The sequence below is a fragment of the Heterodontus francisci genome, chromosome 25, assembly GCF_036365525.1.
Source record: "Heterodontus francisci isolate sHetFra1 chromosome 25, sHetFra1.hap1, whole genome shotgun sequence".
In the NCBI taxonomy this organism is placed as follows: Eukaryota; Metazoa; Chordata; class Chondrichthyes; order Heterodontiformes; family Heterodontidae; genus Heterodontus; species Heterodontus francisci.
In genome coordinates this window covers 23,978,825-24,095,905 of record NC_090395.1, presented here as the reverse complement: position 1 = coordinate 24,095,905, position 117,081 = coordinate 23,978,825, and the positions used below count along the sequence as shown (strand labels likewise).

At 43.8% G+C, this 117,081-nt stretch overlaps 1 pseudogene; it reads right to left on the bottom strand.

Annotated features, from left to right (window-relative positions):
• Positions 1 to 29,801: 29,801 nt before the first annotated feature.
• Positions 29,802 to 88,547, bottom strand: LOC137384012 (methyltransferase-like protein 27; annotated as a pseudogene).
• Positions 88,548 to 117,081: the final 28,534 nt, after the last annotated feature.

Genomic DNA, 117,081 nt, shown 5'->3' with positions numbered 1-117,081 from the left:
TTATAACAACCTTTATAAAGACCAGTGGCCTCGAAATCTGTTTGTCACTAAACGGGTGGTTAAGTGTCCAATATGTGGTGTATGTGTGCACATTTCACAATGGTGGACCACCTCCTACCACATTGCTATAGGTATCAAAAAGGCATCCAGGTCCCACACATGAAACAGGTATTAGGCTCTTTGTTCATGGAAATAGGGGGACTAAAGACAACTTAAGGCCGGCTGTGGAAAATTGAGCTGCCCTGTATGCAACAGTATTGCTGAGGGGCTGTGGCCAGGACAATGTGAGGTGAATGAGTCCTAACCAGTGGCTGCTGCCAGCCGGCACCATAGATAATTTAAATCATTATACTTAGCTGAATGTGGAGCTGGGAGGATCAGGGATGCTCCGCACCTGTCCACTGCACTACAGCAGAATGTTTCCAGTCACCACTCCCCTGCCCTTCCATCTTCCATCACCACTCTCCCTCATGATCATTTCCCCTAGGGCTTACCTACACCGGCAATGCTGCAATCCAGGATTGAAATTCTCCTAGCTCGCGAGCATCCTGGGAATGCCCAAATGTCTGCAGCTCACTCTCCTTGAGCAAACCCATTCTGACCCACGGATTGTTCCCTGTGCACTGCTCTAGACCAGAGGTGACTACTGTATGTGTATAGGTTGCTAATGGAGTCTGTGTGCAAGATTGAGTTGCACAGCAAGCAGATCTCTGCTCATTCCTGCTGTGTTAGGCACTCCAGGGGACTGTCCTTAGAGCACAGCAGTACCATATGCTTGGCAGAAGGTTCTGCAAGGTGGGGTTGGTGTCTTGGGTGCTCTGCGAAAGGGTTACGGACTCATGTGGGATTGCCGGCTGAGCAGGGTCTCATGTGGTCTGCAAGGTGGCAGGGGGATTTTTGTGTGGCTGTATCAGCTGACCAAACTGTTGAATGAAATATTTGGCTGCACATACTGCTGGATGAGAGGGTCAGATATCAGCAAGGGTGGGCACTGAGGGCCACAATGGAGTCTGCTGGGAGAAGTAGCAAATGCACAGCTGCCAAGGCAGAGTCATCGCTGCATTAACAGCACTCTGGAGGCCTACTGTTCACCTGGTATGGATCTCATACACTCTATCATTTTGACCCCTGTGGCGTGATGCAGCACCTCCCATGGAGGGTGTTGTGTTTTTTTATTTGTTTAGAAATGCAGCACTGAAACAGGCCCTTCAGCCCACCGAGTCTTTGTCAAACAACCACCCGTTTATACAAATCCTACATTAATCCCACATTCTCTACCATTCTCGTACCACCTACCTACACTAGGGGCAAAGTACAATGGCAAATTTACCTACTAACCTGCAAGTCTTTGGCTTTGGGAGGAAACTGGAGCACCCGGCGAAAACCCACAGGTAGAACTTTCAAATTCTACACAGGCAGTACCCAGAACTGAACCCAGGTCGCTGGAGCTGTGAGGCTGTAGTGCTAACCACTGCACCACTGTGCTGCCCATTGTGCTGCTTTCTTCTCCTTGTATTAGTGTTGACTATACAGCAGTATGAAGTATGCATAGGAGATTGGTTAACACATAAGGTGAGTTCTTTATTGATGACTATGCCGCATGTGTATAACTAGAAGTTATCTTACATAGGTCTGTTCTGGACAACTACTCTCACACAGAGTAGATGTCACATGGTAAATTACATCATTTCTCTTGCACTGTTGTACATCGAATACATAACCACTTAAATAAAAGCAAAATACTGCAGATGCTGGAAAACTGAAACAAAAACAAAAAGTGCTGGAAATACTCAGCAGGTTTGGCAGCATCTATGGAGAGAGAAGCAGAGTTAACATTTCAGGTCTGTGACCTTTCATCAGAACTGACAAAGGTTAGAAAAGAATTAGGTTCTATGCAAGTGAAGGCGAGGGAGTGGGGGAGAGAACAAAGGGACAGGAGAGATTAAATAACAAAGCTGTCCGGGGATAAAGGCAAAGTGTGTGTAAATGCTTGTGGTGAAAGACAAAGCATTAGTCCAGAGAGAGTGTTAATGGCAGAATAATGAGCAGCTCTGTCTACATGAAAACAGGTACATGGTTAAATAATAAAATATTAAAAAAGGCCAGTCATGCTCTGAAGTTTTGGAATTCAATGTTCAGTCCTCACAGTTGTAGAGTGCCTAATTGAAAGATCAGGTGCTGCTCCTTGAGCTCACATTGATGTTCACTGGAACACTGGAGCAGGCCAAAGACAGAAATGTGAGCATGAGAGCAGGGGCGTGTGTTGAAATGGCCGGCAACTGGAAGCTCGGGGTCATGCTTTCGGACTGAGTGGAGGTGTTCCACAAAGCGCTCACCCAATCTGCGTTTGGTCTCCCCAGTGTAGAGGAGACCGCATTGTGAGCAGCGAATACAGTATACTAAATTGAAAGAAGTACAAGTAAATCACTGCTTCACCTGACAGGAGTGTTTGGGGGCTTGGAAACTGAGGATAAAGGAAGTAAAAGGGTAGGTATTACATCTCCTGTGATTGCATGGGAAGGTGCCGTCGGAAGGGGACAAGGTGACGGGGCTAATGGAAGAGTGGACGAGGGTGTCGTGGAGGGAATGATCCGTTCGGAATGCAGACAGGGGAGGGGAGGGAAAGATGCGTTTGGCAGTGGCATCACGCTGGAGGTTGCAGAAATGGCAAAGGATGATCCTCTGGATGTGGAGGCTGGTGGGGTGGAAAGTGAGGACAAGGGGAACCCTGTCGTGGTTCTGGGAGGGAGGTGAAGGCGTGAGGTTGCAGGTGCGGGAAATGGGCTGGACACGGTTGTCAACCACAGTGGGGGGGAATCCTCGGTTGAGGAAAAAGGAAAACATATCAGAGATGCTGTTGTGGAAGGTAGCATCATCAGAGCAGATGCATCGGAGACGGAGAAACTGGGAGAATGGAATGGAGTCCTTACAGGAGGCAGGGTATGAGGAAGTGTAGTCGAGGTAGCTGTGGGAGTCAGTGAGCTTATAATGAATATTAGTAGACAGCCTATCCCCAGAGATGGAGACAGAGAAGTCGAGGAAGGGAAGGGAAATGTCAGAGATGGACAATGTAAAGCTGAGAGAAGGGTGGAAATTAGAAGCTAAGTTGATAAAGTTTTCCAGTTCGGGGCGGGAGCAGGAAACAGCACCGATACAGTCATCAATGTACCGGAAAAAGCGTTGGGGGAGGGGGCCTGAGTAGGAATGGAATGTTCAACATATCCCACAAAAAGACAGGCATAACTACAAACCATGCGGGTACCCATAGCTACACCTTTTACTTGAAGGAAGTGAGTGGTGTTGAAGGAGGAGTTGTTCAATGTGATAACAAGTTCAGCCAGGTGGAGGAGGGTGGTGGTGGATGGGGACTGGTTGGGCCTCTGTACAAGGAAGAAGCGGAGAGCCCTCAAACCGTCCTGGTGGGGGATGGAGGTTTAGAGAGATTGGACGTCCATAGTGAAGAGGAGGCGGTTAGGGCCAGGAAACTGGAAATTGTCAAAATGACGTAGAGCGTCAGAAGAGTCATGGATGTAGGTGGGAAGAGACTGCACCAGCGGAGAAAAGATAGTGTCAAGATAGGAAGAAATAAATTCAGTGGGGCAGGAGCAGGCTGACACAATGGGTCTACTGGGACAGTCCTGTTTGTAGATTTTAGGAAGGAGGTAGAAGCGGGCTGTCTGGGGTTGCAGGACTATGAGGTTGGAAGCTGTAGAGGGAAGATCTCCGGAGGAGATGAGGTCAGTGACAGTCCTGTGGACAGTAGCTTGATATTCGGTGGTGGGGTCATGGTCCAGGGAGAAGTAGGAAGAAGTGTCTGAGAGTTGGCACTGACCCTCTGCAAGGTAGATGTTGGTACGTCAGACAACAACAGCACCACCCTTGTCTGCAGGTTTGATGACAATGTCGGGGTTAGACCTGAGAGTACGGAGTGCAGCAAGTTCAGAGGGGGGCAGGTTAGAGTGAGTGAGGGGGGCAGAGAAATTGAGATGGCTGATGTCTCGTCGACAATTTTCAATGAAAAGATCAAGAGTGAGTAAGAGGCCAGCGGGAGGGGTCCAGGTAGAGGGAGAATGCTGGAGGTGGGTGAATGGTTCTGCTGGTTGGGGGGAGGACACCTGGTCAAAGAAGTGAGCCCAGAGGTGAAAGCGACGGAAGAAGAGCTCAACACCATGCTAAGCATGAAATTCATTGAGGTGGGGGCAGAAGGGGATAAAACTGAGTCCTTTGCTGAGTACAGAACATTCAGCGTCAGAGAGGGGAAGGTCAGAGGATATAGTGAATACACGGCAAGGGGTCAGATCAGAAGGGGTGGGGGTCAGAGGGATGGGCTCTTAGAGTTGGGGGTAATGTTTTAGCATGGATAGAAGATTGGTTAATGAACAGGAAGCAAAGAGTAGGGATGGATGGGGCAGTTTCAAGTTGGCAGGCTGTAACTAGTAGTGTGCCTGGACTTGCACCTGAAGTGCTGTAAAGTGCCCACCTCTGCATGATCAGGTGCTGGAAGGTGGGATTAGAATGGATGGCCAGTTTTTTCATCCAGCACAGACACATGGCTGAATGGCCTCTTTCTGTGCTGTAACTTTTCTCTGGTTCTCTATGGTTCTAAAGCATTGCAGACTTTGCAGTGTGCTCATTAATCGTTTCTTCCAGATCATCTGAAGTGGTTCGTGGTTTGTCTCCCCCACAAATCTCTTCCCAATTAGTTAAGTGTGGAAGGGCATAACATCAAAGACTAAAGCTAACATTTCCCTTTCAATATTAGAATAATTGGCTTGAGCTGGTGATAATGTTTTGGAGCTGAAAGCTATCAGACACCCCTTCTGCAAAATGCATGCCCAAGATCCTTCTCAGAAGCATCAACTTCCAGAGTGGTCACTTCTACTGGGTCATAAAATTGATGAACTGACACATTTTCAGACAGTGACTTCTTCAGTTGGTCAAACACAAACTGATGATCTTCCTGCCAAAGAAAAGGAATATCTTTCTTTATTAAATCTCCAAGAGATGAAGATTTTTGTGCAAAATTTGGGATATACAGAGATAAAAAGTTGAAAAGACCGCAACATCTTTGGAGATCTTCCTTGTCCTGAGGGACTGGCATAACATGAATATCTTCCCGTTTTCTGGGATCAGGTCAAATATTTTGACTCGAATAAAGCGACCCAAAAATTTGAACTGGTGTAAGTTGATCTCGCACTTGTGACTATTGAACACAAGACCCCCTCTCTTGCTGCCTTCATGAGAGAGTGTAAATTGTGGTCATGCTCTTGTTTGGTCTTCCCCACAACAGCTATGTCATCCGTGATACTGATACATCCTGGTATTTGGCTGGTAATGCGATCCATGTTCTGTTGAAAAAGATCTTGGCTTATGGATAGGCCAAAAGGAAGTCACTGAAAACAGTAACAACCAAACAAAGTGCAGAATGTGGTCAACTCCTGAGAGTCTTTTGCCAGGTGGACTGAACAATACCTGTTTTTCACATCAAGTTTGGAAAAGAACATTGCTCCTGCAAACCTCAGGTTTAGTTCTTCCAGCATGGGGATCTTGTGTGGACAACATTTGAATGCCCTATTCAATCTATGAGGATCCAAACAAACAGTTCCATTCTTTTTGTCACCACAGGTAATGGAACAATACCAATCAGTCTGCTCTTGTACCTTCCTAATGACTCAGTCTGCTTCTATTCTGTCAAGCTCAATCTTGAGTTTGTTCTGTATGTGCATGCTGCACTTATGGGCTGGATCAATTGACAGTGTTGCATCATCACATCGATGCAATGTGGCGTCCCGTTTGAAACTGCCAGTCCTATTGAAGCAGTCAGGATACTGTGAAGTAAGATCATTGATGGAACTGATCAGTCTGTCTTCCACGATCGGTGTGCTTCCCTGTTGATGTCTAATCCCATATATCATACGTAAGATTATGTCCCTACACACCTGTAGACCTGCAATTGCTGGTCTGGTAGTCTGAACGATATAGAATACTTGGGATATGCACTCCAACTGATGGTATCAACAGTCCAACGTGATGGAACCCAATCAGGAAATTACTGACCCATTATACTGTAAGCTGGGTGCTCATAGGTGTCACCATGACTTGCCAAGTCTTCAGGTACATATTCTTGAGAACTCGCAGAGGGAGTATGTTCGCAGTCTCCCTGTATCAATTTTTGCCTATTGCAAATGTTTACCTTCTTTCCTAGGACATATAATCTATACGAATGCAAATGCTTCCAATGGTGTGATGGAATCAACACATTCAGTGACGTTCACTGTGTGAAAAGTTTGTTCCTCATGTACCGTGGAACCCTGATCACCATCATCATCATCATCATCTCTATGGTCATTTCCATTTGCTATCTCATGGATTTGTTTTCTGTTGTATCCAGAACAGTCCCTTATTAGGGTGTGCTACCTTCTTGTTTCCATTTGACTCTTGTCACAATCTTGTTCACCCCATCAGGTTTGGCTCTCTTCCACTGTCACTTCCAGTGCCTCTTTGTGTCACTTGCTTTGCACACAGCATAGAATGCTAGACCACTCCTTGGCGCAAGTAGGAGTTGGCATCTCTTACCTGTTTTTCCAGATTTAGAACCTTTGGCCAATGTACCAATCGTTGGGGTAGAACACAAAAATTGCAAAATTTGTTGTCCTGCAAATGATCACTTCATACTTGTGTTGTCCTTTATGTTTCTCCTTTAGGTTTCTCCAAGAGATCCTTCTAGTATGTCTCGATCGGCATTGACACAATGACTAATTCAGTGATTCGTTTTGCGAAGTCCCTTGTCTTGACACCTGCTCTTGAAATGATCAATAGATTTGTGTGGTTGCTGATGAAAAGGCATGAACTCAAGAAGGTGAATAAGGAAATTAAGCTTGATCTTCAGTTGATCTACCAGCGTAGATCAAATCTTACTGTGATCTTTTTGTTCCTCTTCCATGATCCGAGATGTATTCAGCTGGTGTACACTTTGTTGCCTATAGCGATGCAAATCTTCATAGCTTGCTTGCCTGGCTCAGATATTGTCAAATCAACAAACCACAACTCGAATCGCTGCTTAAACAATTGAACTCGGAAACAAGACCAGACGCTTTCCAATTGATGGATGGAAACTTGCTCGTTTCAATGTTTCTGATAATATCAGCTGTCTCTGTAGTTAAAAGAAAATTCCTTGCTGTTCAGGAAAAAAATCATTGCAGCAGCAACTGCCTGCAGTTTCACAGATTGCCACAGCCCAGTAGAGCGATATTGTAAGGTTTGGAGTGCATCGTGCTGTTGCAGGGCTTCTGCACTTCCTGGTGGCCCCACCCATGAAAGGTGGTTTTGGTGCAAAACTTGCTCGATGACCAAAAATACCGTAATGGCGCTATATTTTCTTATAGTCCTTGGAGCTCGCCTGCTTCCTTTGTTCAATTGCCCGACCTCGGCACAATCAATGTTATGGCTTGCACTGTCCATTGGCCTGATACAGCTACCTGGTGGCTCTGCCCAAGTACTGCTTTGGCGCTAACCTTTCGACGTAATGTGTAAAGGATTTGCTCTAACTGACAGATTCACTCTACAGGTCAGAATTAGCCTGATGTACTCCTATATGTGAGAGCTGTCTGCGAACTTGACTTTCTGTCAGAATTGAGTCCTCTACTCAGGTCTGTGACAGTCCAATTTCACAGCTAAAGTGCAAACAACCTTACCTTACACAAATGCAGAGCTGCCTACACAGGCTGCCGTGGTGTTGCAAATGATGCAAAGGTCAGGTCCCTCTGAATCTTTGAGGATCTTCCCATGTCTGTGAACTGGCACCATGTTAGAGAAGGTGGAGTTTAAAATTGAAAAATCTCCACCACTGCCACCATATTGTGTTTTCTTCTCCTTGTGTTAGTGTTGTCTATACAGAAGTACCAATCACACATAAGGGATTGTTTAGCACACAACATGAGTTCTTTATTGATGACCATACTGCATGTGTACAACTAGGAGTAATCTTACATAGGTCTGGTCTGGACAGCTACTCTCTACAGGCTTGCACATAGAGTAGAGGTCACATGGTACATAACTTCATTTTGGTTACATTGTTGTACATCAAGAACATAACCACATCTTCTTAAAAGTATACCACAACAGAGGAAGGGCCAGGAGGCAGCTGCGCCTGCCTGTGAACGTTCATGACGAGAGCAGTAGCAAGCAGCCATGACAAGGGCCCATCTGTGCCAGGGAAAATACTGGACTTGAATCAGCTTCCTCCAAATGTCCGAGTGGCATTGTCAGCAAAGGCCACACTTCTCCACGGAGGTCATTAATGACCTATGCGCCCTGCTGCAGGATTAGTTGCGACGTTTGGAATTTAGGGGTCACTGTATACCCGTGGTGCTGAAGATCACTGTGGCAGAAAAATTTTACGTGTCTGGAACATTCCAGGGATCCACTGCAGACATGTGTGGGGTTTCCCAGGCAGCAGCCCACCGCTGCATTAAGGAGGTGACTAATGCCCTGTTCAAGAGGGCTGGCGACTATGTGTGCTACCGGACCAACCCTGACAAGTAAGAGGAGAGGGCCATCGGATTCGGGGCGATTGCTGGATTCCCCCCGGTGCAAGATGTGATAGGTTGCACTCCAATGGGCAAGGCAGCTGCCTTCATCAACAGGAAGGGCTTCCATTCAATGTTCAACTGGTCTGTGACCAACGAAAGTGTTTCCTGCAGGTGTGTGCCCACTTCCTGGGGAAGCAGCTACATGGCTACATACTTCAACATTCTCAGGTGCCACAGCTTTTCAGTCCCCAGCTTGCCTTCAGGGATGGATTCTCAGGGATAAAGGCTTCCCAGTGAAGATATGGCTACTGGTGCCTGTGAGAAACCCTTGCAATGCAGCGGAGATGAGGTACAACATTTGGCAGAGCTCCACCCTAATGACCATTGAGCAGGCCAGTGGGCTGAAGATGAGATTCCTTTGCATAGATTGACTTGGCGAAGCTCTGCAGTATGCTCCAGTGAGTGTTTTGCATGTCGCTATGGTCTGCTGTGTTCTGTACAATCTAGCACAGCAGTGAGGGAATGCCTTGCATAACAATTACATGACTGAACAACACTCCACCAACAAGGAGGACACGTTGGAGGGAGATGAGAAAGCAGTGGTGGATGTTGAAGTCCTTGCAATGGAGGCCAGGCTGATTGAGTGACAGGCCAAGGAGGCAAGAAATAATTTCATACTTACCCTCTTCCAGTCACACCGATGGCCACTCAGAGTCAAAAGAATCAAAACTCAGCTCAACAGTCTCCTTTCTATTTGGGTTCTGTGCCTAGTGCCAAGCTGAACCACGCACCATGGAGATCATATTCAAATGAGGGCTGTGGCTATATTGGCCCCCATTAAGGGGGAAGGGGGAAATCAGCAGCTCACAATTAATGCTTGATAGAACAATCACTTTACCCAATGAAGGTTAATTGCTGGAACAAAAGAACAATTATATAATGCGGCACATGTCAACTTTCAAACACCCAAGTGGCTCTGTGTGGTTTCCTTTATACATTTACTAGTGCTTCCACAAGGTGTGAACCCATTAGTAGCAGTTGGGCTGGAGGCAGGCTGCTGATCAGACTCCCTCTTGGCCTGTGATGACTTTGGCAGCTGTCCTCTGGTTGCCTGAGGCCTGGCGAGCCCCGGCTGCCTGAGGGTTTCCTGCGCAGGTGCAGAATTCTCCTCAAGCGTTGCGGCTGCTGGACCTGGGCTCATTGGCAGAGAGGCTGAGGAGCCGCTGTCTACACTTGAAGCGCCCTGAGGGGAGTCCCCAGCTATGGAGGTCAGCCTCTCCTCCTCCTTTTCAAGGCTCACTTGAACTTCCCTGCTGACCAGAGGAGGACCAGGAGCTGGAGAAGACTCCAGGCTCTTCGCCCTCCTCACGCCTTGCCACTGCTCTGTCGTGCAGGTCTGTATGCATGTGTGGGATCTGTCTCTCCATGAGGGTTGCCAACCTCTTGATGGAGGAAGCCATGCATTCACATGCTTGAGACATGACAGCAATCATGACATGGATGGGCTCCTCCATCGTTTGCTCATGGGCTGCACACAACCTCTGGCATCTCTGACAGATGTTGCTTTACCTCTGTCTGCAACACCAGCACGTCCTGTGCTGTCGACACCCAGAGACTCGCCATCCCCAAAAAACAGTGGAAGCAGAGTCTTTGAATATTTTTAAAGCAGGGATAGAGAGATTCTTGATAAGCAAGGGGGTGAAAGGTTATTGGAGGTAAGCAGAAATGTGGAGTTGATGTTATAATCAGATCAGCCACGATCTTGTTGAATAGCAGAACAGGCTCGAGGGGCCGAGTGGCCCACTCCAGCTGCTAATTTGTACATTCGTAAGTTTGTATGTTCATATCAGCCTGGGGCTCAGCATGGGCTTGGACACCCACAGTCCTCCGATTGTCAGAGGCCTCGGCTGTCTGAGCCTCCGCCAGCTGCTCTGCTTGTGTGTGGTGCTCTCACCAGCTTGTGACCCTGATACTACAGCCGAGTGGAAACCCATCGAGGTGAAAGTATCTGCGCTGCTGGAAGATGCAGGATTGTCATGGAACGGTACTTCCTCTGACTCCTCCTCCTCCTCAGAAGTTGACAGCTGTTCCCCTTGTGCTTGAAACCCCTGTGCGTGTCGGCCTACATGAGAGAGCACAAACGTGTGGGTCAGGCTGCGCAGATCTCGTCATGGCAACCATACGTCATGTGGGTCTCCTGAAGTGAACTGTATGCCGATGGAAGCCAATCCTCACTCTCTTGCAGGGAGACTCTAGTCTCTCCAACAGATATGGAGCGGCCACCCTGGGTCACCTGCACTAATTCTTTTGCCTCTTCCTCTGTTGCGGAGAGAGGCTGAAGATCTGGGATGCCTCTGCCAGTCCGGGATGTCTCCCTCCTGTTATTAGAATTTTAGAATTAGAACATTACAGCGCAGTACAGGCCCTTCGGCCCTCGATGTTGCGCCGACCTGTGAAACCATCTGAACTACACTATTCCATTTTCATCCATGTGTCTATCCAATGTCCACTTAAATGCCCTTAAAGTTGGCGAATCTACTACTGCTGCAGGCAGGGAGTTCCACGCCCTTACTACTCTCTGAGTCCTGCAAGTGAAAAGAGGGAAATAGTCACACTTCACAGAGAGATCAACATGACAGTTCTGCTGCTGTCAGGCCAAGATCAACATGAGATATTGCTAGTGTGAGCCCCTCGTCCCCCACTGGATTTTCACATATAGCTCATGCTCCTGGCCGCTCTCAGGGGTGTTATTGGGGGTGAGCTGTGGAAGAAGGTGGCCTGTGACTGAGCTGCAGTAATGTATCTGTCAGGATGAGGTGATGCCTAACACCCTTTGCCTGCACAGTTGTGGTGCCTCCTTCCCATGTGCTGCTTCCTCCTATGTAGCCACTTGTCATCATGAAAAAGGAGAGAGTTATGGAGCAGTCACCTTGGCAGAACACAGGATGTCATGGACCCTCTTGCGGCACTGCACCCATGTCCTATAGGTGACCCCACGGCTACTGACCTCCTCAGCGATCTCCATCCAGGCTTGCTTGGTCAGGCGGGTAGACCTCATCTTGCCATCACCTTTCTCTTGCAGCCTGGAGGAGAATCTCGAGGGAAGCATCGCTAAACAATGGGGCCATCCTGCGTCTTGTCTCTGCTATCCTGCAGGGTTCGTCTCCGAGGGGTGGGGGGTCCAGAGTCACTACAACACTGGTCTTAGTAGTGAACAGCAAACAGTAAATCAGTCCAAGGCAGCAGTGCAAGCAGGACAGGCATGGCTTTAAATATGGCGTCAACACCTGCTCTGGAGACATCCGACACTGTATTCGGCATCTCACCTCCTGCCCCCACTGCCTGATTGGCCGGGCCCCGCGCCTCCATTGTGTAAAGTGCCCACCAGCTGCATGATCATGGTGGGTGGGAAGCCCATGTGACTAGTGGGAATGGCGCCAACCTCCAGGCCCGTGATGGGCTCACTACATTCAGCCCAATATTGCAGTTGAGGCTGAAACCATATTTTATAAAGGCTCATCATAACTTCCTTGCTTTTGTACTCTTTGCCTCTATTTATAAAGCACAGGATCCCAAATGTCTTTTTAACATTTTTCTCAACCTGTCCAGATACTTTCAACAATGTGTGCCCGTATACCCTGTTCCTGCAACCCCTTTAGAATTGTACCCTTTAGTTTATATTGCTTCCCCTCATTTTCCCACCAAAATGAATCACTTCACATCTCTCTGCATGAAATTTCATCTGCCATGTGTCTGGCCATTCCACCAGCTTGTCTATGTCTTCTTGAAGTCTATCACTATCCTCCGCACAGTTCACAATATTTCTATGTTTTGTGTCATTCACAGATTTTGAAATTGTGCCCTGCATACCCAAGTCTAAGTCATGATATATATCAAGGGAAGCAGTGGTCTTAGTACCAGCCCCTGTGGAACCCCATTGGATACCTTCCTCCAGTCTGAAAACAACCATTCAGCACTACTCTCTGTCTCCTGTCACTCAGCCAACTTCGTATCCATGCTGCCACTGTCCCTCTTATTGCATGGGCCTCAGGTTTGCTGACAAGCTTGTTATGTGGCACTTTATCAAATGCCTTTGAAGTCCATATACACCACATCAACTGCATTACCCTCATCAAACCTCTCTATTTCCTCATCAAATAACCCAAGCAAGTTAGTTAAACATGATTTGCTTTTGACAAATCCTTGCTGGCTTTTCTAAATTAATCCTCATGTGTCCAAATGACTGTCAATTTTGTGCAAGATTATTATTTCTAAACACTTTCCCACCACCGAGGTTAAACTGGCTAGACTGTAATTGTTGGGTTTATCCTTACACCCTTTTTAGAATAAGGGTGTGTAACATTTACAATTCTCCAGTTCTCTGGCACCACGCCTGTATCTAAGGAAGATTGGAAGATTCTGGCCAGTGCTTCCCCAATTTCCACCCTTACTTCCCTCAGTAACCCTTGGATGCATCTCATCCAGTCACTTGACTTATCAACATGCAGTACAGACAGCCTTTCTAATGTTATAACTCAGATAGCCAGTTGTTGAAGGATAAAACTGGAGCCAATCTTTGTTTAGTCTTACATTTATTTACAAATTTAAATATTACAAGCAGACACCTCCTAACTCAACCTCACCACAGTTTCAATAATGTCTCTTTTTATGTGCTCGTGGAACCCTGCATACAATTAAACACAATTAATATACAATTAACATCTAATACATCCTCTTTACCAATTTTAGCCCATCTAGTGTCTCAACTACCTCACTTTTAACAAAAGCAAAACATAGCAGACAGTGGAAACCTGAAATAAAAACATAAACTGCTAGAAATACTCAGAAGGTCTGACAGCAACTGTGGAGCAAGAAACAAATTAACATCTCAGAACTGGGAAAAGTTAGAAATGTAATAGGTTTTGAGCAAGTGAAAGGGGGGGATGGTGGGAAGAAGAACAAGAAAAGGGAAGGTCTGTGATAGAATGGAGGGTTTATTTGACAAAAGGTTTCATGGTGTAAGGTCAAGGAAAATGGTAATGGGGAAAGTAAAAGAATAAAAGATGTGTCTGGAGGATAATGGCAGGATCTTCAATAGCTGCTCTCCGAAAGCAAAAAAAATGAAATGAGAGAAATGAGAGAAAAAAAATGCATCAAAGGCAATCTAAACAAAATGCGGGCAGAGATTACAATCTAAAAATTTTGAACTCATAATTGAGTCTAGAAGACTGTAAAGTGCCCAGCCGAAGAATGAGGTGCTTTTCCTCAAACTTGCATTGAGCTTCATTGGAACACTGCAACAGGCCAATGACAGAAGGGAAGATTGGGAGTGAGGTGGAGAATTAAATTGTCAGGTGACTGGAAGCTGAGGGTCACGCTTGTGGACTGAACAGAGGTGTTGCACAAAGCAGTCACCCAGTTTGCATTTGGTCTCTCTTGTGTAGAGGAGGCCACATCGTGAACAGCGAATACAGTATACAAAATTGAAAGAATTGCAAGTAAATTGCTGTTTTACCTGGAAGGAGTGTTTGGGGCCTTCGGTAGTGAGAAGGGAAATGGTGAAAGGGCAAATGTTGCATGGAAAGATGCTTTAGGAAAGGGAGGGCATGTTGGGGGTAGCTGAGAGTGGACCAGGGTATTGTGGAATGAATGATCCCTTTGGAATGCTAAAAAGGGAGAGGAGGTGAAAATATGTTTGGTTGTGACATCACGCTGGAGGTAGCAGAAATGACAGAGGATGATCTGTTGAATACAGAGGCCACTGGGGTGGAATGTGAGGACAAGGGGAACCCTATCATGGTTCTGGGAGGGAGGGAACGGGATGAGAGCATAAGTGTATGAAATAGAGTGGACATGGTCAAAGGCCCTGACAGTCACAGTGGGAGGTGTTATATATTGGATGGCTCTAACAAAGAGGACAGTCTCCAAGCATGGCCAGTTCAAGTGATGTTTATTACATCATTGCATCACTGCGTACTAAGCATGTGCTGACGTCATTTTGTATTAACATAATGCAGAAATACATTTACACAGCTTCCCCTGTTTAAAAAAGTATCTTTGTTTCACTGATTATACAACTTCAACAGTGAGATGCAAATAAGCAAATCTCTATACATATGCTCACTTGGCATAATCACACCTGTTTTTTTCTTTTCATTTCTATTACATCTACAAATCAAGTTTATTAACTGGTTTACAAAGTCTTTCTGATCTCCTTCCAGGTTTTATTGTAGAGTCAGGTTTTGGACTGTTTGGTTTTGGTTCAGTACTTAAAGACGATCTTGTTTCTTACTCAAATTGGTACTTCGGTCACTGAAGTCTGAATTGGTTCAAACTCTGGCTTGAGCTTGTGATCAAATGGATTGTGCTCGTGTTTTGGTTCATCCTTTGCCGGGATCATCAGATCTATTTGAACATTTCTCACCTTTCCCTCAACTTCAACTAAGTATCTTTTGCTTCCACACACTTTTATTACATTTCCCACAACCAATTTGTGTGACGTGTAAGGGGGGCTCAAAACACGAGCATGCTCATTTTGCCTGAAACTATGTTATCTTTTGATCGTGTCATACGAACATTTTTGACTGAACTGTTTGTGGTCAGCTTTAACAGTCAAGTCTGTCAGAACCAAACGTGTCCTTAACCGTCTTTCCATCAAAAGCTCAGCAGATGTATACCCTGTAGTGGAGTATGGAGGTGTTCTATACTTCAGCAGGAAATTAGCCAATCACTGTTCCATACTGAGTTTTGAACACCTATGCAGCACTTGTTTCTTGAGTGCTTCTGTAACTATCCTGACAGATCATTGAGCTGCTCCAATAGATGCCAAATTGCAAGGAGGAGTGAGGATATGTTTAATACCATTTTGCTTCATGAAATTTTGGAAGGAAGCAGAACGAAATTGAGGGTTTTTATCTGAGACAAGCTCCTTCAGTAATCCATAACAAGCAGAAATAGACCATAACTCAGCTATTGTTTATTCAGCATTGGTGTTTTGACCCATATGCTTTACTTTGATCCACTTTGAGTGGCTATCAATGAGTACCAAGAAATTGTCATTTTCCTTTTCACAAAAGTCTGTGATTGGAAAGTCATCATCTACTACTCCTATTGTGAAGATTGCACCTTCACAGCCTATGTCTGAGACCTCATGAACTCTTTGACCATGTCCACAACTACAAAGAAGTTTTTGGCAGCTTGTTTCTACAGTTTGGCAGATAGTACATTTGCTTAACAGTTATTCTAGGTCAGTATCTAGACCAGGCCAATAAACAACATTTCTTGCTATAGAATTCATACTGACTATTCCTGTGTGTTCAGCATGGAGTTCTGCCAGAATCATATCTCTCAAAGAACTAGGTACCACCTCTCTGTGACCCCATTTGCTGCAACCCTGCTCATTTGCAACTCATTGCGATGATTGTGGAACAGTTTCAGTTCCTTGTCTGTACACTGGTCAAATTCTGTCCAGAATCAGCACAGAGCCTACCTGAGTTTCATCTGCAATTTTTGTTGCAGTGATTGGAAAGTCATCATCATCTACTACTCCTATTGTGAAGATTGCACCTTTACAGCCTATGTCTGAGACCTCATGTGGCAAATACGACAGGGTGTCAGCGATGGCATTCTCTTTCAAACTCCATTATTCAATGTTGTAATTGTACTGTGAGAGAAGTACAGATCACTGCTGCATCCTTGATGCTGCCATCATCATATTGCAAACTTTGCTCCTAGAATAGCTATTAGGGGTTTATGATTTGTTACTGGCATGAAGTTTCTACCCAACAAGTTTCTATCCAAGCGTTTCCTTTACTATCTGTGCATTGTTATGTTCACTCTTGGTGAGAGCATGCAATACAAATGCTATGGGCTTCTTTTGACCGTCATCCATGATATGACTGATCAATTTTGCAAGTACATAGTTTGAAGCATCACAGGCCATGATTTGTGTCGGAATGAATGAGTAGTGCATCACTGGTTAAGCTTCTTTTACTTGCACCATAGGCATCTTGTTGTGCTTTAGACCATTCCCATTTCACATCTTTCATCAACAACTCATATAGTGGAGCTAGCACTGTTGCAGAAATCGCTAGTAGTATTGGACCATGCCTAGAAAAGATCTAAGCTCAGACATATCTCTTGGCCTTGGGGGCCTATGATGTTCTTGGGACTGGAGAAAGGTTTAGTCAAGTTTGGTAAGAAATATGAGACAGACTGAGACAGAGGCACCATGATGTTGAAAGTAATGGAGTCTTCTTTATTGTTTCACTTTCACTTTCTCTTTCAGCTTCCTCTGCTGGCTCATGTATGCACAGTAGCCTCAAGTGAACGATGTGTCCAATGCAATTTCAAAACACTACGTTCCTCCCCGTCTCAGTAAATGAGACACATGGCATGTTTCAATGATTGGTTCCAAAAATGTAAATAATAAACTTACACCATAAATAGCTCACTTCGTAACATAGTCACTTAAGTAGGTGGGCATTTTCTCTCATGAGTAGCATATCGTCTGACATCAGATGTAGTCTCATTTGACTCATGTTCTTCTTCTGAAGTGTTGATGTTAGAATCGAATTCAATGCTTACAAGTGGTGTTTTCAGTGCTTTGAAGAATGACGCATTTCTCATGATGATTTGTGATTGTGCTTAGCAGTGATCATTGATCCTTTTGTGTTGGTCACAACAAATGGTTGGATAGCATAAGAGGTTGTTTGTTTTCCAACATGACCATCACGTTTCACAAGTATGTTATCTTCTGGCTTTAGCAGTGTAGCTCTATATTTTATATTTCGCTCTGCATTTACCTTAATTCAATCCTTCTGTTTTTGATCGTGTTTGTGTAAATGTAGAACATTAACTCTACAGGTTAGCTCAGGTAGGCGTGTGCACATAGATGACTGGATTCTTTGGAGACCTTGACTTCGGTATCAGTGGCGGTGGGTGGGGGCATGAAGACGGACCTCGGTACCAGCAAGGCCCGGCCCGATATTGTTGGGGGCATCAAGGCCTTGGGGCAGACGCCCGCCCCTTGGCAATGGGACCGCCATTTAAATTTGTAAATAAATTATATTACCTGAATTAATGAGTCTCCTGTCACCTCCTGAAGTCCTGCCGCGATCTTTACCCCGGCAGCCAGCATTGCTACACCTTTGGATCCCCGTCTGAAGAAACGAGACACAACATTGGTGGGGAGGGGGTAGGAGGTAAGTTTCTCAGTGGGGGAGGGGGGTGAATGGGGAAGGGAGAAATGGGGTCAAATGAATGTAATAGATGGTGGGAAGGATTAAAGTTTAAAGTTTGTGCAGTTTCGGGGGGCAATGAATGATGGTGAAGGAGCAGAAGATATTGGTATGGTTCTTAATGAATACTTTGCGTCTGTCTTCACAAAAGAGGGGGATGATGCAGATATTGTAGTTAAGGAGGAAGAGCGTGAAGTATTAGATGTGATAAACACAGGGAGAAAGGAAGTATTAATGGGATTAGCATTCTTGAAAGTTGATAAATCACCAGGGCCAGATGAAATGTATCCTAGGCTGTCTAAAGAAGCACAAGAGGAAATAACAGAGGGTCTGACCATCATTTTCCAGTCCTCACTGGATACAGGTGTGGCGTGGAGGATTGGAGAATTGTTAACATTGTACCTCTTTAAAAAGGGAGCGAAAGATAGACTGAATAATTACAGCCAGTCACTCTAACCTCAGTAGTGGGCAAATTATTGGAATCTATTCTGAGAGACAGGATAAACTGTCACTTAGAAAGGCACAGGTTAATCAAGGATAGTCAGCATGGATTTGTTAAGGGAAGATCTCGTTTGACCAACTTGATCGAATTTTTTGAAGAAGTAACAAGGAAGATGGATGAGGGTAATGCAGTTGATGTGGTCTACATGGATTTTAGCAAAGCTTTTGACAAGATCCCACATGGCAGACTGGTAAAAAAAATAAAATCCCATGGGATCCAGGGAAATACAGCAAGGTGGATGCAAGATTGGCTCAGTAGCAGGAAACAAAGGGTAATTGTTGATGGGTGTTTTAGCAAATGGAGGGCTGTTTCCAGTGGCGTTCCACAGGGTTCAGTACTGGGTCGCCTGCATTTTGTGATGTATATTAACGATTTAGACGTAAATGTAGGGGGCATGATCAAGAGGTTTGTGGATGACACAAAGATTGGCCGAGTGGTAGATAGCGAGGAGGATAGCTGTAGGCTGCAGGAAGATATTGATGGTCTGGTCAGATGGGCAGAAAAGTGGCAAATGGAATTCAACTTGGAGAAGTGTGAGGTGATGCATTTGGGGAGGTCAAACAAGGCACGGGAATACACAATTATTGGGAAAATACTGAGAAGGGTAGAGGAAGTGAGGGACCTTGGAGTGAATGTCCGCAGATCCCTGAAGGTAGCAGAACAGGTCAATCAGGTGGTTAAGAAGGCATATGGAATCCTTTCCTTTATTAGCTGAGGTATAGAATATAAGAGCAGGGAGGTGATGCTGGAACTGTATAACTCATTGGTTAGACCACAACTCGAGTACTGTGTGCAGTTCTGGTCACCTCATTACAGAAAGGATGTAATTGCATGAGAGAGGGTACAGAGGAGATTTACGAGGATGTTGCCAGGACTGGAGAAATGCAGCAATGAGGAAAGTTTGGATAGGCTGGGGATGTTCTCCTTGGAACAGAGAAGGCTGAGGGGAGATCTGATTGAAATGTACAAAATTTTGAGGGGCCTGGATAGAGTGGAGATGAAGGGTCTATTCACCTTAGCAGAGAGGTCATTGACAAGTGGGCATAGATTTAAAGTGATTGGTAGAAAAATTAAGGGGAGATGAGGAAAAACTTTTTCACCCAGAGGGTGGTGATGGTCTGGAACTCACTGCCTGAAAGGGTAGTTGAGGCAGAGACCCTCAACTCATTCAAAAGGAGTCTGGATATGCACCTCGAGTGCTGTAAGCTGCAGGGCTATGGACCAAATGCTGGAAGGTGGCATTAGTATAGGTGGATTGTTCTTCAGCTGGCACAGACATGGTGGGCCAGGTTGCCGCTTTCTGTGCCTTAAACTTTTTATGATCCCAGGTGTTTTGGGGGGAAAGGGAAAATTATTAATTTAATTGATATTGAGGGGTGGGAGGGGGCAAAAAATGTATATATTTATTTTAATTCAATTTCATTTTAAATATTTAAATGTCCCTCTGGGGCTGACAGCCCTTTAAAAATGGTGTCAGCACCTGCACACAGGCAGCTGATGCCATTGCCTGGGACGGACAGCCTGCCCCCTCCATGTGATTGGGGGGGAAGGACGGCCCTGGTGCTTTAAATGAGCCTCCGTGCTTGGAATCGCGGCGGCTCTTTAGCATGCGGCCCACGTGGGTGGCCTGCCATTTTTTTCACCCACCGCCGATTTCAGCAGTGGGCTTATAGAATTCTGCACAAAATGTGCAAAGATGAGTGTAGCTAGAGGTTTTCCAGCAGTCGAGTGAGAGGTTGCTTTGTAATTATGAAGAAAGTTATATAGCTCTTGCTTTCATGACTTGATCTCAGCTGTAGCTGTATGTATCACGTTTTTCAAGGTTCACATAAATTTTTTGACTTCAACGTTAGCTCTTGGCCAACAGGGTGTGATTTTTCAATGAGTGAACCCTAGGTAGTTAGTGAATTTACTGAACTCATTGCTGTTGAATTGGGGTCCATTGTCACTTCTTCCAGTTTGAGTGATTCCAAACAAGGCGAAGATCTGGTCAAGTTTTGGAATGACTGCTTTCGTTGAAGTTGATGATTGGGAATCTGCTGTAGTTGCCAGTGACAACAAGCAGGTGTTCACTTTTGGACAATTTTGCAAAATCAATGTTAACTTCAATCCATGTTCTTGGAGGTAGTTCAGACATCTTGAGAGGATGATGAAGATTGGACATTGTGTTTGCTTGACATGGAAAATACTGATTGATTTTATTTATTTAGAGATACAGCACTGAAACAGGCCCTTCAGCCCATTGAGTCTGTGCTGACCATCAACCACCCATTTATACTAATCCTACATTAATCCCATATTCCTACCACATCCCCACCTTCCTCAATTCCCCTACCACTGTGGGCGGCACAGTGGCGCAGTGGTTAGCACCGCAGCCTCACAGCTCCAGCGACCCGGGTCAATTCTGGGTACTGCCTGTGTGGAGTTTGCAAGTTCTCCCTGTGACTGCGTGGGTTTCCTCCGGGTGCTCCGGTTTCCTCCCACATGCCAAAAGACTTGCAGTTTGATAGGTAAATTGGCCATTATAAATTGCCCCTGGTATAGGTAGGTGGTAGAGAAATATGGAATTAGTGTAGGATTAGTATAAATGGGTGGTTGATGGTCGGCACAGACTCGGTGGGCCGAAGGGCCTGTTTCAGTGCTGTATCCCTAAACTAAAAAGAAACTAAACCTACCTATACTAGGGGCAATTTACAATGACCAATTTACCTATCAACCTGCAAGTTTTTGGCTGTGGGAGGAAACTGGAGCACCCGGCGAAAACCCACGCGGTCACAGGGAGAACTTGCAAACTCCACACAGGCAGTACCCAGAATCAAACCTGGGTTGCTGGAGCCGGTAGGCTGCAGTACTAATCACTGTGCCATTGTGCCACCCTATGCTCTGCCATGTGATCAATTCCCAGGAACCATACCTTTTCCCTAAGGAGTTGTTTAATTTTGACAATTCCCTGGTGCCCTTCACATGCTATATCGACAGCACTTTCCCTCAATGACAGTTGTTGCGAAATATGAGATTAGATGTGGTAATAATGGTGAGCTCATTTTGAACATCGTGAAGACCTTCTAGTGCATGAGCGATTTCGTTAGAAGACGCTTTCTCGATCATGTCTTTCCAGTTTTGTGACTCCATAGTCTTCACACATAATTGAAAAGCTCATCTTGTTTTGTTGCTGCTTTGATGTCAGCTAGTTTTAGCGACTTTGACACCATGTTTATAGTTACGTAATTATGATGTTCAGCAACTTTTCCTCACAACTATTAGGACTGACTGTCGGCAGCAGATGTTGTGAAAGGTAATCCGCTGGGTTGAGCTTGCCTGGCTGATACTCAACTTGGAATTCGTACTCCTGTATTTGAGTGTCCAAAGTTCTATTTGAGTGGGTAGTTTGCTCTGTGGATTGTTGAACAAACTCACTAGTGGTCTATGATTGGTTATTACTTTAAACTTGCTTCCATATAGGTAGAGATGAAGGTGTAAGATACCCAGTGTGATTGACAGTGCTTCTCTCAGTTTGTGAATAACGATGTTCTACAGGTATTAACAATCTGGTTGCCATTGCAATGATTGATGGGTTACCTGTCTTGTCTTTTAATACGAGAACTGCACCTAAGCCAACTGGGCTTGCATCCACGACTAGCTGAGTGGTTTTCTCAGGCGTTTGTGCAGCTCGCTGACCATAGTCGTTTGATCTGGTGTACCACCTGTTTGTTGTGTGATTTAGTCCATTACCACTTGGTGGTCTCTTTTGTCAGTTTGTGTAGAGGGCAGATAGTGTAGTGAGGTCAGGAATGAAACAACTACAGTATGTGATGAGTCCTGGCAGACTCCGGACTCCTTGCATATTTGTTGGATCTGCAGCATTTTCAATAGCTTCAGCTTTCCCTGGATTTGGTGATATTCCTTCACCACTGAACACATGACTGAAGAATTCAATTCTGCTTTCATTGAATAAGCAGTTGTCTTTGTTCAAACTGAGGTTGCATTCTCTGAGAAGTTGTAGGTGTGTCTTTAGTTCCTTTTCGGTGCAGCCATAGATGAGAATGTCATCACTGATGTTTAATGTGCCTTCGAGCCCTTGAAGTGCAGATTGAATCAAATGCTGAAATACCTCAGCTGCTGAATTGACCCCAAAGTTGAGCCACTTGTATTGGAAAAGTCCAATGTGAGTATAGAATACAGTAAGATGTCTCGATTCTTTTGCAAGCTCAATTTGATGGTAGCCTGCATTGAGGTGACGTTTAGAAAAGTGTTTAGCACCATTCACTTTCTCTATGATGTCATTGATTGTCAGTGTTAAGTACCTTTCTCGTTGTATGGCTTGGTTTGGTGATTGCAGTTTCCTATCTGGTTCTCACTCTTGGGTTTCTTGATGACTTGTATGGGTGAGACCCAAGGAGTAGACCCAACTTTCTCAATAATGTCAAGGTCAAGTTCCACCTCTGTCTGTTTCCTGACATGAAATGGTATTTGTCACCATTGATGTGCAACTGGGGCACATTAGGATCTACGTGCAGCTTACATGTAACACCTTTCAGTTTGCCGATACCGGTGAAGCAATCAGCGTACAGTTCGAGAATGTTATTGTTATGCAAATGAATCACATATGTGACTGCAATCATGTGCAGATCTGTTGCTGTGTGGGAACTGATAAGCATGCCACATTCTTCAGATATGACGTAGAATAGAACATTCATTTCTAATGTTAGAATCACTCAGCAGGTCTGGCAGCATCTGTGGAAAGAAAAGCAGAGTTAACGTTTCGGGTCAGATTTCCAGCATCCGCAGTATTTTGCTTTTATTCATTTCTAATGTCTTTGAATGAGATCGGCGTTTCAAAAGTTCCAAGGATTTTCAGTGGTTTGTCACTGTTGTAAGGGAAAATTGTTGTGTTTCCTGCTTTGCAGAGAATGGGGCAATCCTAAAGTTTGTTGAATGTTTTCTCTCCCATGACATTGATAGACGCTTCTGTGTCTATGAGAGCATCTATGCCTGAGCAACCAATGATCACTGTCACATGTGGCTGTTTGCTGTGTCTGAGAGAGCTCAAAAGTATGTTCAGAGTCATCCACCTCTACATTAGCTACATTTTCTCACCTTTTTGCCGTGGTATGCATACATGACACCCATCTGTTGGTATTGGGCTTAGACGTTGATTTTGCTGATGTGTGACAAGCACGAGCAAATCATTTGGGTTTTCCACAAGTTTTCCACTGTTTATCAGTAGCAGGACAATCTGTCCACTGTGGGTACTCACCACCACAGTGGAAACATTCTTTGAATAAGTCGCAGCTCTGTTTGTGAGACTGTTTTTGCTGTTTTTCAGGTAGTTTCCTGGCACGTGAGTGATGAATAGTTCACCGGAGCTGAAGTTGGACTGTCGTATTTACTGCTAGCAGCCTCAATTTCAGTAGCTCTGGACTCTGAGAGCAATTGTGATCTTGCTAACTTCAGTAGCTCTAACAGCTTTCTGTCTTTCTCAAGTGCTTTTCGCCATAGTTGACTGAAGAAATAGCCTTTGACTATTTGTGTTTTGATTTCCCGTTCGTCATGCTCAACATCACCAAGTTACATTTGGTTGCTAGTTGCCTCAATCACGTGCAATATTGGTCAATTGTCTCGTTTACCTCTTGCTTAATGCATCAGAAGGCAATGGTTGTGTATATGGTGTTTTTCTTAGGATAAAGTAGGTTGTTAGTGCATTTTTTGCTGAGTTGTGCATTTTTTGCTCAGGTGCAAGTCTTTCAAAGATATCTTGTAATTCTTCATCTCCATTGTGCAGAAGTAGGGCCTTTTTCCTTGTGTCACCTATGATTGCGAATCTGCCATTGCACCTTTTGCCAATGTGGGGATACAGATGATGGCTCTGAATGCACATCAAAATGTGGTAGGTTGGGCATAGATAATGCCATATTAATTAGCAATGCAGTCATAGGCTGGAATTTTACCTTCAGGAATCGGGTCCCATTGGAGGCGTCCGGAAGGTAAAATGGAGCGCGATGACGTCGGGCCACATCCCCGGCATCATTACGCGCAGATGCCATTTAACCAACGTAGGAAGTCGGGCGAGATCGAGTCTGCGCTCGCTGCCTGACTACAAGCAATTGAAAGCTCATTAAGGTACTTGAAAAAGCAACTGACAGCTATTTTACGTGTGCCGTCTGATTTTACGGCCATAAATCGAGTCGTGGGGCATCTCGGGAACCCAGCAGGTTTAAAAGGGCAGCAGGCATTGAATCATGAGGGAGTTGGAGGTACAAATTTTCTTTTTGCTCTTTATTAATTCTGATGTTATTGTGTGTCCTAACAAGGGGTGTTACTTGCAGCTTGTGCAGAAAGGTTCATCTGAATGTTATTCACTGATGCTCGGGCCCCATTTGCTTTGAGTTATTGGGTGAAAGGAAGGGGCTTTTGTGAGCCAGTCCTAACAGCTGGAAGCTACTACCTGTGGCCATTGCATCTGGTCTGCTGTACAACAATGGGAACTGTTCACTCTGGAGGTGAATCATCAGATGAGGAGGACTATGCCCCAAGGAGGGACAGAAGGACAAATGGGCAGGGATCGTGCAACCAGATGCCCCAGTGCATCCCCATAATGTTGGAGGGAGAGCAAGTGGCAGAGTTGCCCGGGAACGAACACATGTCAGGAGACGTGCCTACCCAGCAGGAAGGGCATACCGACCGTGTCTGAGCTACTTGCAGCTGTCAGAACACCAGTGCAGAAGAAGGCAACGGCTGTCATGTGAGACTGTCACATCTCTTTGTGAGATGATGGCAGTGGATGTTGCCTCAAACTGTATCGCTGTCCATCCAATGCCGGTCGCTCTAAAGGTTACAATATCTCTTAACTTCTATGCGTGTTGCTCGTTGCAAGCCTCAGCAGCAGACTTGTGCAGTGTCTCACAAACAGCAGCGCACCACTGCATAAAGGTTGTGACTGATGCATTGTTCCAACATGCTAAGCATTTCATCACGTTCAAGACCAACAACACTAATCAGTCTGAGAGAGCCAGAGGCTTCAGCATTATATCTGGCATCCCAATGGTACAGGGCGTGGTAAACTGTACTCATGTGGCCCTTAAAGCACCAGCAGGTCAGTCGGGGGCATTCATGAACGCAAAGAATTCCATTCAATGAACGTTCATCTGTGATCATCGGAAGAGAATCATGCAGGTGTGTGCTTTCATTCTCTGAAACTCCCAGGTGCCTGCACTTTACAGTCCTCCTGATAGAATAGAGGGATGGGTACTTGGCGACAGAGTTTATCTTCTGAAGACATGGCTCTTGACACCAGTGAGAAACCCAAGGGGTAATGCGGAGGAATGATACAATGAGAGCCATGGATACTTACTTACTTAAGACTGTCCCCAACCCAGAAGTCACATGGTGCGTTACATCACAGCTCTTACACTGCTGGCAAGATAACATAGCCACACATCTTAAAGGTGCACACACAACATCCTCCTTTTCCCAAGCAGAAACATATCCCCCTCAAATAGGTTGAAGCTAACTATATACAGTTCAACTACAGTACTATTAACTATATACATGGTCCAAAATAATACTAGAAACAAGCGAATATATCAGTCATGGTAAAGTAAGGGCGTTTTGAGCAAAGGGCCAGATTTAGAAACAGGATAATAGTTCTTGAAATCCAGAGCAGACGTATGTTGACTTGGCCATATGGAAGTGGAATGCGGAGACTCTGCTGGGAGGCTCCACTTCAATTTCATCCAATTTTGCGACAGAGTCTTCCATGGAAGAGTGACAATTGAACAAACTATAGGCCCACTAAAGATGAGATTTAGGTGTCTTGATCGCTCTGGTGGAGCACTGCAGTACGCACCATCAAGGGTTTCAAGAATCATTGTCGTCTGCTGTACCTTGCATAACCTGGCGATTGAAAATGGAGAGGCCCTGGAGGATGATAAATGTCAGCGAAATGCGTCATCAGATGATGATGGAGTTTCTGATGAGGAAGATGGGCATCACTCACATGATGATCAGGGAGAGGAAGGTGAATGTAATTTGACTCTAAGTGCAAGAGAGACCAGGGAGTCTCTAATAGGCAGGCATTTCCATTGAGAGGATATAAATTTTCACAAAATTGATATTGCCGTATGAGATGAGTCATTGTGAGGATCTGAAAGGGCAAATTCACTCACCTTCAGGGGGAGAGATAATGTGACGATGTAATCCTTCACATCATGAAGAAGGCAACCCAAGTGTGTGATCTCACATTTAAAATTACTTGTGCTGAGCAACGATGTTGGTTGTGACTTCAGGAATGACATGTCAAATAGTCAAGACACAAAATTTATTACATTTTTTTCTTATACAAACCAAATAAATAAATTACAAGTAACCCAGTGAACCAGGAATGATGTTAAAGTGATTTCTTATTTCGTTTACGAGTGCTGATGCGGGTGGATGATCCCTCACCACCAGACTCACCAGAGGCATGTGGCTGATCTGGTTGCCACCCTGTTTCTGATGACTTTGGCGGACATCCTCTGCCCGCTCACGGCCGTGAGGGCCGCGGCACCTCAGGGTTCTCATGATAAATATCATGAGAACCCTCTAACACTCTGGGATTTAGCGCTTCACATGTCCCTGGCAGAGGGAGCAAGGAGCTGCAGGATGCCTCAGGGGTGCCCTGAGAGGAGCTCCCATATGCGATCTGCTGCTCCTGTGCCCTCCTGAGGCTCAGCTGGTCCTCAATGGTGACATCAGAGGGATGAGCGGCCTTGACCTGTCACCAGCGCATCAGATTCTGCTCTCTGGTGCTCTGGTCCAGAGAGGTCACACTCGCTCTGTGGTCACGAATTGCATCCAGAACTGGTCCCTCCACTGCAGCCACCAGTCTTTCAACGGAGGAAGTCAGATGTTCAAATGCCTGTGAGTTTGCTGAACTCATACTCTGAATGGATGTCTCCAGGGTATGAGTCATAGTGCGCAATGTCTCAGGCAACTCCGCCAGATTTCCATGCACCACATGCTGCATCTGTAACATCTCCTGTCGAATGGATGTTCTCAGAGGCACATCATCAGCTTGCGGCTCTGCACTGGCCTGGCATCCCACTCTCCTCCGAGTGTGTGAGGCATCGGCCGGTTCTGCCTCTGGTGGCTGGTCCGGCAACTGTGCTGTGCTCACATATGTATGTGAATTCGACTTCCCGGACACGCTAATCCCTACCGTAGTGTAAGTATCTGCGCTGGTACTTAGTGCGTTGCGGGGTTGTGATGGTGCACACTCTGAGATGCCCTCCTCCACCTCAGATGGTCGGGCAACGGAGACGCTTCCTGACCCATGCTGTGTTGCACCTGTCGGGAAAATCATATGGATCAGTTTGATCAGCAATCCAGACCTAAGCACATGTTTTTGACTCCATTAAGGTCACGTCTGTGAGAGTTAACATTTGAGGGCACAATTCAGTGCCTCAGACAATCACCACACCTTTGGCCCACCACTGCTCCCCACCACCACCCCCCCCGCCCTACCCCCCACACATACACTCTTACGCCACATTCTGGATCACTCACTCTCATGTCCATAGAACATAGAACATAGAACATTCCAGCGCAGTACAGGCCCTTCGGCCCTCGATGTTGCGCCGACCTGTGAAACCATCTGACCTACACTATTCCATTTTCATCCATATGTCTATCCAATGACCACTTAAATGCCCTTAAAGTTGGCAAGTCTACTACTGCTGCAGGTAGGGCGTTCCACGCCCCTACTACTCTTTAGCCGTCTTTGATTATACAGGCCCTATCCTTCCGTTACCCCAGCCGTCAGCCCCTTACCCGCTGTGTCTTTGTCATGTACCTACTCCTCTGTCCACTGAAATAATGACTGTCCAAAGACAGTGACTTCTCCCCATCGCCAACACCCTGATACCCTCCCAAACACCAGGTGTATTTTCATTTCCCCAGCATTTCATGGTGTCATTCCGTTGATGGAAGTCTGGGGATAAATATTAAATGAATGGACTGGACTGATAGGAAACCGCCTCTAGGCTACTTTCAGTTATTTTGTTTATGAATTAATCGAGTTAATAACGATAACCAGATATTTCACCATGTTCTTGAACTGCTCTCTGAACCTGGACTGAGTTGCCCCATAAATAAATGTGGTTTGCAGCAACTTAAGTTCATCAGCATAAATCCGACTTGTCGAAATGTATGTAAAAAATCCTGATAATTATTGGGATACGTTCCTGTAATGCTATAATTTAAGAATTCTAAAACATGTGTATGAAGGAGCAAGCTGCCAGATATGGTGAATAGTAAAATCACAGACTTCCTTCTGCTCTCCATCTCTGAGTTACTGCAATTCTCCCCCTTGCTCTGACCCCCTCAGTCCCTTATGAACTCGACTGGCCACCAAAATGTTCCTGATTGTCAGAGCTTTGAGCAACAGAATTAAAGTGAATGGTGTTAACACTGTATCAAACCCACCTACAAATATCAATCCCACCGAACCAGGCTCAGAAAAATAGTTTGGCTTTATACAACAGGCCCACGGTACATTGTCGATTAACCTTACAGGTTCATACACAAAGTGGAACGGAATACATTTTAAACAGATCAGAATGCAGGTTATTGCTGGAACCACAGTTGCAGTTTTCTCGGTGCAATATTTATTTTTCAGCTACTGGCAACAAATGACCATAAATTGATCAAAGGGGAAAGTGACAGTGAACAACGCAGAACAGTCTGTGCTGCACGAAGCAGGACAGTGATAACACGACAAACAGGGGTGATTTCCAGGAAAGATCCCAGGAAATAATAAAACATACTCGGTGTCTGAGCTCAGGCAGTCAGGGTTGAATTTTATCACGAGCAATATGTGGGTTGGTATTGTTTCTTAGTTTAAGAAATCTCAACCACGATTTCAACCTGCCTCCAGTCCACATATTTAAACGTTTAAAAGAGACAGACCAGGGAAGGAGTTACAGAACGCTCCCAGGAGGCTAGTCAGTACGCTGGCAGCCTCTAATTAATATTAGTTTACAGATGGAACATTGGCTGGCTTGGATTCTCAGGCATCTGGAAACCAGGCAGCTACAACAAGCTGAGGACAGCCAGGTCCATCGGCCTCGCCATCTGCAACGTTGCATCCTCCTTCCTCCCCTGCTATCATCAAAGCGTCTTCCTCCATTCTACTCAAGTATGCCTGACTGGCCACGCCACCACCTGTACAGGACCTCTTTCGGGCATTGTGTACCCTCTTTTCCTAATTAAACAAAAATACTTAATTTAAACGTATTAGTTGGCATATCACGCAGTCACCCAAAGGGGTTGATGTTGCATTTCCCAGCTGTGCCAGTGCTGAGCGCGACTTGAACCCTTGCGCATCACTGTTCATCTCAGACTTGCCCATCTTGCATACCAATGCAAGGCAGCAGCCAAACAATGATCATACAGGGCTTCCACATTGCAGCATGAGAACACATATACCCTCCCTTGACACATTAACAATTAGATGAATGAGGAATGCCCCTTATGCAGGGAGAGCGAAGCAGGTCATTGAGACGCTTGCGGCACTGGATCCATGTCCGCCTTAAAACGCCGTGGCTTCTGACCTCCGCCGTGACTTCCAGCCAGGCCTTCTTGGTCACTGGGAGGCTCGCCTTCTACCATCTGGATTGAAGAGGGCTAAAAAGGGGTCATGAAAAGTCATTGGCAAACAGGGTTAAGGATAATCCCAAGGCTTTTTATACGTACATAAAGAGCAAGAGGGTAACTAGGGAAAGGGTTGGCCCACTCAAGGACAGAGAAGGGAATCTATGTGTGGAGCCAGAGGAAATGGGCGAGGTACTAAATGAGTACTTTGCATCAGTATTCACCAAAGAGAAGGACTTGGTGGATGATGAGCCGAGAGAAGGGAGTGTAGATAGTCTCAGTCATCTCATTATCAAAAAGGAGGAGGTGTTGGGTGTCTTGCAGAGCATTAAGGTAGATAAGTCCCCAGGGCCTGATGGGATCTACCCCAGAATACTAAGGGAGGCTAGGGAAGAAATTGCTGGGGCCTTGACAGAAATCTTTGCATCCTCATTGGCTACAGGTGAGTTCCCAGAGGACTGGAGAATAGCCAATGTTGTTCCTTTGTTTAAGAAGGGTGGCAAGGATAATCCAGGAAATTATAGGCCGGTGAGCCTTACGTCTGTGGTAGGGAAATTATTAGAGAGGATTATTCGGGACAGGATTTACTCCCATTTGGAAACAAACAAACTTATTAGCGAGAGGCAGCATGGTTTTGTGAAGGGGAGGTCATGTCTTACTAATTTGATTGAGTTTTTTGAGGAAGTGACAAAGATGATTGATGAAGGAAGGGCAGTGGATGTTGTCTATATGGACTTCAGTAAAGCCTTTGACAAGGTCCCTCATGGCAGACTGGTACAAAAGGTGAAGTCACACGGGATCAGAGGGGAGCTGGCAAGATGGATACAGAACTGGCTCAGTCATAGAAGACAGAGGGTAGCAGTGGAAGGCTGCTTATCTGAATGGAGGGATGTGACTAGTGGTGTTCCGCAGGGATCTGTGCTGGGACCTTTGCTGTTTGTATTGTATATAAATGATTTGGAGGAAAATGTAGCTGGTCTGATTAGTAAGTTTGCGGACGACACAAAGGTTGGTGGAGTTGCGGATAATGATGAGGACTGTCAGAGGATACAGCAGGATATAGATCAGTTGGAGACTTGGGCGGAGAAATGGCAGATGGAGTTTAATCCGGAAAAATGTGAGGTAATGCATTTTGGAAGAACTAATGCAGGTGGGAAGTATACAGTAAATAGCAGAACCCTTAGGAGTATTGACAGGCAGAGAGATCTGGGCGTACAGGTCCACAGGTTACTGAGAGTGGCAACGCAGGTGGATAAGGTAGTCAAGAAGGCATACGGCATGCTTGCCTTCATCGGTCAGGGCATAGAATATAAAAATTGGGAAGTCATGTTGCAGCTGTACAGAACTTTAGTTTGGCCACACTTAGAATATTGTGTGCATTTTTGGTCGCCACACTACCAAAAGGACGTGGAGGCTTTGGAGAGGGTACAGAAGCGGTTTACCAGGATGTTGCCTGGTCTGGAGGGCATTAGCTATGAGGAGAGGTTGGATAAACTTGGATTGTTTTCACTGGAACGATGGAGGTGGAGGGGTGACATGATAGAGGTTTACAAAGTTATAAGCGGCATGGACAGAGTGGATAGTCAGAAGCTTTTTCCCAGGGTGGAATAGTCAGTTACTAGGGGACATAGGTTTATGGTGAGAGGGGCAAAGTTTAGAGGGGATGTGCGAGGCAAGTTCTTTTCACAGAGGGTGGTGAGTGCCTGGAACTTGCTGCCGGGGGAGGTGGGCAGATACGATAGCGACGTTTAAGAGGCATCTTGACAAATACATGAATAGGATGGGAATAGAGGGATACGGTCCCCGGAAGCGCAGAAGGTTTTAGTTTAGGCTGGCATCAAGATCGGCACAAACTTGGAGGGCCAAATGGCCTGTTCCTGTGCTGTACTGTTCTTTGTTCTTTGTTCCCGCCTCTCCTCCATCGCCTGAAGGAGTGAATCATCCAAATATCGGTGGGCTGAGCGAATGTTTCTCCCCTCCATCACTTCTTGTACTTCTGCTGTACTCTGCCAGTCCTTCTCTCTTTACAGGTGTAGAGCCTTTTAATACTCCAGACCTAATGCCACTGATGTCTTAATGTCAAGCCAGGTAAGAACTAACTGTTCAATTTCATTGCAGTAAACCTTTATCAAGGGCTAACATCAGCCTTTCCCGGATGTGGCCCTGCCCCCAATGCTGAATATCATCCCGCCCACGTGCACCCTTTCATTTCACTAATACGCCGCAGGGACGCTAATTGGCTTCCCGTGCGTAATGCCGGTGGCCAGGAGATGCAGAGCGGGATCGGGGCCCTCATCCGCTTCAGACACATCCGCCCCAGAGGCACAGAAAAGGGTAAAATTCCGGCCATACTGTGTGATCAGGATCTGGGATCATGCTCCTTTCGGAGGAAATTTCCCTGTAATGATCCAAGATTTGTTTTGATGAAGGGCTATTTTGGAGAGATCAGTGTGTGCATGCACTGTACAAGCTTCCTGTGTGTCGCTCTAACAGTCTCCAACTTAAAATGCTGTCTGTAATAGTAGACACAAACCTTCCAAAATTTTCATACCTGAAAACAATGTTTCCTGTTTTTCAACATCCATTTTCTATTTACCTCATTGCCATTGTAACTGGAGCAAGGTTTAGCCAAGTTTAGTAAGAAATATGGGGCAAAGACTGAGACAGAGGCAGCAGGCTGTTGAACAGAATGGAGTCTTCTTCATTCTGTTTGCTGTCACTTCCTTTTACAGCTCCCTCTGCTGGCTTATGTGTACGTAGTAGCCTCAAGTGAACAATATGTACAATGCAATTTCAGGGTCTCGATTTTTTCTTTCTTTTGCTGTAGTCCTTTTTCATTAATATTCAAGCTAATGTACACTATCTCAGATTGCACAAAAGCACACTTGCTCCTTTTCAACTTCACATTGAACCTTTTAACACTTCATCTAACACTTGAAGATGGTGCGAATGGTGAGGCTCTACACAATTCTGCCAAAATCTCCACCATCCAAGTGGGTTGGTAACCAAGAGCTGGCTGGTTCTGTTCACCGTGGTCCATTCTGCTGTTTGCTGCCAATATATGTGGACTTTGTAAATTGCCCGTAGTATAGGTAGGTGGTAGGAGAATTGAGGGAAGATGGGGATTTGGAAGGGAATATGGGATTAATGTAGGATTAGTATAAATGGGTGGTTGATGGTCGGCACAGACTCGATGGGCTGAAGGGCCTGTTTCAGTGCTGCATCTCTTTATGACTCTATGACTTAAAGTTGATAAATTCCCAGGAGCAGATGAGATACATCTGAGGATAATCAGGAAGGTAAGGGAGGAATGGCCATAATCTTTCAATCCTCCTTCGATAAAGAGATGGCGCCAGACGAGTGGACAATTGCAACTGTTACACTTTTGTTCCAAAAAGGGTGTAAGGATAAACGCAGCAAATATAGGCCAGTCATTTGAACCTAGCCACTAACAGAATGCTGCAGTGAAGTCAAAAAGACGTCCTGCCTATGATACAAATGAGTAACGCTATATATAAATTTCAATGCCAATGTGATGCTAGGTATATAGGCCGTATGTCCCAAAGACTGGCGGATTGTATCAAACAACATGTCCCTTCCGCTGTTCGTAACGGGCAAGGTACAGGCCATACCCAAGCAGACCCTGCTTGCAAAGCTCAAAACAAAGTGTCCAACATTAGATGTGATTCCACGATTGGACAACATTTGCTAAATAATCCTCACTGTGCTAAGAATTACGTTGACAATCAATTTAAGATTGTCAGTAGGGCTCTCAGTGTGGCACATTTGGGCGTACTAGAAGCTACATATACTGATACACAAGGCCCTGGTTTTGCAGACAGAAAGACCATGAACAAACATTGTGCCTGTTTCAGCTAAACAAGGTAAGTGACAGCCATTCGCTGGTTCATTTCTCAGGGCAATGCTTTGACCAATGAGAGTCAAGCTGCCTGGTTTAAATTTCAAACAAAGCTTGGCAGTTAACAATCAGTCACCATATACTGGTGCATTCTCCATGGCAATGCCTCTACCAATCAAGTTCACTTTCCAACCAATCAGCACTCTCTTCTCATACAGTATAAGTTATTGCTTTCCCTTACATTGGTATACTTTCAGATTGTCTTGATGAGTGCAAGACGACAAGCTTTGACATGTCTCTGTTTTCAGCGATACTGAAGTTCTGTACTACCAAATGACTATACGTTAATGACTTAGACTCAGGTGTATAGGGCGCAATTTCAAATTTGCAGATTACACAAAACTTGGAAGTATTGTGAACTGTGAGGAGAGTAGTGATAAATTTCAAAAGGACAGAGACAGGCTGGTGAAATGGGCAGACACATAGCAGATGAAATTTAATGCAAAGAAGTGTGAAGTGATGTATTTTGGTAGAAAGCACGAGGAGAGGCAATACGAACAAAATAATACAATCCTAAAGCGGGTGCAGGAACAGAGGGACCTGTATGTGTACAAATCATTGAAAGTGACAGGGCAGGTTGAGCAAGTGGTTAAAAAAGGCTTTTGGGATCAGGAGCTTTATAAATAGAGGCATAGAGCACAAAAGCAAGGAAGTTATAATGAAACTTTATAAAACTCTGGTTTGGCCTCTACTGGAGTATTGTGTCCAAATCGGGGCACCACACTTTAGGAAAGATGTGAAGGCTTTAGATAGGGTGCAGAAAAGATTTACAAGAATTTTTCTGGGATGAGGGACTTTAGTTACCTGGATAGATTGGAGAAGCTGGGGTTGTTCTCCTGAAAGGGAAGGTTGAGAGAAGATTGGATAGTAGTGATCAAAATCATGACGAGTCTGGACAGAGTGGATTTGGAAAAACTGGTCCCATTGCAGGAAGGGTCGAGAATCAGAAGAAACTGATTTAAACTAAAAGCAAAAAAAAAACAAACGCAACACGAGGAAAAACCTTTTTTACACAGCGAGTGGTTAGGATCAAGAATGTATTATTTGAGAGTGTGCTGGAGCCAGATTCAATCATGGCTTTGAAAGGGAAATTGTATAAGCACCTGAAGAGAAAAGTTTGCAGGGCAACGAGAAATGGTGGGGGAGTGGGACCAGTTGATTTGTTTTTGCAGAGAGCCAGCATGGATATGATGGGTCCAATGGCCTACCTCTGCAACCATTCTATGATTCCATGATTCCCTGATCCAACTCTACAACCATCTGAAATCTCTGTGCTCCTCCAATTATGGCCTCTTGGGCTTCCCCAATTTTAATAGCTTCATCATCGACAGCAGTCCCACCAGCAACCTAGGTCCTAAGGTCTGGAATTCTGTCACTAAATCTCTCTCACCTCATTTAAAATATTCCTTAAAGCCTACCACTTTGAATAATCTTTAGGTCACCTGTCCTAATGCTCCTTATGTGGCTTAATATCACATTTTGATTGATAACGCTCCTGTGAAGCACCTTGGGAGATTTCATCACATTTGCTCAAGCCAGTGAGCTGCAGACATTTGGGCATTCCCAGGATGCTCGCGAGCTAAGAGAATTTCAATCCTGGGTTGCAGCATTGCCGGTGTAGGTAAGCCCTAGGAGAAGTGAGGAAATGATCACAAGGGAGAGTGGTGATGGAATACAGAGGCAAGCGATTGGAAGGGAGGGAATAATTGGGAGGGATGGAAGGATGGAGGGGCAGGGGAGTGGTGACTGGGAACATTCTGCTGTAGTGCAGTAGACAGGTGCGGAGCATCCCTGATCCTCCCAGCTCCACATTCAGCTAAGTATAATGATTTAAATTATCTATGGTGCCGGCTGGCAGCAGCCACTGGTTAGGACTCATTCACCTCACATTGTCCTGGCCACAGCCCCTCAGCAATACTGTTGCATACAGGGCAGCTCAATTTTCCACAGCCGGCCTTAAGTTGTCTTTAGTCCCCCTATTTCCATGAACAAAGAGCCTAATACCTGTTTCATGTGTGGGACCTGGATGCCTTTTTGATACCTATAGCAATGTGGTAGGAGGTGGTCCACCATTGTGAAATGTGCACACATACACCACCCACTATATTGGACACTTAACCACCCGTTTAGTGACAAACCGATGAAGCGCCTTCAAATCTCGAGGCCACTGGTCTTTATAAAGGTTGTTATAATTTCTGCCGCCTGTTATGTGAGCACATCCCTTTCAATTTACACATAATGTAATGTCAGCAACACATTTCAGACAAATGAAGAGCAAAGAGACAAGGAAAGGGAAGATCACTCTCTGGTTTATTTGCACCAGGTGAATTCCGGCTCATTTATTTCTCACGTTAAATTTATTCAGCACAATTTTCAAATGTAAACCTCCCAGAATATCCAGGGACTGGTGACAGCATCATTATATCTTCCTATAGATGGCCACAACCCCATCAACATATTCTTCTGAAACCTTTGTCACCAGCCCTGTCGACCCTGCAAAGTCCTCCTTACTAAGGGGCTTGTGCCAAAGTTGGGAGAGCTGTCCCACAGACTAGTCAAGCAACAGCCTGACATAGTCATACTCACGGAATCATACCTTACAGACAATGTCCCAGACACTGCCATCACCATCCCCGGGTATGTCCTGTCCCACCGGCAGGACAGACCCACCAGAGGTGGTGGCACAGTGGTATACAATAGGGAGGGAGTTGCCCTGGGAGTCCTCAACATCGGCTCTGGACCCCATGAAGTCTCATGGCATCAGACCAAACATGGACAAGGAAACCTCCTGCTGATTACCACCTATCACCCTCCCTCAGCTGATGAGTCAGTACTGCTCCATTTTGAACACCACTTGGAGGAAGCTCTGAGGGTGGCAAGGGCACAGAATGTACTCTGGGTGGGGGACTTCAATGTCCATCACCAAGAGTGGCTCAGTAGCACCACTACTGACCGAGCTGGCCGAGTCCTAAAGGACATAGCTGCTAGACTGGGTATACGGCAGGTGGTGAGGGAACCAACAAGAGGGGAAAACATACTTGACCTCGTCCTCACCAATCTGCCCACAGCAGATGCATCTGTCCATGACAGTATTGGTAGGAGTGACCACCGCACAGTTGTTGTGGAGAAGAAGTCCCGCCTTCACATTGAGGATACCCTCCTTCGTTTTGATTGGCACTACCACCATGCTAAATGGGATAGATTTCAAACAGATCTAGCAATGCAAAACTGGGCATCCATGAGGCGCTGTGGGCCATCAGCAGCAGCAGAATTGTACTCGACCACAATCTATAACCTCATGGCCCGACATATGCCCCACTCTACCATTACCAAAAAGCCAGGAGACCAACCCTGGTTCAATGAAGAGTGCAGGAGGGCATGCCAGGAGCAGCACCAGGCATACCTCAAAATGAGGTGTCAACCTGGTGAAGCTACAACACAGGACTATCTGCGTGCAAAACTGAGTAAGCAGCATGCGATAGACAGAGCTAAGCGATCCCAAAACCAAGGGATCAGATCTAAACTCTGCAGTGCTGCCACATCCAGCCATGAATGGTGGTGGACAATTAAACAACTAACTGGAGGAGGTGGCTCCACAAATATCCCCATCCTCAATGATGGGGGAGCCCAGCATATCAGTGTGAATGATAAGGCTGAAGCCTTTGCAACAATCTTCAGCCAGAAGTGCAGAGTTGATGATCCATCTCGGCTTCCTCCTGAAGTCCCCAGCATTACAGACGCCAGACTTCAGCCAATTCGATTCACTCCGCGTGATTTCAAGAAATGACTGAAGGCACTGGCTACTGCAAAGGCTATGGGCCCTGACAATATTCCGGCAATAGTACTGAAGACCTGTGCTCCAGAACTTGCCGCGCCCCTGGCCAAGCTGTTACAGTACAGCTACAACACTGGCATCTACCCTGCAATGTGGAAAATTGCTCAGGTATGTCCTGTACACAAAAAGCAGAACAAGTCCAACCCGGCCAATTACCACCCCATATGCCTACTCTCAATCATCAGAAAAGTGATGGAAGGTGTCATCAGAAGTGCTATCAAGTGGCACTTGCTTAGCAATAACCTGTTCAGTGACGCTCAGCTTGGGTTCCACCAGGGCCACTCAGCTCCTGACCTCATTACAGCTTTGGTTCAAACATGGACAAAAGAGCTGAACTCAAGAGGTGAGGTGAGAGTGACTGCCCTTGACATCAAGGCAGCATTTGACTGAGTATGGCATCAAGGAGCCCTGGCAAAACTGAGGTCAATGGGAATCAGGGGGAAACCCTCCGCTGGCTGGAGTCATACCTAGCGCATAGGAAGATGTGGTTGTTGGAGGTCAAACATCTGAGCTCCAGGACATCACTGCAGGAGTCCCTCAGGGTAGTGTCCTAGGCCCAACCATCTTCAGCTGCTTCATCAATGACCTTCCTTCAATCATAAGGTCAGAAGTGGGGATGTTCACTGATGATTGCACAATGTTCAGCACCATTCGTGACTCCTCAGATACTGAAGCAGTACGTGTAGAAATGCAGCAAGACCTGGACAATATCCAGGCTTGGGCTGATAAATGGCAAGTAACATTCGCGTCACACAAGTGCCAGGCAATGACCATCTCCAACAAGAGAGAATCTAACCATCTCCCTTTGACATTCAATGGCATTATGATCGCTGAATCCCCCACTATCAACATCCTAGGGGATACCATTGACCAGAAACTGAACTGGAGTAGCCATATAAATACTGTAGCTACAAGAGCAGGTCAGAGGCTGGGAATCCTGCGACGAGTACCTCACCTCCTGACTCCCCAAAGCCTGTCCACCATCTACAAGGCACAAGTCAGGAGTGTGATGGAATACTCTCCACTTGCCTGGATGGGTGCAGCTCCAACAACACTCAAGAAGTTCAACAACATCCAGGACAAAGCAGCCCACTTGATTGGCACCCCATCTACAAACATTCACTCCCTCCACCACCACCGCACAGTGGCAGCAGTGTGTACCATCTACAAGATGCACTACAGCAAGGCACCAAGGCTCCTTAGATAGTACCTTCCAAACCCGCAACCTCGACCAACTAGAAGGACAAGGGCACCACCACCTGCAAGTTCCCTTCCAGTCACACACCCTCCTGACTTGGAACTATGTCGCCGTTCCTTCACTGTCGCTGGGTCAAAATCCTGGAACTCCCTTCCGAACAGCACTGTGGGTTTACCTACCCCACCTGGACTGCAGCGGTTCAAGAAGGCAGCTCACCACCACCTTCTCAAGGGCATTTTGGGATGTGCAATAAATGCTGGCCTGGCCAGTGACACCCACATCCCATGAATGAATGAAAAAAAGCATCTCCTTCTGCCACTTCTCCACATATCGCTCCACAACCTTCTCCCACAGCCCTTTGTTCACCGACTCTTGGATTAAAGTAAGCAGTTTACTTCTGTGATCACTCTCCTCAGCTCTCATTGTTAAACCGTTAAAGCCACCTGCAAAAGACATGTGAACCAGCCAGACAACTCCATGTGAAACATGCATTGGTAAGGCAGCCATTTCCCGACAACAGAGTTATACTGCACAACCTGTGCTGACCTTAGTCAGGCCATCACGGGTCCTTGTGGCAGCACTGGAAGTAGGTGCCATCAGCACACATGACGCATACAGCCGTCCAACCACAATCACAGGGCAACTGGCCAATTTGATTTCATGAGGAGTGAGGCACATCGTATTGGAGGACGGGGGAGTGTAACAAGATGCCAATTGTGCCGTCAACTGACAGGAATGTCGATGCTGGCACCATATTTAGGAACATAGGAATATAGGAAGATAGGAACAGGAGTAGGCCATTCAGCCCCCCGAGCCTGTCCTGCCATTCAATGAGATCATAGCTGATCTGCGGCCTAACTCCATATACCTGCCTTTGGCCCATATCCCTTAATATCTTTGCTTAACAAAAATTATCTGTCTCAGATTTAAAATTAACAACTGTTCAAGCTTCAACTGCTGTTTGTGGGAGAGAGTTCCAAACCTCAACCACCCTTCACGTGAAGAAGTGCTTCCTAACATCTCTCCTGAACGGTCTAGCCCTAATTTTTACACAATGCACCCTAGTTTTAGAATCTCAAACCTGTGGAAATAGTTTATCTTTACCGAGCCTGTCTTTTCCTGTTAATATCTTGAAGACATCAATCAGATCACCCCTTAACCTTCTAAATTCTAGCGAAAACATGCCTAATTTGTGTAATCTCTCCTCGTAACTTAACCCCTTTAGTCCAGGTATCTGTAAACCTACGTTGCACTCCCTCCAAAGCCAATATATCCTTCCTAAGGTGTGGTGCCCAGAACTGCTAACAGTATTCCAAGTGGGGTCGAACCAGGGTTTTGTACAGCTGCAGCATAACCTCTGTGTCTTTATACTCCAATCCTCTAGATATAAAGGCTAGCATTCCATTAGCCTTTTTGATTATTTTCTGCACTTGCTCGTGGCTTTTTAAAGATCTATGCACCTGAACCCTCAAGTCTCTTTGGACATCCACTGTACTTAGAACATAGAACATAGAACATTACAGCGCAGTACAGGCCCTTCGGCCCTCGATGTTGCGCCGACCTGTGAAACCATCTGACCTACACTATTCCATTTTCATCCATATGTCTATCCAATGACCACTTAAATGCCCTTAAAGTTGGCGAGTCTACTACTGTTGCAGGCAGGGCGTTCCACGCCCCTACTACTCTCTGAGTAAAGAAACTACCTCTGACATCTGTCCTATATCTATCACCCCTTAACTTAAAGCTATGTCCCCTCGTGTTTGCCATCACCATCCGAGGAAAAAGACTCTCACTATCCACCCTATCTAACCCTCTGACTATCTTATATGTCTCTATTAAGTCACCTCTCCTCCTCCTTCTCTCTAACGAAAACAACCTCAAGTCCCTCAGCCTTTCCTCGTAAGACCTTCCCTCCATACCAGGCAACATCCTAGTAAATCTCCTCTGCACCCTTTCCAAAGCTTCCACATCCTTCCTATAATGCGGTGACCAGAACTGCACGCAATACTCAAGGTGCGGCCGCACCAGAGTTTTGTACAGCTGCAGCATGAGCTCGTGGCTCCAAAACTCGATCCCCCTACTAATAAAAGCTAACACACCATATGCCTTCTTAACAGCCCTATTAACCTGGGTGGCAACTTTCAGGGATTTATGTACCTGGACACCAAGATCTCTCTGCTCATCTACACTACCAAGAATCTTCCCATTAGCCCAGTACTCTGCATTCCTGTTACTCCTTCCAAAGTGAATCACCTCACACTTTTCCGCATTAAACTCCATTTGCCATCTCTCAGCCCAGCTCTGCAGCCTATCTATGTCCCTCTGTACCCTACAACATCCTTTGGCACTATCCACAACTCCACCGACCTTCGTGTCATCCGCAAATTTACTAACCCACCTTTCTACACCCTCATCCAGGTCATTTATAAAAATGACAAACAGCAGTGGCCCCAAAACAGATCCTTGCGGTACACCATTAGTAACTAAACTCCAGGATGAACATTTAGAAAAGTACCCTGCTCTATCCTTTTTTGGTCCAAAATTGATAACCTCACACCTGCCCACATTGAAATCCATCTGCCACAGTTTTGCCCACTCATCTAGTCTGTCAATATCTCTTTGTAATTTTATGCTATCATCTAGACTGTCTACAATGCCGCCTAACTTTGTATCATCAGCAAATTTGGATATATGACTTACTATGCCATCATCCAAGTCGTTAATGAATAATGTGAATAATTGAGGCCCCAACACAGATCCCTGTGGGACACCACTAGTTACATCCTGCCAATCGGAGTACTTACCCATTATCCCCACTCTCTGTCGCCTATCACTCAACCAACTTTATAACCATGTCAATAATTTGCCCTCAACTCCATAGGCTTCTACCTTAATTAACAGTCTCTTATGTGGGACTTTATCAAATGCATTCTGGAAGTCCATATAAATAACATCCATAGACACTCCCTTGTCCACTACCTTAGTCACCTCTTCAAAAGATTCAATGAGATTTGTCAGGCATGACCTTCCTGTCATGAATCCATGCTGGCTGTTCCTGGGCAGCACAGTGGTGCAGTGGTTAGCACCGCAGCCTCACAGCTCCAGGGACCCGGGCTTAATTCTGGGTACTGCCTGTGCGGAGTTTGCAAGTTCTCCCTGTAACTGCGTGGGTTTTCGCTGGGTGCTCTGGTTTCCTCCCACCGCCAAAGACTTGCAGGTTGATAGGTAAATTGGCCATTATAAATTTCCCCTAGTATAGGTAGGTGGTAGGGGAATATAGGGACAGGTGGGGATGTGATAGGAATGTGAGATTGGAGTGGGATTAGTATAAATGGGTGGTTGATGGGCGGCACAGACTCGGTGGGCCGAAGGGCCTGTTTCAGTGCTGTATCTCTTAATAAATTAACTGAAACTTTTCTAGGTGTTCAGTCACCCTATCCTTGATTATAGACTCCAGCAACTTGCTCATCACAGATGTCAGGCTAACTGGTCTGTAATTTCCTTGGTTCTCCCTTTCACCCTTCTTCAAAAGTGGAGTGACATGTGCAACTTTCCAATCCAGAGGGACCACTCCTGGATCTAGGGAACTCTGAATGACTATAGTTAGGGCATCTACAATGTGCTCCCCTACTTCCTTTAACACCCTCGGATGGAAACCGTCAGGTCCTGGGGATTTCTCACTCTTTAGTTCCATTAATTTCCTTGTTACTGATGATTTACTTACGTTAATTGTATTAAGTCCCTGTCCCCTATCGGCTATTAATTTTTTCGGGACTTCCAGCCAGTTATCCTCCTTTTCAATTGTAAATACTGAGGCAAAGTAATTATTCAATATGTCTGCCATTTCCCCATTATCAATGACAATATCTCCAGTTTCAGCTTTTAGTGGGCCTACATTGCTCTTGACCACCTGCTTTCCCTTTATGTAACTATAACATTTTTCTTATTGATTTTGATGTCCCTTGCAAGTTTCCTTTCATAATCTCTTTTAGTAGCTCTTATAAGCTGCTTTGTGACCCTTTGCTGCTCTTTGTATCGATCCCATTTGGCCGGATCTGTGCTGTGTTTTGCATTTTTGTAATATAATTAAGTGCTATCCCTAATCTCTTTAATTTTCCATGGCTGTTTTTTCTGTGAAGTGGAGCTTTTTCCTCTCAGGGGTATACACTCGCTCTGTATTTCGTTAAATGTTTCTTTAAATATTCTCCACTGTTCTTCAGTCGTTTGACCCATTAACAGATCTACCCAGTTTACCATGGACAGTCTCTGTCTCATCTCGGTAAAGTCAGCCTTACCCAAGTCTAACATTCTAGTAGCTGATTCGTGCTTTTTAAAGCACCCCCAGCCCTGCTTGTACTGCTGCTTCACTTAGTGAGTTTTCTGCTGCATTGCTTTTCTATCCTTGTGCTGGTGTGCTGCTGACCGCCTGTGATTCAACTCCCTCTGGCGACCCTGTGCTCTTGTTACCCAGACCAAGGCCTTGAAGGCCCGGAGCTGACCGGGAAATGACAGGGACCATGTCTGGCAGAAGACACTGGCTTGTCCCACGGGTTTAGTGGTGCCTCCCTGCGAATCTTCCTCCAGGCTGTAAGGAAAATGCAAGCGGTCCTCTTCCCATGGAACAGCAGGAACAGACCCTCCTGTCTGACCAAGCAAGCTTCGAGGAGATCACAGATGAGGTTAGCAGCCAGGGGATCACCCACCAAACATAGGAACATAGGAGCAGGAGTAGGCCATTCAGCCCATCGAGCCTGCTCCGCCATTCAATTAGATCATGGCTGATCATCTACCTCAACGCTACTTTCCCCGCTATCCCCATATCCCTTGATGTCATTTGTATCCAGATAGCTATCGATTTCTGTCTTGAATATGCTCAATGACTGAGCTTCCACAGCCCTCTGGGGTAGAAAATTCCACAGATTCGCCACTCTCTGAGTAAAGAAATTCCTCCTCATCTCAGTCTTAAATGGCCTTCCCCTTATTCTGAGACTGTGTCCCCTGTTCTAGACTCACCAGCCAGAGAAAACATCCTATCTACATCCTGCCTGTCATGACCTGTATGGATTTTAGAAGTTTCAATGAAATTACCTCTCATTCTTCGAAACTCTAGAGAATACAGGCTAATTTCTGCAATCTCTCCTCATAAGACACCATTCCAGGGATTAGTCTGGTGCATCTCTTTTGCATTCCCTCTATGGCAAGTATATCCTTCCTTGGATGAGGAGACCAAAACTGTACACAATACTCCAGGTGCAGTCTCACCAAGGATTCATACATTTACAGCAAGATTCCTGCACTCAAATCCCCTTCCAATGGAGGCTGTTATGACCAGGTGCAAAAGGTGTCTAGGGGTCCCTCTCAGCCTTCACCTGGTCTTACTGTAACAGGGTTTAATTTTAAACACATTGTGTTTTGAGCTCCCCCTTGGTGAATCCTTGATCACAGCTTTCTAATTATAAGGCAAAGAAATGAGCACAAACAGGCTTTCTTAGGTTTACACAATGTGCCCACGCTAGCATGCATAGGCACATGCAGATAGGGACAGAAAAGTGCAGAAGAAAAGATAAAGTGGAAAGATTTGAGGCAATATCTGAAGAGTTTGTTACGATTCTTCGAGTTCAGTGTAGAGTCCTTTTGTAGGTTGATCTTGCTTTTCGTTGGGGCCCAGTATTCTTCTCAAACCTTGTTCACTGTTGGAGACTTTTCTCTCCTGGGGTTCATGTGTCTTCAATGGATTTGGAAGCTGGTGAGAAAGAGATGAAAGATGAGAGAGAGATGTTCTTAGTCCAGGAGCAAAACTGCCTTCTATCTTCAAACACTGCTTCTCCAATTTTAAACACTCAGTTCAAACTCTGCAACAGCCAGTTAGTTATGTAACTAAACTGGTCTGACCACATCTTTTTTGTGTATTGGGAGCAGGGGATAGCTCCTTTGTTCCAACACTGTCTGCTAATATGCAAATGTCTTTCTAGTCAATGGTCTAGTGTTTATTTTTTTAAAAGCAATTTCTTTCTTTACTCCAGTAACAGTTTAAAATCAATGGTAATCAATGTGGTAAAATTAATATGCCTCATTCTTGGCAGGTGGGGCCTGCATGACACCTCCACACCCAGGGGAATGAAATGCGATTTGAAAAGAAGGCACATTTCATTAAAAGGGATGAGAGAAATATATATAATACAGAAAACCATGCATTTCTCTCATTCACTTCCATTCATTCATAAACCTTAAAACTTATTAAAATTGTCTTTTCTGTGTGCCTGTACTGCTTTAATTTCCCCTTTTTGACATCCCAGTTATCGTCTGGTTCTTTGGGGAAATTTTTCTTCAGTTTGCCCATTGCCAGGACTGCCTAGGGTCTTTGTTCCTGTTGAGGTCATTTTCTTTCAGGAGAGTTAGCAGTGGGTGGGTCTATCCTGAACTCTCTTTCAGTGCTTTGCTGAGTCATGCAAAGGCTTTTGACTTCAGGGGATGGGTGGTTCCCTTTTCCTCTGACTGTGGAGGAGGATTCTTTGTTAATTTCCCCTTTGCTCTCTGCAACATTCCTGCCTGTAGTTATGTATGCAGACCCTACTGAACACCCCTGTGGCACTTTGACTGGGGAGGCACCATCCTCATTGTTTCTATGCCCCTAGAGGTCTTTCTTTGTCTCTGCAGGTTCCTGTAAATTATGTTCACAACTCTGGTGGGGTACATCTAGAGTCTGTATTTACATAGGAGGATGTGGGGTCTAACGTTTCACATTTTTCGGGGTTGGTTGACTGGACAGTAGAGGTTTTCATCCAGGATTCCTCCTGGACTTCCTTTAACTTGCCCTCTTGCTCACTTTTCCCTCTTCCCTTTCTAAACTTTTGCCAGCCTTGTACTTGCCTGACCCCTTTTGTTCTCGGTGGGGGTCCCTTACAATTCACCAGCCCTCTGCTGGAGGGTCCTCCTAAAACCAGTACAGGTTTCACTGTAGATTGGGGTTTCCCCTCAACTTATCACATGTGGCAACTAGTGCAGTACTCCACCACATCTTTGTGGACTTTTGGCCAATCAAACTGCTGTCTTATGTAGGCTTTGGTCTTTCGTATACCAGCATGTACAGTCACGGGCCCTTCTGAATATTTCTCTCTGGTACGTCTGTGAAACCACTAACTGGTGAATTACTGTCCACTCCTTGCTCTCAGGTCTGTGAGGAGAACTCCATTTCATCATCAGTACCTCATTCTTTAAATAGTAGCAATCTGCTTCACTTTCAGTCTGGGCAGCCTGTGCTAACTCTTGCAATACTGGGTTGGCTCGCTGAGACTCAGCTAGGGAAGATCCATTCAATTCATTCCCTGGGTCTCCTAACTTTCCAAAGAAAGTCTCAGACAGACAGACCTGGTCATCTGCCTGCAGTGCCAATGCAGTCTCTATTGGGGGAGCTGGTTTGATTATGGCCTGATCCACTACACCTTCAGGGAAACTGTCTTCTGCCACTGTCCTGTCTCTCTGACCTTCTGCGGTCTTTCTTTTACTACTGGGGGGACTACCACCTTCACACTCGCCAGATCATTACCTAGGAGGAGGTCAACCCCGTCCACAGTCAAACTAGGGACAATCAGTACGGTCACTGGTCCCAAAACTAGGTTGCACTCCAGGTGCACCTGGTGTACAAGTACTACCCTCTACCCTCCAATACCATTCACCACCATTTTGGTGTTCACTGCATTCTCTGAGGGAAAGGTCATGCCTTTTCCCAGTAAAAAGGATCTAGTGGCCGCTGTGTCCCTGATAATTACTATGGGCTTGCTTGCCCCACTTGAGGGGTATGGAGTTACTTTCCCTTCAATCACAAAACCCTGATGGCCTTCAGGAATCCTGCTAGCTTTTCTTGCACTAGCCATAGTAAGCTTCCTGGGTTGCAATCTTCCTGCAGTTAAAGCCGCAACTTGTTCTGTTGTACTTTCCATCAGGGTTCCGTCTTCACAGAGCGGGTGTGCCCTGCTTAACCCACCGGTGTTCCCTTTATTTTCCAGCAGTCGGCTTTTAAATGCCCTGCTTTATTACAATGGAAGCACGCAGGTCTCCAGGTCTCACTCTTGCTCACAGCACCTTCTTATTTGGCTGGAGGAGGGCCCCCTGTGTCTCCTGTTTTCCTTTCTCTTCCAGAACTGCCTGGGCGGAGATCACCTTCTCAGCCTTTGTCTTTTTCGGATTTGTGGGGGTGATTAGGAAAGGATGTTCCCTGGGAAACCAACTCATAAATTAAAGCAAATTCATCAGCCAGAACAGCTGCTTGCTGAGCTCTCTGGACCCACTGCTCCTCTACATGGGTCTTTATTGAGAGTGGGAGAGAGTTTTTAAAATTCCTCTAACAGCACTACTTCCCTGAGATTCTCATAGCTGAGCTTTACTTTAAGAGCCCTCAACCACTGGTCAAAAGCCAGCTGCTTACTTCTTTCAAACTCCAGATAAGTTTGATTAACTTGCTTTTTGAGGGTTCTAAACTTTTGGCGATAGGCATCGGGTACTAATTCAAAGGCCCTGAGGATAGCATTTTTGGTCAGTTCATAATTTGATGAACTCTTATCTGGCAACAAGGAATAAACCTCATGGGCTTTTCCAGTTAGCTTGCTTTGTAGTAAAAGAGAAAGGGTCTCAGCTGGCCATTTTAGCTGCTTTGCCAGTTTCTCGAAAGACACAAAAGAATTCCTCCACATCATCCTCACTGAATTTTGGGATTAGATGAGCTAGTTTTAACAATTCTGTACCCAGCCCTGAATTACACTTCTCCATATTGGCCATGCTTTCACTGGGGTTACTTTGTCGCCCCCTAATTAACTCAAGCTGCTTCAACTCTCTTTCTTCGCATTCTTTCTGGAATATTCTTTCTTTCTCTCTCTCTCTCTCTCTCTTCTCTCTCTCGTTCCTTCTCCTGTCTTTCGCTCTCTCTCTCCTGCCTTTCATTTTCTTCACGTTCCTTCTGGAAGGCCCTCTCTTTCTCCCCTTCCTATCTCTCTCTCTCTCTCTTTTTCTTTCTTCTAATTCAAATTTCCTCAGTTACAATTGTATCTTTGTTAACAATGCCCTGTCAGAGTCTATTTCTAACCCTGTTTCTGCTTCTTCAGTTTCAAGACAAAAATGGCTGACCACTAGCCTTAGGAGTTCTGACTTCTTAGCCTTGCCACGGACAGTGATCACACACTGCTCAGCCGTTTTTCTCAACTCGTCCATAGACCGTGCTTTTAACTTATCCAAGTTACTTCACCCTGGCTTGGGGAGCTACTAGCTTCAGTTGCAGACATGTTAGTATCCAAGCACACACAACCACAAGAAAAACTGTATTGCAAACGTGCTCTTTTTGATTGAGAACAATGTGACTTCCAACTTCCAATTTCTCTCGTTTGTCTGTGGGGCAATTCCAGATGCTAGCACCCAGATTTCTGTGATGACAAGGTGAGAAAGGTGTCTAGGGGTCCCTCTCAGCCTTCATCTGGTCTTACTGTAACAGGGTTTAATTTTAATCACAGTGTGTTTTGAACTCCCCCTTGGTGAATCTTTGTTCACCACTTTCCAATTATAATGCAAAGAAATGAGCACATACAGACTTTCTTAGGTTTAAAGAAGAAAGGTGAAATTTTATTAAACTTAAACTAAGAACTCTAATTTAGTTAACGCCTACGGATACACGATACTCCCACGCTAGCATGCATACACGATACACACACGCAGATAGGGACAGAAAAGAGCAGAAGAAAAGATAAAGTGGAAAGATTTGAGGAAATATTTGAAGAGTTTGTTACGGTTCTTCAAGCTCAGTGTAGAGTCCTTTTGTAGATTGATCTTGCTTTTCATTGGGTCTTCTTAAACCTTGTTTACTGTAGGAGACTTTTCTCTCCTGGGGTTCATATGTCTTCAATGGATTTGGAAGCTGGTGAGAAAGAGATGGGAGCAGACAGGAGAGAGATGTTCTCAGTCCAGGAGCAAAACTGCCTTCTGTCTTCAAACACTGTTTCTCCAATTTAAAACTCTCAGTCCAAACTCTGCAACAGCCAGTTAGTCATGTGACTAAATTGGTCTGACCACATCTGTTTTGTGTATTAGGAGCAGGGGATAGTTCCTTTGTTCCAACACTGTCTGCTAGTATGCAAATGTCTTTCCAGTCAAGGGTCTAGCGTTTTTTTTTAAACAAGTTCTTTCTTTACTCCAATAGCAGTTTAAAATCAAGGTTCATGTGGCAAAATTAATATGCCTCAATCTTACCAGGGTGGGGGGGGGGGGGCCTGCATGACAAGCCAAAATGCCATTTGCCTTCCTAATTGTTTGCTGCACCTGCTGGTTAGCTTGTAGTGACTCATGAGCAAGGACACCCAAGTCCCTTTGGACATCAACACTTCCCAATTTCTCACCATAGAGGAAACACTCTGTCTTTCTGTTTTTTCTGCCAAAATGGATAACTTCACACTTATTCACATTATATTCCATTTGTTATGCTCTTTCCCATTCACTTAGCCTGTCCAGGTTCCCTTGAAGCCTCCTTGCATACTTCTCACAACTTACATTCCCACCTAGTTTTATGCCATCAGCAAATTTGGAAATATTACATTTGGTCCCCACATCCAGATCATTTCTATAGATTGTGAACAGCTGTGGCCCCAGCACTGATCCTTGCAGTACCCCACTAGTAACAGCCTGCCATCCTGAGAATGACCCATTTATTCCTACTCTCTGTTTACTGTCTGTTCACCAGTTCCCAATCCATACCAGTACATTACCCCCAATCCCATGTGCTCTAATTTTGTTTATGAACTTCTTGTGTGGGACCTTATCAAAAGCCTTCTGAAGATCCAAATACACCACATCTGGTTCTCCTTTATCTATGCTACATGTAACATTCTCAAAAATCTCCAACAGGTTTGTCAGACATGATTTCCCTGTCGTAAATCGATGTTTACTCTGCCCAATCGTATCCTTATTTTTAAGTGTCTAGTTATCACATCCTTTATAATAGATTCTAAAATTTTCCTTACTACTGACGCCAAACTAACAGGTCTATAGTTCCCCACTTTCTTAAATAGTGAGGTTACATTTGCTATTTTCCAGTCTGCAGGAACTTTTCCAGAATCTATAGAATTTTTAAAGATAACCACCAATGCATCCACTATCTGTATAGCCACCTCCTTCAACACTCTGGATGTAGCTCATCTGGTCCAAGGCATTTACCAACCTTCAATCCAGTTAATTTTTCAAGTACTACCTCTTTATTATTACTAACTTCTTTCAGTTCCTCATTTTGACAAGTCCCATAGGACAGACACAAAGTAATTGTTTAGTTTCTCCACCATTTCCCTATTGTCTATCATAAACTCTCCTGTCTCCACCTGTAATGGGCCCACATTTGTCCTTGCTAATCTTTTCCTTTTCATGTGCCTAAAGAGGCTTTTACAATCTGCCTTTATGTTTATCACTAACTTGCATTCATAATCTTTTTTCCCTTTATTAGTTTCTCAGTCATCCTTTGCTGGATTCGAAACTGCTCTCAGAAGCAAACTGCTTACCACTTTTTCTGGCAACCTTATAAGCTACTTCCTTTGCTCTCATGCAATCTTGAATTTTTTTTGTTAGCCATGATTGACTCATCTTTCCTGTTGGGTTTTTGAATCTTAGAAGAATGTATATTTGTTGTAGACCATGTAATACTTCTTTAAACACTAACCATTGACTGTCTACTGTCAAATCCTTTAGTGTATTTTCCCAATCTACCATAGCCAACTTGCCCCTTATATCTTCATAGCTTCCTTGGATCAGATTTAAGACCCTAGTTTCAGAATGAACTAATCACTTTCAAACTTAATGTAAAATTCTATCATATTATGGTCACTATTTTCCAAATGCTCCTTTATAGTGTGTGAAGAAAAGCACATAGACGCATTTGGGTTTCACAGGTGTATAGACCTTGCTCTTGCTATTGTGTGTTGCAAAAGTTTAAATAAATGGAGGTCAATTTCATCGCTGAAAATATCTCATGGTTTCTTTGCTGCCTTGACAGATGGCACCTTCACCCTCGCAGTCTCAATGGGCTCCTAGTGTAGGGCCTGGCCACGTTTGGTACAGCTTCTCAACTCTGTCAGTGTGCCTGGTGAGCCTGGGCACCAGCTGCTGAAGTGCAATAGGAAGGAGGCGACAGGCAGAATACATTGATGTGAGTCTTTAATGAGTTCACTTGGAGCGGGCATCATGATGGCAGGAACTGGGTATATATGAGATTTTCCCGAACCTCCTGTGTGAGTCTCTCAATGTGCCTGGCCTCTGGTGCAAGGGGATCATTATCCAATGCTGCCTGTCCACTTCCTCCTCATTGGATGAGGACTAGTGATCAATCATTTCCTCTTTATGCAAGGCCTTCCCCCTCTGCAGTTCTAGATTGTGCAGAGTATAGCAGACCACCACATTACTTGAAACCCTCACTGGAGCAACCTGCAGGGTCTCTCGGATGGACCCATGGCAGGTGTTGTACCTCTCCTCTGATGCAGTGTGAGGGTTTCTCACAGCTGTGAGTAGCCATGTCTTCAATGGCTAGCCTTTTCCCTGAGAATCCATCCCAAAAAGTGAGCAAGCAGCCTGAAAAGCAGTGTCACCTGGGACTGCTGAAGTATGTAGGTGTCAAGGCTGCTGCCTGGCAAGAGGCCACACACCTGCAGGAAATGCTTTTGACTGTCGCAGACCAGTTAGACGGTGATGCAATGGAAGCCCTTCCTGTTGATGAAGGCGGCTGCATGCAATTGATGACCTTGCACCTGGGGAATCCAGTAATGGCTATGATGCCAATGGCCCTCTCCGCCTGACTAGCACGGTCGATTCTGTATTGCATATATTCTCCACCCTTGATGCAGCAGTGGGCTGCTGCCTGGGAGACTCCACACACGTCCCCAGTGGATCCCTGGAAAGAGCCCGATGTGTAATAGCTGTGTGCCACAGTGATCTTCAGGGCCATGAGCTTTGGTTGTTCACCGATCATCCTACAATATGGCACATAGGTCAGTGACGGCCTCCCTGGAGAGCTGAAGTCTTTGCTGACACTGCCGTCCGAACATTTGTAGGTAGTTGAGGCAATTCATTGTCTGTCGCCTGCATGGCCGGCTGCTGTTATTCCCCCAGTTGAGGTTCACCAGCTTGTCCAGCTGATGCCTGGCCCTGCCTCCCTCTGAAGCTCTGCTGAGCAGCGCAGCGGTCTACAAGGTCTGGGTGTATGACAGCTGGTCACTCCTCTTCCTGTGTGCTATCCCTGGAAAGAAGACCTTGTCTTTGGATGTTTCCCCTGCCACTTCCCTCTGAATACATGCTAATGCCCCTCAGTGTCCACTCTTGCAGAGAACCCACCACCCGAGTTAGAACCCACCTTTGCAGTCAGGCCAGCCCCACTGTCAAGTAATAGCCACCATCTCCCCTCCTCCCCTTCTTGCATTCATACAACACTCCCCATGGCTGCCTTTCTGAGGCAGCACTGAGACCTCACCTCGTTACCGCCAAATTTAACAGGGCAGAGATCAGAAGGCACGTGATGCCCATGCACCATTCATTAAATTCGAAACCCCCAGATAACATTGGAATGAGGCCCGTGAAAATGCATGGTAATTACTTGATCAGTAAGGCTACGTCAGCGCAGTGGTTAGCACCGCAATCGCACAGCTCTGGAGACCTGGGTTCGATTCTGGGTACTGCCTGTGCGGAGTTTGCAAAGTCTCACTGTGACCGCATGGGTTTTCGCCGGGTGCTCCAGTTTCTTCCCACAGCCAAAGATTTGCAGGCTGATTGATAAATTGGACATTATAAATTGCCCCGAGTGTAGGTATGGAATATGGAATTACTGTAGGGTTAGTAAAAATGGGTGGTTGTTGGTTGGCACAGACTCGGTGGGCCAAAGGGCCTGTTTCAGTGCTGTATCTCTAAATAAATAAATAAATTCTAGTCCCATTGCATTGTAGCGGCAATGTTGCCTTAGAGCTTTCCTGCAAAATCTGGAACCGATGTCACAACATCGGCTTCCCAGGCAAACACCTACCATCCCAATTTTGCATCTCCCCCCACCTCCCATCCGCCCCTTCTGGCCACACAAAATTCTGACCCCCGTTTATAATATGACAGTCTCGGGCCATTTGACTAGCAGGGACCTGATTGAAAACTTGCCTACAGTTATTCTATAAACAGTATGATTTTGAAGAAGGTGAACAATATGATTGAACGTGCCTATCCTTCATCTCCTAGATATTTCTGTTTGCCTGTTTCTGGTTGAGGAGCTTTCTATATAAAATTACCCCTTCCCCCCAGTGCTGTTGCCTTGTGACAACCTTCTTGTTTAGATGGCACTTCCTGTGGATGTCACAATGATGGGCCGAGTGGTCGGACGGGAATGGACTTTTCTGCTCACCTGATTTGGTGACTCTCAGCAGTTCTGGAAGGTTGTCCCATGGCAGATGCTGTTGAGCCAGTCTACCAACAACAGTTACTAAATCATAGGTACCGAGAACAATTCAATCAAAAACAAAGAGGCTTGTTAGACTCTGTGCAGACAAACCATTACCTGATCTCATATAACAAACTGAGAGGACATCTTTCATAATAAGTCAAGTTCCCTTTAAACCCAATCAGTCAGATTGAAGATCCTGCTACTCTACCAGTGGAGGAGCTCTAAAGGTCTCGGAAATATTCGGTCATGACCTCTTCAATGACCTCTATCGCTGGGCAGCCTTTTACATCCCCAGCATGCCCGCTTACCACAGGTATCACGGGCGGGCGCGGGCCCTTAAGTGGCCATTAACTGGTCACTTAAGGGCCTTGATTGCCCTTGGGCGGGCGATCTGTTTGCCCCCCCCCCATACTCGACCGCCGTAAAGTTGACCGGAGGCTGGAGCGGGGCATGTAGGCCTCCCTGGAGCCAAATTTCAGAAGGATTAGCAACAGAATAGTGGGGCCTGTTCCCTGGGATCTCTGGGGGTTAATTCGATGAGGTCGAATCAGTTGATTAACTGATTTTATCGGCAGTGAATTATCTGCAGTTCCCATCCATTGTGTGAGACTCTGATACAGGCCTTTGGATTTCACTATATTCACCATTCTTTCACTGCCGTCGATTCCATGGAATTTTTAAAATCCCACTTTCTGCAACTAAAGAAAGCAGATTTCTTCACATCAGGGGTTATCCAACAAGACTCTAATTGTCTATTAAGCTTGTCTCCTGGGGATTTGATCAAGCTCCACATGAAAGGTTAATTGTGCCACATAATTTGGAGTCCCAGCATCTCTTGGTCAGGATTTGGGCACTTGCACCAAATGCAACTAACTGGAAACAGATTAGTGACAAAAATGAAGCATTTCACTCTCTCACGTGATATGTGTTTGGTTTCTCCCCTCCTGCCACGGGACTCATGGGGTCCAAAAACCAGTCTCACTAACAGAAAATGGCTGAGCTTGTTTCATATCCCGATAGCTGCAGAACCCACTGCAAAGGAGATTTCATTGTGTCTGTGACTAGCTGTGCTTGATTACCCTGTGTGCAGTGTGTACGCTAGTGACTATGGTACTGGATAAGCTGCCAGAAATTGTGAGTTCATATCCCACCATGGCATGTTAGGAAATTGGATACATCACATCTGGTAATTTACAGGTCGGCACCAGAAAAAATGAACTTGGAAGCTACTGATTGTCATAAAAACCCACTTGGTTCATAAATGCTCCTCATAGCCAGTATGTCCTCCATACTCCAGTCCCAGACGACATTGTCATGCACACGAGACATGCAATTAGACAACAATCATGAACAAAGTCTGAAGCGTTATAAAAACTGATTTTGTCTTTTATAAATGAACCTTTCTTTTAAAACGTGACCAATACTCCTAAAAGGTCAAAAAAGAAAAAGGCTTGGCCTTTGTATATTCAAGCTGCCTGACAAGGACAAAGGGCAAATCTTCAAAGCTAAGAGGTTTCAATTGAGCCCATCTTACACCCATCCTAAAACATTCCAGAATTGAATGTCTTCTTCTGAAACAAAGGAAATGTGAAGTAGCCACATCCTGGGCCATTGTGTGATCACCAAGGGGAAGAGACCAGAATGTCTCCGACCAGGAGGTGTGAAGTAACACAGCTTTACCTTAAAAAAACAGCCAAGAGAGAGTCTCCAGAGAGAGAGAGACGCAAAGCAAATCCAGCAACTTGTTTTCCAGCAAACCAGAAGGCACGTGTTCTGCTGTAGAATCCGACATCTACATGAGACAGCAGTGAACTAGAAGTGATCCAGAGATTACAACTGAGTTTTCAATGAAGACAGACATCTACAGTCATCTTCCTTGTTATGTCAGCGACCAATAACTGAGGGAGGAGCCAGCCATTTCATTCAGATTCAAACATCTGTAGGTTTGCTTTGAATTTTATTCAAGTTTAAGAGACACAAATGTTTCATTGTCCTTGGGAATTTTGGAAAGCCCATCTCAGCCTGTCTTATTCCAATGGAGGTGCCACTGGAAGCTTTTAGAGAGATAAAAGAATATATTCTTCCTGGAAAATACAGTGATCTTTGTCAGGATATTTTTATTTAGAGATACAGCATTGAAACTGGCCCTTCGAGTCTGTGCCGACCAACAACCACCCATTTATACTAACCCTGCAGTAATCCCACATTCCCTACCACCTACCTATACTAGGGGCAATTTACAATGGCCAATTTACCTATCAACCTGCAAGTCTTTGGCTGTGGGAGGAAACCAGAGCACCCGGCGAAAACCCACACAGTCACAGCGAGAACTTGCAAACTCCGCACAGGCAGTATCCAGAATCGAACCCGGGTCGCTGGAGCTGTGAGGCTGCAGTGCTAACCACTGCACCACTGTGCCACCCAAACATGCTTGTGGGGAAGTTGTCAGTGTCTTCACCCCCTTCTCGGTTTCTCTTCCTCCACTTATACCCACAATATACCGCAACCCGCAACACTGTTCAATAACATCTGCATTCCAGAAACTTCTCAATATCTCCATAGTATTTGATTACGGGTTCATCATCTCTTACCCCTTCAGCCACTATTCCTGTTCCACAACGTACATCAAGGACCAATGCACTGTCTCGATCTTCTGGATACACAGCGTCCACAGTCTCCACACCAAACCTGGGATCCTGGTATTCCATCACACTCATGTGTTGAGGGCAGAAAGAGATTTCATTCACCTGGTCTGGCTACAGAACAGTTTTGTTCTTATTTAAGAAAGGATGTAAATGCATTGGAAGCAGTTCAGAGAAGGTTTGCTGGTCTAATACCTGGAATGGGCGGGTTGTGTTATGAGGAAAGATTGGACAGGATAGGCTTGTATCTGCTGGAGTTTAGAAGAGTAAGAGGCGACTTGTTTAAACATATAATATCCTGAGGGATCTTGACAGGGTGAATGTGGAAAGGATGTTTCCCCATGTGGGAGAATCTAGAACTAGGGGTCACTGTTTAAAAATAAGTGGTCACCCATTTTAGACAGAGGAGAAATTTTTTCTCTCAGAGGGACGTGAGTCTTTGAAACTCTTCCTCAAAAGGCAGTGGAAGCAAAGTCTTTGAATATTTTTAAGGCAGAGGTTGATAGATTCTTGATAAGCAAAGGGGTGAAAGGATATCAGGGGAAGGTGGAATGTTGATTTGAGGTTACAATCAGATCAGCCATGATCTTGTTGAATGGCAGAGCAGGCTCGAGGGGCTAAGCTCCTAATTCACATGTTCGTATGTACAATCTCTGCCTTACAGCACACAGTGAGAGGGGCTGATTCAGGAGCATGTGTTGAACCAGGGGAGCTTAGCAACAATCATCACCTATTGTAATAATGCACGTGAACAGTCTGTATCTGTCACCCATCAAATCAACAGATGGAGAATTTTCTGGTATACATGAGGTTACACAATCGCACACCTCTCCTAGTTTTGCCGTTTATTACAATGCTGACAGTATATTGATCCCACCTCCTGTGTTGTTTATCTCTGACCTCCCTCTTTCACCATGCTGATTCTAAATCCATCTTTTTCATTTTTACACCCTGCCAGCCCTCTCTACTCTCTGAATGTTCCTGTTATTAACCGGCCTCGTTGCCCTGTTTCCTACCCATCCCCACTCTGTTTGCATGGACATCCACTGCTGTCTTTTACTGTACCTGGTAACAACAATGACTGAGGTTAATGTGTTGCAAGAGCTGGAAACTGGCTGAAAGAGAGGAACAGTGATCAACTTAAATAGCAATTTAACAGTATCACCAGTGTGGATCCCAGTGGATTGGACTTGGGGCCCTTGCTATTTTAATACATATTAATGACATGATGGTGGATAAATCTATAGATCCAGAGTGAGAGTATTTAAATCTATGAAAGAATTGTCACTGTGCTGAGCAGCATCAAATGACGTGATGACACTGGTTTCATGTTTGCATTAGCAAATATGCAAAGTCCAAGTGGAAAAGCAGAATGTGAGTGTTTCTGCTCTTTATGACTGGCTCATGTCCCTGGTTATTGAACGTGTCCAGAATGACCATAGTCACAGCTAGAGTGACAAGACCACAATTTCTATCAGACAATACTGGACAAAAACCGTGTTGAAACTTCGAGCACAAGCAACTTTCACCTTTGTGACGAAGCAGAAATGAATATTGGTAACATTACAATACAATAGGGAAAGATTTGTACTGGCTGCTCTGGGTGATAATTTCACAACTACAAGCAGAACATTTTTTGTGGATGGCATTTGATGGAAAATGATAAATTCAGTTATAATGGAGGTGCAGAGATACCAAGCAGAGTAACCCATGGTAACAATGACCATGGGTGGAGTGATTCTTTCCCCCAGAGATCAGTTCTATGGCTGGTAAAGTGAGAGAGTGACAGGTACTGCCTGCTCATAGTTCTCAGCCCAAGAGTCATAAAATTTCACTTTTTCTTCCATTTCCATGGTTTTGGACATTATGAGGGGGTTGTTAGTGGCAGCAGCCACATCAATTCCAGACTTTTCCATCTGTGGAAATAAAGAACACAATACAATAAAAGGAGGGTTAGAATAAAATATTGCAGCAAAGTTCCATTCATTCTAAAAAGGAGGAACTGAAATGGGACAGAAATACCCTTCCCATAAATATTGGACTGGGATTGAAATGGGACAGATACACCCTTCCTATAAACACTGGACTGGGATTGAAATGGGACAGATACACCCTATAAACACTGGACTGGGATTGAAATGGGACAGATACACCCTTCCTATAAACACTGGATTGGGATTGAAATGGGACAGATACACCCTTCCTATAAACACCGGACTGGGATTGAAACAAGACAGATACATCCTTCCTATAAACACTGGACTGGGATTGAAATGGGACAGATACACCCTTCCTATAAACACCGGACTGGGATTGAAACAAGACAGATACATCCTTCCTATAAACACTGGACTGGGATTGAAATGGGACAGATACACCCTTCCTATAAACACTGGATTGGGATTGAAATGGGACAGATACACCCTTCCTATAAACACCGGACTGGGATTGAAACAAGACAGATACATCCTTCCTATAAACATTGGACTGGGATTGAAATGGGACAGATACACCCTATAAACACTGGACTGGGATTGAAATGGGACAGATACACCCTTCCTATAAACACCGGACTGGGATTGAAACAAGACAGATACATCCTTCCTATAAACATTGGACTGGGATTGAAATGGGACAGATACACCCTTCCTATAAACACTGGACTGGGATTGAAATGGGACAGATACACCCTTCCTATAAACACTGGACTGGGATTGAAATGGGACAGATACACCCTTCCTATAAACACTGGACTGGGATTGAAATGGGACAGATACACCCTTCCTATAAACACTGGATTGGGATTGAAATGGGACAGATACACCCTTCCGATAAACACCCAACTGGGATTGAAACAAGACAGATACATCCTTCCTATAAACACTGGACTGGAATTGAAATGGGACAGATACACCCTTCCTATAAACATTGGACTGGGATTGAAATGGGACAGATACACCCTTCCTATAAACACCGGACTGGGATTGAAACAAGACAGATACATCCTTCCTATAAACATTGGACTGGGATTGAAATGGGACAGATACACCCTTCCTATAAACACTGGACTGGGATTGAAATGGGACAGATACACCCTTCCTATAAACACTGGACTGGGATTGAAATGGGACAGATACACCCTTCCTATAAACACTGGATTGGGATTGAAATGGGACAGATACACCCTTCCTATAAACACCCAACTGGGATTGAAACAAGACAGATACATCCTTCCTATAAACACTGGACTGGAATTGAAATGGGACAGATACACCCTTCCTATAAACACTGGATTGGGATTGAAATGGGACAGATACACCCTTCCTATAAACACTGGACTGGAATTGAAATGGGACAGATACACCCTTCCTATAAACACCGGACTGGGATTGAAACAAGACAGATACATCCTTCCTATAAACATTGGACTGGGATTGAAATGGGACAGATACACCCTTCCTATAAACACTTGACTGGGATTGAAATGGGACAGATACACCATTCCTATAAACACCGGACTGGGATTGAAATGAGACAGATACATCCTTCCTATAAACATTGGACTGGGATTGAAATGAGACAGATACATCCTTCCTATAAACATTGGACTGGGATTGAAATGAGACAGATACATCCTTCCTATAAACATTGGACTGGGATTGAAATGAGACAGATACATCCTTCCTATAAACACTGGACTGGGATTGAAATGAGACAGATACACCCTTCCTATAAACACTGGATTGGGATTGAAATGGGACAGATACACCCTTCCTATAAACACCCAACTGGGATTGAAACAAGACAGATACATCCTTCCTATAAACACTGGACTGGAATTGAAATGGGACAGATACACCCTTCCTATAAACACTGGATTGGGATTGAAATGGGACAGATACACCCTTCCGATAAACACCCAACTGGGATTGAAACAAGACAGATACATCCTTCCTATAAACACTGGACTGGAATTGAAATGGGACAGATACACCCTTCCTATAAACATTGGACTGGGATTGAAATGGGACAGATACACCCTTCCTATAAACACCGGACTGCGATTGAAACAAGACAGATACATCCTTCCTATAAACATTGGACTGGGATTGAAATGGGACAGATACACCCTTCCTATAAACACTGGACTGGGATTGAAATGGGACAGATACACCCTTCCTATAAACACTGGACTGGGATTGAAATGGGACAGATACACCCTTCCTATAAACACTGGATTGGGATTGAAATGGGACAGATACACCCTTCCTATAAACACCCAACTGGGATTGAAACAAGACAGATACATCCTTCCTATAAACATTGGACTGGGATTGAAATGGGACAGATACACCCTTCCTATAAACACTTGACTGGGATTGAAATGGGACAGATACACCATTCCTATAAACATTGGACTGGGATTGAAATGAGACAGATACATCCTTCCTATAAACATTGGACTGGGATTGAAATGAGACAGATACATCCTTCCTATAAACACTGGACTGGGATTGAAATGAGACAGATACATCCTTCCTATAAACACTGGACTGGGATTGAAATGAGACAGATACATCCTTCCTATAAACATTGGACTGGGATTGAAATGAGACAGATACATCCTTCCTATAAACATTGGACTGGGATTGAAATGAGACAGATACATCCTTCCTATAAACATTGGACTGGGATTGAAATGAGACAGATACATCCTTCCTATAAACACTGGACTGGGATTGAAATGAGACAGATACATCCTTCCTATAAACATTGGACTGGGATTGAAATGAGACAGATACATCCTTCCTATAAACACTGGACTGGGATTGAAATGAGACAGATACATCCTTCCTATAAACACTGGACTGGTATTGAAATGGGACAGATACACCCTTCCTATAAACACCGGACTGGGATTGAAACAAGACAGATACATCCTTCCTATAAACATTGGACTGGGATTGAAATGGGACAGATACACCCTTCCTATAAACACTGGACTGGGATTGAAATGGGACAGATACACCCTTCCTATAAACACTGGACTGGGATTGAAATGGGACAGATACACCCTTCCTATAAACACTGGATTGGGATTGAAATGGGACAGATACACCCTTCCTATAAACACCCAACTGGGATTGAAACAAGACAGATACATCCTTCCTATAAACACTGGACTGGAATTGAAATGGGACAGATACACCCTTCCTATAAACACTGGATTGGGATTGAAATGGGACAGATACACCCTTCCTATAAACACCGGACTGGGATTGAAACAAGACAGATACATCCTTCCTATAAACATTGGACTGGGATTGAAATGGGACAGATACACCCTTCCTATAAACACTTGACTGGGATTGAAATGGGACAGATACACCATTCCTATAAACATTGGACTGGGATTGAAATGAGACAGATACATCCTTCCTATAAACATTGGACTGGGATTGAAATGAGACAGATACATCCTTCCTATAAACATTGGACTGGGATTGAAATGAGACAGATACATCCTTCCTATAAACATTGGATTGGGATTGAAATGGGACAGATACACCCTTCCTATAAACACTGGACTGGGATTGCAATGGGACAGGTACACCCTTCCTATAAATACTGGACTGGGATTGCAATGGGACAGATACACCCTTCCTATAAACACCGGACTGGGATTGAAACAAGACAGATACATCCTTCCTATAAACATTGGACTGGGATTGAAATGGGACAGATACATCCTTCCTATAAACATTGGACTGGGATTGAAATGGGACAGATACACCCTTCCTATAAACACTTGACTGGGATTGAAATGGGACAGATACACCCTTCCTATAAACACTGGACTGGGATTGAAATGGGACAGATACACCCTTCCCATAAACACTGGACTGGGATTGAAATGAGACAGATACATCCTTCCTTTAAACATTGGACTGGGATTGAAATGAGACAGATACACCCTTCCTATAAACATTGGACTGGGATTGAAAAGGGACAGATACCCCCTTCCTATAAACATTGGACTGGGATTGAAATGGGACAGATACACCATTCCTATAAACATTGGACTGGGATTGAAATGGGGCTGATACACCCTTCCTATAAACACTTGACTGAGATTGAAATGAGACAGATACATCCTTCCTATAAACACTGGACTGGGATTGAAATGGGACAGATACACCCTTCCTATAAACACTGGACTGGGATTGAAATGGGACAGATACACCCTTCCTATAAACATTGGACTGGGATTGAAATGAGACAGATACATCCTTCCTATAAACATTGGACTGGGATTGAAATGAGACAGATACACCCTTCCTATAAACATTGGACTGGGATTGAAATGAGACAGATACATCCTTCCTATAAACATTGGACTGGGATTGAAATGAGACAGATACACCCTTCCTATAAACATTGGACTGGGATTGAAATGAGACAGATACATCCTTCCTATAAACATTGGACTGGGATTGAAATGGGACAGATACACCCTTCCTATAAACACTGGACTGGGATTGAAATGGGACAGATACACCCTTCCTATAAACACTGGACTGGGATTGAAATGAGACAGATACACCCTTCCTATAAACACTTGACTGAGATTGAAATGAGACAGATACATCCTTCCGATAAACACTGGACTGGGATTGAAATGGGACAGATACACCCTTCCTATAAACACTGTACTGGGATTGAAATGGGACAGATACACCCTTCCTATAAACACTGGACTGGGATTGAAATGGGACAGATACACCCTTCCTATAAACACTGGACTGGGATTGAAATGGGACAGATACACCCTTCCTATAAACACTGGATTGGGATTGAAATGGGACAGATACACCCTTCCTATAAACACCCAACTGGGATTGAAACAAGACAGATACATCCTTCCTATAAACACTGGACTGGAATTGAAATGGGACAGATACACCCTTCCTATAAACACTGGATTGGGATTGAAATGGGACAGATACACCCTTCCTATAAACACCGGACTGGGATTGAAACAAGACAGATACATCCTTCCTATAAACATTGGACTGGGATTGAAATGGGACAGATACACCCTTCCTATAAACACTTGACTGGGATTGAAATGGGACAGATACACCATTCCTATAAACATTGGACTGGGATTGAAATGAGACAGATACATCCTTCCTATAAACATTGGACTGGGATTGAAATGAGACAGATACATCCTTCCTATAAACATTGGACTGGGATTGAAATGAGACAGATACATCCTTCCTATAAACATTGGACTGGGATTGAAATGAGACAGATACATCCTTCCTATAAACATTGGACTGGGATTGAAATGAGACAGATACATCCTTCCTATAAACATTGGACTGGGATTGCAATGGGACAGGTACACCCTTCCTATAAATACTGGACTGGGATTGCAATGTGACAGATACATCCTTCCTATAAACACCGGACTGGGATTGAAACAAGACAGATACATCCTTCCTATAAACATTGGACTGGGATTGAAATGGGACAGATACACCCTTCCTATAAACACCGGACTGGGATTGAAACAAGACAGATACATCCTTCCTATAAACATTGGACTGGGATTGAAATGGGACAGATACACCCTTCCTATAAACACCGGACTGGGATTGAAACAAGACAGATACATCCTTCCTATAAACATTGGACTGGGATTGAAATGGGACAGATACACCCTTCCTATAAACACTTGACTGGGATTGAAATGGGACAGATACACCATTCCTATAAACACCGGACTGGGATTGAAATGAGACAGATACATCCTTCCCATAAACATTGGACTGGGATTGAAATGAGACAGATACATCCTTCCTTTAAACATTGGACTGGGATTGAAATGAGACAGATACACCCTTCCTATAAACATTGGACTGGGATTGAAATGGGACAGATACACCCTTCCTATAAACATTGGACTGGGATTGAAATGGGACAGATACACCATTCCTATAAACATTGGACTGGGATTGAAATGGGGCTGATACACCCTTCCTATAAACACTTGACTGAGATTGAAATGAGACAGATACATCCTTCCTATAAACACTGGACTGGGATTGAAATGGGACAGATACACCCTTCCTATAAACACTGGACTGGGATTGAAATGGGACAGATACACCCTTCCTATAAACATTGGACTGGGATTGAAATGAGACAGATACATCCTTCCTATAAACATTGGACTGGGATTGAAATGAGACAGATACACCCTTCCTATAAACATTGGACTGGGATTGAAATGAGACAGATACATCCTTCCTATAAACATTGGACTGGGATTGAAATGAGACAGATACACCCTTCCTATAAACATTGGACTGGGATTGAAATGAGACAGATACATCCTTCCTATAAACATTGGACTGGGATTGAAATGAGACAGATACACCCTTCCTATAAACACTGGACTGGGATTGAAATGGGACAGATACACCCTTCCTATAAACATTGGACTGGGATTGAAATGAGACAGATACACCCTTCCTATAAACATTGGACTGAGATTGAAATGAGACAGATACATCCTTCCGATAAACACTGGACTGGGATTGAAATGGGACAGATACACCCTTCCTATAAACACTGGACTGGTATTGCAATGGGACAGCTACACCCTTCCTATAAACACTGTACTGGGATTGAAATGGGACAGATACACCCTTCCTATAAACTCTGGACTGGGATTGAAATGGGACAGATACATGCTTCCTATAAACACTGGACTGGGATTGCAATGGGACAGATACACCCTTCCTAGAAACACTGGACTGGGATTGAAATGGGACAGATACACCCTTCCTATAAACACTGGACTGGGATTGAAATGGGACAGATACACCCTTCCTATAAACACTGGACTGGGATTGCAATGGGACAGGTACACCCTTCCTATAAATACTGGACTGGGATTGCAATGGGACAGATACACCCTTCCTATAAACACCGGACTGGGATTGAAACAAGACAGATACATCCTTCCTATAAACATTGGACTGGGATTGAAATGGGACAGATACACCCTTCCTATAAACACCGGACTGCGATTGAAACAAGACAGATACATCCTTCCTATAAACATTGGACTGGGATTGAAATGGGACAGATACACCCTTCCTATAAACACTGGACTGGGATTGAAATGGGACAGATACACCCTTCCTATAAACACTGGACTGGGATTGAAACAAGACAGATACATCCTTCCTATAAACATTGGACTGGGATTGAAATGGGACAGATACACCCTTCCTATAAACACCGGACTGCGATTGAAACAAGACAGATACATCCTTCCTATAAACATTGGACTGGGATTGAAATGGGACAGATACACCCTTCCTATAAACACTGGACTGGGATTGAAATGGGACAGATACACCCTTCCTATAAACACTGGACTGGGATTGAAATGGGACAGATACACCCTTCCTATAAACACTGGATTGGGATTGAAATGGGACAGATACACCCTTCCTATAAACACCCAACTGGGATTGAAACAAGACAGATACATCCTTCCTATAAACATTGGACTGGGATTGAAATGGGACAGATACACCCTTCCTATAAACACTTGACTGGGATTGAAATGGGACAGATACACCATTCCTATAAACATTGGACTGGGATTGAAATGAGACAGATACATCCTTCCTATAAACATTGGACTGGGATTGAAATGAGACAGATACATCCTTCCTATAAACACTGGACTGGGATTGAAATGAGACAGATACATCCTTCCTATAAACACTGGACTGGGATTGAAATGAGACAGATACATCCTTCCTATAAACATTGGACTGGGATTGAAATGAGACAGATACATCCTTCCTATAAACATTGGACTGGGATTGAAATGAGACAGATACATCCTTCCTATAAACATTGGACTGGGATTGAAATGAGACAGATACATCCTTCCTATAAACACTGGACTGGGATTGAAATGAGACAGATACATCCTTCCTATAAACATTGGACTGGGATTGAAATGAGACAGATACATCCTTCCTATAAACACTGGACTGGGATTGAAATGAGACAGATACATCCTTCCTATAAACACTGGACTGGTATTGAAATGGGACAGATACACCCTTCCTATAAACACCGGACTGGGATTGAAACAAGACAGATACATCCTTCCTATAAACATTGGACTGGGATTGAAATGGGACAGATACACCCTTCCTATAAACACTGGACTGGGATTGAAATGGGACAGATACACCCTTCCTATAAACACTGGACTGGGATTGAAATGGGACAGATACACCCTTCCTATAAACACCCAACTGGGATTGAAACAAGACAGATACATCCTTCCTATAAACACTGGACTGGAATTGAAATGGGACAGATACACCCTTCCTATAAACACTGGATTGGGATTGAAATGGGACAGATACACCCTTCCTATAAACACCGGACTGGGATTGAAACAAGACAGATACATCCTTCCTATAAACACTGGACTGGAATTGAAATGGGACAGATACACCCTTCCTATAAACACTGGATTGGGATTGAAATGGGACAGTTACACCCTTCCTATAAACACCGGACTGGGATTGAAACAAGACAGATACATCCTTCCTATAAACATTGGACTGGGATTGAAATGGGACAGATACACCCTTCCTATAAACACTTGACTGGGATTGAAATGGGACAGATACACCATTCCTATAAACATTGGACTGGGATTGAAATGAGACAGATACATCCTTCCTATAAACATTGGACTGGGATTGAAATGAGACAGATACATCCTTCCTATAAACATTGGACTGGGATTGAAATGAGACAGATACATCCTTCCTATAAACATTGGATTGGGATTGAAATGGGACAGATACACCCTTCCTATAAACACTGGACTGGGATTGCAATGGGACAGGTACACCCTTCCTATAAATACTGGACTGGGATTGCAATGGGACAGATACACCCTTCCTATAAACACCGGACTGGGATTGAAACAAGACAGATACATCCTTCCTATAAACATTGGACTGGGATTGAAATGGGACAGATACATCCTTCCTATAAACATTGGACTGGGATTGAAATGGGACAGATACACCCTTCCTATAAACACTTGACTGGGATTGAAATGGGACAGATACACCCTTCCTATAAACACTGGACTGGGATTGAAATGGGACAGATACACCCTTCCCATAAACACTGGACTGGGATTGAAATGAGACAGATACATCCTTCCTTTAAACATTGGACTGGGATTGAAATGAGACAGATACACCCTTCCTATAAACATTGGACTGGGATTGAAAAGGGACAGATACCCCCTTCCTATAAACATTGGACTGGGATTGAAATGGGACAGATACACCATTCCTATAAACATTGGACTGGGATTGAAATGGGGCTGATACACCCTTCCTATAAACACTTGACTGAGATTGAAATGAGACAGATACATCCTTCCTATAAACACTGGACTGGGATTGAAATGGGACAGATACACCCTTCCTATAAACACTGAACTGGGATTGAAATGGGACAGATACACCCTTCCTATAAACATTGGACTGGGATTGAAATGAGACAGATACATCCTTCCTATAAACATTGGACTGGGATTGAAATGAGACAGATACACCCTTCCTATAAACATTGGACTGGGATTGAAATGAGACAGATACATCCTTCCTATAAACATTGGACTGGGATTGAAATGAGACAGATACACCCTTCCTATAAACATTGGACTGGGATTGAAATGAGACAGATACATCCTTCCTATAAACATTGGACTGGGATTGAAATGGGACAGATACACCCTTCCTATAAACACTGGACTGGGATTGAAATGGGACAGATACACCCTTCCTATAAACACTGGACTGGGATTGAAATGAGACAGATACACCCTTCCTATAAACACTTGACTGAGATTGAAATGAGACAGATACATCCTTCCGATAAACACTGGACTGGGATTGAAATGGGACAGATACACCCTTCCTATAAACACTGTACTGGGATTGAAATGGGACAGATACACCCTTCCTATAAACACTGGACTGGGATTGAAATGGGACAGATACACCCTTCCTATAAACACTGGACTGGGATTGAAATGGGACAGATACACCCTTCCTATAAACACTGGATTGGGATTGAAATGGGACAGATACACCCTTCCTATAAACACCCAACTGGGATTGAAACAAGACAGATACATCCTTCCTATAAACACTGGACTGGAATTGAAATGGGACAGATACACCCTTCCTATAAACACTGGATTGGGATTGAAATGGGACAGATACACCCTTCCTATAAACACCGGACTGGGATTGAAACAAGACAGATACATCCTTCCTATAAACATTGGACTGGGATTGAAATGGGACAGATACACCCTTCCTATAAACACTTGACTGGGATTGAAATGGGACAGATACACCATTCCTATAAACATTGGACTGGGATTGAAATGAGACAGATACATCCTTCCTATAAACATTGGACTGGGATTGAAATGAGACAGATACATCCTTCCTATAAACATTGGACTGGGATTGAAATGAGACAGATACATCCTTCCTATAAACATTGGATTGGGATTGAAATGGGACAGATACACCCTTCCTATAAACACTGGACTGGGATTGCAATGGGACAGGTACACCCTTCCTATAAATACTGGACTGGGATTGCAATGTGACAGATACATCCTTCCTATAAACACCGGACTGGGATTGAAACAAGACAGATACATCCTTCCTATAAACATTGGACTGGGATTGAAATGGGACAGATACACCCTTCCTATAAACACCGGACTGGGATTGAAACAAGACAGATACATCCTTCCTATAAACATTGGACTGGGATTGAAATGGGACAGATACACCCTTCCTATAAACACCGGACTGGGATTGAAACAAGACAGATACATCCTTCCTATAAACATTGGACTGGGATTGAAATGGGACAGATACACCCTTCCTATAAACACTTGACTGGGATTGAAATGGGACAGATACACCATTCCTATAAACACCGGACTGGGATTGAAATGAGACAGATACATCCTTCCCATAAACATTGGACTGGGATTGAAATGAGACAGATACATCCTTCCTTTAAACATTGGACTGGGATTGAAATGAGACAGATACACCCTTCCTATAAACATTGGACTGGGATTGAAATGGGACAGATACACCCTTCCTATAAACATTGGACTGGGATTGAAATGGGACAGATACACCATTCCTATAAACATTGGACTGGGATTGAAATGGGGCTGATACACCCTTCCTATAAACATTGGACTGAGATTGAAATGAGACAGATACATCCTTCCTATAAACACTGGACTGGGATTGAAATGGGACAGATACACCCTTCCTATAAACACTGGACTGGGATTGAAATGGGACAGATACACCCTTCCTATAAACATTGGACTGGGATTGAAATGAGACAGATACATCCTTCCTATAAACATTGGACTGGGATTGAAATGAGACAGATACACCCTTCCTATAAACATTGGACTGGGATTGAAATGAGACAGATACATCCTTCCTATAAACATTGGACTGGGATTGAAATGAGACAGATACACCCTTCCTATAAACATTGGACTGGGATTGAAATGAGACAGATACATCCTTCCTATAAACATTGGACTGGGATTGAAATGAGACAGATACACCCTTCCTATAAACACTGGACTGGGATTGAAATGGGACAGATACACCCTTCCTATAAACATTGGACTGGGATTGAAATGAGACAGATACACCCTTCCTATAAACATTGGACTGAGATTGAAATGAGACAGATACATCCTTCCGATAAACACTGGACTGGGATTGAAATGGGACAGATACACCCTTCCTATAAACACTGGACTGGTATTGCAATGGGACAGCTACACCCTTCCTATAAACACTGTACTGGGATTGAAATGGGACAGATACACCCTTCCTATAAACTCTGGACTGGGATTGAAATGGGACAGATACATGCTTCCTATAAACACTGGACTGGGATTGCAATGGGACAGATACACCCTTCCTAGAAACACTGGACTGGGATTGAAATGGGACAGATACACCCTTCCTATAAACACTGGACTGGGATTGAAATGGGACAGATACACCCTTCCTATAAACACTGGACTGGGATTGCAATGGGACAGGTACACCCTTCCTATAAATACTGGACTGGGATTGCAATGGGACAGATACACCCTTCCTATAAACACCGGACTGGGATTGAAACAAGACAGATACATCCTTCCTATAAACATTGGACTGGGATTGAAATGGGACAGATACACCCTTCCTATAAACACCGGACTGGGATTGAAACAAGACAGATACATCCTTCCTATAAACATTGGACTGGGATTGAAATGGGACAGATACACCCTTCCTATAAACACTTGACTGGGATTGAAATGGGACAGATACACCATTCCTATAAACACCGGACTGGGATTGAAATGAGACAGATACATCCTTCCCATAAACATTGGACTGGGATTGAAATGAGACAGATACATCCTTCCTTTAAACATTGGACTGGGATTGAAATGAGACAGATACACCCTTCCGATAAACATTGGACTGGGATTGAAATGGGACAGATACACCCTTCCTATAAACATTGGACTGGGATTGAAATGGGACAGATACACCATTCCTATAAACATTGGACTGGGATTGAAATGGGGCTGATACACCCTTCCTATAAACACTTGACTGAGATTGAAATGAGACAGATACATCCTTCCTATAAACACTGGACTGGGATTGAAATGGGACAGATACACCCTTCCTATAAACACTGGACTGGGATTGAAATGGGACAGATACACCATTCCTATAAACATTGGACTGGGATTGAAATGGGACAGATACACCATTCCTATAAACATTGGACTGGGATTGAAATGGGGCTGATACACCCTTCCTATAAACACTGGACTGGGATTGAAATGGGACAGATACACCCTTCCTATAAACACTGGACGGGGATTGAAATGGGACAGATACACCCTTCCTTTAAACATTGGACTGGGATTGAAATGAGACAGATACACCCTTCCTATAAACATTGGACTGGGATTGAAATGGGACAGATACACCCTTCCTATAAACATTGGACTGGGATTGAAATGGGACAGATACACCCTTCCTATAAACACTGGACTGGGATTGAAATGGGACAGATACACCCTTCCTATAAACACTGGACTGGGATTGAAATGGGACAGATACATGCTTCCTATAAACACTGGACTGGGATTGCAATGGGACAGATACACCCTTCCTATAAATACTGGACTGGGATTGCAATGGGACAGATACATGCTTCCTATAAACACTGGACTGGGATTGCAATGGGACAGATACACCCTTCCTATAAACACTGGACTGGGATTGAAATGGGACAGATACACCCTTCCTATAAACACTGGACTGGGATTGAAATGGGACAGATACACCCTTCCTATAAACACTGGGCTGGGATTGCAATGGGACAGGTACACCCTTCCTATAAATACTGGACTGGGATTGCAATGGGACAGATACACCCTTCCTATAAACACCGGACTGGGATTGAAACAAGACAGATACATCCTTCCTATAAACATTGGACTGGGATTGAAATGGGACAGATACACCCTTCCTATAAACACCGGACTGGGATTGAAACAAGACAGATACATCCTTCCTATAAACATTGGACTGGGATTGAAATGGGACAGATACACCCTTCCTATAAACACTTGACTGGGATTGAAATGGGACAGATACACCATTCCTATAAACATTGGACTGGGATTGAAATGAGACAGATACATCCTTCCTTTAAACATTGGACTGGGATTGAAATGAGACAGATACACCCTTCCTATAAACATTGGACTGGGATTGAAATGGGACAGATACACCATTCCTTTAAACATTGGACTGGGATTGGAATGAGACAGATACACCCTTCCTATAAACATTGGACTGGGATTGAAATGGGACAGATACACCCTTCCTATAAACATTGGACTGGGATTGGAATGAGACAGATACATCCTTCCTATAAACACTGGACTGGGATTGAAATGGGACAGATACACCCTTCCTATAAACATTGGACTGGGATTGAAATGGGACAGATACACCCTTCCTATAAACATTGGACTGGGATTGAAATGGGACAGATACACCCTTCCTATAAACACTTGACTGAGATTGAAATGAGACAGATACATCCTTCCTATAAACACTGGACTGGGATTGAAATGTGACAGATACACCCTTCCTATAAACACTGGACTGGGATTGAAATGGGACAGATACACCCTTCCTATAAACACTGGACTGGGATTGAAATGGGACAGATACATGCTTCCTATAAACACTGGACTGGGATTGCAATGGGACAGATACACCCTTCCTATAAACACTGGACTGGGATTGAAATGGGACAGATACATGCTTCCTATAAACACTGGACTGGGATTGCAATGGGACAGATACACCCTTCCTATAAATACTGGACTGGGATTGCAATGGGACAGATACATGCTTCCTATAAACACTGGACTGGGATTGCAATGGGACAGATACACCCTTCCTATAAACACTGGACTGGCATTGAAATGGGACAGATACACCCTTCCTATAAACACTGGACTGGGATTGCAATGGGACAGATACACCCTTCCTATAAACACTGGACTGGGATTGCAATGTGACAGATACACCCTTCCTATAAACACTGGACTGGGATTGCAATGTGACAGATGCACCCTTCCTATAAACACTGGACTGGGATTGAAATGGGACAGAGGGCTATGACTGACCGCTGTGATCTGATTGCACCAATGACTATATTTCGTGGTCTGTAACTGATGCTATAAATGAGTTACTGATTAGTTTGAATGAAGAATGCACAATGTGTACAGTAACAGTGAAATTAATTTCATGTGTCAAGGCAACTTTAATCACCAACTGAAATGGGAAATTGGAATCCCAGTGGAGTTGTCAAGGCACCAGGATTCCCCTGGAGTCTCAAAGGATTAAAGATTAATCTCCAGGACACTGCTGTGTGCAACTTGTGAGGAAAATCTGAAATAAATTAAATAAAACTAGACAACATTTTAAGAGGTCTGTGCCGATGAGCTGGGAGTTTGGGGATACAGACAAAATTGCGTGGGACGGTGTCGGGCGGTGCGCCCAATTTAGTACTGCCCGCATGCCACTTTGTCTGCAGCAGGCATCGCGGTGGTCAGAAAGTCCTCTGGAAGGCAAATTGGTCCACTTTGGTGGACAATTTAAGGGCCATCTCCTGCCTCTGCTGCTATTTAGCCCACATTCTGTCCTCCGTAAACTTGAACTCATCCAAAACTCTGCTGGCAGTGCCTTTGTCGCATGAAACAGCTCTTATCAAAAGTCACAAATGACATCCTATGTGACTGTGTCAAAGGTAAACTATCCCTCTTCATTCTTCTAGATCTGCCTGCAGGCTTTGACCACATTATCTTCCTCCAGTGCCTTTCTTCCATTGTCCAGTTAGATGGCACAGCACTCGTCTGCTTCCATTCTTATCCGTCCAATCAGAGCCAGAGTATCACTTGCAATGGCTTCTCTTCTCCCTCCTGCATCGTTACCTCTGATGTTGCCCAAGGATCTATCCTTAGTCCCCTCCTATTTCTTATCTCTATGCTGCCCCTTGGCTACTTCATCTGAAAGCACAACATTAGTTTTCACATGTACGCTGCATTGATGACATACAACTCCTCTACTCCTCCACTGATGCAAAATTATCAGACTGGATGAGCAGAAACTTCCTACAATTAAATATTGGGAAGACATTCCATTCCCTAGCTACCTCAGCCCTAAGCTCTGGAATTCCCTCCCTAAATTTCTCCAATTCTCTACCTCACTTTCTTCCTTTAAGACACTTCTTAAACTTACCTCTTTGAACAAGCTTTTGATCATCTACCCTAATCCATCTTTATGTGGCTCATTGTAATATTTTGATTTATAAAGCCTCTGTGATACACCTTGGCATATTTTATTATGTTAAAGGTGCTACATAAATACAATGTTTTGCTGTTACCAACACCATCCATCTCCCTGGCTATTGGCTAAGACTAAACCAGATTGTTTGCAACCTTTGTGTTATATTTGTCCTCGAGATGAGTTCCTGACAACATATCTGCATCATCACTAAGATTGCATATTTCCAACTCTGTAACAACTCCTGACTTTGTCCTGCCTCAGCTCATCTGCTCCTAAATTCCTTATCCATGTTTTCATTACCTCTAAACTTGACTATTCCAATGCATTCCTTGCTGGCCTCACACATTCTACCCTCTGTAAACTTGAGCTCATCTAAAACTCTGCAGGACATGTTCTTACACCAAGTCTCGGTGTCTCCATGCCGCGGCAGGCCCTCTCTGATGTTGTGGCAGTGTCAGAAACCCGATTGGGGGATGCAAACAAGGAGCTCTGGGAAAGATGGACATGGATTTGGGAAGAGACAACATGTTCAAGGGCTGTGCACTGGACAGGGAAGTTGGAGATGGCCAGTAATTCGCAAGGATGTTGGGGTTGAAGTGGATTTTAATCCTTGCCCCTTTTTGGGGATATCCAAGATCAGGCTTACTCCCCTGATGATCACTCTCACTTACGTTGAGAAAGACAGATCTCACAGACACTTGAATGGGTCTGAAGAACTGATCTCACTCTCTCTGAAGGAAAGGAACCAGGTGAGAATATTACCATCCTCCAGACAGCTATTTTAAACAAGTTTGAGCCAGATTATAACAACCCGGATGATTATATGTCCTCAATAATGTACTCCCCACCCCACCCCACCCCCACTGAAGAGTTTACGGTGATGGATTCTCGAGTTTGCGATGCAGAAGACTCTGTGAGACAATATATTTCTAAATTATATAAAAGTTTATAAAAGAACCAAACATGCAATTCACATGTGATGGGAAGTCAATCGCAATGTTAACGGTTTTAGGAAAAGAAAGAAAGTATTATCTTATTTCTTGTGGAGAATCCAAGTTTTAAGTCTAAATATTGCTGTAGTAAAATATTTAAGATATCCACCAATATTTAAAGCAGCATTTACCTTAAATCCCTGAGTAGAAAGCGACAGAGTTTAGTGAGATACCTCTATCCCAATTAAAGTGGAGAACTATCATCACTGCACCACAGTAGCTTGTACCTTTACCATGAGAAAAGCTGGAGTTAATCCAATGAATCTAAAGATACACTGTGGATGCTGTTGTGAAGGAACTGTTTCGAGTCCCCGGGATTAAAGTAAATAAAGGTTTTTAATAAAGCACTGGTGCAAGGGAGAAGTGTCTGGTGAAACATCTAGAGGCTTCTCAGTGGTCTGTGATACAAACATATAGAATACAATAACCATTACTCATTTGTTCACACTAAAGTGGGTGTTACGTCATCTCCACACTATCCAAAGTCAAATGGACTAGCAGAAAGGATGGTGCGGACGTCACTACTGTTGAAATGAAAGGAGACCAACCAAGACCTATGAGCAGCACCACTAGAAACGGGATTACCATCCCCAGTGGCAATCATGTTCGGAAGGCAAGTTAGGACAACTCTCCTGAGTTATCATCTGATCAGATCTTCGTCAGTCCAAGATAAATTATTGGGGAGACAAGAGAAAATGAAAATCACACATGACAAACATGCAGCCCTCCTCCGCATGTAGGACAGAAAGTCAGAGTGATCCACCCGCAAGAGATGACATGGTCACCTGAAGAAGTGTCAAAGATCTGTAATGAGCCACTGTCTTACGAGGTAATCATTCTGAATGGAGCGACAGTGAGGAGGAATTGATGTCAGCTGAGAGAGTTATCCTGTGGCATCACAAACATGTTCACATTCAAGTTCTGAGAGTGGAGTTAAGGAAGATGGCACGTACAGCACTCAAGTACAAGAAAATTGTCATTCTAGGTCTATGAGTCAAGAGAAAAAAATTGACAATTTAGAGCTCAGTAATATTTCACCGTTACCAGGTTGAGTCAGCAGACCATCTGTACATTTCAGAGACACTTGAATAATTAATATGAGAGTCCATACATGTATAAATACTGTTCACAATTATCCTATTGCATTATGTACAAAGCTTATAACTGATGTAATTATTCTATTTAAGGAAAGGGGGATTTTGTGATATTGCTTTAATTGATTTAATACTGATTAACATACTACTGAATATGTAATTAGTTTAGTATACAGGAAGTGATGCAAGTGTACATGTGATACAGTAGTTGGAGCTGTGTTAGCAGGTAGTATGTGTATTGAAGAGCTTTCCTAGAATCCTGTATTCTTCAATAACAAAAAACCCCTTTGTTTAATTTACCAATCATTGTTGTAGTGTTTGGTACGTCTGTGTTAAGAGCCAATAACACAACAGTATCGACAGCAAAGGGCATGCTGGAGTTGCAGACCGAGGAAAGGCAACATCTGGCGGAGCTGCCAGAGGCAATGCTTGGCCATGGACGGATGATGGAGGAGTCCATCCATGTCATGAGGGCTGCCATGTCTCAGGCATGTGAGTGCATGGCTTCCTCCATCACGAGGTTGGCAACTCTCATGGAGAGACAGAATCCACAGATGTGCACAAACCTGCAGACCATCACCTTTGCCATGAGCTCAAGGCAGCAGTGGCAAGGTGAGAGAAAGTGAGATGTCTGGAGCCTTCTCCAGCTCCTCGTCCTTCTCTGGTGAGAAGGGATGTTCAAGTGAGCCTTGAAAGGGAGAAGGAGAGGCTGACAGCCACATTTGGGGACTGCCCTCAGGGTGCTCTGAGCATGGACAGCAGCTCCTCTGCCTCTCTACAAGTGAGCCCAGTTCCAGTAGCTGAGACACCTGAGCAGAGTGCTGCACCTGTGCAGGAAACCTTCAAACAGCTGCTGCCCTCCAGGCCTCAGGCAGTCAGAGGACAGCTGCCAAAGTCATCCCAGCCTGCCTCCAGCCCAGTTGCTAGCGCTTCGGTCACACCTCATAGAGGTGCACTCTAACATGCACTCACATGCCTGAGACATGGCAGCACTCAAGAGGTGAGATGAGAGTGACTACCCTCGACATCAAGGAAGCATTTGACTGAGTATGGCAACAAAAAGCCCTAGCAAAACTGGAGTCAATGGGAATCGGGGGGAAATTCTCCACTGGGTGGAGTCGTACCTAGCGCAAAGGAAGATGGCTGTGATTGTTGGAGATCAATCATCACTGCAGGAGTTCCTCAGGGTAGTGTCCTAGGCCCAACCATCTTCAGCCGCTTCATCAATGACCTTGCTTCAATCATAAGGTCGGAAGTGGGGATGTTCGCTGATGATTGCACAATGTTCAGGATCATTCACGACTCCACAGATACTGAAGCAGTCCGTGTAGAAATGCAGCAAAACCAGGACAATATTCAGGCTTAGGCTGATAAGTGACAAGTAACAGTCGCGCCACACAAGTGCCAGGCAAGGACCATCTCCAACAAGAGAAAATCTAACCATCTCCCTTTAACATTCAATGGCATTGGAGGGGAATTGCTGAATCCCCTACTATCTACATCCTGGGGGTTATCATTGACCAGAAACTGAACTGGAGTAGCCATATAAATACATGGCTACAAGAGCAGGTCAGAGGCTAGGAATCATGTGGCAAGTAACTCACCTCCTGACTCCCCAAAGCCTGTCCACCATCTACAAGGCACAAGTCAGGAGTGCGATGGAATACTCTCCACTTTCCTGGATGGGTGCAGCTCCAGCAACATACAAGAAGCTCGACACCATCCAGGACAAAGCAGCCTGCTTGATTTGCACCCCATCTACAAACATTCACTCCCTCCACCACCGATGCACAGTGGCAGCAGTGTGTATCATCTGCAAGATGCACTGCAGCAATGCACCAAGGCTCCTTCGACAGCACCTTCCAAACCCGCGACCTCTCCCACCTGGAAGGACAAGGGCAGTAGATGCATGGGAACACCACCACCTGCAAGTTCCCCTCCAAGTCACACACCATCCTGACTTGGAACTATATCATCGTTCTTTCACTGTCGCTGGGTGAAAATCCTGGAACTCCCTTCCTAACAGCACTGTGGGTGTACCTACCCACATGGACTGCAGCAGTTCAAGAAGGCAGCTCACCACCACCTTCTCAAGGGCAATTAGGGATGGGCAATAAAAGCTGGCCTAGCCAGCGATGCCCACATCCCAGGAACAAATAAAAAAAGAAACATTTGTAAACTTATTCAGAAGAGCATCTAAATGCACTTGGGGATTCAAGCGTGTTTTCCATTTGCCCTTTATATTGTTTTCTGAAGCTTTGTTGTAGATACAGTTCACATTCATTATTGTAAAATGCTCATTATTTCTTGCTTATATTGTGAGCAGCTGCCTTCATGCTTGTTTCCTCATTGGATTGCCATTGTAGGAACAGGCTGCCTTTGGTAAGCATCTTAGATGTGCCACAATGTGTAGTGAAGTCGGGCGCAAGGCACAGAATCCAGATAGAAAGGAGGCGACAGACTGAATACATCGAGGTGAGTCTTTTTTACGTTCACTTTGAGAGGCCATCATGGTAGCTGGAAGTGGGTACGTATGAGATTGTCTCTTGCCTCCCTTGTGTGTCTCTCAGTGTGCCTGGCCCCGGTACAAGGGGTTCAATCTCCAGTGCTACCTGCTCATTAGCCACTTCCATATCCTCCTTGTTGGTTGAGGACTGACAATCAATCAGGTCCTCTTCCAGCAAGGCCTTGCCCCTTTGCAGTACTAGATTGTGCAGAGTACAGCAGACCATCATGATTGGTGAACCCTCTCTGGGGTATCCTGCAGGGCTCCACTGGATCATCAAAGCACCAGAATCTCATCTTCAGCAGCTCAATGGCCTGCTCGATGGTCGCTCAGGTGGAGCTGTGGCAATTGTTGTACCTCTCCCCTGCTGCAGTGCGGGGTTCCTCACAGGAATTAGTAGCCATGTCTTCAATGGGTAGCCCTTGTCTCTGAGAATCCATCCCTGAAGGCGAGCAGGGGGCATGAAAAGCTGTGGCATCTGGGACTGTTGAGGTATGTAGGCCTCGTGGCTGCTTCTCATGAAATGGGCACACACCTGCAAGAAACACTTTCGTTGGTCACAGACCAGTTCAGCTTTGATTGAATGGAAGCCCTTCCTGTTGATAAAGGTGGCTGGCTGGTCCATTGGAGCTTTGATGGGCACATGAGTGCAACCTACCACACCGTGCACCTGGGGGAATCCAGCGATGGCCCTCTCCACCTGCTTGTCAGGGTCAGTCCTGTAACGCACATAGTCGCCGGCCCTCTTGAATGGGGTATTGCTCACCTCCTTGATGCAGCGGTTGGCTGCGGCCTGGGAAACCCCACACATATACCCGATGGAGCGCTGGAAAGATCCAGACATCTAATAGTTGAGTGTCACAGTGATCTTCAGGGCCACGGGCATTGGGTGGCCACCAAAGCCCATAGGTCACAACTTGGCATGCAGCATAGGAACATAGGAGCAGGAGTAGGCCATTCAGCCCATCGAGCCTGCTCCACCATTCAATACGATCATGGCTGATCATCCACTTCAATGCCTTTTTCTCACACTATCCTCATATCCCCGTATGTCATATGTATTTAGAAATCTGTCAATCTCTGCTTTAAACATAACCAAGGTTCTATACAATTGAAAGAAGACTTCACTACTCCTGTACTCAAATCCTCTTGCGATAAAGGCTAACATACCATTAGCCTTCTTAATTTCTTGCTGCATCTGCATGTTAGCTTTCAGAGACTTATTGACAAGGACACCAGGTCCCTTTGTATATTTATACTTTGTAATCTCTTACCATTTAAGAAATACTCTGCACATCTATTCCTCCTACCAAAGTGGATAACTGAGTCAGTGCACCATTTTCCCACACCCTCTTGGCCAATCTGGACATAGCAGCAGACGTCTTTCCCATGCGCTTGTTGATTTCTGCATCGAGAGACAGGTTGTTGGTAATGGTTGAGCCCAGGTAGGTGAACTCTAGAACCACTTCCAGAGTGTGGTCGCTGATATTGATAGCCTGTGTCCTCAATACCTTGCTCTACGGCAGCAAGGCCTGAACAATGTATGTCAGCCAAGAGCGATGTCTCAATGCATTCCATCTTCGCTGTCTCCGGAGAATCCTTGGCATAAGGTGGCTAGACCATATCTCCAACGCAGAAGTCCTCGAGGCAGCCAACATCCCCAGCATGTACACCCTACTGAGCCAGCTTGAGGTGCTAACCAATCTCCTGTGGTGGACTTTGTCAAAGGCCTTTTGAAATTTCAAGTATACCACGTCCACCAACTCCCCTTTATCAATTCTGTTAGTAACATCCTCAAAAAACACCAACAGGTTCGTCAAACATGATTTCCCATTCATAAATCCATGTTGATTATGCCCAATCAGAACATTATTATCCAAGTGCCCATTTATCACATCCTTTAGAATAGATTCTAGCATTTTCCCAATGACTGATATAAGACTAACAGGTCTGTAATTCCCTATTTTCTCACTCCCTCTCTTCTTAAGAAGTGGGGTGACATTTGCGACCTTCCAATCTGCAGGAACCATTCCAGAATCTATAGAATTTTGGAAGATGATCACCAATGCATCCACTATCTCCATAGCAACCTCTTTCAACACTCTGGGATGTAGAATATCAGGTCCTGGGGACTTATCAACCTTCAGCCCCATTAATTTCTCCAATACAACCTTCTTACTAATACTAATTTCCTTCAATTCCTCATTCCCCCTGACCCCTTGGATCTCTAATTCTTGGAGATTTCTTGTATCTTCCTCCAGACACAAAATAATCATTTAGTTTCTCTGCCATTTTTCTATTCCCCATTATAAATTTTCCTGACTCTACCTGTAATGGACTCACATTTGTCTTAGCCCAACATTTCCGTTTTACGTACCTATAGAAGCTTTTACACTCCGCTTTTATATTTTTTGCTAGTTTACATTCATATTCTATTCTCCCTTTCTTTATCAGTTTCTTGGTCCTCCTTTGCTGTATTCTAAAATCCTCCCAATCCTCAGGTTTACTACTATTTCTGGCAACTTTATAGGCCTTTTCTTTTAATCTTATACAATCCTTAACTTCCTTTGTTATCCACGGTTGACTGCCTTTACTTTTGGGGTTTTTGTGCCTTGAAGGAATGTATAGTTGCTGTAAACTATGTAATACTTCTTTAAAGACTATCCATTGCCTATGTACTGTCATTCCTTTTAATGTCTTTTCCCAATCCACCTCAGCCAATTTGCCCCTCATACCTTCATAATTTCTTTGTTCACATTTAACACCCTGGCTTCAGCTTGAACTGCCTAATGCATGGTGCATATGTCAATAACGGCCTCCCTGGAGAGCTGCAGTCTTCACTGATACTGTCGCTCAGTCATTTAGAGATAGTTGAGGTGAGCCTAGTACACTTTCTGATGCAGGTGGGCCCTTCTTGGTTTGTCCAGCTGCTGCTGCTCTCCTCTTGGAGTTTCACAGGTGGGCACAGCTGCTTTCTGGCCATCCCTCCATTGGAATCGCTGCATTGTGTAATGGGGGTTCACAAACACATGGTGCACAAGACCCATGCCAGCTGGTCAGTAGCCTTCCAGAGCGCTGTCCTTGCAGGGACCAACTTGCCTTGGCACTTTGCCTTTGCTACTCCTCTCGGAATATGCGCTGATGCCCCTCAGCGCCCACCCTTGCAGAGAGCCCAGCATCCAATACAAAGTCCACCCAGCCCTATCACCAATATCAAGCCCACCCAGAACTGTCACCCAATACTATGGCCACCAGACCCTTTCACCCGATACTATTGCCAACAGACTCTGGGACCCAAGGCTGAGCCCACCCACGCAGAGTGCCCAGCACTGCAGGCCATCAATGGCCTCCACTCCCCCCAAGGCTGCCTTCCCACGGCGGCAATGAGGCCCCGCCTCAGTGCTGCCACTTTTATATGCCGGGGATCAGACAGCAAGTGATCCCCACAGGCCATTGACTAAATTTAAAACTCCCATTGAATTGCGATCACTTCAATGCAAATGTGTTACAATGAGACGTTCACCAATTTAAATTGCAGTCTTGTCGTGTCAGGGCGGCAATGCCACCTTGGAGCTTTCCCAACCTGGAACTGACATCACGACTTCGGGTTTCCAGGCGAGTGTGTCCATCCTGATTCTTCGGACCTCACACCCGTGCACTCTTGCTCCTGCTGGCCTCACAAAATTCGGTCCTCTGTGTGTCTGTGTGTGTGAGTGTGTGTGCTTTTTTTATTGATTCATTCTTGGGATGTGGATGTCACTGGCATTTGTTACCCATCCGTAATTGCCCTTGAGAAGCTGGTGGTAAGCCGCCATCTTGAACCATCTTGGTATACCCACAGTACTGTTAGGAAAGGAGTTCCAGGATTTTGACTCAGTGACAGTGAAGGAACAGTGATATACTTCCAAGTCAGGATGGTGTGTAGCTTGGAGGGGAACTTGCAGGTGTTGGTGTTCCCATGCATTTGCTGCCCTTGTCCTTCTAGTTGGTAGAGGTCGCAGGTTTGGAACATGCTGTCTCAGGAGCCTTAGTGAGTTTTGGCAGTGCATCTCGTAGATGGTACACACTTCTGCCACTGTGCATCGGTGGTGGAGGGAGTGAATGTTTGTAGATGGGGTGCCAATCAAGCGGGCTGCTTTGTCCCAGATGGTATCGAGCTTCTTGAGTGTTGTTGGAGCTGCACACATCCAGGCAAGCAGAGAGTATTCCATCACACTCCTGACTAGTGCCTTGTAGATGGTGGACAGGCTTTGGGGAGTCAGGAGATGAGGTACTCGCTGCAGAATTCCTAGCCTCTGACCTGCTCTTGTAGCCATGGTATTTATATGGCTACTCCAGTTCAGTTTCTGGTCAATGATAACACCCAGGACATTGATAGTGGGGGATTCAATGATGGCAATGCTGTTGAATGTCAAGGGGAGATGGGTAGATTCTCTCTTGTTGGAAATTGCTTGGCACTTGTGTGGCGTGAATGTTACTTGCCACTTATCAGCCCAAGCCTGAATGTTGTCCAGCTCTTGCTGCATGCAGGCACGGACTGCTTCAGTATCTGAAGAATTGTATTGAGCACTGTGCAATCATTGATGAACGTCCGCACTTCTGGACTTTTGTTAGAGGGAATATTGTTGATGAAACAGCTGAAGATGGTTGGGCCTAGGACACTACCCTGAGGAACTCCTGCAGTGATATCCCAGAGCTGAGATGATTGGCCTCCAACAGCCACAACCATCATCCTTTGTGCTACGTACGACTCCAACCAGTGGAGCGTTTTCCCCCTTATTCTCATTGACTTCGATTTTGCTAGGGCTCCTTGATGCTACACTCAGTCAAATGCTACCTTGATGTCAAGGGCAATCACTCTCACCTCACCTCTGGAATTCAGCTCTTTTGATCATGTTTGGTCTAAGGCTGTAGTGAGTTCTCGAGCCGAGTGGCCCTGGCGGAACCCAAACTGAGCATTGGTGAGCAGGTTATTGCTGTGTAAGAGCTGCTTGACAACACTGCCAACGAGACTTAATGGTGTAGTAAGATGTTATAATATCTATTCAGACAACTGTCATCTCTCAGGGGAAAAATTTCACTGGATCAACATTCTCACAAAACAATAAAACATTCCACAAATGCAACGTAATTTTCCTTTTTTGAGTCTCCCTGGTCTGTTCTGATTCTCTGATGGTGGAATCAGACTAGATTTTGTTCTCTGACCTAAACCCACAATCCAATGGCTCAGAGGCAAGATTGATACCCACTGAGCCACAGCTGGTTCCAATGTTCCCTTGAAAATTTCGTTTGATTTGTGCGGACAGTTTTTTTTGTGTGCAATCCCTTTAATTTTTTTAAAAATCTTTTAACCCGGGCGTTATTTATGCCAGAGCAAGGCCTGTGTTGTGCATTCAAGGCTGCTGTGTGTAGCTTTGCAGGCACATTGACTGGCAGTCTCCATTCCGATTTGTTCCTATTTCTCTCTACTTCTCCCTCTCCCACTCCCACTCTGTCTCTCCCACTCTCTCTCTGTCCCTCCCACTCTCTCTGTCCCTCCCACTCTCTCTCTGTCCCTCCCACTCCCTCTCTGTCCCTCCCACTCTCTCTCTGTCCCTCCCACTCTCTCTCTGTCCCTCCCACTCTCTCTCTCTGTCCCTCCCACTCCCTCTCTCTGTCTCTCCCACTCCCTCTCTGTCCCTCCCACTCCCTCTCTGTCCCTCCCACTCTCTCTCTGTCCCTCCCACTCCCTCTCTGACCCTCCCTCCCTCTCTCTGTCCCTCCCACTCTCTCTCTGTCCCGCCCACTCCCTCTCTCTGTCCCTCCCTCCCTCTCTCTGTCCCTCCCACTCTCTCTCTGTCCCTCCCACTCTCTCGCTCTGTCCCTCCCACTCTCTCGCTCTGTCCCTCCCACTCTCTCTCTGTCTCTCCCTCCCTCTCTCTGTCCCTTCCACTCTCTCTCTGTCCCGCCCACTCCCTCTCTCTGTCCCTCCCACTCCCTCTCTGTCCCTCCCACTCCCTCTCTGTCCCTCCCTCCCTCTCTCTGTCCCTCCCTCCCTCTCTCTGTCCCTCCCACTCCCTCTCTGTCCCTCCCTCCCTCTCTCTGTCCCTCCCACTTTCTCTTAAGAAGTCTTAAGTAAACAGTACTTAAGTGTGGTCTCAGCACAGCCCTGTACAAGTGTAGCAAAACTTGCTTATTTTTGTACTTCAATCCCCTTGTAATAAAGGCCAACACTCCAGCATTGTTAGAAGCTTGGAAATCTCTTCCGCAAAGGGCAATTGATACTGTCAACTGTTTCAAACCATAGAATCAAAGAAAAGTTGTGGCACAGAAGGAGGCCATTCAGCCCATCATGTCTGCGCCGGCTGAAAAAACTAGCAGCCCAATCCTATACCACCTTCCAGCACCTGTTCAGGTGCATGTCCAGGTACCTTTTAAATGAGTTGAGGGTTTCTGCCTCCACCACCGATCCAAGCAGTCAATTCCAGACACCCACCACCCTCTGGGTGGAAAAGGTTTTTCCTCATGTTCCCTCTAATCCTTCCACCATTCACCTTAAATCTGTGCCCCCTGGTAAATGACCTCTGCGAAACAGGGGAAACAGATCCTTCCTGTCTACTCCATCTAGGCCCTTCATAATTTTGTACACCTCAATTATGACACCCCTCAGCCTACTCTGTTCTAAGGAAAACAACCCTACCCTATCCAATCTTTCCTCATAGCTGCAACTTTCAAATCCTGGCAACATTCTTGTAAATCTCCTCTGTACTCTCTCCAGAGCAATTATGTCCATTCTGTAATGTGGTGACCAGAACTGTACACAATACTCCAGCTGTGGCCTAACCAGCATTTTATACAGTTCCAGCATTACATCCCTGCTTTTGTATTCTATACCTCGGCCAATAAAGGAAAGCATTCCATGTGTCTTCTTCACCACTTTATCTACCTGTCCTGCCACATCAGGAACCTGTGGACATGCACTCCAAGGTCTCTCACTTCTTCAACCCCTCTCAATATCCTCCCATTTATTGTGTATTCCCTCACTTTATTTGCCCTCCCCAAATGCATTACCTCACACTTCTCCAGATTGAATTCCATTTGCCACTTTCCCACCCACTCAACCAAACCATTGATATCATTCTGGAATCTACAGCTATCCTCTTCATTATCAACTACACGGCCAATTTTTGTGTCATCTGCAAATTTCCCAATCATGCCTCCCACATTTAAGTCCAAATCTATAATATACACCACAAACAGCAAGGGACGCAACACTGAGCCCTGTGGAACGCCACTGGAAACTGCCTTTCATTCTCAAAATCATCCGTCAACCTTTTGTTTCCTGTCACTGAGCCAATATTGGATCCAACTCGCCACCTTCCCCTGTATCTCATGGGCTTTTATTTTTCCGACCAATCTGTCATATGGGACCTTGTCAAATACTTTAATAAAATCCATGTAAACCACATCCACTCCACTACCCTCATCAATCCTCCTTGTTACTTCCTCAAAAAATTCAATTAAGTTAGTAACCTTCCCTTAACAAATCCATGCTGACTACCCCTAATTAATCCATGCCTTTCTAAGTGGCAGTTTATCCTATCTCTCAGAATTGATTCTAATAATTTACCCACCACTGAGGTCAGACTGACCAGCCTATAATTTTTGGCCTAACACTCGCACCCTTTTTGAGCAATGCTATAACATTCGCAGAAAAGACCAATCCTCTGGTACCTTGCTTGTATCTAGTGAGGATTTGAAAATGATCCTCACAGCATCCTCTATTTCCTCCCTGGCTTCCTTTAACAACCTGGGATGCAATCCATCCGGCCCTGGTGATTTATCCAGGATTTTTCAAGGATGTCAGACCCTCTAGTACTTCCTCTCATTATGCTAATTGTATCTAATATTTCACACTCCTCCTCTTTTACTACAATGTCTGCATCATCCCTCTTCATTGTGAAGACAGGGACAAAAAAACTCATTAAGAACCCTGCCCACATCTTCTGCATCCACGCACAAGTTCCCTTGTACATCTCTGATAGGCCCTACCCTTTCCTTAGTTATCCTCTTGCTCTTAATGTACTGATAAAACATCTTTGGGTTTTCCTTGATTTTACCTGCCAATAATTTTTCATGTTCTCTTTTTGCTTTTCTAATTTCCTTTTTTACTTCACCCCTACACTTTCTTTACTCCTCTAGGCTTTCTAAAGTATTAAGTTTTTTGTGACCATCATAAGCTTTCTTTTTTTTTTACCCAGCAAGCATCTAGACAGTTATATGAAAAGGAAGAATGTGCAGGGTTACGGGGAGAAGATGGGGCAATGGAACTGAGGGAATTGCTCTTTCAGTGCGGAACTAATGGACCGAATGGCCTTCTTCTGCACTGTAACAATTCTGTAATAACCAGGGGGCTCTAGATTTGCATGTACCACCCTTTATCTTTGTGGGGACAGCCTACACTGTGCCTGCAGAATCTCGCTTTTGAATGCCTCCCACTGGTTGGCCACTGATTTTCCTTCTCGTAGCTGTATCCAGTCTACTTTCACCAGATCACCTCTCAGCTTCGTAAAATTTGCCTTTCCCCAATTTAGAACTTTTATTCCTGTTTTATCTTTGTCCTTTTCCATGATTGTGCTAAAACTAACTGTATTATGGTCACTATCTCCAAACCTTTTACTTCATCCACTTGTCCAGCTTCATTTCCAAAGACTAAATCTAGAATTGTGCCCCCCTCTCATTGGGCTTGTTACCTGCTGGTTAAAAAAGTTCTCTTGAATGCAGTTCAAGAATTTTATGCCCTCTGTGCCCTTCACACTGTTTGTATACCAGTGTTTATTTTTAAATCTGAGATTAATAGATTTTTGTTAACCAAAGGCTTTAAGGGATAAAGGCAGGTGTGGAATTTGATCACAGATCAGCTATAATCTCTTATTGACTAGCAGAACCAGGTTGAGGAACTAAATGGTCTCCTCCTCTCCCTATGTGATACAACAAATATATTTCGGATACTCTCTGTCTCTGGTTCTCTCTTTGTCTCTCTTTTTGTCTGTCTGTCTCTCTCTCTCTCTACACCTGAAAAAGTCCACAAACATCAGTCAGCCAATTTGAAGTTTGGACATGGTGGTCAGTTTATGTTACTGCTGCACTGGGACACTTCATAGAGTCCGACTCCCCACTTTGAGTAGAATTGTCCTGCAGTTCAAAGAGGCCACATGGGGGAGGGTAAATGGGGGAGGGGTAATTGGGAAGGGTAATGGGCAAGGGATACTGGAGCAGGGTCATGGGGGTACAGAAATGGTGAGGGGTAATGGGGAAGGGAAACATAGGAGAGGAAATGGGAGAGGGAAAATGGGAGAGGGGAAAAGGGTGCCAGTCGAATTGGGAGGGATAATGGGGAGGGAGTCATTAAGGAGGGGTAAAGGCAAGGGGAGTGAATGGGGATGGTGAATGAGACTGTGGCTGCTATTTCCCATCCTGCTGGGGTCGCTGTGACTTTGCTCCCGACACTTGAACGTGCGGTCCTCCAGCTGTCACCTCTTGCCTATGGCCTACTTGTCGTTGATGTGTCTGACTTTCCTACTAATTAACCTCCACTCCTCCAAGTCTCACCTCTAGCCATTGGCCCACTGCTCTTTGGTGTGTGTGATAACTCCTGCCAGTGTCCTTCCGGTCCTCCAGCTTCCTGTCACCTCTTGCCCGTCGCTCACAGCACTTTAGCAATTTTTTACTCCTCCTGCCTCTTATCTTCCGGTCCTCCAGTGATCACCTCTTTCCCCTTACCTTCTTTGTCATGTGTCTACTCCTCCATCAGTCAGAAATAATGTTGTGTCCAAAACACAGTGGCTGTCCGCCTGTCGCTTGGGGATACTTTCACATCCCCAACAATTCCTGGTGTCAGTCAGATGGAAGTCCTGTGGATAAATATTACATTCATGGACTGGAAACACTGGGACACTTATGGGCTGCTTTCAGTTCTCCTGTTTAATAATTAATTGAATAATTGATGCAACCGGATATTTCACCACATTCTTGAGCTGTTGTCTGAACTTGGACTGAGTCGTCCCATAAATAAATGTGTTTGTGCAGCAACTGAAACTCCGCAGCATATATCCAACCTGTTTAAATATATACAAAGACTCATAATCCCCAGACTCTAATCCTGCAATGCTATAATATGAGAAATATATAACAAATACCAACCACAGAAGTATGAAGCTACCAGATATGGTGAAGAGTAAAATTACAGACTTCCTTCTGCTCTCCATCTCTGGGTCACTGCGATTCTCTCCTTTGCTCTGACCCTGCAGTCCCTTACGGACTTGGCTGGCCACTAAAATGTCTCTGACTGTCAGAGCGTTGAGCAACAGAATTAAAGCAAATGGCAGCAATGGGGTTAAAACAGTATCAAACCAGTCAAATCCCAACCATCCAGGCTCCATATAATAGCTTAGCTTTATAATACAGCCCCATGGTACATTGTCAATTATCTCTCCGGGTTCAAGTGCAAAGTAGAAGGGGATGTTTTTTAAACAGAGCAGAATGCAGGTTGTTGCTAGAACCACAGCCGCCATTTTCTCGGTGCAATATTTTGTTTTCAGCTTCTGGCAACAAATAACCACAAATCGATCAAAGGTGAAAGTGACTGTGAACCAGACAGAAATGTCTGTGGCTGCACGTTTCAGGACATAGAAAATGCGACACACAGGGGTGACGTGCAGGAAAGATCCCGGGAAACTATAATAACTGATCCGCCACAGTATAACCTCAGTGATAATGACCAGTAGATCTGCCGTTGACATGGCCACCAGGTAGCGAGTGGTGCAGGTGGAGAGGCCGCACTTTCCCCGGGACAAGATCACAATCGCCAGTAAATTAACTGAAAGAGAGAGAAGGGAAAAGAGACTGTAAATTACTGATCAAGCATTCTCCGTGCCTGACGGAGTTAGAAAGGCAGACAACTGCTTTCAGGAGGCTGGTTAGCAACTAAAATATTTGAATGACGCGGGAAGTCTCTGATTAATCTGTTTTGCAGGTTTAACTCCAGCAGGCCAAGATTCCCATTCGATCCCACACTGCACACAATGATACCCAGGATTGGTCATTGGAACCTTCCTAATCCCACCCAGGATCGCAACCATCTCCCCACCCCCACCAATCCCCGGGATTGGACCCTACCTCCCCAGATCAGACTCTATCACCCCCAGGATCGGATCCCCCTGGGGATCGGGCCTCCTTCCTGGGATCAGATCCCCTCTCCCAGGATCACACCTCCTTCTGGGATCGGCTCCCCTCTCCCAGGATCAGAACACCCTCCCATGGTTGGACAACCCCTCCCACGAATGGATACACTCTCCCAGGATCAGACGCCCTAGGGATCAGAACCCTTCATTGGATCAAACACTCGCTCTCTCCCCCTCCCTTTCCCCTTCCCTGGGCCACGTTACAGGATAGGAAACCCCACCTCGGTGTTGAGGATCAGACACTCCCTCCCCTCCTCAGGCAACAATCCAGGATAGGGGAACCCTCCTAGAGGTAGGGGAATGACAGTCCAGCATTTGGTGATGTCACCACTTTCTCCCTTTCTGGAGTTGTGGTTGGATACCGTTCCCCCCCAGTATCAGGCAGCGTGCCCGCCCCACCACCGCCTCCATACCAGGGGTCATGGTTTGGACTGGCCTGTTCCAGAGTTCTCCCTGCTCAACTAGAAGCCAATCCTGTCAATCAGTCTGGCTTCAGGTCGGGGGGCCTGTCAAGGATAAAAGAAGCAATCTGTGGTGTAAAGCTCCAAAACTCCCCTCCCCGCCTATGCCACTCACCCCTCTTAAAATCCAAGTCTAAGGATTGAGCAAAAACAAAATACTGAAAATGCTGTAAATCTGATAAAAATAGGACAACATTGAAAACACTCAGCAGATTAGGCAGCATGTGCGGAGAGAGAAACAGACTTAATGTTTCAGGCTGAAGCCTTTCATCAGAACTGGAGGATATTAGAGATTAACAGTTTTAAAGCAATAATAGAGCCAGTGAAAAGTGGAGTACAGGGGGAGGAAAGAACAAAGGGGAAAATGTGTGATCAGGAGTGATTCAATGATAAAAGGAATGTTGCAAGGTGAGTGGGATAATTAAAGAAAGGCTGCGTTTGCTGACAATGCAACCACTAGGTGGCGTAGTACTTTCACGTGCGCAAATGCAGCCTGTTCCTCTGAAACGTCACTGCCTGCAACGTTTTGGCAGCTGCCAGTAACAAAGATGGCGCTGCTCAATATATTACAAAAATGAAAACAAATGAAAACAAAATGGCCACTTCTGGTCCCTACTCCTGCTCCCGGCAACGGGTTGTTCAATTAATTTTATTGACGATTATTTCAGGACACAACCTGGATTTTAAACCTTTGAGCATTTTAAAAAGAGATTTCTAGCATTTTGGAAGTTGGAACAGATAAATCCTGGGAGCTCGTGTTCAGCATGAACACCAGCAGAGAGCTGCTTCTGTGTTGCAATAAGAGTCAAATTAACAACTTGAGCCAGCATCACTTCAGTGAGCTTAGTGTTTAAACCAGAGCTCCAGGATAGCTGCATGGGCTGGATGGGAGCTTGCCACCGACATAAAATTTGGTGACGTACCCGCTTCCACCTGGCCCGGGGATCCGACACACATTTTACGGGTCCCCAGGCTTTAATTGTCCTGAGGCGGGACTTCCACCCGCTTGAGGGAGGAGGTCCTATCTCAGTGAGCTGCCGGCCAATCAATGGGCCGGCAGCTCTTAGTCTCAGCTGCACCACCGAGAGCGGTGGCCACAGCTGGGACTGCAGCCCAGCCAACGACATGGAGCCAGGACTTCAGGTAAGTTGGGCTAGCCTCGTCGGGTTGGCGGGAGTGGGGGTGGGGGGTCATGGCGGTGAGGCAAGGGTAGTCATTTGGGGGGAGGAGGGGGGTGTCTTGGGTCCAGGGGGTGGGTTGGGAGGTGGGGGCGGCCTTCAATTGGGCATCCTGTGCTCAACTGCCATGGCCCTCCCCCAGCGCGCGGAAAGGCCAGCAGCTATCACTGGGCGGCCTTTCACATCCCCAGCACACCCGCTTGCCACGGGTAAAATACCCATGGAGGCAAGTGAGGGCCCTTAAGTGGCTGTTAAGTGGCTGTTAAGTGGCTGGTAAGTGGCCACTTAAGGGCCTTGATTGGCCTCGGGCGGTTGGATGGGCGAGCTGTTTCCCCCCACCCCCCCGACCTAACCGCCGTAAAGTTGGTGGGAGCAGGCAGGAAGGCCTGCCGGAGCCTCCCACAGCTTCCGGCTCAATATTACACTGCCCCCACCCTATCATCCGGCCCGCTGGGGCGGCGTAAGATTCAGCCCCAGAAGCAACCAGAAGCGGGAGGGAGCAGAGACCAGGAGCGGGAGGGAGCAGGGACCAGATGCGGGACCAGAAGTGGGAGGGAGCAGAGACCAGGAGCAGGAGGGGGCAGGGACCAGAAGCGGGACCAGAAGTGGGAGGGAGCAGAGACCAGGAGCAGGAGGGGGCGGGGACCAGAAGCGGGACCAGAAACGGGAGGGAGCGGAGACCAGGAGCAGGAGGGGGTGGAAACTGGGGACTGGGAGTAGGAGGGAGTGGGGACCAGGAGCAGGAGGGGTCGGGGATGGGGACTGGGAGCGGGAGAGGGCGGGGACCGGGAACAGGGACCAGGAGTGAGAGGGGGCGGGGACTGTGAGCAGGAGGGGGCAGGGACTGGGAACGGGAGGGGCCGGGGTGGAGCGGGAGGGGGTGGGGAGCGGAGAGAGTGGGGAGCGGGGACCGGGAGGGGGAGGAGAGCTGGAGGGTAGCGGGAGCAGGAGGGGGCGGGGAGAAGGGGCGGGGAGCAGGAACTGAGTGCTGGGAGTGATGAGCGACGAATGACTAATCCTCGCGCAAGAGTGAATTAGTCGTGTTCACGTGGCATGCTGGGTGCTGATGTAGGCGGTGCATGTGCAGCACCATACTGCCAGGAAACGTCTGCTCTGCACATGTGCGAAACTGGGGGCGCTCTGATGATGTCGGCAGGGGGAGGGGGGGCTGCGTTGTCAGGAGTCACTTTGTTAAAGAAACAGATAAGGTTTAGATAAGTTAGGCAAAAAAAACTATTCCCGATCCATGATGGCACAAGGACTAGGGGACACAGATTTAAGATTTTGAGCAAGAGATGCAGGGAGAATGTGAGGGAAAACATTTTTATACGGCGGGTGGTAATGACCTGGAACTCGCTGCCCACTGAGTGGTGGAAGCGGAGACAATCAATGATTTCAAAAGGAAATGGAAATAGACACTTTAAAGAAATAAACCTGCAGGGTTACAGAGATCGAGCAGGAGAGTGGGACTGACTGGATTGTTCTGTGGAGAGCTGGCATGAACTTGATGGGTTGAATGGCCTCCTTCTAAGCTGTAAATGGCTCTAGGATGGGTCCAGAGGAGATGTAAATAGTTACAGCAGAATAACAGAGGGGGTGGAGGGACATGGAAAATCTGTCAAAGAGAAGTCTCCAGTGGCCCAGAAAAGTGACTGAGAATGGTGGGTAGAGTCCAGGGGTGTGGAGCAGCCTGCCAGCTGTGTACCCAGTCCACACCCCACCACTCCCAGTCACTCTGGTGCAGCCATCCTCCATTACCAGCACAGGCTGTCCCAGTAAATGTGGGCCATGGCTATAATCTGAAGTTTTTAATGTCAGAGTTGAGTCCGACAGGCAATAAAATTGTTAATCGAAAAATGCTGTGCTGTTACTCATTGAGCTTCAGTGGGAGAGTGTGGAAAGTTGAAGATAGAGAGGTTAATGTGCAAATGGAATGTAAAATTAAAGCGACCAGAAGCTCAGGGTCACACGTGCAGACTGACGGAGGATTTCAGCAAAGCATTCACCCAATCTGTGTTTGCTACTTTCCCAAAGTCCAGGAGATTCCATCGTGAACAGTGAATACACTCACTAAATTGTAAGAAGTACAAACAAATCACTATTTCACATGGAAGGAGTGTTTGAGGCCTTAGTAGGAAGGAGGCATGTAAAAGAGCAGGTGTTTGATCTCCTGGGCCCGCATAGGGAGATGCCAGGGGAGAGCAGGAGCTGATGTTGGGGGTGATTGAGGATTAGTCCAGGGTGTGCCAAGAGGCAGGGTGATAGGAGAGAGCAGCAGAAAATATGGTTGGTCGTGGACTTTGCTGGATGAGTCAGAAACACGGAGGATGATGCATTGAATGTGGAGGCTGCTGGAGTGAATAGTCAGAACAAGGAGAACCTTATCCTGTTTCCAGCAGGAAGGGGAAGGGGTGATAGTAGTAATGCAGGAAATGGGATGAAATAAAAACAAGAAATGCTGGAACCACTCAGCAGGTCTGGCAGCATCTGTGGAAAGAGAAGCAGAGTTAACGTTTCAGGTCAGTGACCCTTCTTCGGAACTGACAAATATTAAAAATGTCACAGGTTATAAACAAGTGAGGTGGGGGTGGGGCAAGAGATAACAAAGGAGGTCGAGATTGGACCTGGCCACATAGCTGACCAAAAGGTCACGGAAAAAAGGCAAACAATATGTTAATGGTGTGTTGAAAGACAAAGCATTAGTACAGATAGGGTGTTAATACACTGAATATTGAACAGCAGCAAGTGCAGACCTGAAAAAAAACAGTGGGTAAGCAAACTGAACAAACTAAGATGAAATGAAATAAATGCAAAAAAAGATTGTAAAAAATGTAAAAAAAAGAATGTAAAAAAAAAGGAAGAAAAAATAACTAAAAATGAAAGTAAAATGGGGGGCTGTCATGCTCTGAAATTATTGAACTCAATGTTCAGTCCGGCAGGCTGTAGTGTGCCTAATCGGTAGATGAGATGCTGTTCCTCGAGCATGGGATGAACATGGTCAAGGACCCTGTTAACCATAGTGGAGGGGAAACCTCGGCTGAAGAAAAATGACATTTCAGAAACACTGGTGTGGAAGTTAGCATCGTCAGAACAGATGGAACAAAGGTTGAGACACTGGGAGAATGGAACAGAATCTTTTCAGGAACTGGGGTGGAAGGAAATATAATCAGGATAGTTGTGGAGTCGGTGGGATTCTAGTAGATATTAGTGGACAACCAATCCCCTAAATTGGAGCTAGAGAAGTCGAGGAAGGAAAGGAAAGTGTCAGAGATGGACCATGTGAAGATGAGGGAGAGGTGGAAATTAGAAGCAAAGTTGATGAAATTTTCCAAATCAGGGTCGAAGAAGGAAATAGCACCAGCATCATCATCAAAAAAATTATATGAAGGAGAGGAACTGAGTAGGATTGGAAGAAAGAATGTCCTTTGCAAAGACATGATACCTAGGTCCCAAACTGGCTCCCGTGGCAAAACCAATTTAGTGGATATCTCGATGCTTACACCCTAGGTCCACACACATATACTTTGTAACAGGCTCCCTGCACTGGGGTTAGGATCAGGAACCTGCGAGGGCTTTCATGCCCAGACCAGAGCCGATGAGGGAGAGAGGAGTTTCAATGGGAATGGTGAGTATATGAAACTAAACAAATCAATTCAAAATGGGGTCCTTGGAATGTATCCGCAGCAGATGGTGGAGGGAAACTGGCCGTGCAATGACCACATGGTGTCTGTCAGGCAAGATCCCATCCATGGTGAGTTTAAGGACAGTTTGGGTTTACTGGACTTTGGACCAGAGAGAGGCAGACTGACATGGCAGAAATGTAAATGGACTTCAGGAGCACAGCTCTGAGCACAGAAGGAAGGAAGTCATGTGTGTTGTGGGACAGTCAGGGTAGCGTGAACCAGTGCATGAGGATTCGGAGTCTGAAGAAGGGAGAGAGATCTCTGAGGGGCGGAATTAAACTGTCAAATAGTAGTGAATAAATTCAAAGAAAAACTTCAAGACATTTATTGTAGAAGTGGGGAGATATTTGATTAAGTAATCAAAGAGTGGGATAACTCTGGTTCGAATGGATTGCATCCACACATGCTAAAAAGATAGAGAAGAGATAGCAGAGGCACGATTCTCGGTTCATTAATAATAGAAAAGAACCAGAGGACTGCTGGACAACTAATGTGATTCTTGTATTTATGACAGCAAATAGAACAAGTCCAAAGAATTGTAGACCAGTTAGCACAACGACAATGGTAGGAAAGATAATGGAATGATTATGCAAAGATGTAACAGAAAAACATCTAGAAACACAGAATATATTAAAGAGTGATCAGCACATATTCCAAAAGGAAGGTCATTCTTGATCAACCTTATTGAATTATTTGATTAATATCACAAGAATAAATAAGAATAATACAGTAGATGTAGTACACTTTGATTTTCTAAATGCCTTCGATAAGCTCTCATAGCAGATTCATGAGTAACCTCAAAGCAAGTACAGTTAGGTGACACGCAGCAGAATGAACAGCAAGTTAGCTACAAAAACAGAAAACAGGGAGTAGAGGGTTAAAGGTATTTCCTCAGACTGGCGGAAGGTGGGAAGTGGTGTTCCACAAGGATCAGCACTGGGAACACTGTCTTTCACCATTTACATAAACAATACAGACTCAGGAAGCAGAAGTACAATTTCAAAATTCGCAGACAAATCCAAGTTGAGAGTACAGTTAATACAGAGGAAGAAAGCAACAGAATACCTGAATATAATTATTAATAATGATTGATAAAGTGCACTGTGGGCATTTAAATAGAAAATACATTTCAATACAGCTAAGTGTGGAATGATGAATTTTGGTCGGAAGAGTAAGTTTCTCAAACACTCCTTGGAAAACAAGTTTCTGAATAGGTTCGAGGGGAAATGGGATTCACAAATCATTTAAAATAGCAACAGGTTAACAGGGCCATAAAAATGCAAACAAAGCACTGGAGTTCATTTCTAGAGGAATGGAATTGAAAAAGCTACGAGCTGATATTAAACTAATATAGAACCTTGGTTATACCAACACTAAGCGTACTGTGTATAGTTCTGGTCTCCACGTTACAAAAAAAATGTTGATGCATTGGAGAAGCTGCAATTATTTTAACCAGGATGATAGCAGGTCTGAGAGAATTTCTCTATTTATTTAATCATTAACAGTTTACTCGTTATTATTTATGGCCCTCGGGCTGATCTCTCTATTATGAAAGCCCAGTATGTATGTTCCTCATTTATAGGTGTCTCTCCTCACAGGGGCACACCTCACTAATCTAAAGGTAAAGATTGTTACATGTGTTGCGACTCTGAATCATGGATGAGAACTGATCCATCAAACCATAATCAGGACAATTCAATAAATACAGCCCAATAATCATCCTGTGTAATAGCAAGATACTAAAATTCAGCACCTATGACCCATAGATTCTCAGGACTGGTTTGGGGGAAGGGGATTGTTCAGCACTAAAAAAAATAATGTTTTTACAGTAACTATACTCAGGGTAACAATAAGTCATTGCATTTGTATACAGCCTTGTTGAAACCACACCTGCAGTATTGGGTACAGTTTTGGTCTCCTCATCTAAGGAAGGATATACTTGCCATAGTGGGAATGCAATGGATACCAACACCATCTAATCCCTGGGATGGCAGGATTGTTTTATGAGGAGAGATTGAGGAAACAGGGCCCGTATTCTCTAGAATTCCGAAGAATGAGAGGTGATCTCATTGAAACTTACAACATTCTTACAGAGCATGACAAGGCTCCTTAGACAGCACCTTCCAAACCCGCGACCTCTACCAATTGGAAGGACAAGGGCAGCAAATACATGGGAACACCACCACCTGCAAGTTCCCCTCTAAGTCACACACCATCCTGACTTGGAACTATATCGCCGTTCTTTCACTGCCGCTGGGTCAAGATCCTGGAACTCCCTTCCTAACAGCACTGTGGGTGTACCTGCCCACATGGACTGCAGCGGTTCAAGAAGGCAACTCACCACCACCTTCTCAAGGGCAATTAGGGATGGGCAATAAATGCTGGCCTAGCCAGCGACACCCACATCCCCATGAATGAATAAAAAAAGATGTAGATCGGATATTTCCTCTGGCTGGTGAGTCTAGAACCAGGGGACACAGTCTCAGAATAAGGGGCAGGACATTTATGACTGAGATGAGGAGAAATTTCTTTACTCAGAGGGTGGTGAATCTGTGGAATGCTCTATCCCAGAGGGCTGTGGAAGCTCAGTCATTGAGCATGTTCAAGAATGAAATCAATAGATATCTGAATACTGATGACATCAAGGGATATGGGGATAGTGTGGGAAAATTGGAGTAAAGGTAGATGATCAGCCATGATCTGTTTGAATGGTGGAGTAGACTCGACGGGCCGAAAGGCTTACTCCTGCTCCTATTTCCTATGATCCTATGTTCCAGAGGATTTAAATACTGTAACAGTGCTGGCCTGCTGTTTATCTGTCAATAAATGGTTAACATCTATTTCAGTTGGACCAGCTCAATGGGAAACAGAGCAATATTGATATATTTCAATTTATATTTTTATTATCAAACATCAGCAAATATCTTCCACCTTGTAATCAATTACGTTCAGAAAATACAGAGGCAACTCCGTGAAATGGAGAGATCAGTCACCTGAAACAACGATTTCAAAATAGGACTGAATTGTACAATTGTACTGAGTACAAATCTACATTGGCAGATACTCCCAGCAATACATGGCCACTGGGATCAGGTGTTCCACTGCAGTTAGTGACCTCCACACAGTGTAATCCTCAGGCACAGGTACTCTCACCAATACCTTCCCTCAGAGAGTTTCCTGCACCGAGTTCCAATTCAACAGCAAATGAAATTCCACCAAATGCAGTGACTTGATAATTCAGTGAAGTTGTGAGTTACAAACAGAGGTTTATGTTCAGTTGAGGAAATAATATAAAACCGTAGAGATAATTCAGAATATTTAACTTAAGGAAATAATATCACTGATCAGGTGTCTGTATATCAGTGTTCACGAGGTTAATTTGTAACATTCTCAGTACACAGAGTAAAACCAGAGACCAGCTCAAACACAGATTTACACAACCTCAATGGTTATAGTCACTTACCAGTAACACCAATGATGGCAAGGATTGGGTAATATATTTTCTGGATACTGAACAATGTTTCAAACATTTTCTGTGTGAAGTGCTCTGTCCCTTCGTGCTGCAGACAATCACTCTGATTTAATCTCTGAGGCGATACCTTCCCAGAGCTTCTAATTTGTAACCTGCGGGAGCACTCTGGGAATATTGAGGATGCCACATCATTCAAGCTGTTTTTTTTTTAATTGTACAAACAGATTACAACATCGATTTAAGTCTGTGTTGTGATCAAATATATTTAGTTCTGAGATAGAGTTCGAAATCACCAAAGAGTGAACAATTCTGATCAAATTAATTAACTAATGAAAAGAAGAAGCTGTATTCTCCCAGCAATGAGGTTGTTCTTTTAAAAACCATGAGTCCCATCTCTAGATCTCATATTATTCCAGTGATTTCCCTCACTCGACTGTGACGATTCAGTAATTAATTTCCAAATATTACAGTATCTCTCTCAGGGCTGCTCCACTGCACTCTGGGATGTGGCTGCTCTGTTTAACTGTGGGCATTCAATTCAGTGACTAAAGTTGGTTATTTGTGACTATGCATTGCAGAATTCAACTAATACAACATCTGAAACTAACTCAACACGACAAGCTGATACAACATCTCAAACTAATATAGCACTTCAAACTAAGACAATGTTTTCAACCAATACAACATCTCAATTGATACAGCTCCTCCAACCAGTACAGCCACGCCAACTGAAACAGCCTCTTCCACTGGTACAGACCCTTTAACCGTTACAGACATTCCAACCATTGCAGACCCTCCAACCGATACAGACCCTCCAACCGATACAGACCCTCCAACTGAAACAGATCCTTCAACCAGTACAGCCCCTGAAACCTATACAGATCCTCTAACAAATTCAGCCCCTCCAACTGACACAGACCCGCCAACCAATACAGCCCCTTCAACTGATGCAGGCCTTCCAACCGATATAGACCCTCAAATTGATATAGCCCCGACAACCGATACAGACATTCAAACCGATGCAGTCCCTCTGACTGAAATAGCATTTCAAACTAATTCAAAAGTGGCCATGTATTGCTGGGAGCTTCAAAAATGCACATCGCGGAGCTGCCGCGATATTCAGCACAGTGGCTCAGTTATATAGACAGGGCGGATCGCGCCCCCCGCAACCCACCCCGATGATGTGGAGGGGCCGGGCAATCCATCCCTGGCAACGGCATCAGGCACCACTGCGCAGGCACTGGCACCATTTTTAAAGGACTTCGAGCCCCATCATTACATTTAATTGTTTAAAAGGATATGGGCTTTAAAAAATTAAAATAAATGATCTCACCCATCTCCCACCTCCCCAACAACCAGAGGTCCAATTCCTTGGCCTCTCAGCACCCCCCAAAATACTTAGCTTGTGCACCTGACCTTCCCCTCCCCAAAGTTCACAAACGTTTATCTTTAATCCTTCCCACCATCCCCGAAACCAATCATATTGGGTTGAGCCCGCTCCCCCTCTTCCCACACCGAAATACTCACATGGTCCTCCCTCCCCACGAGTGTCCTGCATCGGATCTCCAGACGGAGTGCCGACAACAGGCACCAAACTCATAGCAGGACGGATGACGGGAGCAGGTAAATCATTAATTCGTTAATTTGCATTTTTTTGATTATGAATTCTGCTCCCGTCGCCGAGCGGCAGTGGGGCTGCCATGAGGACTCACCAACGCCGGAAATATGGGGGAGGGCGGAGCGTGGCTGGCATCGAGGCCCGTGGCGGACCACTGTCGGAGGCATTTTCAGGCCCACCTCGACCCCCCCAACACCGTCACGACCCCTATGTCGGGGGGGGGGCTGTAAAATTCTCCCCAATATGTCACTGGAAACTAAGACAGTGCACAGACAATTCCTGAAAATTAATACCAATGAGCACACTAATAAAGCAACTCAATTTAAAACAGCAGCTCAGGCTAATGCATCACTTCCAGTCAATACCATATCACAGGCAAATACCTCAAACTAATACAGTACCTGAAAGTAATAGAGCTCCTCAAACTAATACAGGACCTGAAAGTAATAGAGCTCCTCAAACTAATACAGTACCTGAAAGTAATAGAGCTCCTCAAACTAATACAGTACCTGAAAGTAATAGATCTCCTCAAACTAATACAGTACCTGAAAGTAATAGAGCTCCTCAAACTAATACAGGACCTGAAAGTAATAGATCTCCTCAAACTAATACAGTACCTGAAAGTAATAGAGCTCCTCAAACTAATACAGTACCTGAAAGTAATAGAGCTCCTCAAACTAATACAGTACCTGAAAGTAATAGATCTTCTCAAACTAATACAGTACCTGAAAGTAATAGAGCTCCTCAAACTAATACAGTACCTGAAAGTAATAGAGCTCCTCAAACTAATACAGTACCTGAAAGTAATAGAGCTCCTCAAACTAATACAGTACCTGAAAGTAATAGATCTCCTCAAACTAATACAGTACCTGAAAGTAATAGAGCTCCTCAAACTAATACAGTACCTGAAAGTAATAGAGCTCCTCAAACTAATACAGTACCTGAAAGTAATAGATCTTCTCAAACTAATACAGTACCTGAAAGTAATAGAGCTCCTCAAACTAATACAGTACCTGAAAGTAATAGATCTCCTCAAACTAATACAGTACCTGAAAGTAATAGAGCTCCTCAAACTAATACAGTACCTGAAAGTAATAGAGCTCCTCAAACTAATACAGTACCTGAAAGTAATAGATCTTCTCAAACTAATACAGTACCTGAAAGTAATAGAGCTCCTCAAACTAATACAGTACCTGAAAGTAATAGAGCTCCTCAAACTAATACAGTACCTGAAAGTAATAGAGCTCCTCAAACTAATACAGTACCTGAAAGTAACAGAGCTCCTCAAACTAATACAGTACCTGAAAGTAATAGAGCTCCTCAAACTAATACAGTACCTGAAAGTAACAGAGCTCCTCAAACTAATACAGTACCTGATAGTAATAGAGCTCCTCAAACTAAAACAATACCTGAAAGTAATAGAGCTCCTAAAACTAATATGGTATCTGAAAGTAATAGAGGCCCTCAAGCGAATACAGTACCTGAAAGTAATAGAGCTCCTCAAACTAATACAGTACCTGAAAGTAATAGAGGTCCTCAAACTAATACAGTAACTGAAAGTAATAGAGCTCCTCAAACGAATACAGTCCCTGAAAGTAATAGAGGTCCTCAAACTAATACAGAACCTGAAAGTAATAGAGGTCCTCAAACTAACACAGTACTTAAAGTAATAGAGCTCCTCAAACTAATACAGTACCTGAAAGTAATAGAGATCCTCAAACTAATACAGTACCTGAAAGTAATAGAGCTCCTCAAACTAATACAGTACCTGAAAGTAATAGAGGTGCTCAAACTAATACAGTAACTGAAAGTAATAGAGCTCCTCAAACTAATACAGTCCCTGAAAGTAATAGAGGTCCTCAAACTAATACAGTACCTGAAAGTAATAGAGCTCCTCAAACAAATACAGTACCTGAAAGAAAGAGAGCTCCTCAAACTAATACAGTACCTGAAGGTAATAGAGCCCCTCAAACTAATACAGGACCTGAAAGTAATAGAGCTCCTCAAACTAATACAGTACCTGAAAGTAATAGAGCTCCTCAAACTAAAACAGTACCTGAAAGTAATAGAGCCCCTCAAACTAATACAGTACCTGAAAGTAATAGAGCTCCTCAAACTAATACAGTACCTGAAAGAAATAGATCTCCTCAAACTAAAACAGTACCTGAAAGTAACAGAGCTCCTCAAACTAATACAGTACCTGAAAGTGATAGAGCTCCTCAAACTAATACAGTACCTGAAAGTAATAGAGCTCCTCAAACTAATACAGTACCTGATAGTAATAGAGCTCCTCAAACTAAAACAATACCTGAAAGTAATAGAGCTCCTAAAACTAATATGGTATCTGAAAGTAATAGAGGCCCTCAAGCGAATACAGTACCTGAAAGTAATAGAGCTCCTCAAACTAATACAGTACCTGAAAGTAATAGAGGTACTCAAACTAATACAGTAACTGAAAGTAATAGAGCTCCTCAAACTAATACAGTCCCTGAAAGTAATAGAGGTCCTCAAACTAATACAGAACCTGAAAGTAATAGAGGTCCTCAAACTAACACAGTACTTAAAGTAATAGAGCTCCTCAAACTAATACAGTACCTGAAAGTAATAGAGATCCTCAAACTAATACAGTACCTGAAAGTAATAGAGCTCCTCAAACTAATACAGTACCTGAAAGTAATAGAGGTGCTCAAACTAATACAGTAACTGAAAGTAATAGAGCTCATCAAACTAATACAGTCCCTGAAAGTAATAGAGGTCCTCAAACTAATACAGTACCTGAAAGGAATAGAGCTCCTCAAACAAATACAGTACCTGAAAGTAATAGAGCTCCTCAAACTAATACAGTACCTGAACGTAATAGAGCCCCTCAAACTAATACAGGACCTGAAAGTAATAGAGCTCCTCAAACTAATACAGTACCTGAAAGTAATAGAGCTCCTCAAACTAAAACAGTACCTGAAAGTAATAGAGCCCCTCAAACTAATACAGTACCTGAAAGTAATAGAGCTCCTCAAACTAATACAGTACCTGAAAGAAATAGATCTCCTCAAACTAAAACAGTACCTGAAAGTAACAGAGCTCCTCAAACTAATACAGTACCTGAAAGTAATAGAGCCCCTCAAACTAATACAGTACCTGAAAGTAATAGAGCTCCTCAAACTAATACAGTACCTGAAAGTAATAGAGCTCCTCAAACTAATACAGTACCTGAAAGTTATAGATCTCCTCAAACTAATACAGTACCTGGAAGTAACAGAGCTCCTCAAACTAATACAGTACCTGAAAGTAATAGAGCCCTTCAAACTAATACAGTACCTGAAAGTAATAGAGCTCCTCAAGCTAATACAGTACCTGAAAGTAATAGAGCTCCTCAAACTAATACAGTTCCTGAAAGTAATAGAGCTCCTCAAACTAATACAGTACCTGAAAGTAAAAGATCTCCACAAACTAAAACAGTACCTGCAAGTAATAGAGCTCCTCAAACTAATACAGTACCTGAAAGTAATAGAGCTCCTCAAACTAAAACAGTACCTGAAAGTAATAGAGGTCCTCAAACTAATACAGTACCTGAAAGTAATAGAGCTCCTCAAACTAATACAGTACCTGAAAGTAATAGAGCTCCTCAAACTAATACAGTACCTGAAAGTAATAGAGATCCTCAAACTAAAACAGTACCTGAAAGTAAGAGAGCTCCTCAAACTAATACAGTACCTGAAAGTAACAGAGCTCCTCAAACTAATACAGGACCTGAAAGTAATAGAGCCCCTCAAACTAACACAGTACCTGAAAGTAAAAGATCTCCACAAACTAAAACAGTACCTGCAAGTAATAGAGGTCCTCAAACTAATACAGTACCTGAAAGTAATAGAGCTCCTCAAACTAAAACAGTACCTGAAAGTAATAGAGCTCCTCAAACTAATACAGTACCTGAAAGTAATAGATCTCCTTAAACTAAAACAGTACGTGAAAGTAATAGAGCTCCTCAAACTAATACAGTACCTGAAAGTAATAGAGCTCCTCAAACTAGTACAGTACCTGAAAGTAATAGAGCTCCTCAATTTAATACAGTACCTGAAAGTAATAGAGCTCCTCAAACTAATACAGTACCTGAAAGTAATAGAGCCCCTCAAACTAATACAGTACCTGAAAGTAATAGAGCTCCACAAACTAATACAGTACCTGAAAGTAATAGAGCTCCTCAAACTAATACAGTACCTGAAAGTAATAGAGCCCCTCAAACTAAAACAGTACCTGAAAGTAATAGAGCTCCTCAAACTAATACAGTACCTGAAAGTTACAGATCTCCTCAAACTAATACAGTACCTGAAAGTAATAGAGCCCCTCAAACTAATACAGTACCTGAAAGTAAAAGATCTCCACAAACTAAAACAGTACCTGAAAGTAATAGAGCTCCTCAAACTAATACAGTACCTGGAAGTAACAGAGCTCCTCAAACTAATACAGTACCTGAAAGTAATAGAGCCCTTCAAACTAATACAGTACCTGAAAGTAATAGAGCTCCTCAAACTAATACAGTACCTGAAAGTAATAGAGCTCCTCAAACTAATACAGTACCTGAAAGTAATAGAGCCCCTCAAACTAAAACAGTACCTGAAAGTAATAGAGCTCCTCAAACTAATACAGTACCTGAAAGTTACAGATCTCCTCAAACTAATACAGTACCTGAAAGTAATAGAGCCCCTCAAACTAATACAGTACCTGAAAGTAAAAGATCTCCACAAACTAAAACAGTACCTGAAAGTAATAGAGCTCCTCAAACTAATACAGTACCTGGAAGTAACAGAGCTCCTCAAACTAATACAGTACCTGAAAGTAATAGAGCCCTTCAAACTAATACAGTACCTGAAAGTAATAGAGCTCCTCAAACTAATACAGTACCTGAAAGTAATAGAGCTCCTCAAACTAATACAGTACCTTAAAGTAATAGAGCTCCTCAAACTAATACAGTACCTGAAAGTAAAAGATCTCCACAAACTAAAACAGTACCTGCAAGTAATAGAGCTCCTCAAACTAATACAGTACCTGAAAGTAATAGAGCTCCTCAAACTAATACAGTACCTTAAAGTAATAGAGCTCCTCAAACTAATACAGTACCTGAAAGTAAAAGATCTCCACAAACTAAAACAGTACCTGCAAGTAATAGAGCTCCTCAAACTAATACAGTACCTGAAAGTAATAGAGCTCCTCAAACTAATACAGTACCTGAAAGTAACAGAGCTCCTCAAACTAATACAGTACCTGAAAGTAATAGAGCTCCTCAAACTAATACAGTACCTGAAAGTAACAGAGCTCCTCAAACTAATACAGTACCTGAAAGTAATAGAGCCCCTTAAACTAATACAGTACCTGAAAGTAATAGAGCTCCTCAAACTAATACAGTACCTGAAAGTAATAGAGCTCCTCAAACTAATACAGTACCTGAAAGTAATAGAGCTCCTCAATTTAATACAGTACCTGAAAGTAATAGAGCTCCTCAAACTAATACAGTACCTGAAAGTAATAGAGCCCCTCAAACTAATACAGTACCTGAAAGTAACAGAGCGCCTCAAGCTAATACAGTACCTGAAAGTAACAGAGCTCCTCAAACTAATACAGTCCCTGAAAGTAATAGAGCTCCTCAAACTTAAACAGTACCTGAAAGAAATAGATCTCCACAAACTAAAACAGTACCTGAAAGTAATAGAGCTCCTCAAACTAATACAGTACCTGAAAGTAACAGAGCTCCTCAAACTAATACAGTACCTGAAAGTAATAGAGCCCCTCAAACTAATACTGCACCTGAAAGTAATAGAGCTCCTCAAACAAATACGGTACCTGAAAGTAATAGAGCTCCTCAAACTAATACAGTACCTGAAAGTAATAGAGCCCCTCAAACTAAAACAGTACCTGAAAGTAATAGAGCCCCTCAAACTAATACAGTACCTGAAAGTAATAGAGCTCCTCAAACTAATACAGTCCCTGAAAGTAATAGAGCTCCTCAAACTAATACAGTACCTGAAAGTAATAGATCTCCTCAAACTAAAACAGTACCTGAAAGTAATAGAGGTCCTCAAACTAATACAGTACCTGAAAGTAATAGAGCTCCTCAAACTAATACAGTACCTGAAAGTAATAGAGCCCCTCAAACTAATACAGGACCTGAAAGTAATAGAGCCCCTCAAACTAAAACAGTCCCTGAAAGTAATAGAGCCCCTCAAACTAATACAGTACCTGAAAGTAATAGAGCTCCTCAAACCAATACAGTACCTGAAAGTAATAGATCTTCTCAAACTAATACAGTACCTGAAAGTAATAGAGCTCCTCAAACTAATACAGTACCTGAAAGTAATAGAGCTCATCAAACTAATACAGTACCTGAAAGTAATAGAGCCCCTCAAACTAAAACAGTACCTGAAAGTAATAGAGCCCCTCAAACTAATACAGTACCTGAAAGTAATAGAGCTCCTCAAACTAATACAGGACCTGAAAGTAATAGAGCTCCTCAAACTAATACAGTACGTGAAAGTAATAGATCTCCTCAAACTAATACAGTACCTCAAAGTAATAGAGCTCCTCAAACTAATACAGTACCTGAAAGTAATAGAGCTCCTCAAACTAATACAGTACCTGAAAGTAATAGAGCTCCTCAAACTAATACAGTACCTGAAAGTAATAGAGCTCCTCAAACTAATACAGTACCTGAAAGTAATAGATCTCCTCAAACTAACACAGTACCTGAAAGTAAAAGATCTCCACAAACTAAAACAGTCCCTGCAAGTAATAGAGGTCCTCAAACTAATACAGTACCTGAAAGTAATGGAGCTCCTCAAACTAAAACAGTACCTGAAAGTAATAGAGCTCCTCAAACTAATACAGTACCTGAAAGTAATAGATCTCCTTAAACGAAAACAGTACGTGAAAGTAATAGAGCTCCTCAAACTAATACAGTACCTGAAAGTAATAGATCTCCTCAAACTAAAACAGTACCTGAAAGTAATAGAGGTCCTCAAACTAATACAGTACCTGACAGTAATAGAGCTCCTCAAACTAATACAGTACCTGAAAGTAATAGAGCCCCTCAAACTAATACAGTACCTGAAAGTAATAGAACTCCTCAAACTAATACAGTACCTGAAAGTAATAGAGCCCCTCAAACTAATACAGTACCTGAAAGTAATAGAGCTCCTCAAACTAACACAGTACCTGAAAGTAATAGATCTCCTCAAACTAAAACAGTACCTGAAAGTAATAGAGGTCCTCAAACTAATACAGTACCTGAAAGTAATAGAGCCCCTCAAACTAATACAGGAACTGAAAGTAATAGAGCTCCTCAAACTAAAACAGTACCTGAAAGTAATAGAGCACCTCAAACTAAAACAGTACCTGAAAGTAATAGAGCCCCTCAAACTAATACAGCACCTGAAAGTAACAGAGCTCCTCAAACTAATACAGTACCTGAAAGTAATAGAGCCCCTCAAAATAATACATTACCTGAAAGTAATAGAGCTCCTCAAACTAATACAGTACCTGAAAGTAACAGAGCTCCTCAAACTAATACAGTACCTGAAAGTAATAGAGCCCATCAAACTAATACAGTACCTGAAAGTAATAGAGCTCCTCAAACTAATACAGTACCTGAAAGTAATAGAGCTCCTCAAACTAATACAGTACCTGAAAGTAATAGAGCTCCTCAATTTAATACAGTACCTGAAAGTAATAGAGCTCCTCAAACTAATACAGTACCTGAAAGTAATAGAGCCCCTCAAACTAATACAGTACCTGAAAGTAACAGAGCGCCTCAAGCTAATACAGTACCTGAAAGTAATAGAGCTCCTCAAACTAATACAGTACCTGGAAGTAACAGAGCTCCTCAAACTAATACAGTCCCTGAAAGTAATAGAGCTCCTCAAACTAAAACAGTACGTGAAAGAAATAGATCTCCACAAACTAAAACAGTACCTGAAAGTAATAGAGCTCCTCAAACTAATACAGTACCTGAAAGTAACAGAGCTCCTCAAACTAATACAGTACCTGAAAGTAATAGAGCCCCTCAAACTAATACAGCACCTGAAAGTAATAGAGCTCCTCAAACAAATACAGTACCTGAAAGTAATAGAGCTCCTCAAACTAATACAGTACCTGAAAGTAATAGAGCCCCTCAAACTAAAACAGTACCTGAAAGTAATAGAGCCCCTCAAACTAATACAGTACCTGAAAGTAATAGAGCTCCTCAAACTAATACAGTCCCTGAAAGTAATAGAGCTCGTCAAACTAATACAGTACCTGAAAGTAATAGATCTCCTCAAACTAAAACAGTACCTGAAAGTAATAGAGGTCCTCAAACTAATACAGTACCTGAAAGTAATAGAGCTCCTCAAACTAATACAGTACCTGAAAGTAATAGAGCCCCTCAAACTAATACAGGACCTGAAAGTAATAGAGCACCTCAAACTAAAACAGTCCCTGAAAGTAATAGAGCCCCTCAAACTAATACAGTACCTGAAAGTAATAGAGATCCTCAAACTAATAAAGTACCTGAAAGTAATAGATCTTCTCAAACTAATACAGTACCTGAAAGTAATAGAGCTCCTCAAACTAATACAGTACCTGAAAGTAATAGAGCTCCTCAAACTAATACAGTACCTGAAAGTAATAGAGCCCCTCAAACTAAAACAGTACCTGAAAGTAATAGAGCCATTCAAACTAATACAGTACCTGAAAGTAATAGAGCTCCTCAAACTAATACAGTACCTGAAAGTAATAGAGCTCCTCAAACTGATACAGAACCTGAAAGTAATAGATCTCCTCAAACTAATACAGTACCTGAAAGTAATAGAGCTCCTCAAACTAATACAGTACCTGAAAGTAATAGAGCTCCTCAAACTAATACAGTACCTGAAAGTAATAGATCTTCTCAAACTAATACAGTACCTGAAAGTAATAGAGCTCCTCAAACTAATACAGTACCTGAAAGTAATAGAGCTCCTCAAACTAATACAGTACCTGATAGTAATAGAGCTCCTCAAACTAAAACAATACCTGAAAGTAATAGAGCTCCTAAAACTAATATGGCATCTGAAAGTAATAGAGCCCCTCAAGCGAATACAGTACCTGAAAGTAATAGAGCTCCTCAAACTAATACAGTACCTGAAAGTAATAGAGGTCCTCAAACTAATTCAGTAACTGAAAGTAATAGAGCTCCTCAAACTAATACAGTACCTGAAAGTAATAGATCTCCTCAAACTAATACAGTACCTGAAAGTAATAGAGCTCCTCAAACAAATACAGTACCTGAAAGTAATAGAGCCCCTCAAACTAAAACAGTACCTGAAAGTAAAAGATCTCCACAAACTAATACAGTACCTGAAAGTAATAGAGCTCCTCAAACTAATACAGTACCTGAAAGTAATAGAGCTCCTCAAACTAATACAGTACCTGAAAGTAATAGATCTCCTCAAACTAACACAGTACCTGAAAGTAAAAGATCTCCACAAACTAAAACAGTACCTGCAAGTAATAGAGGTCCTCAAACTAATACAGTACCTGAAAGTAATAGAGCTCCTCAAACTAAAACAGTACCTGAAAGTAATAGAGCTCCTCAAACTAATACAGTACCTGAAAGTAATAGATCTCCTTAAACTAAAACAGTACGTGAAAGTAATAGAGCTCCTCAAACTAATACAGTACCTGAAAGTAATAGAGCTCCTCAAACTGGTACAGTACCTGAAAGTAATAGAGCTCCTCAATTTAATACAGTACCTGAAAGTAATAGAGCTCCTCAAACTAATACAGTACCTGAAAGTAATAGAGCCCCTCAAACTAATACAGTACCTGAAAGTAATAGAGCTCCTCAAACAAATACAGTACCTGAAAGTAATAGAGCTCCTCAAACGAATACAGTACCTGAAAGTAATAGAGCTCCTCAAACTAAAACAGTACCTGAAAGTAATAGAGCTCCTCAAACTAATACAGTACCTGAAAGTTATAGATCTCCTCAAACTAATACAGTACCTGAAAGTAATAGAGCTCCTCAAACTAATACAGTACCTGAAAGTAATAGATCTCCTTAAACTAAAACAGTACGTGAAAGTAATAGAGCTCCTCAAACTAATACAGTACCTGAAAGTAATAGATCTCCTCAAACTAAAACAGTACCTGAAAGTAATAGAGGTCCTCAAACTAATACAGTACCTGACAGTAATAGAGCTCCTCAAACTAATACAGTACCTGAAAGTAATAGAGCCCCTCAAACTAATACAGTACCTGAAAGTAATAGAACTCCTCAAACTAATACAGTACCTGAAAGTAATAGAGCCCCTCAAACTAATACAGTACCTGAAAGTAATAGAGCTCCTCAAACTAACACAGTACCTGAAAGTAATAGAGCTCCTCAAACTAAAACAGTACCTGAAAGTAATAGAGCTCCTCAAACTAATACAGTACCTGAAAGTTATAGATCTCCTCAAACTAATACAGTACCTGAAAGTAATAGAGCTCCTCAAACTAATACAGTACCTGAAAATAATAGATCTCCTTAAACTAAAACAGTACGTGAAAGTAATAGAGCTCCTCAAACTAATACAGTACCTGACAGTAATAGAGCTCCTCAAACTAATACAGTACCTGAAAGTAATAGAGCCCCTCAAACTAATACAGTACCCGAAAGTAATAGAACTCCTCAAACTAATACAGTACCTGAAAGTAATAGAGCCCCTCAAACTAATACAGTACCTGAAAGTAATAGAGCTCCTCAAACTAACACAGTACCTGAAAGTAATAGATCTCCTCAAACTAAAACAGTACCTGAAAGTAATAGAGGTCCTCAAACTAATACAGTACCTGACAGTAATAGAGCCCCTCAAACTAATACAGGAACTGAAAGTAATAGAGCTCCTCAAACTAAAACAGTACCTGAAAGTAATAGAGCACCTCAAACTAAAACAGTACCTGAAAGTAATAGAGCCCCTCAAACTAAGACAGCACCTGAAAGTAACAGAGCTCCTCAAACTAATACAGTACGTGAAAGTAATAGAGCCCCTCAAAATAATACATTACCTGAAAGTAATAGAGCTCCTCAAACTAATACAGTACCTGAAAGTAACAGAGCTCCTCAAACTAATACAGTACCTGAAAGTAATAGAGCCCATCAAACTAATACAGTACCTGAAAGTAATAGAGCTCCTCAAACTAATACAGTACCTGAAAGTAATAGAGCTCCTCAAACTAATACAGTACCTGAAAGTAATAGAGCTCCTCAATTTAATACAGTACCTGAAAGTAATAGAGCTCCTCAAACTAATACAGTACCTGAAAGTAATAGAGCCCCTCAAACTAATACAGTACCTGAAAGTAACAGAGCGCCTCAAGCTAATACAGTACCTGAAAGTAATAGAGCTCCTCAAACTAATACAGTACCTGGAAGTAACAGAGCTCCTCAAACTAATACAGTCCCTGAAAGTAATAGAGCTCCTCAAACTAAAACAGTACCTGAAAGAAATAGATCTCCACAAACTAAAACAGTACCTGAAAGTAATAGAGCTCCTCAAACTAATACAGTACCTGAAAGTAACAGAGCTCCTCAAACTAATACAGTACCTGAAAGTAATAGAGCCCCTCAAACTAATACAGCACCTGAAAGTAATAGAGCTCCTCAAACAAATACAGTACCTGAAAGTAATAGAGCTCCTCAAACTAATACAGTACCTGAAAGTAATAGAGCCCCTCAAACTAAAACAGTACCTGAAAGTAATAGAGCTCCTCAAACTAATACAGTACCTGAAAGTTACAGATCTCCTCAAACTAATACAGTACCTGAAAGTAATAGAGCCCCTCAAACTAATACAGTACCTGAAAGTAAAAGATCTCCACAAACTAAAACAGTACCTGAAAGTAATAGAGCTCCTCAAACTAATACAGTACCTGGAAGTAACAGAGCTCCTCAAACTAATACAGTACCTGAAAGTAATAGAGCCCTTCAAACTAATACAGTACCTGAAAGTAATAGAGCTCCTCAAACTAATACAGTACCTGAAAGTAATAGAGCTCCTCAAACTAATACAGTACCTTAAAGTAATAGAGCTCCTCAAACTAATACAGTACCTGAAAGTAAAAGATCTCCACAAACTAAAACAGTACCTGCAAGTAATAGAGCTCCTCAAACTAATACAGTACCTGAAAGTAATAGAGCTCCTCAAACTAATACAGTACCTTAAAGTAATAGAGCTCCTCAAACTAATACAGTACCTGAAAGTAAAAGATCTCCACAAACTAAAACAGTACCTGCAAGTAATAGAGCTCCTCAAACTAATACAGTACCTGAAAGTAATAGAGCTCCTCAAACTAATACAGTACCTGAAAGTAACAGAGCTCCTCAAACTAATACAGTACCTGAAAGTAATAGAGCTCCTCAAACTAATACAGTACCTGAAAGTAACAGAGCTCCTCAAACTAATACAGTACCTGAAAGTAATAGAGCCCCTTAAACTAATACAGTACCTGAAAGTAATAGAGCTCCTCAAACTAATACAGTACCTGAAAGTAATAGAGCTCCTCAAACTAATACAGTACCTGAAAGTAATAGAGCTCCTCAATTTAATACAGTACCTGAAAGTAATAGAGCTCCTCAAACTAATACAGTACCTGAAAGTAATAGAGCCCCTCAAACTAATACAGTACCTGAAAGTAACAGAGCGCCTCAAGCTAATACAGTACCTGAAAGTAACAGAGCTCCTCAAACTAATACAGTCCCTGAAAGTAATAGAGCTCCTCAAACTTAAACAGTACCTGAAAGAAATAGATCTCCACAAACTAAAACAGTACCTGAAAGTAATAGAGCTCCTCAAACTAATACAGTACCTGAAAGTAACAGAGCTCCTCAAACTAATACAGTACCTGAAAGTAATAGAGCCCCTCAAACTAATACTGCACCTGAAAGTAATAGAGCTCCTCAAACAAATACAGTACCTGAAAGTAATAGAGCTCCTCAAACTAATACAGTACCTGAAAGTAATAGAGCCCCTCAAACTAAAACAGTACCTGAAAGTAATAGAGCCCCTCAAACTAATACAGTACCTGAAAGTAATAGAGCTCCTCAAACTAATACAGTCCCTGAAAGTAATAGAGCTCCTCAAGCTAATACAGTACCTGAAAGTAATAGATCTCCTCAAACTAAAACAGTACCTGAAAGTAATAGAGGTCCTCAAACTAATACAGTACCTGAAAGTAATAGAGCTCCTCAAACTAATACAGTACCTGAAAGTAATAGAGCCCCTCAAACTAATACAGGACCTGAAAGTAATAGAGCCCCTCAAACTAAAACAGTCCCTGAAAGTAATAGATCCCCTCAAACTAATACAGTACCTGAAAGTAATAGAGCTCCTCAAACCAATACAGTACCTGAAAGTAATAGAGCTCATCAAACTAATACAGTACCTGAAAGTAATAGAGCCCCTCAAACTAAAACAGTACCTGAAAGTAATAGAGCCCCTCAAACTAATACAGTACCTGAAAGTAATAGAGCTCCTCAAACTAATACAGTACCTGAAAGTAATAGAGCTCCTCAAACTAATACAGTATGTGAAAGTAATAGATCTCCTCAAACTAATACAGTACCTGAAAGTAATAGAGCTCCTCAAACTAATACAGTACCTGAAAGTAATAGAGCTCCTCAAACTAATACAGTACCTGAAAGTAATAGATCTTCTCAAACTAATACAGTACCTGAAAGTAATAGACCTCCTCAAACTAATACAGTACCTGAAAGTAATAGAGGTCCTCAAACTAATTCAGTAACTGAAAGTAATAGAGCTCCTCAAACTAATACAGTACCTGAAAGTAATAGATCTCCTCAAACTAATACAGTACCTGAAAGTAATAGAGCTCCTCAAACTAATACAGTACCTGAAAGTAATAGAGCCCCTCAAACTAAAACAGTACCTGACAGTAAAAGATCTCCACAAACTAATACAGTACCTGAAAGTAATAGAGCTCCTCAAACTAATACAGTACCTGAAAGTAATAGAGCTCCTCAAACTAATACAGTACCTGAAAGTAATAGATCTCCTCAAACTAACACAGTACCTGAAAGTAAAAGATCTCCACAAACTAAAACAGTCCCTGCAAGTAATAGAGGTCCTCAAACTAATACAGTACCTGAAAGTAATAGAGCTCCTCAAACTAAAACAGTACCTGAAAGTAATAGAGCTCCTCAAACTAATACAGTACCTGAAAGTAATAGATCTCCTTAAACGAAAACAGTACGTGAAAGTAATAGAGCTCCTCAAACTAATACAGTACCTGAAAGTAATAGATCTCCTCAAACTAAAACAGTACCTGAAAGTAATAGAGGTCCTCAAACTAATACAGTACCTGACAGTAATAGAGCTCCTCAAACTAATACAGTACCTGAAAGTAATAGAGCCCCTCAAACTAATACAGTACCTGAAAGTAATAGAACTCCTCAAACTAATACAGTACCTGAAAGTAATAGAGCCCCCCAAACTAATACAGTACCTGAAAGTAATAGAGCTCCTCAAACTAACACAGTACCTGAAAGTAATAGATCTCCTCAAACTAAAACAGTACCTGAAAGTAATAGAGGTCCTCAAACTAATACAGTACCTGACAGTAATAGAGCCCCTCAAACTAATACAGGAACTGAAAGTAATAGAGCTCCTCAAACTAAAACAGTACCTGAAAGTAATAGAGCACCTCAAACTAAAACAGTACCTGAAAGTAATAGAGCCCCTCAAACTAATACAGCACCTGAAAGTAACAGAGCTCCTCAAACTAATACAGTACCTGAAAGTAATAGAGCCCCTCAAAATAATACATTACCTGAAAGTAATAGAGCTCCTCAAACTAATACAGTACCTGAAAGTAACAGTGCTCCTCAAACTAATACAGTACCTGAAAGTAATAGAGCCCATCAAACTAATACAGTACCTGAAAGTAATAGAGCTCCTCAAACTAATACAGTACCTGAAAGTAATAGAGCTCCTCAAACTAATACAGTACCTGAAAGTAATAGAGCTCCTCAATTTAATACAGTACCTGAAAGTAATAGAGCTCCTCAAACTAATACAGTACCTGAAAGTAATAGAGCCCCTCAAACTAATACAGTACCTGAAAGTAACAGAGCGCCTCAAGCTAATACAGTAACTGAAAGTAATAGAGCTCCTCAAACTAATACAGTACCTGAAAGTAATAGAGCTCCTCAAACTTAAACAGTACCTGAAAGAAATAGATCTCCACAAACTAAAACAGTACCTGAAAGTAATAGAGCTCCTCAAACTAATACAGTACCTGAAAGTAACAGAGCTCCTCAAACTAATACAGTACCTGAAAGTAATAGAGCCCCTCAAACTAATACTGCACCTGAAAGTAATAGAGCTCCTCAAACAAATACAGTACCTGAAAGTAATAGAGCTCCTCAAACTAATACAGTACCTGAAAGTAATAGAGCCCCTCAAACTAAAACAGTACCTGAAAGTAATAGAGCCCCTCAAACTAATACAGTACCTGAAAGTAATAGAGCTCCTCAAACTAATACAGTCCCTGAAAGTAATAGAGCTCCTCAAACTAATACAGTACCTGAAAGTAATAGATCTCCTCAAACTAAAACAGTACCTGAAAGTAATAGAGGTCCTCAAACTAATACAGTACCTGAAAGTAATAGAGCTCCTCAAACTAATACAGTACCTGAAAGTAATAGAGCCCCTCAAACTAATACAGGACCTGAAAGTAATAGAGCCCCTCAAACTAAAACAGTCCCTGAAAGTAATAGAGCCCCTCAAACTAATACAGTACCTGAAAGTAATAGAGCTCCTCAAACCAATACAGTACCTGAAAGTAATAGATCTTCTCAAACTAATACAGTACCTGAAAGTAATAGAGCTCCTCAAACTAATACAGTACCTGAAAGTAATAGAGCTCATCAAACTAATACAGTACCTGAAAGTAATAGAGCCCCTCAAACTAAAACAGTACCTGAAAGTAATAGAGCCCCTCAAACTAATACAGTACCTGAAAGTAATAGAGCTCCTCAAACTAATACAGTACCTGAAAGTAATAGAGCTCCTCAAACTAATACAGTACGTGAAAGTAATAGATCTCCTCAAACTAATACAGTACCTGAAAGTAATAGAGCTCCTCAAACTAATACAGTACCTGAAAGTAATAGAGCTCCTCAAACTAATACAGTACCTGAAAGTAATAGATCTTCTCAAACTAATACAGTACCTGAAAGTAATAGACCTCCTCAAACTAATACAGTACCTGAAAGTAATAGAGGTCCTCAAACTAATTCAGTAACTGAAAGTAATAGAGCTCCTCAAACTAAAACAGTACCTGAAAGTAATAGAGCTCCTCAAACTAATACAGTACCTGAAAGTAATAGATCTCCTTAAACGAAAACAGTACGTGAAAGTAATAGAGCTCCTCAAACTAATACAGTACCTGAAAGTAATAGATCTCCTCAAACTAAAACAGTACCTGAAAGTAATAGAGGTCCTCAAACTAATACAGTACCTGACAGTAATAGAGCTCCTCAAACTAATACAGTACCTGAAAGTAATAGAGCCCCTCAAACTAATACAGTACCTGAAAGTAATAGAACTCCTCAAACTAATACAGTACCTGAAAGTAATAGAGCCCCTCAAACTAATACAGTACCTGAAAGTAATAGAGCTCCTCAAACTAACACAGTACCTGAAAGTAATAGATCTCCTCAAACTAAAACAGTACCTGAAAGTAATAGAGGTCCTCAAACTAATACAGTACCTGACAGTAATAGAGCCCCTCAAACTAATACAGGAACTGAAAGTAATAGAGCTCCTCAAACT